General features: G+C 39.2%; 17 protein-coding genes, 1 long non-coding RNA gene, 1 other non-coding gene and 3 pseudogenes across 33 annotated transcripts in view; 9 read left to right on the forward strand and 13 right to left on the reverse strand.

Annotated features, from left to right (window-relative positions):
• The first annotated feature begins 6,163 nt into the window (after positions 1-6,163).
• On the forward strand, positions 6,164-8,614 carry LOC104736780 (uncharacterized). Its single transcript, XM_010456836.3, has one exon. It carries the CDS (start codon positions 6,449-6,451, stop codon positions 8,336-8,338), a length of 1,890 nt encoding a protein of 629 aa, XP_010455138.3. The 5' UTR covers positions 6,164-6,448; the 3' UTR covers positions 8,339-8,614.
• A 563-nt stretch (positions 8,615-9,177) lies between these two features.
• On the reverse strand, positions 9,178-12,390 carry LOC104736781 (gibberellin receptor GID1C). Its single transcript, XM_010456837.3, has 2 exons — positions 11,335-12,390; positions 9,178-10,680 (listed from the first exon to the last, which is right to left on the reverse strand). The coding sequence occupies exons 1-2, from the start codon at positions 11,371-11,373 to the stop codon at positions 9,682-9,684; spliced, it is 1,038 nt and encodes a 345-aa protein (XP_010455139.1). The 5' UTR covers positions 11,374-12,390; the 3' UTR covers positions 9,178-9,681.
• Positions 12,391-13,331: 941 nt separating this feature from the next.
• On the forward strand, positions 13,332-13,826 carry LOC147929518 (uncharacterized). The gene has a single exon (XM_087480642.1). It carries the CDS (start codon positions 13,332-13,334, stop codon positions 13,824-13,826), a length of 495 nt encoding a protein of 164 aa, XP_087336768.1.
• Positions 13,827-14,906: 1,080 nt separating this feature from the next.
• On the forward strand, positions 14,907-17,153 carry LOC104738246 (uncharacterized). Its single transcript, XM_010458450.2, has 3 exons — positions 14,907-15,158; positions 15,255-15,431; positions 15,870-17,153. The coding sequence occupies exons 1-3, from the start codon at positions 14,907-14,909 to the stop codon at positions 17,151-17,153; spliced, it is 1,713 nt and encodes a 570-aa protein (XP_010456752.2).
• Positions 17,154-19,911: 2,758 nt separating this feature from the next.
• Positions 19,912-22,237, forward strand: LOC104736782 (uncharacterized). Of its 10 annotated transcripts, none has more exons than XM_087480150.1 (7): positions 19,912-20,403; positions 20,832-21,050; positions 21,144-21,230; positions 21,368-21,514; positions 21,619-21,645; positions 21,737-21,832; positions 21,943-22,237. In XM_087480150.1, exons 1-7 carry the CDS (start codon positions 20,152-20,154, stop codon positions 22,141-22,143), a joined length of 1,029 nt encoding a protein of 342 aa, XP_087336276.1. In that variant the 5' UTR covers positions 19,912-20,151; the 3' UTR covers positions 22,144-22,237. The 10 variants fall into 10 exon arrangements, with proteins under 10 accessions (XP_087336276.1, XP_087336282.1, XP_087336277.1 ...); XM_087480156.1 differs by having other exon boundaries at positions 19,912-20,399; positions 21,619-21,677; positions 21,777-21,832; XM_087480151.1 differs by having other exon boundaries at positions 19,912-20,399.
• A 769-nt stretch (positions 22,238-23,006) lies between these two features.
• Positions 23,007-24,192, reverse strand: LOC104736783 (uncharacterized). Of its 2 annotated transcripts, none has more exons than XM_010456840.3 (3): positions 23,897-24,192; positions 23,691-23,782; positions 23,007-23,590 (listed from the first exon to the last, which is right to left on the reverse strand). In XM_010456840.3, exons 1-3 carry the CDS (start codon positions 24,021-24,023, stop codon positions 23,153-23,155), a joined length of 657 nt encoding a protein of 218 aa, XP_010455142.1. In that variant the 5' UTR covers positions 24,024-24,192; the 3' UTR covers positions 23,007-23,152. The 2 variants fall into 2 exon arrangements, with proteins under 2 accessions (XP_010455142.1, XP_010455141.1); XM_010456839.3 differs by having other exon boundaries at positions 23,864-24,120.
• Positions 24,186-28,350, reverse strand: LOC104736785 (pentatricopeptide repeat-containing protein At5g27270). Of its 2 annotated transcripts, none has more exons than XM_010456841.3 (8): positions 27,677-28,350; positions 26,172-27,582; positions 25,766-26,077; positions 25,410-25,514; positions 25,241-25,328; positions 25,035-25,156; positions 24,826-24,890; positions 24,186-24,731 (listed from the first exon to the last, which is right to left on the reverse strand). In XM_010456841.3, exons 1-8 carry the CDS (start codon positions 28,217-28,219, stop codon positions 24,249-24,251), a joined length of 3,129 nt encoding a protein of 1,042 aa, XP_010455143.1. In that variant the 5' UTR covers positions 28,220-28,350; the 3' UTR covers positions 24,186-24,248. The 2 variants fall into 2 exon arrangements, with proteins under 2 accessions (XP_010455143.1, XP_010455144.1); XM_010456842.3 differs by having other exon boundaries at positions 26,172-27,599; positions 27,677-28,348.
• A 170-nt stretch (positions 28,351-28,520) lies between these two features.
• Positions 28,521-32,619, reverse strand: LOC104736786 (uncharacterized). 2 transcript variants are annotated; one of them, XM_087480147.1, is made up of 2 exons: positions 32,172-32,619; positions 28,521-32,017 (listed from the first exon to the last, which is right to left on the reverse strand). In XM_087480147.1, exon 2 carries the CDS (start codon positions 31,925-31,927, stop codon positions 28,667-28,669), a length of 3,261 nt encoding a protein of 1,086 aa, XP_087336273.1. In that variant the 5' UTR covers positions 31,928-32,017; positions 32,172-32,619; the 3' UTR covers positions 28,521-28,666. The 2 variants fall into 2 exon arrangements, with proteins under 2 accessions (XP_087336273.1, XP_087336274.1); XM_087480148.1 differs by having other exon boundaries at positions 32,169-32,510.
• Positions 32,620-35,757: 3,138 nt separating this feature from the next.
• Positions 35,758-36,751, reverse strand: LOC104738247 (uncharacterized; annotated as a pseudogene).
• Positions 36,752-39,803: 3,052 nt separating this feature from the next.
• On the reverse strand, positions 39,804-41,099 carry LOC104736787 (uncharacterized). The gene is made up of 3 exons (XR_015577355.1): positions 40,879-41,099; positions 40,341-40,389; positions 39,804-40,136 (listed from the first exon to the last, which is right to left on the reverse strand). It is a non-coding gene; the product is annotated as an uncharacterized LOC104736787 (long non-coding RNA).
• A 15,022-nt stretch (positions 41,100-56,121) lies between these two features.
• LOC104738249 (tRNA nucleotidyltransferase cca2-like) lies at positions 56,122-57,663 on the reverse strand (annotated as a pseudogene).
• Positions 57,664-58,130: 467 nt separating this feature from the next.
• Positions 58,131-60,809, forward strand: LOC147929519 (uncharacterized; annotated as a pseudogene).
• LOC104738250 (frataxin, mitochondrial-like) lies at positions 58,996-59,676 on the forward strand. The gene is made up of 4 exons (XM_010458453.2): positions 58,996-59,217; positions 59,297-59,369; positions 59,478-59,525; positions 59,623-59,676. The coding sequence occupies exons 1-4, from the start codon at positions 59,000-59,002 to the stop codon at positions 59,674-59,676; spliced, it is 393 nt and encodes a 130-aa protein (XP_010456755.1). The 5' UTR covers positions 58,996-58,999.
• A 1,275-nt stretch (positions 60,810-62,084) lies between the features above and the next one.
• Positions 62,085-64,569, forward strand: LOC104736789 (protein CANDIDATE G PROTEIN-COUPLED RECEPTOR 8). Its single transcript, XM_019234482.2, has 6 exons — positions 62,085-62,466; positions 63,300-63,491; positions 63,657-63,819; positions 63,927-64,029; positions 64,113-64,194; positions 64,277-64,569. Exons 1-6 carry the CDS (start codon positions 62,191-62,193, stop codon positions 64,352-64,354), a joined length of 894 nt encoding a protein of 297 aa, XP_019090027.1. The 5' UTR covers positions 62,085-62,190; the 3' UTR covers positions 64,355-64,569.
• On the reverse strand, positions 64,506-65,624 carry LOC104736788 (acyl carrier protein 5, chloroplastic-like). Its single transcript, XM_087482413.1, has 4 exons — positions 65,480-65,624; positions 65,090-65,285; positions 64,882-65,004; positions 64,506-64,801 (listed from the first exon to the last, which is right to left on the reverse strand). The coding sequence occupies exons 2-4, from the start codon at positions 65,234-65,236 to the stop codon at positions 64,673-64,675; spliced, it is 399 nt and encodes a 132-aa protein (XP_087338539.1). The 5' UTR covers positions 65,237-65,285; positions 65,480-65,624; the 3' UTR covers positions 64,506-64,672.
• A 941-nt stretch (positions 65,625-66,565) lies between these two features.
• LOC104736790 (sodium/hydrogen exchanger 1) lies at positions 66,566-70,897 on the reverse strand. 2 transcript variants are annotated; one of them, XM_010456851.3, is made up of 14 exons: positions 70,415-70,897; positions 69,683-69,967; positions 69,483-69,601; positions 69,003-69,100; positions 68,828-68,887; positions 68,695-68,741; positions 68,405-68,599; positions 68,269-68,315; positions 68,112-68,178; positions 67,907-68,007; positions 67,562-67,802; positions 67,404-67,466; positions 67,235-67,318; positions 66,566-67,144 (listed from the first exon to the last, which is right to left on the reverse strand). In XM_010456851.3, the coding sequence occupies exons 2-14, from the start codon at positions 69,848-69,850 to the stop codon at positions 66,815-66,817; spliced, it is 1,620 nt and encodes a 539-aa protein (XP_010455153.1). In that variant the 5' UTR covers positions 69,851-69,967; positions 70,415-70,897; the 3' UTR covers positions 66,566-66,814. The 2 variants fall into 2 exon arrangements, with proteins under 2 accessions (XP_010455153.1, XP_010455152.1); XM_010456850.3 differs by having other exon boundaries at positions 69,683-69,972.
• LOC147929520 (uncharacterized) lies at positions 69,905-72,177 on the reverse strand. The gene is made up of 3 exons (XM_087480644.1): positions 71,420-72,177; positions 70,415-70,473; positions 69,905-69,972 (listed from the first exon to the last, which is right to left on the reverse strand). The coding sequence occupies exons 1-3, from the start codon at positions 72,175-72,177 to the stop codon at positions 69,905-69,907; spliced, it is 885 nt and encodes a 294-aa protein (XP_087336770.1).
• A 14,170-nt stretch (positions 72,178-86,347) lies between these two features.
• LOC104738251 (protein HASTY 1) lies at positions 86,348-94,370 on the reverse strand. Of its 2 annotated transcripts, none has more exons than XM_087482050.1 (22): positions 94,019-94,370; positions 93,293-93,394; positions 92,665-92,808; positions 92,460-92,540; positions 92,303-92,372; positions 91,953-92,023; positions 91,719-91,882; positions 91,563-91,634; positions 91,242-91,479; positions 90,825-90,887; positions 90,430-90,708; positions 90,239-90,352; positions 89,999-90,125; positions 89,735-89,904; positions 89,505-89,606; positions 88,901-89,004; positions 88,529-88,814; positions 88,160-88,401; positions 87,546-88,049; positions 87,164-87,458; positions 86,887-87,070; positions 86,348-86,794 (listed from the first exon to the last, which is right to left on the reverse strand). In XM_087482050.1, exons 1-22 carry the CDS (start codon positions 94,130-94,132, stop codon positions 86,715-86,717), a joined length of 3,606 nt encoding a protein of 1,201 aa, XP_087338176.1. In that variant the 5' UTR covers positions 94,133-94,370; the 3' UTR covers positions 86,348-86,714. The 2 variants fall into 2 exon arrangements, with proteins under 2 accessions (XP_087338176.1, XP_087338177.1); XM_087482051.1 differs by having other exon boundaries at positions 93,293-93,345; positions 94,019-94,327.
• A 2,712-nt stretch (positions 94,371-97,082) lies between these two features.
• LOC104736791 (putative nucleolar protein 5-2) lies at positions 97,083-98,727 on the reverse strand. The gene is made up of 3 exons (XM_087480311.1): positions 98,568-98,727; positions 97,478-97,963; positions 97,083-97,407 (listed from the first exon to the last, which is right to left on the reverse strand). The coding sequence occupies exons 1-3, from the start codon at positions 98,628-98,630 to the stop codon at positions 97,186-97,188; spliced, it is 771 nt and encodes a 256-aa protein (XP_087336437.1). The 5' UTR covers positions 98,631-98,727; the 3' UTR covers positions 97,083-97,185.
• Positions 98,728-104,616: 5,889 nt separating this feature from the next.
• LOC147929521 (uncharacterized) lies at positions 104,617-107,421 on the forward strand. The gene is made up of 4 exons (XM_087480645.1): positions 104,617-105,125; positions 105,448-106,443; positions 106,803-106,907; positions 107,067-107,421. The coding sequence occupies exons 1-4, from the start codon at positions 104,617-104,619 to the stop codon at positions 107,419-107,421; spliced, it is 1,965 nt and encodes a 654-aa protein (XP_087336771.1).
• Positions 107,422-121,611: 14,190 nt separating this feature from the next.
• On the forward strand, positions 121,612-121,718 carry LOC147929522 (small nucleolar RNA R71). Its single transcript, XR_015579022.1, has one exon. It is a non-coding gene; the product is annotated as a small nucleolar RNA R71 (small nucleolar RNA).
• Positions 121,719-132,810: 11,092 nt separating this feature from the next.
• LOC104736793 (agamous-like MADS-box protein AGL97) overlaps positions 132,811-137,620 on the reverse strand; it is a 7,167-nt gene continuing 2,357 nt past the window's right edge. Inside the window, exon 2 of the mRNA XM_019234485.2 lies at positions 132,811-133,080. Within this exon, the coding sequence (XP_019090030.2) occupies positions 133,049-133,080 (32 nt within the window). The 3' untranslated portion in view covers positions 132,811-133,048. The remainder of the gene's footprint in view (positions 133,081-137,620) is intronic.

Here is a 137,620-nt window from a genome sequence, read left to right on the forward strand (position 1 = left end):
CAATTTGAATGTCTTACTTAGTTTACATTCTATCTACTCATACAAACATGATATTTACTGCAGCTTGGGAAGGGCCAATGATTCTAAAATTTTGTGGGAGACCACTGAAACAGGCATAAAGAACCTTAACACGAAGTATCAACAAGAACTTAATGTCACAATGGAGTAAGTTTTTTCGTGTGGTATCCATCCTTCTCTCTATTTCCACATCATTACACTGAATAAAATCTCTATGTATAGGGACATGGCAAAAGAAAGTGAGAGGGGGCTCGATGATTTAGCATCCACATTTTCCTTAATGGATGCTTACTTTGTTACTAGGACTAATGAACTTAACGCAGTTGTTTCTGGAAGAAAACTTTCTAATCCTTGGTTTTTACATACTTATTGATGCAAGACCGTGAAAACAAAGAAACAACGGATGCCATAGTTCAGACTTGCATGAACAAGGTCACATTGTGATCAAACATCAGAAACAAAGCATAACAGTCCCTCATAAAAGACTATCAGGTACTAAAGCAGCCATAACAACATAAACTTTGAAAACAGTAAAAAACTCTATATTGTGATCTATATGTGTATATATTTAACAACAAAGCTTTTGATTTTCCTCTTTCTCTATCTCAGATTACTGGCAGCTCCAACTCGATTTCTAAATCATCCTCCACGACCTCACAGGCTTGTGTACTTCAGCTCAAAGGTATACACAAAACCACACAAATCTTTAACAAATCTGTTTGGTGTTGTTCTTTGTTATTGAATTCGATTTATTTTTGGATTTGTTCAGATCTTAGCTAGCATCATGTAGATCATGATTAGATTCTCCGACAAAATTTATATATATTTTCGAAAGTTTCTCTCAATCTGTCTAAGTAGTAGTTTTGATGATGTATAAGGATTTACTTCATGTGTGTCATTTATCCTCTGTAACTATTCTTGTGAATACGGTTATTGTCTTATGTTCTAACGCTGGTACTTTTGGTCATTTTTCTTTTGTGCGGTTTAGGTCTCGAGATAAGCAGATGAAAGATGCGTTGAAAATTTGGTTAGTGAATATCTTCCTTTACTTTACCACAAAATAAACTTAATATTGTATTAATGAGTTGAAAGTATTGTATTAATTTTGATCAACTTCACATTCTTGTGGATTTTCTCAGTTTGTCAATTGGAATCCAAGAAGATAACAACATACAAAGATGTAAAACTCTCTTCTCCATTGAGATAAACAATGCTTAACCTTGAAGGAGCTTCTTCAATGAAGGTTTATCACAGTGCATGTTGGGGTTATTCTTGTATAATCTAAAACCTTATAAGGTTATGAAGATTAGATATTTAATTAAATGTAATATATGTTATGTATGTTTTGTGTAATGGATATTTTGATGATTTATGCAATAAAAAAAGTTATATATAAATTCATTTAAATAAATTTTGCAAAACAGGATTTTAATATGCAAATTATATACAAATTCAATTTAATCCATACAGCAAAAAAAAGTTATGAAGATTTTTGTGACATTTTATAACTACAAGTTACTGATATCTTTGATGCAATTTGTAACTGATAGTTACAGCGAAATATAACAATTAGTAGCAAATAACAATAAATTAATTTGTATTTAATTTGTGGCAATTTGCGATAATTTGTTATAAAGGGTTATTTTACGATGACAAAATAGTTACTAATTTTTTTGGTCTCAAATCTGTAACAAATATTTTTTAGTTATGCAAATCTAGTTATACCTACACATTTTTTAGTAACTATACAAATCTTTTTTACTAGTGATAGACTGGTTTTAGTGAAACTTATGTCATCCCAAGATTCTTGTAAGGGCTAGTTTAGGTTTGATAAAAGAATCCTCCACAATGAAGAAGTGAAAGAGGCTATTGTGCGGGCTTGGGAACCCAAATTAGATAGTATTAGCTTGTCTGTAGCAGGTCAGCTCAGAGCTTGCAGGAAATCTCTAAGTGGTTGGAAAAAAGAAATACGATCAACTCACATGAAAAGAGTTAGCTCCTTGAAATGGCTTTAGAGAAAGAACAATCTGCAGTTTGGCCAGTCCAACATAAAGTCTTCATTTATAAAAGGAAGTTAGCCAAAGCCTACAAAAAGGAGAAGGCATAATGGAGAAAAAAGAGCAGACATTAATGGCTAAGGAGTGGAAACCGTAATTCAAAGTTTTTTCACACTTTAGTTAAGGAGAATCGTTAGAGGAAAATGATTGAAAAGTTCAAAGATATAAATGGGAATTTGCAAGTATTTGAAGCTGCAAAAGGAGAAGTTGTTGTTGCCTATTTCTAGAATCTAAACCTCTTCAAATTCGACTAGCTTCTTTGTTTGATTTGATGGTCTTATCCCTAGAGTTACAGATCAGATGAATGAAAGCTTATTAGAGAAAATAAGAAATGAAGAAGTAAAAGAAGCAATGTTCTTAATCAATTCAGCTAAAGCACCGGGTCCAGACGGCATGTCAGATTGTCAGCCTTATTCTTTCAGCAGTACTGGTCTATAGTGGGAGAACATGTTACTTATGAAGTGAAAATTTTCTTTAAGGATGGAGTGCTTCCGGATGAGTGGAATTATATGCATCTCTGTCATATTCCAAAGACACATCATCCATCTGAAATGGCCAATCTAAGACTGATCAGTCTTTTTTCGGTGTTTTACAAAGTCATAGCCAAAATTTTGGTTAAAAGAATCCAGCCTTTTTAAACCTCTTAATTAGTATCTGATACTCATTCTACGTTCATACCAGAAAGACTTATTACTGAAAACATCCTAGTGGCTCATGAACTTGTTCATAGCTTAAGGTGCATCCTCAAATCTCCTCTGAATTTATGTCAAAAGCGTATTATAGAGTCGAATGGCGTTACGTCAGATCACTACTAATCGCCTTGGGCTTTCATCAGAAATTGGTGTCGTCAATTATGGTATGTGTTACTTATGTTACATATTCAGTTCTTATCAATGATAATCATTTTGGCATGATTATCTAGAGAGAGGATTGAGACAAGGCGATCCATTATCTCCCTTCCTTTTTGTCCTCTTTACTGAAGGTCTTACTCACCTTTTGAATAAAGCTCAAAAGAAAAAAAAAAAACTTGATGGCATTCAGTTTTATCAGGAGGGGCCGAGTGTTCATCACCTACTGTTTGAGGATGAATCACCACTATTCCTATGTAAGGCTACAAAGGATCATAAGCAGGTTTTGCAGAATTTTCTGAGAATATACGGTGAAGCTACAAGTCAACCTATCAATCCAGGTAAGTTTTCTATAACTTTTGGAGCAAAGGTGGATGACAATCTGAAAGGAAGCATTCAATACATCTTGGGAATTCAGTCTTAAGGTGGAGCTTGTACTTATCTTGGGCTACCAGAATGTTTTAGTTGTTCAAAGGTTGAAATGCCTCAGCTATCTGAAAGATATACTAAAAGGGAAACTTTTAGGGTGGTTCACAAGATGTTTTTCTCAAGGAAGAAAGGAATTGTTGTTGAAATCAGTAGCCTTGGAAATACCTGTTTTTGCGATGTATTGCTTCAAGCTACCAATTAAGACTTATGATAATTTGCAGAGCGCCATGGCCTCTTTTTGGTGGAGTTCAGAGGAACATTCACAAAAATCCATTGGCTAAACTAGGAAAGGTTATGCTTATCAAAAGACCTTGGAGGTATGGAGTTTAGAGATATCCAATCTTTCAACCAAGCCATTCTAGCAAAGCACGCATGGAGATTGCTCCAAAACCCCAATTGTCTCCTTTCCAGACTTCCTTGATGCTACAATGAGTAGAAGACCATCTTTTGATTGGACAAGCATCCTCTTTAGACTTGAACTACTGTACAAAGGTTTAGTGAAAAAGTTGGAAATGGGGAGACTCTGAATGTTTGGTTTGGCAAGTGGATTATGATGATGGGTACATATCCCCTGGAGAAGGAACCAAATTTTTGAAGTTGGTCTAAAGGTCAATGAACTTATTGATGAAAATAAATGTTTTTGGGATCAAGAAAAGCTTGACGATCTTTTCCTGCCTTAGGATATCACAAGAATTAAATCTATAAAGCCTCTACTAGCGCATGAAGATTTCTATGCTTGGCAATTCAATAATAGCGGGGAGTTCTCGGTTAAATCAGGTTATTGGCTTGCAAACAGAGAAAAGAATGCTTAACTTATCAGAAGCCTCTATTAGCCCCACGACACTCAAATTGAAAAAAACAGATTTGGAGTTTGCAGACATCTCCAAAATTAAAAAATTTCTTTTGGAAACTGCTATCTGGAACCCTTCCCATCGCTGAATCCCTCAATGGTTGAGGCATGAGTATTGACTCGATATGCCAAATCTGTGGAGAAGAAGGTGAGTCTATCAGCCATTCACTTTTTACTTGCTCTGCTGCTAGACAGATTTGGGCGCTGTCAGATTATCCATTTCCAGTTGATGGTTTTCATATTGGCTCAGTGTTTTCAAACATGTTTCATTTACTGTCGGAATAATAAAGAGTGGCCTATTGAGTTGAGGAAAAGCTTCCCATGGATAGTTTGGAGGATTTGGAAAAACAGAAACTCTTCAATTTTTGAAGGAGTAAACTTCTCCGCAAAAGAATCAGTGGACAAGATCAGAAAGGAGGTAGCAAAGTGGTTTGAAGCTCAGTGCCAAGAAGGGAAAGGTATATTCCTACTGAACCAATCAAACAACCTCAAGGAGAGAGAAGGATGTAACCGTTAGCGAAGGGATGGGAAAACCTTTACTGATATGGGTCAAGTGTAATGTGGGCTCATCATGGTCAAAAAGAAATTAGCTAGCAGGTGGAGCATGGATTCTAAGAGATGTGCAAGGAGAAGTTTTGCTTCATAGCCGCAAAGCTTTTGGAGGTATTTTTAGTCTGGATGATGCAAAGCTCAGAGTAGTGTTATGGACAATAGAAAGCATGAATAGCCACAAAGTCAAGCGAGTTATTTTGGTGTGCAGGAAAAAGATTTGGTCGGAGCCGTGGAGAGACCAAATGTGTGGCCATCCTATAAAGCTCAATCAATAGCTTTAAAGAGTTTTTTGAGTCCTATTTCGGAGTGGAGACTAGTAAATGAAAATGAGGCAACAAACAGAAATGCAAACATGATATCTCAAAGTGTGACAGGGGACTTGTGTTTTCAATCATATGTGGAAAGGGGTTACCCAACTTAGATGAAGATTGTCTTCGAGGAAGAAAATGTTTGCAGTAATATTTGCTAAAACTGGTTTTCAACAGGTCTGGTTTTTTATGGTTGTAAACTAGTTTTTTGTATAGCTACTTTAGTTATATTGGAGAGGGTTAGAGTAGGCTAACAAATCGTGGGAAAGCGATTTTTTGTGCTTTTGGTATAACAAATAAAAGATGTAATCACTTAGGCCATCCTAATGGTCAAATTTCAATATAATCTTTCAAATAACAAAAAAAGAAAAAGTAAAAGAACTCTCTTTTTTTCAGCATCCCGATTCTTGTGGAGATATAATTTTTTTTTGCTTTTATTTATATTTATATACAACATAAAATTAAACACTTCTAATTATCACTTATTTACTAGTTCAAACTTTTTTTTTTCTTTCTTGACTTTGCTTTTGATGTTTTCGTTTCGAATAAAGGCCTAATGGGTCTAAACTTTTATTTTGGGCTTCTTCGCCCAAAGAATTGAACATTACTAAGAAATGAAACTGCACTTTAACAAAAACAAACACAAACACATGTCAACTTTTTTCTTAGAGAAATCTATTTTTAGTCATTTTTTTAATTAAATTTAATTTATAAAAATATCTTTTTATATAGTAGAATATTGACACGTATCAAAAATGAGTTTGTTATCTATATATGCCAATATTTAATCAATTATTGATATGTTTCCAAATTTGATGATTTGTAAGTATATCATATGTTGGAATTTCCCTTGATATATATCTACTTTTAGTGTTTTTCTTTTGATAATAATAACTAATTATGTGGTTCCCTGGATAGATATGATTTATAGTTAAAACATCTCTAATTTTAGTGTTTTTCTTTGATAATAATAACTAATTTTAGTTTAAAATAATGATTTTTGTTTCTTAACATCTGCCAAATATTAGCTAATTTTTGATACATGTCAAAATTTGAGTAATTGTAATTATGTGATGTTATTAAAAATGAAACGTATCAGATTTTTTAGTCTATTGCATTTAATAAGAAGAAATAAGGATACTGTGGTCTGCAACTGTTATATAAGAGAGTGTAAAATCTAACCAGACCTTCACAAAATCAAAAACTTCAAAAGAAAAATACAAAATTGGTCCCCAAAATTTGAAATTATCAAAGTTACCCCCAAACTTGGTCTCTTAGTCTTCTTCTCTCTCTCGCTTAGCCGTTTAAAGCAAAACCCTGAGTGAGACCCCCCCCCCCCCCCCCCCCCCCCCAAACCTAAAAATCCCAGCCGCCACTTTTGTTCTAATGGCGAAGAAGAAAGTGTCTCGTAACACCAATGGAGCATCCGTTGAGCAACAACAAATGCAGAGCCAGAAAGCTCCGGTCACTTACAAGAAACCGGCGGCGGAGCTGAGTCGTGAGTCTTCAATGGAGGACCATGACTCGTCGGAGGAAAAGTTTCAGAATTTGAAGTCACTCAATGGGATTCTTCTCCAGCAAACCATGGAGAAGAGGCAGCAGATTGAATCTCTCTTCCAGGCGAAAGATGCGTTGGAGGCTGAGCTGACCCGTTCCGGAAAGGAGAAGACTTTGCTGAAGGAGGAGTTGTGTGGTTCAAGCGATGAGAAGTTCATGTTGAAGATTGAGTTGGATCTGTTTATGGGTTTTGTTGAGAGTCGTGTTAAGGAAATGGGTGTTGAGGTAGATGTGTTGGTTAAGGAGAAGAGTGATAGGGACTGTGAGATTAGGGATTTGAAAAGAGAAGCTAGTGTTTTGATGGGGAAGTTAGAGAGTGAGAGGGATGAGTTTAGTAGGGTTTGTGATGAGAGGGATTTGATTAAGAGTGGGTTTGAATCGCAGAGTGAGGAGATGAATCGGTTGAAGGAGAGTGTGGTTAGGTTGGAGATGAGAGAAGTGAGTTTGGGAGAAGAAGTTGGGAGATTGAAATCTGAGAATGGTAGATTGGTGAAGGAGAGGAAGAAGAGAGATGAGTTGATTGAGAGGGTTAGTAAGGAGAGGAGTGAAATGGAGAAGAACCTTGAGGATAAGATTAGGGAGATTGATGGTTTGAAGAGTGAGATCAAAGGGGTTATTAGAGAAAAGATGGAGATAGAGATGGTTAAACGTGATCAAAAGGAGACGATCGTTGAGTTGGAGAAAAAGTTGGGAAATTTGAATGAGACTGTGAAGAGCTTGACAAAGGAAGAGGTGGGGTTACGTGATCAGGTTATTAGGTTAGAGAGGAATCTTGATGAGGTTATGGAGGAAGCGAAAGCGAGGGCGGAGCAGATCAATGCATTGGTGAAAGAGAAGTCTATTACGGAATCTGAGCTTGAGTGTGTGTGGATGGAGAACATGTCAGTTAAGAAGCAGATGGAAATGGCTCTCGTGCAATCCTCTGATAAGGGGAAACTGGTTGACCAGTTGTTGCGCGAGAAGAATGAGCTTGTTAAGCGTGTTGTTAACCAGGAGGCTGAGTTTGTTGAGCTGAGTAAACTGGCGGATGAGCAAAAGCATGCCGTAGTTCAGCTGCAAAAGGATTATAATGATTTAACCAAGACTACTGAGAATCTTAGCTGCAATGTTAGCCAGCTTAAGGAGTCTCTGGCGATGGTTGAGGTTGAGAGAGACAATGCTGGGAAGGCTCTTGCTGAGGAGAAGAGAAATCGGTTGGCTCTTAAGGATAAAGTTGCAGAATTGGAGAAAATGATTGAGTCTACTGGTAAAGAGCTTGAGAAGACTAAGGCTGAGCGAGCGAGATTGGTCAAAGAGAAGAAGGAAGTGGAGAATCGATCTGAGTCATTGAGAAACGAGAAGGGTATCCTTCAGAAGGATATTGCAGAAAACAAAAAAGCTATTGGTGTTCTGAAAACAGAACTAGAGTCTGCTAGAACCAATGCAAAAAACAGTCTAACAATGCTGAAGAGTGTGGCAACAATAGTGTGTGGTTTAGAAAACAATAAAGGCGAGAAGAAGCGTGAGAAAGGACTGGATTCTTACACTGTGGAGCTAGAAGCGATCAAGAAGTCGTTCAAAAACAAAGAAAGCATGGTTGAGGAAATGAAGAAGGAAGTAGAGAAAATGAAGCATTCAGTTGAAGATGCACACAAGAAGAAGAGCTTTTGGACCCTTGTGTCATCTGTTACTTCTCTCCTTATGGCTGCATCTGTTGCGTATGCTGCTTCGATCAAGTGAACACCTGAAGATGGTACTACCCCTATAACTTTCAGACAACATTACCGCAATCCAGTTCTCAATTTTTGCTGTTTAACTTCTAAACCATTTTGATCATCGTATGAGCTTTCTACTCATAACTCCTCTATGATGTTTAGTTGGTTCATGAATAACCAATGATGTAATCCTTTTCCTTTTCATGTCTAGCTCTATCTATGTCTGTGATTCTGCTACTTTTCTCCCAGAACATGTAGTTGATTCTCAGAAACTCTAATAAACATCTTCGTTTCATATTCATATATTAATTTATATATATTATTGGTCAAGTTTGTCTCTCTACCATAATACGTAGTTCCATTGATAATATGTGGATACGATAAATTTTGGAGTAAGCATATAAATTATAAATTATAAGTAGGTGAACACATGTTTATCTATCATAGCTAACTCTAACTACATTTCTCATAACGTTTTGTTATTATATAAGGAAGATTGAAGCCTCTTACCAAACCAACTTGTCTTTTCATTCATTTGGTTACAATTCCATATCTACGTCTTACTTCAAGTGGACTCCATAAATTTATAAAACTAGCTTATTTGCATCCTTTGCTCTCTTTCTATTGTTTGGGATCCACATGCTTATCAACTATATTCTCATCATTTGTGCAAAGATACATCTCATATAAAAACAAAACCCTTTCAAGCCTGTTTACATGAGAAGAGAAAATAACATAATTGCATATTCTTCGAAGAGTCAATTTTTTCTTTTTGCTTTCCTTGCTGTGTGGTCCAGATGCAATGCACCTTCCTCCATGAGACATTTTGGTTTTTACATTTAAAGTAGAGATTACAAAGACTTATACATCAAATCTTTTGCCAATGATTACATTGCAATAAAGCCCTATCAGTGAGTGAATATGAGAGACATTAGTTTTACATTGCAATAACTTAATAATTATACTAAAACCAAAAACAAAAAGAAAAAAAAACTTATAATTAAACATATTGTTGATGTATGTATATATACTATATAGATATTTACGGAAAATATCGTAATAGCAACATAGCCCAAAGTTACTATTCAAACAAGCTGATAAAAACTCAGCTCTGTAGTTAAAAAGTCAAAACACTAACACTAAAAAGCCAAACATTACCGGCTTCACTGTTCTTCTTCCTGCTTTGCTTTCAGAATCCAGCTTCACACGGTTGACAAACGCAGACGCAGCCACTTCCACCGTGGTAAGTAGTTAAACGCCATTCTTTTGACTCACTACAAAGAGCAACTAAAACGAGAATCTCGGGCATACACACACCTTCCGCGGTGGATTTCACCCCGTTTGTTAGTGAGAGATGAAAGAGATATTTCATTGGCATTCTGCGTTTACAAACGCAGCTATCTCGTCCATAACGGTATGGAAGTGATTGTTGTTAGGCAATAAGTAGAAGCCGATAGTGGCTTGCTCCAAGTAAAGAAGCTTCACCTCTTGACCCGCTTTCTTGAGCCCTTCCGCGTACTTCAACTGCCAATCTTGAATCAAATCTAAACCCGCTACAACGACCAGACTCTTGGGGAAACTCAACCCTTCTAGACTCTTGCTTCTCGGTCCAAACGGGCTACACGCTGGATGCTCTCTGTCTTCACCCTCGGGAAGAAACGCTCTCCAATACCAATCTCTGTCTCTGACCGTCACAAAGTATTTCCCATCCAAACGTGTCTCAGACTCCGTCCTTTCAGTCCCTCCAAACATAGGGTTAAGCAAAATGTTCCCCAAAACATCGATCCCTGACTCCACCGCTCTTAGTGCGACATTATGCACGATGTTACCCCCAGAGCTATCACCGGCCAAGAAAATATGAACCTTTGAGTCTTTCTTGCTTTTAAGCCAAGAACTGGAGTTGACCCAATTCAAAACAGCCCAGCCATCATCATAAGCACAAGGGTAACGATTCTCTGGTGCACGGCGATAGTTCACAGAGACAACAATAGCACCGCACAAACCAACAAGCCTACGGCAGAGAGTATCATAAATAGCACTGTTTGCAGAAGAATGCGCAAAGCTCCCACCATGGAAGAAGACAATAACAGGCACTATCTCACCATCAACTGGATACTGAAGATCAGTAATACTTGGTGGGCCAGCAGCAGCATCAGCCGGTCTGTATACTCGGCTAAGGAGATTGGTTTGGCGATCGATGATAACATCGAAGGAGAAGACCCCATTAACAGGATTGGCGTTTGCAGGGACTTTCCTGTCTAGAAACTCTGCTAGGTGACGGTTAAAGGTTCCATCAGGGCGGCGCAGGAGATTGTAGGCTAGCTTAAAGTTGGATATCAGAACCCATGTATTGAGAGGAACCACTGTCTGCAGCAACAACACAATACAGACCAAGTATAATCAGAGAAGTTTTCAATCAAAGAAGGGACTATGAGAGATATCACAAACCACTAAAGCAGTAACAATATGCAAACACAACAAAAACCTTATAAGAGAGCTTCTTTCAAGTTCGATTAAAAGGTCCGTAAGAGAGCTTATTAACCCTTTTGCCAACTAATAAGGAAATTGATCAGATATGATTTCAACCAAAATCAGAAAAACAGTCAAGAAATGGAAGTACCAAAATCAAAAATTGGGAATCAGTCAGTTGATTGCATCTAAACAACAACTACAAAAAAAAACAAAATCAGATTTAAACCAGAATCAAAAATGAGTCACAAAGGGTCAGAGAAAGCCACAAATAAAGCCAAGAAAAGCTCCTAATTTAGGAAAGACGCATCACGGAACCGACACGTTTCATCACCCTAAACGATAAAGAAAGCCCTAACCTTTGATTAAAAAAAATAATAATAAAACAGAAACACAAACACAGAGAGACATGAATCCTAATCCAACCAAACACCACAAAGAAACTAAAGAACAATCAACAATTTATGAACACAGACAGTTAAATACCCAAAGACCCATCAAACAATTTCAATCAAGAATTCATAAAAAAAAAAAAAAAAAAAAAAGTCTCACCTTGCTCTCAATAAGATTAACTTCTTCACTCCCAGCCATTGAAACCAAAACAAAAACACTAAAAAATCCTCTTTTTTAATAAACCAATCAAACAGAACAAAAGAGACACGATCCCACCCAGATCGAAGATTTTTTTCGATTAATGAAAAAGATTTGAGCCGAGTTGGGAAATATTTTGGTAAAATGACTAAACGGAGAGTGGATGAGTAAAGTTTTATATCTGGAAATAGAAAAAAAAAAACCTGCTTTTTAATTATGGAAGGAGCGTATTAAAAAAAAAAAAAACTAAAAATAAGGAAGGGGTTAAGTGAAAAAATATATTCTAAGCGGTGTAGTGTGATGGATAAGAATATCTGCGTAGTTTAGCATGAGTCTAACTATGGAGTATAAACTGCGCATTCGAGTCCAACGCGTCCGGGAAAGGAGCAGAGAGTGTGACGACTGTTGGGGTCATTGGTGGTGGGTGGACCTCAAAGAAATGTTTTTTTTTTTTTTTTTTTTTTTTTTTTTTTTTTTTTTTTTTTTTTAAATTTAAATAGTTATTTTACCTGTAATAAATAAACAGAAAAACCTCTCTTTCACGATGGTGTTGGGTTTCGTAGGTTTCTGATCGGGTTATGTTCTTTGGTTTATGGCGGTGGATCTCGACTCGAGATTCTCCTTTGTATGTTCTGATTTTAAGTGTCGGTTTGTTTTGGATTTGAGATAGATTCCTTTGGATTTCGGATTTCTTTTTTTGGAGAATCGGTCTTTTTCACTGGATCTTTCTCTTGATTTGCGGTTGGGTGTAATGGGGGAACGTCTTGATCTGAAGGTTCAATCGGATCCGGGTGCTTTCGTTTTTGATTATGGTCGGGATTAATTTGGATTAATTGGTGTAGATTGGATTTGATTACGGGAATTCTGATTTTGGGTAATGGGGATCTACAGGTTCACATAGTTTCATTCTTTGGATTGCTACGCGACTTAAGTTGGGATTGCAGATTGGGTTTTTCTGCTTGGTGTGATCGTTTGGTAAGGATTCGGGATCCGTATGTGATTGTGGAGTTAAGGGCCGATTTGTTCCTGTCTCACGGGGTTGTGTATAAATTCATTCACCCGACCATTATCAAGGTCACGAGATTTGTTCCGTTTGGTTCTCATATCCGTTTGTTGTTGTTTCTTTCTGTTGGATGTATTTGTGGTTGTATTACCTCAGACTTAACAAAACCTTGCTTGCTCTTTTTTTGGCTCGGGGGATTTTTTTCTCCTTTGTTCCCACTTGTTTTGCGTTTCGGCTTTTATGTTGTTGTTAGTTTTCTCCCGTGTTTGGCTTATATTGGTTGGAAGTATGACTTTCTCAATAGTCTTAGGTTGAAAATTATTTTATTATTTAATCAGGGTGCTGTAATAGGTTGTTCCACTCCTATTTCTAATTTAAGAATGGTTTATCGGTTGCATATTTGCAAATCGGATAAGTTATGGGAATGTATCAAGGAAAGATTTGGGATTTTGCCTCTTTTTGAGAAAGACAACTTTTGGTTCTCTAGTGGCGATGGCGATGGTAAAGGCCTTTCTAGGGTTTTGACCCCGACAATGAAATGATTTGTCTTTGTGGTGGTTTACTGGTTAATCATTGGTCGGAGTGTCTTATTTTTGGGGTTGTGCATCAGATTATTGAAACTGTTGGGAGCTAACGTTAACTCGTCGATTCATGGAGTGGAGAAGGCGAGATTTAGTGGCGAGCAACCACTACAATCGAGAGTTTATAAATGAATAGCTTGAGTTGGAATTGTCAAGGGCTTGGTAATAAGGCCTCTATAGGGAATCTTACGGATCTTTGGAATAAACATAGGCCAGATTTTTTATTTCTTATGGAAACCAAACAGTCTTTTTATTTTTTGGAAAAAATTGTAGGCCATTTTGGCTATAATAATTTGACAACAGTGGAACCTGTTGGTTGTAGTGGTGGTTTGACTTTATTTTATAATAAAGATGTTTTTAATGTTTCAATTCTAATGGGGACAAATAGATTAATTGATGTTGAAGCACGTTTTAAGGGGCGTGTTATTCATTTGACTTTTGTCTATGGTGATCCTGTTCCCAAGAACCGAGCCTTGGTTTGGGAACGGTTGACAAGGATAAGTACTATTCGGTCTACACCTTGGTTTATAATTGGGGATTTTAATGAATTAACTGGTAATCATGAAAAACGTGGAGGGAGGTTACGCCCCGCTTCTTCCTTTCTCGATTATAACAGCATGATTCGGGATTGTGGTTTTCTGGAATTCCCATATCTGGGTGATTGTCTCTCCTGGAGGGGTTGGCGAGGTAAGAAGCCTATCCGGTGTCGATTGGATAGGGCTTTAGGTAATGAGGATTGGCATGATTTATTCCCGGACACGGTGACTGAATATTTGTCGATGATCGCATCTGATCATATGCCTCTCGTGACTAGTGTAGGAGCGAAGAGGCCGCGGGGAAGGCGGAGTTTTATGTTTGATCGTCCTTAGATTGGTAAGACGGGTTTAATGGAGGCGATCTTGTCTGGTTGGGCTGCTGACCGGGATCACGGATCACCAAGGTTCACGGACAAAATCGTGAATTGTAGGCGGGCAATCTCTCGTTGGCGTAAAACGCAGGCCCCATATGGTAGGGTTTTGATTGAGGATCTAAAACGGCAGTTGGAGGTGGCTCATGCTGACGATACGTCTGCTCTGGAGTTAATTTCGGACTTACATTCCCAGTTGCGCGAGGCATACCGGGATGAGAAAATTCATTGGTATCAAAAGAGTAGGAATTGTTGGATGCGGGTGGGGGATAAAAATACAAAGTATTTTCAGGCACAAACTAGGCAGCGCCAGGCTCGTAATTGGATTGTTGGGCTTTATAATAAGCATGAGGTTTGGTCTACGGATGATGCGGATATTTATGATACGGCTGTCTCGTATTTTGAGGAACTGTTCACTACAACTAATCCTGATAATTTTGAGGAAGTATTACGTGAGATCAACACGGTAATTTTAGAAGCGGATAATGAACAGTTAATAGTCCCGGCTACAGAAGCAGAGGTGAGACGGGCTTTATTTATGATGCACCCGGATAAAGCTCCAGGGCCGGATGGGATGACCGCTTTGTTCTTTCAGAAGGCATGGACGGTTGTTAAAGCGGACCTTGTTTCTATGGTCAATCAGTTTCTTGATGAGGGTGTTTTTGATAAGAGTTTAAATCGAACGCACCTCTGTCTTATCCCTAAGGTGGCTAAACCGACACGGATGATAGAGTTGCGTCCTATTAGCTTGTGTAATGTGGGGTACAAGATACTCTCAAAATTCTTGTGTCAACGCCTTAAGGTGCTTTTACCTGGTCTAATTTCGGAGACACAATCGGCCTTTGTTCCGAGTCGTTTGATCTCGGACAATATATTGATTGCTCAGGAGATGTTTCACGGGTTGCGGACGAATAAGTCTTGTAGAGGAAAGTTTATGGCAATTAAGACAAATATGAGTAAGGCGTATGATAGAGTTGAGTGGGATTTTTTAGAGGCTTTACTACGAAAAATGGGTTTTGCAGAATGATGGATTTCCTAGCTTATGTTTTGTGTCTCTTCGGTGGAGGATAGGGTTCTTCTCAATGGTCAACCAAATGGTTTGATAGTTCCGGAAAGGGGATTGAGACAGGGCGATCCGCTGTCACCATACTTATTTATTTTATGTACGGAGGTCCTTATTGCAAATATTCGGAAGGCGGAGGCCGATAAGCGGATTACGGGTATTACGGTGGCAAACAAGTGCCCGCCAATCACCCACTTGTTATTTGCGGATGAAAGTCTGTTTTTCTGTAAGGTTGATAAGGAACAATGTTGGGTGGTTTTGGATATTCTAAAACAGTATGAGGCGGTCTCGGGGTAGCAAATTAATTTTGCAAAATTTTTGGTTCAGTTTGGTCACACGGTAGATGATATGGCAAAGACGGAAATTCAAGGGGTCCTAGGAATAACTAATCAGGGCGGTATAGGTTCTTATTTGGGAATCCCTGAGAGTTTGGGGGTCCAAAACGAAGGTTTTTTCCTTTGTCCGGGATCGTCTGCAGAGTCGGACGATCGGCTGGTCAGCGAGGTTACTCTCAAAAGGGGGGAAAGATGTGATGATTAAGTCTGTCGCGACGGCTGTCCCGACTTTTGTGATGTCTTGTTATCGTCTTCCCAAGACTATCACATCTAAACTGCTAGTGCAGTGGCAAACTTCTCGTGGAGTACGAATGGTCAAGCAGGGGGTATGCATTGGATCGCTTGGGAGAGGCTTTGTTGTAGCAAGCAGTTGGGTGGATTGGGTTTCAAGAGTGTTGATGATTTTAACACGGCTTTGCTGGCTAAGCAGTTATGGCGATTGATAGATTGTCGAGACTCACTGTTTGCAAGGGTTTTTAAAAGTAGGTATTATCGGAATTCTGATCCTATTGATCCAATACGGTCTTATTCACCCTAGTATGGGTGGAGGAGTATCTTATCTGCTCGCTCTCTGGTGAAAAAGGGCTAATTATACGGGTTGGCTCAGGGACCTCGATTTCGATATGGTCTGATCCCTGGGTTCCAACCGAGACCAGCCTTAAGTAACGGTCCTTTTAAGGACCCAAATCTCCGGTTACCTGATTTGATTGATCGACGAACGAATTCTTGGCGAAAGGATCTGCTTACTCAGCATTTTGATCATGTGGATGTCGCTCTGATAGAGGCAATTCCTCTAAGCAGCTGTTCCAAGGCAGATTATTTAGGATGGCACTTTACTAAAACTGGGAAATATACGGTAAAATTTGGGTATGAGACGGAACGTTTGGATGTCCAAGGTCCTTTTCAGGCATTCGGATCTGGTCCATCAATCACTCCCCTTCTTGCTAGGGTTTGGCAAGTAAAATGTCCACCAAAACTACAACATTTTATGTGGCAAGTTTTATTGGGGTTTATTTCGGTATCGACTAATTTGCGTCGTCGGGGATTGAGCTGTGATGTTGTTTGTACACGGTGCGGGATGGAGGAGGAGGATATAAATCATGCCATCTTTCTATGCCCGCCGGCCCGACAAGCCTGGGCTTTAGCTCATGTACCAGTGAGGCCGCAACTCTTTCCGACGAGCTCTGTATATGCTAATGTTGATCATTTTCTAGATCCCATAAGTCCGGGTTCACAGGTTCAGGTTTTTCCTTGGATGATGTGGTATATTTGGAAAACTCGAAACACCCGTGTTTTTGAAAACCAGGCTGAACGTCCTGATGAGGTTGCCCGGGTGGCGGAGGGTGAGGCTTTGTCCTGGCAGGAGGCTCAGGTAGATGTCGAGGGGGAGGAGTTTCCCTCCACTACTACGGGTCTAACACCTGGGTATAGAAGGGGTTTATCTCTTCCTACGATTTTTATGGGACAGAGATGTTATGTTGACGGCTCTTGGAAAGCGACAGATGTTTTTGCCGGTGCAGGATGGTGTTGTATTTCATCAGAAGGATCGCCCCCAATGCTTGGAGCGACAAATTTCCGGCGAAGTTTATCCCCGTTACATGCAGAAGTTAAAGCCTTCATCTGGGCGATGCGATGTATGATTGGACATGACTTCCGGGATGTGGCTTTTCTTACCGACTGCTCCGACTTGGTGAAGATGGTGTCTTCCCCAACTGATTGGCCAGCTTTTGCAACATATTTAGACGACATTCGGATCGACAGGGAGGAGTTTTCTTCTTTCTCTTTGATTTATGTTTCTCGTAATGCTAATGTACGAGCAGATTCTTTAGCACGTCAAGCGCGTGTGTCTCTGCATCATGTTTTGTTTGTATACAATTTTCCTCCTAATTGACTCGTCTGAATTAATTCTTTTGTTAAAAAAAAAAAAGTTAATAATGTTGGAACCGTGAAATTCTATTAATTTATAGAGATTTAAAAAAAAAATAATAATAAATGAACTTAGGAGAGTTTACTAATTAGTAATTAAACATATTCTGGTGATACTTACTTTGTTGTAATCTTTGAAGAAACTACAAAATCTTGAAACTTACCATGAAGATGAAACGTTCCAAAAATTAAAAGTTGTGGTAATTGTGAAGCTTAATTACGTGAAATTTTCTCAAAATGATTTTTTTTTTATTAAAGATAAAAAGTCGTTAAAGGAGGTAACTATTATGAGATATAAATAGAAATTTTCTATAATTTATTGATATTGTGATGAATCTATAAAAAAAAATGATACATGGTAACATTGTTGGCAGATAATTGTAAATTTTTCTTCTTGAGAGATATTTTAAGTTCACCAAATAATAATTTAGATATGTGACTATATGTGGTCGAAGATGAAAGATAATAATTCTCTAAATTGATTTTACTTCTTTATTCATATAAAACAAAGAAAAAAGATGGTTACCTACACGAAGTATTGATGAATACATGGTCACACATGCGAAATATATTATTGTATACTCAACTATACGAAGTATATATATTACTTGATCACATGCATAAATTATATGATGTTATGCGGTCAACATCATAGACATATATGTCAGTACACCAGTCAACTGACTCCGGCGAAGATCGACGTTGACTCCAGCATTGACCAACACTAAAAAAATATATTCTAAATTAAAAAAAAAATATAAATAAATTATTATACTAAATTATTTATGGGTTTTCATGATTAAAAGAAATATTCTATTCAATATCGAAATATTTTTTATATATCTCTAATATATTCATTCTTATAATAGTTACTTTTTATTTTTCAAGCTAAAGTAAATAGTTTAATAAAAATCATTTATAATTATTTTCAAGATATAAAAATTCATTTATAATTATCTTCAAGATATAAAATCATTTATAATTATTTTCAATATATAAAAATCATTTATAATTATTTTCAAGATATATATATATATATATATATATCATAATCAGATTATTTAAAAACTACAAAATCAATAAAATCAATTCAACTACTTTCATTAGAAAATCATATGCAAAATATTGAGTATATGACTCTTTACTCTAAATTTTGCATGGTAAATGTTATACAAAATTTTACACTCTTTACTTTAAAATTTACACACTCAAAATAACATATAAACAACAACAAAAAAATTCACAATATTTACTTTTAACATATGAACATTTTCATTTTTACCCTCTTTTACACAATTACAATATGTTAAATTAATTTTTAGAAATTTTTTTTAAGGTTTGGGTTCTCTATTTTACATTTAGGATATATTTAGGAAATAAATAAAAAATATTTAGATATTGAATTAAATTTGTTTTTCATATCTAATATCTATTCAGTATTGTAATATCTAATATCTTTTAACTATTCAATATCTAAATGATTTTATATCTTAAAGATAATTATAAATGAATTTTTATATCTTGAAAATAATTATAAATGATTTTTATTAAACTATTTACTTTATCTTGAAAATAAAAAGTAAATAATTATAAGAATGAATATATTAGAGATATATAAAAAATATTTCGATATTGAATAGAATATTTCTTTTAATCATAAAAACCCATAAATGATTTAGTATAATAATTTATTATTTTTTATTTTAATTTAGAATTTTTTGTTGTTGTTAGTGTTGGTCAACGCCGGAGTCAAGGTCGGTCTTCGCCGGAGTCAAGGTTCGGTATTTGCCGGAGTCAGTTGACCGGTATACTGGCATATATGTCTATGATGTTGACCGCATAACATCATATAGTTTATGCATGTGGTCATGTAATACATATACTTCGTGTAATTAAATATACAATAGTATACTTGGCTTGTGTGACCATGTATTCTTCAATACTTCGTGTAGGTAGCCATCTTTTAGTAGGTTTTAAAAAAAAAAAGTATTAACTTCGTTTTAAAATTTAGCTAGTGAAGAAATAGTAGATCTAAATTATAATAGTATTGCAACATCGACAAATACTTGAAAGATAATGTGCTTTATTTTTCAAATGTTTTTAACAGTGGTATATGGAATGTCTAACACAAGTTAGTACTGAATATTAGTTTTTTTTTTCACCGTGATTCTTGAAAAAATTGACCATAAAAGTGGTTTGGAATTACATGAGGTTATAAATTGCTCAATTGGTAAATCATGTGACAGAGGCTCGAGAACTATAAATAGATTAAGAAGATTGGAGTTTGATCTCTAAAATGTCTGTAACTCCATTCAAAATTAAGTTTTATATATGCAACGTTTAAAATTAATAATAAAATTGTTAATATTAATTAAGGGGTAAATATATCATATCAAATGTATAATGTATGATATATTTTTTGGTAATAAATTAATTATTATTTTTGTTTATTTGATTCATTATTTAAAACTCATTTCTATAATTTTATCTTTAGTCGGAGTATAGAATATTTTTGACTCATACAGTATTTATTATGATTAAGGCATACAGTATTTATACATGTAGCCCTTCCTACTGGGCTTCTATATTCATTATGGCCCAAATAAATTGAAATATATTCATACGACGTCCAACTAAATTATATGAACATCTTCATAGCTTTGGGTTTTTAAAAGAATGGTTACGTTTAATCTTTCTAAAGGAATGGTTACGTTTAATTAAATGAGGTAAACTTACTCTGAATTTTCATTTTCTTTTGCTTGTTGGGTTATGTAATTTCCCCTTCTTAATAATTTTTCTATAACCAAAATTGCTTATCCAGAACAAGTGGTTGATAAAACTCCACTGCAAAAATCTCCAATTTTTGTTCTCATTTGATGAACCTCTTCATCTAACTCAGTATCGATGTTGCAAATCCTTTACTGGGTCAGATTTAGTTTCACAAAAAAAATCGTTATTGCTGAATGGTTATGTTGTTACATAGTAGTGTGAGACTATCTCCATGTTCAAACCCACAAAAGTCTTTTGTCTTCCATAGTTATTACAGTTACAGATGCATAGTTTGTTCATCTGAAACAGGGCTGTCCACAAGAAGACAAGCCTTGGAGCTACTTGATTCTAAGTTGTCTAGTGGAGACGAAAGAGCTGCACTTTCCCTTGTCAAAGATCTCCAAGGCAAACCTGATGGGCTTCGATGTTTTGGTGCTGCCAGGCAGGTAACATGTTTTGTGTTTGTTCATATCCTTGTTTTCAAGTATGTAATCTTCATAATTTAATTGTGAATCGAATCTCCTTCCCTGCATTTTGATGGAACTGATTAATCTATGTATAAGCTTGTGTTGTGTGACATAATCATCAAAGTTTGATGCTTTGATAAGTTTTAGTTTAAAGTTTGGTCCATTGGAATGTATCATAATATCAATGTGAATCTCTTTCTCTGGATCTTTGATGGGATTGATTGGTCTATGTTTTAGCTTTTGTGTCGTAATCATCAAGATTTGATGCTTTGATAGGTTTAGCTTAGATCTTGGTGTCCTTGAAATGTATCATATAAATTCCTGAAGCTTCTTTTTAAAACTGTAATCCTTGTGATCAGTGATCTCATTTCTTGTCTTTGTCCTTCTTTTTCTGTGTGTTTATCTAGGTGCCTCAGAGACTCTACACGTTGGAAGAACTGAAACTGAATGGTATTAACGCAGCTTCACTTCTCTCGCCAACAGATACAACGCTTGGCTCCATCGAAAGAAACCTTCAGATCGCTGGTGTCTCCGGCGGAATAGTTGCTTGGAAAGCATTTGACTTGAGTTCTCAACAGCTCTTTTACCTTTCTCTTGGGTTTATGTTCTTGTGGACTTTGGACTTGGTAACTCAAAGATGACTTCAGATAAAAAAACACACACACATATAGAGTCTCTTCAATCATTATGTCCTTAATGATACAATTCTCTTGTTATAGGTCTCATTTAATGGCGGAATTGGGAGTTTGGTTCTTGATACAGTCGGTCATACATTCAGCCAACGATACCACAATAGAGTTGTTCAGGTAATAAGACCTTCCTCGCACTCACTCTGATATGATTCTTCTTCAATATAAAGCTCTAGAATGTGTATATTTCAGAACTAAATGTGAACATTTTAAACTTATCATCTTCATTGAACTGAGATCCTCTATAAATGCAGCACGAAGCAGGTCATTTCTTGGTGGCCTACTTGATTGGGATTCTACCACGGGGATACACGCTCTCAAGCCTTGAAGCTTTACAAAAAGAAGGATCTCTCAACGTTCAAGCTGGCTCAGCCTTTGTGGACTATGAATTTCTTGAAGAAGTATATATAACCTCTCTTCTTTTTTTTTCACATCCCCTAAAGAAGCACAAACTCATTCAAATCCAGTCTTTTAATACTTTTTGCCAACATGACTGAAAACGCAGGTTAATTCTGGAAAAGTCTCCGCTACCGTATGTTTTCTTTTGCTTCTCATAGAAAAGTTGTACGCAGTTTCAATCTCCTTAACCTAACCGAAAAAAGTGTTTGCTATTCCAAAACTAGATGCTGAACAGATTCTCATGCATTGCTCTTGCTGGTGTAGCAACAGAATATCTCCTGTATGGTTATGCTGAAGGTGGCCTTGATGATATCAGCAAGGTCCCATTATCTTTGCCCCTAAAAACCTCTTATAGTTCTGTATCTAAATAAACTCAGTACTGCACAGCCAATGAAGCATTTAAATATGCTTGATGGTTTTGGTGGAACAGTTAGATGGTTTGGTGAAGAGTTTGGGGTTCACACAGAAGAAAGCGGATTCGCAGGTGAGGTGGTCAGTCCTCAATACCATCCTGCTTCTACGTCGCCATGAGATAGCTCGATCCAAGCTCGCTCAGGCTATGTCCAAGGGAGAATCTGTTGGATCTTGTATCCAAATCATAGAAGATTCCATTGATCCTTCTGATATATAGAAATCCAATGTCTTCTCTTCTATTTCGGATAGATTCATCATGTAAAGAAGCATTTTTAATACATTATTAATAGAGGGCAACATCTTTTAACAAACACTATGTGTTTTATTTTCATTTCACATTTAAATGAGTTGGACTTGAGATTTGGATGCTTAATTAAAATTCATATTCTGACTTCTGAGGAACTATGGACACAAGTCATCGTTCCTTTTGTCTTGAGTTTGAATGGGTTTCTAGTGTTTTGTAGTCATTTCCGTCTTTGTTTGCACGAAACCATGACCACTGGGTTTAATTGTGCTAGGCGAGTAAGAAAAAACTTTGCATTATACACGATTTAACCCCTAAGTAAGTATCATAGCATGCCCTTGTCCCCTAATGGTATCTTGCGGTATGCGGAACATGAACCTAATGACGCTTGGGTTGTAACTTGTACCAATATCTATCCACCCACTATTCTCGTAGAAGTGGACAGAGATTTCAGCTACATGAACAAATCTCCAACCTAAACTCCAGAAAGAGGCCACAAAACAATAAACTTAAACCCTCGTTGCACGAAAACTTTTGGTCACCAATTTCCAAGAGCCGTCATCCTAAACCCAAGATACAGATGTCTTGTCTACACCACACTGTAAAACATCAACTCATTCTGAAATAGATTTACACATTCCATTTGGCATACCGTCAAAATGCAAAATCAAACTCTCTCTAAGCCTGAGAACAAAAAGCCACGATAATTTCAATCACTTCAATACAGTGTTTGGCACTTAACATTAAAGAGGTAGGTTTCAAATCCAAAATAACAAGGAAGAAGCAGTCTCAGATCCATATCTACCCTCCCCGAGAAATTCAGAACATGAGCTATATACATGAGCAATTTTTATTATTTCCAAATGTTATTGATGCTAAGAAGGTACCGAGAAAGTAGCTATATACAGATATATAAACACCAGATAATCACATGATTGTACAGAGGGTTATTATTAAATCATAACTTAGTCCCCTAACCTCTTTACAGAGGGAAGTGGTCTTTGCCATCACCATCATCATTACTATCATTACCATCATCACCGAAAAGATTCAACCCGGTAACATCCCAGTTAGCATCTCTATAGTTGAAGCTGGAGCTGCTAACATTATACTTAACCTCATGAAACAAGTTGAGATTATCCACAAGCTTATGGAACACATTGCAACCACAGCACTGCACGAAGACAGTGCCGTCAGTGTAAGCATGTGGATTAATAGCTCTTGTAGTTCTCTGACCACAGACGTTGCAAGTGAAGGCAACACGCATTCGCCTACGAGGCGATTTCGTGAACAGTGACCATGGAAACGTCGAAACCGTCTCTGTATCGGGTTTAGCCGGTAGAGACGGTCCTTCCATACCTGAACCGGTTGTCCAGCCTTTAACCGAGGCTGCACTCAACACCAATCCCATTGCTTCATCCTATATATACAAATCAAAATCACGAATCAAACAAAAAAAAAAAAAAAAAAACCTAATCAATTTCGAATTCCACAAGAGAGATCGAGGTTTTTTTTTTTACATTCGAGAGTGTTCGATTTTGGAAAAGAGGAACGAGGCTTGATGAGTTCGATTCGGATTGTTGCGGAGGATCATAATCTTTGTCTTCTTTCTCTGAGAATTCAAAACAATAATAAGATTAAGAGAACGATTCGAAAAAAAAAAAAAAAAATCACGATCTCGAGAGAGATTGACCGGAAGAAGAAATGGAGATTAAGTTTTGTATACTCTTGGAGAGACGGACGATTCTGGGAGAAGATGATGAGTCTGTTCTCTTCTTTGGAGAGAAGATTGAGATTGGTGAAGATGAGGACGAGATGATTGTTGCTGCAGAGCTTAAAGCTGAAGCTTCCATGGTTCGATCGATCTAGAAGAAGAAGCTTACACAGAAATGAAACTTTTGTTTCTTTCCCCTTTTGGTTTTGAGTTTATCTTTGGTTTGTTCTCTGAGAGATATTTTTTTGTATATTTTATAAAAATAAATAATAAATAAATAAAAACCCAAAAAAAGACTTACTTTAAATTAAAACTAAAATATTATTTATTAAATCTACATAAAAATTTGTTTAAATTGTTTCTTTTATACATCTTGTTCTTTACCAACAGCTTTATACAGATCTTGGACTACACTGCTAACAAATTTGTCATCTTCTACAGAGCTACTTATCATTTTCTCATAGAACAAGATCCCTTTCTCCGCCTTACCACAGCTCATGTATCCCTTTAGGATCGTGCGCTTGCAAGCATTGTCTGGAGTTATACCGGCTTCAGACATCTTGGAGTATATTCTTTCGGCATCATCCATCATCCCAGCTTTGACAAAAGCAGAGAGCAATGAACTGAAATGGCTGTGAGATAGTGGGATGCCTTTCTCTTCCATGAAAGTTATGGTCTTCTCCGCTTCTGCGTACTGTGAACTCTCGGCATAGGCTTGAACTAAAGAGAGATATGTGGATGATGAGTCGGTACAGCGACCACTTCTTTCCATTGCTTGCAGAAGTTCATCGACCTCGCTATGGAGTCTACTGCTTGCACATATCTTGACCATCATGTTGTAGCTAGGCTGCAATTATTCTCCCCAGCATTAACAATTATCATAATGTTAAGCCCACTAAATAGACCTTGAGAACATTTTGGCTTGAAAATGTAAAACATACCGTTCCAGGTTTAATCCCTTTCTTCTGCATTTCAGTAAACAATGCCAATGCTTCACGCATTTTTCCTGGAAAGAGCAAGATTCATTTGTTAATGTAAGAACCAGAATCAAGACCGGTCAATGTTACACAAAGGTTTCACGTCTGCGAGAAACTGTGATCTATATATCATACACGACACATAAATAAAAATTTCTCGATTAAATGCATACCAGCCTTTCCATAATGCATGATCATATTTGTGTATATTTTCTCGTCCAGATATAATCCCGATCTACGAGCGCTACTAAAAATCTCAATTGCTTTGTCCAGCTGCAGACCCCGCCCGTACACGCTGTATCACCGACCAAGATGGTTGGAATATTAGATATTGACCAACTTCAGTCTTAACATAAGGAACCAGATCTAATGCAGTTACCTGATCATTGTGTTATAGGTCTGAATCGAACAAGGAACACCTGAGTTATGCATCCGCTCATAAATTTCGGATGCATATTGTAGTTTACCTGTGACAACAGAGGTTTGAGTGTTGGTTCAATACACCATAAAATTAAGCTGCAATTGATAAACGATTTATTCTCTTCTACCTGCTTCTAGCATTGCCTTGATAAGAGTATTATACCCCACGGTGTCAAGCTCCATACCGTTTTCAAGGCAGGTCTGTGATATATGTTCTGCTTCCCGGTGTTTCCCTGTAATTAGGATAATACAATTTTCTTACATAACATCTCAAAACTGCAACTAACATGAATATAGAACATGTATTATAACTAAAGTCTGCAAGTAGTTGATTGAAATGTAACAGTCATATATCAATTCATAATTTCCAATGCCATTCTAAAACCTTCAGCTCAAAATTTCCAATCATCATTTGCTACAATAAAGATTATTTGGGGATCTGATTTTCTTTGAAGTTTTTTTGGGAACTTTCCATTTGACATACCTCGATTTGTTAGAGCATTAACAAGTATGCTGACGGTAACAGCTCCTGGGTCAATGCCCTTTTTTGCTGATTCCATGAAGAGTCCATATGCATCTTCAAGCCAGCCACATCTCACGTAAGCATCAATCATTGAGCTGATAACAGATTTTCCCAGATTTTTAGATTCTTCTGCTGTACGGTAAAGCCGTTTCGCCTCTTTAAGCTTATGTAGCCTCCCATAAACAGCAATCAAAGTCGCGACTGTTTCTTCCTCTATCGTGAGTCCTAGTTCAATAATCAAATCGGCAAGAATCTCTGCTTTAGATACATCACCTGCATAAAAAAGAACTTAATCTTAAACAGCATATCCAGAGCTTGTTAACAAGCATCCAGAACGAACAACAAAGAACCAGATTGAACTTTCTACCTTCTCTCACAAAGCTAATTATGACTCGATTTACTGCCAATGAACCATGATCAGTCGTGAACATTAATTTCAGTATTGCTTCAGTCTCATTCAAATTTCCCTCTTTTAGTCGCAAATTGAGCAGCAATCCTAGAGCTGTGAGATCAAGTCGACTCACGTTTATAACTGCTTCGTGTTTAACTTGCTTGTTTCTTTCGATATGCATTGCCTCTACAAGTGTTTGTACAAATCTGTTATCCTTAACCCCGGCTTCTCTACTCATTTTCTCTACCAGATATCTAGCTTCTGCTACCATTCCCTCCTTGCAATATACTCTCATAGCCGTCTTGTAAAGCTCTATATCAAAGTCCACTTGATCAGCCATTATCTGCTTGATAAAAACCTTAGCTTTCTCTCCTAAATTGAGTCTGGTATACAAATTGAGCATGTCGTTACAAGAACTAGCATCAGGAAGTCCAGTCTTTGATAAAGCTCGAAATGCTTCCTCAGCACAGTCAACATTCTGTATCTTAGCATAACACTGTAACATCAAAATAAAGGCAAATCTGGAAAAAGGAACCTCTCTGGTCTTCATCATTTCAATTACATCTAATGCCTTGACAACATTTCCCGAGTTCAAATGAACTTGAGACATTGCCAAATACGTTTTCTCATCAGCCAGTAGATTCAAACGTTCAGTCTCCTCAAACATACTTTGCGCATCATGGAAAAGTCCAAGCTTCCCATATATTCTGATGATCAACCCACGAATGACCTCATCAGCTGGAATTTTATTTCTTTCCATGTCTGCAAAGAGAGAAAGCGCTTTCGGGTAATTCTCAGTTTTGTAATATAAACTCAACATAGAAGCACAAGTATAGTTGCTCGGAACGATTCCTTGAGATCTCATATCCTCATACAACCTAACAGCCTGATCCCAATCACCAGCCTTCACACTAAAACCAATAACCGAGCTGTAAGTTACTTCCTCTGGGACAAACCCCAAGCTTTTCATCTCACCAAAAGTTTCCAACGCATCCTCGTTAAAACCCTGTTTAGCATATGAGCTCACAACTAACGTATACGTGAATTCAGTCGGTGGCACACCTTCCTCGACCATTTCTAACCAGAAATCAATCACTTTCTCATGAAGTGAAAGTGATTTCTTCTGAAGAGACGACATCATGAAATTATACACGGAAGAAGCTAAAATGATCCGCCTTTCTTGAACAGCTTTGTAAAACGTCAACATAGCGTTGTGACGTCCCCATCTAGCGTATGTACACAACATTGTACCACAAGCTACTGCATCTGGTTCACATCCCACTTCAAGCATTTCCAAAAAAGTTTCCTCAGCCATCTTAATCTTCCCGACTTGTCCATACAACCGAAGAACAATCGTATAGACAACTACATTCGGACGGTAAGTTAACTGTTTAACACAAAAATCTATCACCAAAACTTTCATTAAACCAAAAATCTACAGAATCCTCAAAGATAAAAAAGGTGGAAGAACAGAATCGAACCTGCAGTTTCATCCAAGAGAAGAAATCTCGAACTTGTCTCCAACCTCTTTGTTCTTTTAAAACGACACACATATCTCTAAAGCTCAGCTTCGTCACAAAGCTACTCATCACGAATCTCATATCATCACCACTACCTTGTCTCCTCTGTGACAAGCCTCTCACGGTTTTAATCGCAGCCACCACATGTTTCCCGTACATCTGACCATTCCGATCATCTTCCAAATACTGAACCATTTGCTCAGGAGTTCGCTTAATCCATTTGGGAGTCATAGCGTGTGAGCCTTGGTTCCTTCTTAACGTGCTTAGATACTGTGCTTTCTTCTTTATGATTCGTCGAGCGTCGTCGTCTGATAACGGATGTTTCGGCCTCTCGTATCTCGGTTTCGGTTTTTCTGGGTTACCGTCGCTGAGTGACCACGGGTCGGGTCGTACTCCGGGGGAAGAAGATGACGTTACTGATATTTTTGACTTTCTTGAGGGTACTTTGGGAAGAAAAATTGAAGGATTGAAGTGCGTTGTGGAAGTGAGGAAGTCACTCCTCATTGCTTCTTCTTAAATTTCTCCGGCCACAACCTCGCCGTCGCCGTATCCACTACAACTCAAAGACAGTCTCATAATTTAGACCTGTGATTATCCGGTTTTATTCGGTTGAATCTGTTTTGGTTTGTCTCCAATCAAAATCAACTTAATTTCCGGTTTATATCGTTTGATTATTTAATTTAATCTTCATTCTTTTTTAATCTTTGCGGTTTGATTACTTAATTTGATTTTAGTTTAATCTTTATTTTTCTCTTGATTTTCTATTTTTAATTTTTTGGCCTATTTTCTTACCGCAATATTATTATTACCCAACATGTTAAAATTTACTAAGCTTCGGAATAGTCTGATTATCCTATATACACTAAGTTAAATTCCAACTTAGTGACACCTACACATTCTCCAAATTATGTCGCAAAAGATATGTGCGATTTTGACAAAAGGAAGAGAGAACTATGTGTTCTTTGAGTTGAGACCCCAAACTGCTTTCAGGTCAAGCTCCCAGTATTCACCATCACCACACGGTGTCACGCTTCTCTCGTGTCTGAACGCAGGAATCTGATGCCAGAACCGATACGCTTCAGTCTTTGGAATGTCTACTACACAACCAGCATTTGACTGTTGACTCCTTTCGTAGAAAGGCTTGTTATTGAACTCTTTCGCAATCAAAGACACCACTTGTATCCTCTGCTTGTCGGTTTCCACTACTTCTACAATCTCAAGTTCTTCAGCCTCAGCAAAGTTTGTGGTATTCCAGTTCTTGTACAGAGCCCAGATCTCACCCTTCCCTGGGTATACTTCGAATCTGTTCTTTTTACTCTTCACGGCTTTAACCTGATGTGAGAAGCTGCTAGGTGAAAGGACTTCTGCTTTACCGGTTTTCAATTTGAAGCGGCCACAGCACACGGGTCGTGCCATGTGTACTGGAAGGCGATACAGCTCTAGAGGTGCTACATGTAACTTGAATTCAGGGATAGTGTCGATTACCTTGATCTGAACGTACTTTCTGGGAATCTCTCTGTCATTGCTATAAATGGCCCATATTTGATCAATCTGAAATTTGTCCCAAGATCTCTGGTTCTCAAAGTTGAAACTGTTTTCTTTCTCGGTTTGGCAATTGGATGGCACAAGAGTCTCTGGTTCTGGGCTTTTCTTCGCAGCACTACCATTTAACCGAGTCAGTAAACTGTTACCGCTGGACTGAGACAATGATTCATCATTTCTCCCATGTTTCTTTAGGATACCTGTCAGTTTGTAAAACCCACCTGGTTGTGCACAGTATTCGCCATTTTTAGCACTCTTCTTCTCAGCTATTTCTCCGCCTGACCGTGAAGTTACTTGACTGTTTGTTTGACTCAACAGACGAGGAGATTTTCGCAGTTTCAAGTCATCTACTGCTTTCACACTCTTTCTTGACTTCTTCACTGAGCTCATGTCATGATTAGTGCGTCTACCATCAGATTCACTGGAGAATGAACCATGATTGTCATTGAATTTTGGACGTTTCTTTTCAAATGGACTGCTCTTATCTACCTGCATGTCAACCTTGGAAGCTTCAGGAAAAGGACCAATAGTTTTACCATCCGGCCTTTCTCTATCCAACCCAACATCAGCCTTAGAATTATCAACCTCGAACAATTCTTCTGGTAAAGCAGCAGTGTCTAATTCAAAGCACCCAGGAGGAACACCTTCTCTCTCCTTTCCAGTCATTTTGAATGACGGGACTTTATGCGAAAACCTCAGCATCTCGCTTGGTAGAATTTGAAGTTGGAGAACTCCATACTGTGCCTCTTGGCGAAAGAGGGAGACAAACCGTTCCACTTTTCCCAGATAGGCCACTCCAACGCCAACGTCATCTTTAAAATTAGACAAAACTTCAACAAAGTCATATTCATAAGGCTGTTTATGATTTTTTGAGTTAGCACTCCAACTGATATCCCAGCCTCTGAAAACTGCCCAAACTTCTCCCTTTCTTGGATATATGGCGATGCTATTGTTGCCAGTTAAGTGAAACATCTGACAAGAAAATTTTAAGTGGTCGTTTTCTTCTTCTGAATCACCATCCCGAAAAGTCCCACAAGCAATGGGAATTGAGTTATCTTTATCCTCATGCAGTGGGTCAATCCACGTAATCCACATCTTGAACTCAGAATCCAACACTTTCTTTATCCGAGCATACAGCCGAGGCATACTGTCAGTCGGATCATACATAGACCACACCTGGTTGACAGCAAAACAGTTTGTTGTCAGTTCAAAATTATTGAACTCTGGATCAGGCAAAATCTTTGCATTAACGTTGTGGTTACTGTCCATCGTTCTTGCCATAACCACTCCTTCCCCATTTGCTTCACATTTGTCACCATCCTTGTCTTTGGTTGATGAGATTTCTTGATATCCAGAATCCAAATTTTTCTTAGCTTTTCCTTTAGACACACATGAAGGGGCAAATGAACCACCAGAATCAAGACGTTTAGATGATCCAACACCTCCGAATCCGTTTTTTGTAGTTTGCTCAGATTTTAATCCAATGTTTGACCTTGACCTCTTTTTTGGAGGGCTTAGGAAATCATCACTGCCTACCTCCTCCGCGTAAGAACTCTGTTGGCTTCTACTTGGAGATTTCCTCTTATTATTATATTTTGAATCCGCTTTATCCCTGATAATATCAGAGGCATCAACATTATTCCTCTCCATGGGATCCTCAACACATTTTTGTCTCTTGTTCTTGTCCTCTCTCACAGAAGGTGCTTTATCACTCCTTGAAACTGACTCATCAGGTACAGAATTCGATGCACCCCTTTGAGGTTCTGTAACCTCAGGTTGTTGCTTGTGTAGTTTAGCTGCACTCTTCCTCTTTTCCTCATTACGTGATCCAGCATAATTCTTCATGGATTCAGCCTCTACTTTGGACTTTTTCGCTTCAGTTTTTCTGCTCTCGCCTCCTCCATTCTTGTTGTTGAATTTCTCGCTGAAAGTTTCTTTCTTATCGACATCAGCTGCAACAGTTCGTGGTTGAGCAGCAGTAGACTCCACATTTGTATTCACAGATGTGTTACCCGGCCCCTGATTTCGAACTTCTTTTTGACCAGTGCTTGATTTAGGTGGTGCTCTGTTAAATCCAGTGTCGTAGGCCATGTAGGATTTTTGACAAGTGGTACAGCGCATAAGAGTATTCACATATTTTCTCAAGTACTTATACCTATAGCCACAGTGCGCACAACATGTCCAAAATGTAACATTGTCGATAACACTAACACTGGCATTGTTTGAAGGTACACCAGAGTTTGCAGTCGACTGGATACTAGCAAACCGTAAATAGATCCTGCGCCTGATATCATACTGAGAGCGTTTATCCTTGTCAGCGAGAAATCCGTTAGCATCCCAAACCAACTTGAAAGCAGCCTCTGCACCGGGAAAATGGTTCTTGTCAGGATGGAGAAGCAAGGAGAGCTTCCTGACCTGCTTCTTGATTGTAGCATTGTCAGCAAAATGCATAACCTGAAGAATACCGTACCAGTTCTCAAGACCTTTAATTTTCTTCTCGGCAGAACAATGGACCTCACATACAGCTAGCATTTGCTGTAAACTCTCGAGACCTGAGAAGAGACCCTGAGCCTTCAACAAAAGCTTCTGAGCCCCAACAAAATCAGCATTCTTCATCTTATCCTCAGCTAATGCTTTTGCCCTAAAGGCCTCTTCCTTAGTGCAGTCCATTTTCAAACCAAGAAACCTTTTCCCTGAATCAGCTAAATTCTCAGAGATCAGAACAACAACAAAGGCATCAAATGAACCAATATCTAATTCCTGAAACAAAAAAAGTAGCCATATTTGTCATTAGCAAAATAGTCATCATACTCCAAATTACACATTTAGGAAACTAAACTAAAACCCTGGAATTAAAGTGAGGCTAGAGAGACAAAAACAGTAAATTCGAAATTGGAAGTTTGAGAAAAACGACCTCGATAAATCTTCTTCAACCAGGACGAAAAATATCGGATTACAACAATGTTCTTTGGGATTGGGTAAGACCCAATCGAAACGCTACTCGGATTGCTCTCGTTTCAGGGTGTGGGAATTAGGGTTCATCAGCTCAGTGCAGTGTTTCAAATCTTATGGGTGGAAAACGATTGAAGAAAGCAAAAAAAAAAGGATTTTGAGTGAAGACTAAATTTGGGAATCGATTTTTATTTTTATTTTAATAATAAAATGTAAAACGCATTTTGGGTATTTTTTTTTTTTTTTTTTTTATCGCAAGGGTTTTGTCGAGGATATAAAGCCAAGTAAACATGCCAACACTACAAACTAAGTACAAGTACAACAGGCCAACATTAAAACCAAAATAAACTAGCCTAAAAAACAAGTCAAATAAAACAAAAGCCCATAGGCCCAAAGATTGAAGAGTAATCATTAAGCATTGAAACACAGTTTACGTGGCAAGAGAGAAACATGATGACTGACACGTGGGAAGTCGAAGGGTTGGAGTCTCCGATCACCGACAGAGGGAACTGTCGCCGGAAAACTTCAAATCCGGCCGAAATCGTTGGAAAATCACAAAGAAATCTCGATCTACGCCCAAAGAACAAGGCGAATTCCAATTTGCTGAGAATATGACTCCATCTAAAGCCAAACTTCTTAATCTTCGTCTTCAATCTATAACTTTTCAATCTTCAAGAAATTAGATCTACACCATAAACCTAGAAGCCCAAGGATCTGCAACTTAAACGAGAAGAAAGCTATCGAAGTCAATAACAACAACTCATGAATCGCAGAGACTATTCAAACACAAACAAAAAAGATAGAAAAAAAAAACTAAAGCTAAGCCAGCCACCATCGCTGAAAGAGCCAACCGTGATGGAACTGAGCCAACCAACGGTGTGAACGAGACCACCGTTGTCGGAAGGAATGCCAGCCACCGTTGCTTAAAGAGCCAACAAGTGCCAGAAGCAAGCCGACCAACGGTGTGAACTTCACCATCGATGTCAGAAAGGAAGCCAGCCACACGCCACCGTGAAAACGAAAACGGTGCTGGACAATCGGAAAATTTTATGCATCGCTTTCTCTCTCTCAAAAATTGAGAGAGGGAAGAGAGAAAGCTCAATAGCCAAATTTCTCTTTGGCTTTTTCAACTCATTTTGGGTATCTACTGGGCCTTTTATCCATCAGTAGTATATCTTTTATTGGTCTATAGGCATCAACATAAAATTTTAGAATTTTTTTTCACGTATTACAAACAGTAGCACAATAGATATATTTTGAAAAAAATAATAACAAAAGAAAAAGAAAAAACTCTATAGAAAGTTAGAAACACATAAAATAATTAGAAAAATTATTGTATGTGTACACTTTCGTTTTGGCTTTTCAGTTGGTACCATGATTTCTCCACAGAATTTTGTTTTTGCTTCTATATCAGATTTACAACTGTTTTTACTTTGATTTCTTAAGCTGAAGATATCTGCTTTCCACATTTTGCGCTGTACATATATTATTGTCACATAAAAGATAGTCCTTGTGTATGTCCTAGCTTAATTAAATAATTCAACACGCAAAAGATATTTCCTAGCTTAATTATTTGAACAAAAGTAAATAATTCCTCTAGCTTAATTCAATAAGGTTTACTTAATAACAAAAGTAATCTGTTCAATGAGTCTTCACTCTCCACATAAAGAACAAATTTCATTGTGACCTAATAGGACATACACAACATGCCAAAAACACACATTTAAGAAGCCTAAACAAAATGATCATAGCATAGCATAGTGTAAGGTTTTGTTTACTTTTTATTCAAATTAAACAAAACAAAGAAGACAACCCAAACAATAAAAAAAAAGAGACAAAATGGAACGTTTCAAATTTATATATACAATTACGTGACACACTTAAATCCTCCAGCAACTTAAAGCAAACAGTAGCAAGAAGTTCCTGTAGAAAGGATTGAAAGGTTGATAACCTTGGTAAACAGGGGGTTTCTCTAGATGTCTTGTAACGCCCGAACACCGCCTCTTAGTGGATCTTATGTCCAATCCTAGTTTATGGGTTCACCTTACTTAATGGACCTCACGTATTTTCACTAGGCTTGTGAGCCCATCAATATCCGACAGCTAGTTTGCTACGTCCGAGAGGTTTTAAAGACTTGTTATCGTCCCTACAAATCACCACATGATCTTACACACACATGAACTTCATCCATGGCTCTAACAAATCCACTAAAATATGGCCAATGTCTTTGATCCATTTGTAGTCGTTTAGGAATTCGACGTAGTTCTTGTCTCGTTGGAGTCTTGATATAATCACAAGTAAGTAACTCAGTTGCTCTAAGGACTTCAAAAAAGATTTCTTTGCACTGTCTCTTGCGTTCGTCCAAATCGCAATCCAACATCTCTTTGAACTTCATTGTGGACACATATTCGTAAAAATATGGCCACTCCCTCTTCGATGTAACCCATAACTCATTTGTAACTTGTCACACAATTAATTCTCTAAAACCATCAAGTGACATTCTTAGTAACTGAAGACATACAACATTATCTTCTTAGAATCAACGCCATATATTTCTCCATCCTAAATCGTTAGCTGTTTGCATTGGACCTCTTTCAAAATATCGATTATAGTATCTCAATGACGGCTGAATTATTAACTCTTCAAATTGCTCATTTTCCAGATTCCACAACTCAACTCTCTCATCGTAGTTTAGATTGTGGGCACCTTGTGATCGCAACTGACATAAATGAAATGCCTGAAATTTTATAAAGACAACATAAAACTAAATTAAATTGATGAAAATTACATTATTCAATAATAATAATAACATAACATAACTTTTAACAAAAAAGTACAAATGTTATAACTAATCATCAGATCCTGAATCACTTTGCTGATTTTCATTTAAATTTGGTGCTTCTTTATTTCCCCAAATGCTGAATAATCCTCCTCGTCTACGTGATCGTGATGTTTGCCCTCCCGATGCATAATTCGTGAAACCGACTTCTGGTGAAACTCCTCTAAAACCGTTTTTGAAAGATGGTACTTCTATTTCATGTGAAACTCCTTGTTAAGAATTTGTGGTAGTCCCTACTTCTGTTCCTAGTGAAAATCCATACTGCACATTTGTTGGAGGAATACATTGTGGAGCATTTTGTGATGAACCCCATTGTTGAGTACTTGGTAGTGAAGTCCATTGAGGCGCATTTTGTTCTATTCTCCATTGCAGACCAATTGAAGGTGTACCACACTGCAGACCAGTTGAAGGTGTACCCTACTGTGGAGCATTTGGAGGTGTACCCTACTGCGGAGCATTTGGAGGTGTACTCCATAGTTTCAAATTAGAAACCCATTGTGGTGCATTTTGAGGTGTGCCCCATTGTTGAAAACTCTGACCCCATTGTGGTCCATTAGGAGGTGTACCCCAATGTTGAAAACTCGGACCTCACTGGCCACCCGAATTTTGACCCCATGAATTATTACTACCATATGGACTACCGAAAGTAAAGTTGCGTGGATTAGGACTTCCACCATTTTGACTGGAGATTAACCGCTTTCTCACAAATTCACTTGTCCTGTGTATATCCAATTAAAGCTTGTAAAAAACGCAACTTATCTTCCGTGGTTCTTTCAGCTCGATCAATAAAGTACTTACGCCAAAATTCTTCTTTAATTTTATGAATGCAAGCCCAATAAAAATATGTGTCACTCAGAAGCTCCAACGATTCAAAGATCTTCGTAATCATCTTGGTCGAACAAATTTGGACAAAATTGTTGTAAACGTTGGCGCTGAAACTCTCTGAAATCATTCATTGTATCTGTTAATGTTGCCTCAAAAGATTGTTTTCTACGACTTCCTCGTGAACCACTTCAAGTAGAGATTCGTGAGCTTCCTACCCCTCTTTGTGAACTACTTCCACGTCTTAGTCCACCTTATTGTTGAACTCTTGAAGCAAGAGTATGAATTGGAGGAGCATGTGGAGAATTATGTTGTAAATGATCATGGGTGAACTCATTTGAGGGACGTGTTTCTTCGTTGATATTAACACGATACACGTCTTCATTTACTTGTGTCTCAAAAACTTGACTTTCATCATTATATATATCCTCATTCATTAACTCCCCTCTTCTTTGGTGCACAGAGTATTGAGACTGTGATTGTACATCATGTAAAATGAAACAACGTTGCATCACATCCCAAATGTCAGGCAGCTTTCATTTAAATGATTTTATAATCTTACATACATGTTAATAAGATTCTAACATTTTAGTATACAATTTTAATGTATACTAAAGTTACTAAATATGTTTTGGTTGTGAAAGATATTTTAAATACTTACTTCACGATATTTCCACCATGAATCAGATGCAGATATAACGGATGCATGTAACATGATCAACTGTAATTCCCATAGTATTTTGCAGAAGTTGCTTGTACTTCTTGTATTTTCTTTTTAGTTGATCGTTTTTCTTTGAAAAACTGATAGTTTATATTTAGATTGAACTCCTTGTTGAATTTTCAACCAAAAACTCTCTTCCAAGGGGTGTAGGATCATTGAAGAGTTAACGATTCATGGTAATTGTTTGATCGTACAAATCAATAAATATTCTTTCTCGACTATAAGTCCATTTAAAAGTTTCTTAGATCTACAATTTTTTAAAAAATTATTGTACTTAATTTTTAGGGATTTACTCATATGTCATACATTTTAGGTAATATTACCAGAACCATACAAAACTTTGTTTTAGTACTGTCATATTCTGGGTATTTTTTCTATACTTATCTTGTCCTTGTTTTATGTTACAGGAAAAATGTAATTACAAAGAATGTCATTGCCACGTCAGATGCCACGTCAAAAATCGCTGACGTGTATTAAATAAATCAGTCGTAGAGTGTTACAGCGGTAATGACAGCTGAGTTACAGTATGTTGCGGAAGATTTATGGAAAATGACTTAGTTATGAGAAAACGGCTGACTTACGAGCATAACTCAGCCTGTAGTAACTGCTGACTTAATAAAATATAGCTGAGTTATGAGAAAATGGCTGAGTTAAGCCAAACTTAGCCATAATTACTACTGAGTTTTTACCCGATGGTTGAGTTGTCAAAAAGTTTGTTGAGTTAATACTTCGACACAGCTGAATTAACTTTTTCTGGCTTGCTGAGTTATGAAACAATGGCTGACTTATGAGATGTCATTAACTATAACTCACCCGTCACAAGCTCCCTTATCGGAAAACTCGGCCATTTTACGGCTGACTTAGTAGCAAAAGATTAATTGCTAGAATATCAATTAGTTACAGTCGACTTATTAAACGATATGACTGAGTTACAAATTTTCAGTTGAGTTATGACATTAAGCAGCTGAGTTTGACAGCCGTTTTCTAGTTTTTAATTACTGTAATAGTATTCATGTTGCGCCTGACTTATAATTTTTGTTTGATGGCTGATTTAATTAGGCTGATTTACATGTTTGTTTGGTGGCTGACTTGCCACTTCGGACATATCATCCATGTAATCATTCCATGCCATCATTCCATGTCATCGTCTTCTAAGGAAATACGAAACATTTTTTTTTTTACTCTTGTTCTTCCCCTGGTTCAAAAGTGAGGGATTTACATGTTTTTACATTGTTCTTCACCTTATTAATTTTTCTCATTCTTCTTCATTTTCTTTCATGGATCCAGTTCCGGTAATTGTTGTTTCCGGTAAATGGGTAAATAAACACAAATATGTATTAAAACACCGACGATAGAGGGTGTAGAGTGTGCAGATAGATGCGAAAACAATGCACAACAAGCTTTTGAAGCTTGTTCTCGATGACTACGGATATAACGCGTGAAGCCATCAGCTAAAGTTGATCTACATGTTCTCGAACAAGGCACTGAAACATATGTCGCATGGTAAATCAATTTATGTCTCCAATGATCAAGAGTTGCAATGCTTTTTTGGGAATATGGAAAATCGATCAGCTACGTCTCTTTGTGTAGTGTTCGGAAAAAAGTCTACCGAAATTAGTGGTAAGGACGGATCGAGAGGAAGGATGAAATGGCTATTAAGTCAGCCACAAAGCATTATAACTCAGCTGTCATATAAATCTACGAGACCTTTCATTTTCTCTTAAATATTATAACTCAGCCGTGAAGTAATATAAATAAACCGTTAAATAATATAAATCAGCCGTTTACTTCAACTTTATTTCTTGTTATAAGTCAACCACCAAGTATTATAACTCAACCGTCATATGAATCTAAGAGACCTTTCGTTTTTCCTTAAGTATTATAACTCAGCCGTCAAGTAATAAAATTCAGCTGTTTACTTTTATTTCTTGTTATAAGTTAGCCACCAAGCATTATAACTCAGCCATCATATGAATCTACGAGACCTTTCGTTTTCCCTTAAGTATTATAACTCAGCCGTGAAGTAATATAAATGAAATGTTCACTGTCAATAATGACGTGGAATCATTTGATATTATATATATTTTTAAATATTTTCGGAATTAAAAATAAAAAATTAAGACAGGGTGTTAATTGTAATTACACCCAAAACACTAAATATAGTAATTTTTAGAAAATGTATAATATACCAGCAGTATTCCTACTTTTCTATAACATCTGAGTAATTTGTTCTAAATTCTAACTAAAAATTAGACAAATGTGTAACTTTATATGTGCCGATGTTTTCTGTATAAAAATTTGTATCTTTTTGCACGGACAAATTTGTGGTTTTTCGGTGGTTAGCCATACCTACAAATACAGTTTTAAATTGATTTTTAGTTATTATATATAAGAGAAAATTTAGAATGTACTATTTTGAAGACTTTCAACAACTAATATATTCTCACCAAAAAGTTGATAATAACTTATTTATCTTAACTTAGATACACTATCATATCTAACAATAAATTTTATACTATATTTTACTTATGATTGAAATAAATGATTCCAAAAAATTTATTGGAACAATATTTTCATCGTCATTCTCCTTTTTACAGAAGTAGGTCAGCTAAATAAAGGTAAAATATTCAACACATATTTTAATAATGACTCTATGCTAAATGTATTATATATTTTCAATTGTTAAAAATTTTCATAAATGATTTAATGTATGTATACCTATAACTAATAATTTATGATTACATTTTGTAGAATTTCAACCCATCTATTACAAACATGTTTACTATATTTGGAATTGTTTATTAATTAATACAAAGTGGTAATGTGGTTCAATGTTTATTAATCTATATTTTTAAAATTCAAAAACTTATTACAAGAAAAAGTTATTTATTAATCTATATTTTTAAAATTCAAAAACTTATTACAAGAAAAAGTTATGTATTTTATTTATAAATAAATAAATATTTTTCTTAGTACATGGAGTATATTATGTATTTTAATTTTTTTTTAATTTAATAACATTTACAAAACATTTACTAATTTATTCATACAAATAGTATTATAGTAGACAAAATATACAAATCCAAGTAAGATATAATCCAAACAGTAATTTAAATAATCTATAAGAATTTTTATTAGAGTTAAATATATTTATTTATGTTATGTTTTATACAATTATGTTCACTTATGTTAAATATATTTTGTACAAAATCTATGATACAATTATACTTTATATTAAACAAATACAAAAATAAAATATTTTTTTATTAATACAAAACAAATTAAAATATATAATTATACTTGTTATTAATAAAAAAATATGATATCCGCACTGCAAATAGTTTTTCACCAATCAAGCATTATTTTATACTGCTTATTTTGCATTAACCGCACTTGTTTGCAAATACATTTGTCCCGCCCGTACCACATTTCAATCGTACCGCACTATCAAATCCGTTGTTACCATTCGGATTAATTAAATTCAGCTGGAACTCTTCAATGAATTCAATTATCTCTCTCAGTTTTGCACCATCTCGATCTTCAGCCTAGAATCCAACATAGAATACAAAATATAAACCATCAATGACAATAGAATATATAGTTTGGAAAGATATATAAATCAGAAGCAAGCTTTAACATGTGAATCAAATCATCTCTTATCCTTGGGAGAGCATCTAAGATTGATGATCTCTTCTTTCAAGAACACTATGGGAGAAAAGCTGCACTTCAGGTTGAAATAAAATACATACCGGGTTGCCAGAAAATATTGGCGTTCGTCGAGGAGTTGTCTGACCAAATCTGCAACAATAAAAAAATATAGTCAAACATACTTCATCAATCTTTTTGAGTATCACCAAGTTCACTAAAGTCACAAGCTTTATGGTTCTTAAGGTTTTAAGAAGTTCAAATCCGCACAAATAAGTTAGCTACCACTAAGAACAGAGAGAGCTACAAAGATATTGCTGACTGTTCATGCGATCAGCTTATGTGAACAATGATTGCTATGACCAGGATTTCTGAAGCAAAATGTCAAAAGTCAGTTTTTTTGAACTAAAGACAAAAAATTTGGAAAAGATATTTGTGATGGGTTCTAAGATCTCTAATAGACAAATTTAGATGAGAAAAAATGCCAACACTTCCCTTTTTACTTCACCTCAAGATCTCAAACAATAACAGAATTACAACAGATATCAAAATTTCTAATCTATAAAATAAAAACAAATTAATTCACCTCAAGATATTAATTTTCCAAGCGCCAAACAAATTAATTAGAAATAAGAAGAAAACCTGGAAAAGAGGAAGAAACCGACGACGGTGTTAGAGTTGTCGTGATGGGTTCTAATAATGTTCACAAGAAACAAAGTTCCTGAGATCCCGCTTTGCATTAAAGTTTCGAGTCTCTATTCTCTAAGTTTGAATAATAAGTTCGTTTGGTCTCGTCGACGTCAATTCTTTCGTTTGGTCTCGTCGACGTCAAATCTTCCTTCCAACTCTACTTTTGATGCAATAAAAAATGGAAAAATGACGATGTATTAAAAAGGTTAAAACATGAAACTAATTTTGGTTTACTAAAAACCCGTCAATATATAATTAGAAATTTATTAAACACAAATCAAAATCTGATCTATTTACTTGACACGTGTCGTGACCAGGTGAGTTAGTTACTTTATAAATTTTCTATTTTTCCTTTTCATTTAATAAATTTCTTTTTAATATTATGAGTGGGTCATAAATTTCAATTACTTCTTTTTAGGTTCTTTTACAAAAGTAAGATTGGACTCTCTCAAATGTCAGCTCAGAATGTCAAACTCAGTATCAAAAGTAATATTTGGGAGTATCTTATGACATAATAGCCTTTTTCAAAGCCACCCTATAACATGATTAATTTAATTTAGGTGGACTGTGGACCGTCGATTATCGACGAGAAACAGAGCTTTTGCACTTCTCTACACTTGCTACTTGATAATTTTCTTCAATGGATATGATACTTGCTATTCTCGCATTCTTGTTTGCGTGTGCTTTCCTCGCTGGTGTGTTTCTCCTCCATCAATTTTTCAAACCAGTGACCACGCAAGCTACCGATGTGGATTTAAAGATGTCTCCGGAAACAACGACCTTCTCCTCTGGGAAGCAACAACCTTCTCATCTGGGGAAGGAACGACCTTCTCCTCTCCGGAAGCAACGCCGTGGCATGAGCATGTTGTGGTATCACCGAAGACCTTTCATTACATGTTGTTAGATTTTACAAATTTAGTGTTTCATTTAAGTCTATCTAATACAAGAGTTGTAATTAGGTATTGTTCTAACACAAGCGTTAAAATTGAGTGTATCTAATCACATAATTCTCATTGTATTTCATCTGTTTCAAGACTCTTGCTTTGCCTGGAAATCAATATTTAGTTGTCCGTAGGTTTCCAACATCGTGCATGTAATTGGTGGCCTAAACATCTGTATCTCGTTGTTACTTTTGATTGCCTTTGTGTGAGAGCTAGTTAGTATACTAAGCATATCTAAAACTAGTTTGGGGGTCAAATTCTGAATGTTGGAAATTCTGAATGTTGCAGTTGCATTGTTTACACTTGATCCTTTCAATACATCGGAAAATTTTAATCTGTTATTCATTTACCTTAGTGCACAGGGTTGTGCTCTGTCTCGTACTCAGGAAGACGATGTGATCATTCACCTTAGTGCGCGGGGTCGTGCTCTGTCTCGTACTCGGGAAGAGGATGTGGTTCAGGCTTGTGACTTGTGCTTTGTCTTGTACTCGGGAAGAGGATGTGTTTCAGGATGTGGCTCCTGCTCAGCCTGTGACTTGTGCTCTGTCTCATACTGGGGAAGAGGATGTGGTTCAGGCTGTGACTCGTGCTCTGTCTCGTACTCGGGAAGAGGATGTTGTTCAGGCTGTGGCTCCTGCTTAGCCTCAGGCTCAGGATGAGGATGAGGCTCCTCCAATGTTGCTTTTAATCCCTAAGATGATTAAAAGCTCAAGTTCCAAGATGAACCATGAAGATAGTGATACCTTACTCGCACGCTATTGTCTAACATCTCAATGTATTTAATAGGTTCGTTTAATGTTTCTGCATGTGTTTTGCCTGGCCAATACATATCTTGAATAGGTTTTGGCTCGGAAGAAACTGTTAAAAAAAAAAGACATAGAAAACAATGTGTTACAACAGTAAAACTTACAGGAGATGGCATAACGAAGACCAAGAGATTGAAAGAGTTTTGGAGCTTGTTTGAAATGAGCAACATACATGGCGAATCGTAACATACTATCTCGATATGTTCTATGCACTTAGTTATATGCCACAATGAGTTGCAGAAAACCCCAAGCTTCAAGCGTTGACATCTGAGCACTATTTCCCATCATCCTGCTTCAACGATTTGCCACTTGTAATACACCTGACAGTAGATGTTTGCTAGATCTTACAACACGTGGCAGCTCATCCAAAAGGGAAACCAAATGCTTAACTATAAGCTCTTTTAAACACAACTCCCCTCTCTGTTGAGCACCCATGAGTTCATCGTTCACCACATTTAGAACATACCCAGCCGGATCTGTCATAACTTGAAGTTCAGTAAATACCTCATTTGGCGAAAAAGAAGCTGAGACTTCAGGGTCCAAAAGAGCATCTTCATTACCCAAATCAGATGATGCTATGTTTTCTTGGACATCCGGGTGGGGAGAATCACTATTATTTTGGACTGGTGCTTCAGGGTGCTGTTCAGGCTTATCATTCAATGAAGATAGTAGAGTTTTGACTGCGCAAAAAAAAAGAAGCACTACAAAAAAAAGAAGCGTTATGACAAACGCTATGTCTGCACCCGTTATAATAGATGTGACACTTTACATAGCGGTTTTACCGCATGCTATATTTGTTTTCTTTTAGATTGCGTTTTCTTTATTGCAATTTTATACTTTATAATAGCAATTAATCTTCGTTATTATTTATTGTTTCATAACATTGGTTTTGTATTATTATTTTTATTGTACCCCAGATTTTGTTTTTCTTATATTAATTAGCTCTGTTATATTTTGCTTATTAGATAAACATCATGTCATTTGTCAAACCAACAATATCTAAAGAAAAAAGTTTATATAGCCACAATCGTGAAATACAAGAGAAAGGTTCCACAAGTACAAATACAAAAAGTTCTACTAGCCAAACAAGTTCCACTACCCAACACAATTAATCCACCATTAGAGAAAGGTTCACATATAAAAAATGTTGTCATTAGGCCAAGCAAGATTAGTACCTAATGCATTTGCAACAATCTCAAATTCAGAAGTTCTTCTCCATACTCGTGCATCCCCAATCTTACAGACGTCAAACCAAACTTTGCTGGCATTTGGACCCAATGGAATGCAGTGGAGAGTGTCGTTTGGACTGGTTGAACAAACTCGGCCTTCTGCAACTGTTTTTCCCGAACCAAAGCAATCTATGAGGAAGCATTTCTTCTTATCTAAGTTGCTATTGTTGGAGCTGTTACTTGCACTCTACAAATTAAATTGTATAAAGTACTTAATCACAATCACACAACTATGCAACACATCATGTAAAAGATAGATGTATTGAGTTTTACCTTAGGTGATGATTCTTTAGCTGGTTCTACTCCTTTAGAACCTGATGTTCTTGCTCCATTAGAACTTGTTGTTCCTGCTCCTTTATAAACTGATGATCCTGCTCCATTGGAATTTGATGCTCATGTTCTGTTAGGAATTGATTCTTCTTTATTAACATCTGATTCACTATCAGATTTTGCATCCTCCATTCCATATTTCTTATTCTTAAACAGCTTAGTAAGCGGTCATGCTATGTTCTCAAACAGTGCATCACCCATGACAGAAATGTCTTCACTTGGTGGTCTCCATAGGAAAGCATCTTTGTTAATCAATATTCACCATTGCATCATTCGGACCCAAAAGAATTTTATTCACCAACTGTTTAGGGTCAGTTGAATTCATATGTGCCTCAGCAACTACCTCACTACCCAAATTCCAATCAACAAGCTGTAATCTATTTTCCATTATGGTTGTGGCCTAAAAAATTCATGCAAAAAACAAATAAGCATTCGTCACATAACCAATAAGCATTTATATATTACCATAAACATGCAAACTATAACATAAGAACTTTACAGATGCACCAACACCCTTGTTTCCAGTTGAGGAGTCCATAGTGTCCACAATTATCTTATCAAATGGCCATGATATTTTGGTTCCCAGAGCCTGGCCAATCGAGTTGACAATTTGTGTAGGCCTCCATAGAGATGCATTTTTATCTGATACAAAGATGACAAGTATAGCTGTCGCATCAGGACCAATAGGCATACAACCAATCTTGTAACTTGGTTGAAGAGAGCATAGTTCTCCCTCAGCAACAACAAAATCTTCATCTAAATACAAATCAAGTATCTGACACCTTAGTCATTCTTTGCTCTTATCAGTGGTGTTCGAATATGCACCATCATCCTGTAGACCAATTAGTCTGTGCAATGTCTTATTCAAGACGATCATGAAGACTATGGTTATGCGGCTCCAAGTTGTAATGCCTATGTTGATAGGATCTGCCCAATCTAGTTTCATTCCAGGTTGACTAAGTACTGATAATATTGTGATAGTACAGGAAGCGGTACACTCTATGACGAGAAAGAAGGGTACTAAAGGTTGGATGTTACTCAAGCTGGATCTTGAAAATGCATATGATAGGGTCAAATGGGATTTCCTTGAGGACACACTACGGGCAGCACAGTTACCGGATGCGTGGGTGGGGTGGATTATGAAGTGTGTGACAGGCCCCTCAATGAGTGTGTTGTTGAATGGGGAAAGGACAGAGGAATTCCAACCTTCTTGCGGTCTTCGTCAGGGAGACCCTCTCTCCCCGTACCTGTTTGTGCTTTGTCTAGAGAGACTTTGTCATCATATAGATCGGTCTTTTGGTTTGAAGGAGTGGAAACCAATTATCCTATCAAGAGGGGGTCCTAAAATTTCTCATTTGTGCTTTGCAGATGACTTAATTTTATTTGCTGAAGCCTCCATAGCACAAATACGAGTCAATAGAAGGGTGTTGGAGACCTTTTTTGTGGCGTCGGGACAGAAGGAAAGCTTGGAGAAATCTAAAATCTATTTCTCGGCAAATGTTAGTCGTGAACTAGGAGCTCAGATAAGTGCAGAAAGTGGTATCCAGCGCACCACTGATCTTGGAAAGTACTTAGGCATGCATGTACTTCATAAAAGGATAAACAAGAACACTTATGGGAGTGTTGTGGAGCGGGTGTTGACAAAACTATCCGGGTGGAAAGGCAAAGTTTTAAGCTTAGCAGGTCGCATAACGCTGACTAAGTCTGTTCTTAATTCGATTCTTGTTCACTCGATGAGTACCATTCTATTGTCAAAGTCCACTCTGAAACTGTTGGATAAACATTCGAGAGGTTTTCTTTGGGGTAGCACTGTGGAGAAAAAGAGACAACATCTTGTGTCCTGGAAAAAATTCTGTTTACCAAAGATGGTTGGCGGGTTGGGAATAAAATCACCAGTTATGATGAATAAGGCTTTGATTGCAAAAGTCGGGTGGAGGGTAATCCATGATAGAACAAGTCTATGGGCCCGAGTACTGAGGAGTAAGTACAAAATTGGAGAGATTAATGATACTTCTTGGACTCGAGTGAAAGGAACATGGTCCTCTACTTGGCGGAGTGTGGGGACGGGACTGAGGGATGTTATTTTACCCGAGTTACGTTGGGTAGTTGGAGATGGGAGTTCTGTGAAGTTTTGGCAGGATTGGTAGATGGATGTGGGACCTTTGTGTAAGGTGGTATTACGAGACATACCAGCAGAGTTAGTGAACCTACGAGGGAAGGATCTCTATATTGAAGGGTACGAATGGGACTTGGGGCGTATTGAGCAGTTTGTTCAACCCTTGGATCGGCTCCACCTTGCTGCTGGTAGTTGACTCGATGACTGGAGCAAGGGATCATATTGCATGGGGTACCAGTCATGATGGGAGATTCATAGTTAAGTCTACTTACTCCTTTTTAAATCGAATGCAGGATCCTACTTTGAATATGAAATGCTTCTATGGGAGGTTATGGAAGGCGGTGATCCCAGAGAGAGTTAGAGTGTTCTTATGGTTGACTTGTAATCAGGTAGTTTTGACCAATGCTGAAAGATTCAGACGCCATTTGAGTGACTCTGGACTATGTCAAGTGTGCAAGAGTGGGGAGGAAACAATTCTCCATGTCTTGAGGGACTGTCCTACGATGTCGGATTTATGGAATAGGATTGTGGCACATGAGAAACTTGATCTGTTTTTTCGTCAAACGCTGTTGGAGTGGATTTACACAAACTTGGGGATCACAGAACTGCGGCTTGATGTATCTTGGGCTATTCTCTTTGGGATGGCAGTGTGGTGGGGTTGGAAATGGAGATGTGGAAATGTCTTTGTAACGAACCGGAAGTGTAGGGATATAGTACAGTTTGTCAAAGATATTGCTAATGAGGTGTCTCGAGCTCACGTCTTGGCGGATACGAAGAGTGGAGATGGTGAAAGGGTGGTGAGACAGATTGCATGGTCTCTGCCTCCGGAGAACTGTGTGAAACTGAACACTGATGGTGCTTCTCGGGGAAATCCTGGGTTGGCTACAGCGGTAGGTGTATTACGGGACAAGGAGGGGACCTGGATTTACGGTTTCGTGTTGAATATAGGAGTTTGTTCTGCTCTTATGGCGGAATTATGGGGTATTTACTATGGCCTGGTTATCGCTTGGGAGAGAAGGATAACTCACTTGGAGGTAGAGGTTGATTCTGGGATGGTGGTTGGTTTTCTTAAGAAATGGATTCCTGATACTCATCCCTTGTCGTTCCTAGCACGGTTATGCTATGGCTTACTTTCAAAGGACTAGACAGTCCAACTTTCACAGGTGTATCAAGAAGCAAATCGTCTTGCAGACGGCTTGGCTACTTATGCATAGTCTCAACCGTTAGGTTTGCAGTTGTTAGAGGTGTGTCCCTCTTGTGTTATTTCCTTCTTTACTGAGGATGCTAATGGGGTTTCATTCCCGCGTAGGATTCGTGTGTAATTTGTTTCTTTTACTTTCAATAAAATAAGGAGGCTTGCTTCCTGTTTCACACCAAAAAAAAAGTAAAAGAACTCGATAATATATAAAAGCTAAAACAGTTTTCAGTTTCACAACCATTTTGTTGCAGAGTTGAGAGTACTCCTCAGTGCCTTGTTTGCTCTAAAAATTTGCCTCCTCAGTCCTGACGTCATCTGATATCTCTTCTTCTTGATAATTTATTGTGTTACTTCAGGCTTTCTTTGATGGGATTTTGGCGAGAAATGCCATAAAACTCAAAAAACTCTTCAAAAATGCCACTTTTGGTTTTTTCTTCTGGAAAATGCCAGTTTGGCAATTGTTGGTAGGTGCGATTTGACGAAATTGTCCGTCGTTTATTTTGTGACGATCGTCGTCTTGCACGCGAGAGAATTTATAGGAGAAATGAAATTTAATGGGTTAGAGGCATTAATGCCGATGGGACAGCCCTTAATGGCAGCGGCGGTAGGTCCTTTAGTTTTTTATGGGGCTAAAAAAAGAGATAGTTGTAGTTAATGAAGTATAATGGATCTCTAAAAATAAAGAGATCTGGTAAAAGACATTGACGAAGAGAAGGAGGAGTAGGTGGTGGTCGGAGAAGCTGAGGTATGTCTTCAAATTTAATATGGTTTCATAAAATGAAACATGTATATTCATATTGCATTTATTTGGGTCTGCGGTGAAGGAATGTGTTAGGTGGGAGAACAATGTTGTTATGAGTCTTAAATGTGTTAAATGTTGATGCAGATGGCCGGGAGAGTGTGTCTGCTTGTTGGGGAGTGGACATGTACTGATATGGGGATCTGGAAGTTTGTTGTCCGTCAGGGTCAAATGGCAAGATTTTTGTCTACCGAAAGAGAGACAACATTTGCAACAGTGAAGGGTCAGATAGTAGAGCTGTTGGGGGTCAATCTAGAGGAAAGCAATGTATACTGAAGCTTCTGGCACCCAGGAGAAACAGTTGCCTTCACACAAGGTAAAATGCCCCCAGTTTCAGTAGGAAGTGAAGTTGAGTTTGAGCAGTTTAAAGCGAAGAATGCAGAGGGTGGGGGCCTGTATTTGTACGATCAACAAAAGGGAGTTCATTGCAGATGCAGAAGGACATATGAAGTTGTCTATCAAGGAAGAGAACAATGTGGACATTGTTACTGATGATGTAGATGGCACAATGTCGATTATGTGTGGACAAAGGTCAAGAGGGAATATGGTGTCTACAGGGAGTGATGATGTTTTCTCTATCGATTGTAGACATAATGGTGAGCTGAAATGGTCTATCGCCAACTGAAATGGGAAACCCGTCTGGAGAAGCAAACCATAGAGAAGAGGGGGAGGTTGGATCTGATGGGGAAGATATTGATGATGAGAAAGATATTGATTGGATTCAATTGTAGCTAATTTAAAGGGACTAGCAGGTTAGGCGTGTTTAAGTTCTGTAGCCTTTTAAAGCACTTGTTTAGATAAAGCAAGGACATTAAATTGTTATAATGAGGTAAAGTCAGTCCACTCTTCTAACCTTTGTTTAAAAGATAAAATATAATAGCGAACAAAAGACAAAGTACATAACTGTAACAAAAGGACCGAAAGAAAAAAAAGAAGAGGGCCAACATAAGGTAGACATAATAAGTTCAATTCTTTAGCGAGACAACAAACTCTTGGTAGACATCAACAACGTAGGACATACGTAGTTGGTCCACCATTTCTTGTGTTAGTCCTTATGGCGTGATTTTTTGCAAATGGAGCTCGATATACTTTACGCCCAGTGGACCACAATCGCCGGTCCTGTCATTCTGGTAAACATTCTCCAGTCTTTCATAGCTTAACACGTTTGATAGACAAAGATGGGGTGGACATGTACCTTAAATACAAACTGTTGTCCACTAAGGGATCTCAGATAAGAGAAGGGACTGTTTCGTTGGGAGACTTGCAATACGAAGATGGCTGGACATTAGCAGTCTCTGAGACATCGGCCGACCTGCAATGGGGAGAACATAAATACTGTTTAATTCACAAACATGTTCGGGTAGACAAAGATTGGTTGGACATGTACCTTGAATTCGGACTGTTGTCTATTAAGATTGGGTGGACATGTACCTTGAACAGAAATACTGTTTAATTCACAAACATGTTCGGGTAGACAAAGATTGGATGGACATGTACCTTGAATTCGGACTGTTGTATATTAATAGTTCCCTTACGTTTGCAGCTGCCTCTAAGACCTCCGCCGACCTGCAATGGGGAGAAGGTTTTCTGGTCTTAGGACAGAACATAAATACAGTGTAATGGACAAAAAGTTTGGGTAGACATATACATTGTATAGGGATTATGGTCTATCAATGGATCAACACAGCCAGCAGGGTCTGGATAGTAGACTAATTTGATGGACATAAAATACATTTCAAAATATAGTCTACCTAAAAGATACCAAGCAAAACCAGTATAGATGGACATCAAAGAAATTCATGTCTTTCAGAACGGTTTTCAACGTAACGAACACCAAAAACCAGGAAAAGCATAAGAAAAGGAAGAGTGGTTGGACAACAGAGTTACCTGCGTCCGGCGGCGGTGGACATCGCTCCCTTACTAAGATCGACATCTGGTAAGTCAGTGTCACCTCTGAAAAGAAAGAAACGAATGGTAAACACAACAGAACCACAAAATAAAAAGATGTAGGGCAATTTGAGACGATTTCATACCTAGCCTCGGGGTTCTCAACATCGGAACGAGTCTCCGAGGCTTCCCCTGTGGCGGTCGCAAGAGGCAGAGGGGGAGGATTAGCCCATAAAAGGGTCTGGAAGATGAAATTCATGAGTTTGATGTTGTGAAATTAACGGTTTCCGATGAAGGAGCTCTCGGCAGATTCCAATCGGACGGCGGCTCCTGAAATAGGAACGAAGGTGAAAAGTCGGAACAGTCATGAACTAGATGGGAAGAGAAATGAAATTTTTGAGAAAGAGAAATTGAACTAGATGGTTCAATGAATCGCCGGAAATAGTTCAATAAATCACCAGAAAGACGTGTTCCCTGATGCTCTTAATTAACTCGTTCTACTCACTTTATGTCATTTCATCACAATTTTGTTTTTTTAAAAAAAAACCCCAAATGCTTCCATTTTTGAGCGAGTGTAAATCAAGGGTAAAAATGTTTTTTAGCAAACACATTGTGGCATGCGAAAAAACAATCTGTGTAAAATGGCATAGGAGAGAAAGTTGTGTACTGTTTATGGCACAATGGACACATTTCTCTTCTTTGATTCACTTTTATATATTAAAAATATCATTTTGTCTACTAATTCTTGTGTGGTATGTATGAACAAAATTTTACTTTTTGGACAAAGTTAATTGGAGTTTTGGTAAATATAGTTTCTAGTATAAAATTCGGTGAGTCTGAGTTTTGGTAATAATTTTTTTGTAGCTACGTCAAGTTATATTTTAGTTCACAAGTTTAAGCTTTGTGTGTGGTATTATATGATTTATTTTTAAAAATACCAAATTTTGAGAAATTCTCAGTTTTAAGTAACCTCATAGATTTAAAGATTACAAAACAGGGCGAGCTACACTACAAGAAAACCTGCATTTTGGGACTACAGTTTGTGACTACTTATTCAGTCGCAAAATATAGCGACGTTTTTGAGACTTATTTGCGACGACTAAGCGACTATAAAAAAATTGGAGGGTAAAACGTCGCTTATTAACGACGGAACATAAACGTCATAAAAGGGTCTCAAATAAGCGACTACATTAGGACTATTTTGCGTCGAAAACAAATTCGTCTCATAATGGTCACAATTTTGCGACTACTCTGTGACCAACTCTATGGTCGGTAAGGATGGTCGCAAAAACGTCGCATATTGAGGACTTATTTGCATCCACATTTTTTACCCCTAACAAGTAACAAAGTAGTCACAAATTGTGACTATATTGTGACATATATCTGAAGACTTTGCAACTAACACCTGATTTAGCTACTCTTTTAAGACAGTTTAGCCATTCTCTCTATTTTTTATTTTGAAATTTCACATTTGAGATTCATCTACGTGTTTAGGTTGAAGTTTATGCTTTGTTTTGATCACCTTATCAATAATAACTTTCTCAAAGTATTAAATTTTAATGACTATAAACTAAGCATCCATAAGTTCAAAATTTATCCTAAGTGTTACATGTTCTTTTATAAGAATGTGTTCCAATGAAGAAAAATCACAAACTAAGTAATGTAAACATTGTTTAACTAAATTTTACTATTACAAATATTTCATACTACTACTATGAGTTCTCCTTAGTGTTTTATATTGTTCATAATGTGTAGAATTCAAGATTTTTAGTTTGTGACTTTAATAAGGTAGTCTTAAAATAGTCACATATTGCGACTATTTTGCCACGATGTTACGACTGAAGACATTTGTCACTCGTTTGCTACTACTTTGAGACTTCTTTTGCGACTATATTGTGACGAATATCTGAAGACTTTGCGACTAACACCTGATTTAGCTACTCTTTTAAGACAGTTTAGCCACTCTCTCTATTTTTTATTTTGAAATTTCACATTTGAGATTCATCTACATGTTTAGGTTGAAGTTTATGCTTTGTTTTGATCACCTTATCAATAATAACTTTCTCAAAGTATTAAATTTCAATGACTATAAACTAAGCATCCATAAGTTCAAAATTTATCCTAAGTGTTACATGTTCTTTTATAAGAATGTGTTCCAATGAAGAAAAATCACAAACTAAGTAATGTAAACATTGTTTAACTAAATTTTACTATTACAAATACTTCATACTACTACTATGAGTTCTCCTTAGTGTTTTATATTGTTCATAATGTGTAGAATTCAAGATTTTTAGTTTGTGACTTTAATAAGGTAGTCTTAAAATAGTCACATATTGCGACTATTTTGCAACGATGTTACGACTGAAGACTTTCGTCACTTGTTTGCTACTATTTTGAGACTTCTTTTGCGACTATATTGTGACGAATATCTGAAGACTTTGACACAAAAGAGTAACAATTTGAGACAACTTTGCACCTAGTTTCTTACGGTATTTTGGCGGTTTATGTTCCCACCACAAATTTACTGAAATTTGAGAACCAGTTGGTTTCGCTTTTTTTTTCCCCAAAGTCAATTAATCTGCGATTCATTTGCGACTACTTAGCGACTCAATTTCGTTAATAACTAAGCAAACACTTAAACGATATTTCTTTTCTTCACTCTCACAAACACTTAACATCGATATTTCTTTTTCTTCGTCTTCCCTCTAGGGTTTACTCTCACAAACATCTATCAGTTCTCTCTCAAACAAATCGGAGAAATCTATCATCTTTCTCGATCTAATGCCTCCTAAGGGTAAGATTTCTTCCAGAGGTCGCGGTGCCAGAACAGCCACCGGTGTCTGAATCTTCACTGCTAACCCTAGATCCTCTTCTCATTCGTCGAACCCTTCTGAACCGACACACTCTGCGACTCAGTCTGGAAGCCATTCACATCAGAGCCGTCCTTCACAATTTCTGCCGACTACAAATCCAACGCCGATAAGGAGTCCATCGCCGACTACAGATCCACCGTCGAGAAGAATTCCACCGTCGAGGACAAATCCAGAGTCGAGTACACCTCCACCTCCACCGCGGAGGGTACTTACCCTGCCTCGGATTCCTCAACAAGTGCCTCTACCTGTTCCTCATCCTCAACCTCAACCGGAGCATGTTCCGGAGGAAGCTAATGGCGAAGAAGAAGAAAATAAAGAGCATGAAAACCCTAATCCAAATGTCGATTACTACCAACAACTGTTGGATGGTTTGCTAGCTCTTCCAGGCCGAGAACATCTACCACTCCTGTCTTAGCATCCTATCCCTGGAGTCGAAACGTTATGGTATAAACACTCTCTCCTTTTGTAAGTTTAGTTTAAATTGTCTTTGCTTTAAGTCTAAACCGCTTTAAGTGTCTATAAGTGTATGTCAAATATCAAACTCGGTTTTGCAAAAAATAGAAACTGAAACCATGAATGTGTTCACTAGTTTGCAGTAATAGTTTGCGGTTCACTAATTGGTTGTTATTTGATATTCAACAATAGTTTCAATAGGTTATTGGTTCATATTTTCAAGTAGACTTACTCAGTTAATGTAACAGGTTTAACCGGCACAAAGGAAAGCTTTCTCGAGTCATTGCTGGAATCTTAAGGAGAAAGTTTGATGGGCCTTACTACAGTTGGAAGGTTACTCCACAACGCATTCAAGAGCGATACTTCAGGACATTTGCGGTAAGTCAAATTATATTTTTGACAATGCTTTAAACACTTAACTATATATATATATATATGAATTGGTCAATTTGCTAACTAAACTGTTTTGTGTTATTGTAGCGGAAGTATAATTGGGATATCGGGATTACTGAGCTCGTTAAAGAAGGTTTCTTGAAGATAGCAAAGAACATGATGAAAGGCATTTTCAGTCAAGTTAGGAGGAGTGGTGTACAACCACCATGGATTGGTGATAAATTATGGCCTATCATGTGTGAATATTGGAACACCCTGATGTCATTGAGAGGAGTGAGAATGCTTCACATTGCAAAACTCGGACCGTGGAGGCCTTGGAGTGCACAAACACTTAGCTGGTCAGAAATCATATGTACAAATTCATCAAGAAATGGTAACACTACTCTTTCCATCCACTTCACCTCAAAGTGTTTCTAAAATTTTCATCATTTAATGTGTTTCACTATCATTGTAGGAGGAAGAGCTGGGGCGTCCTGTATCACTGGTCGAAGTGTTTCTTAAAACACACACTCGGCCCGATGGATCATTTGTGGATCAAAAAGCCAAACAAGTTGCTGAGACCTATGAGAAGACCATAGAAGAGAGACAAACTGAAACGGACGATGATGGTCCAGATGGTTCAGAGAGTTCAACACATCGAACTCTTTCCTTGAAGAAAGAAATGAAATCTTCCTTCAGGTAATTCGTTTATGTCTTTTGTGTGTGATTTTTCTTTGTTAATTTTGGTTTCTTAATGTGAATGATGATTGATGTTGATTCTTAGATTAACAGTATCCTGGTTTTCTTAAAATTGTTTAACTCACTATGCTTAGGAACCTAGAATATTTGATGTTGATTCTGCATTTGGTTTTCTGGTTTGTGCTGATTACCGAATGTTTATCTTTTGGTTTAGAGTACTCAAACAGATACCAAAGGTAACCCATTTGGCCTTGGATCACTTGCTGAGACACTAAGGAAAGGAAAAAGGAAAGAGAGTTATGCGAGCTCTTCTGCAGCAACTCTTGCGGAGCTTCAAGATCAACTTCGGCGCAAGATATCTGAACATGAGTCTGAGAATGCACGACGTGATCAGGAACACCGAGAGTCTCAAGCTGTGATCAACAAGCTTGTCCTCTTCATCTCTGAAAAAATTCCTGAATACTCAGAATTTACGGTTTCTACTCCTGCAGCCTTCCAACCAGCTACGGCGCTTACAACCACTGCACAACCCATCGATGGAGGCACCACACCAGCCTCCAGTCCAGCTGCACAACCCACCGATGGAAGCACAACACCAGATGCCAATTCCCCTACCTCTAATACTTCTTCCAACTAAACTTCTAATTCCCCTTTTCTCTATGTATGAACTTGCTTTTGAATACTGTTTCTTGGATGTTTAGGATTATCTTTTTGTTTAGGATGATAAGTTTGCTTGTGTGGTACTTTAAATCATCATTCCTTTTGATTATTAGCATTTGAAATTCCGAAATTAATCAGATTTAGGATTGCTAAAACGTATTTGTGACTAAACCAATTAAAAAAATGTGATTATTTAGTGACTAAACCAATTCAAATAATGTGACTATTTAGTGACTAAACCAATTCAAATAATGTTACTATTTTGTGACTAAACCAATTCAAATAATGTGACTATTTTGTGACTTAACCAATTCACAAAGTAGTGGCACAATAGTTACTAAACACGAACTCCTTAGCGACTACAAAAACAGAGTCTTAACATAGTCGCAAATAATAAACGACTAATTTGCGACTCAACTGCTACTAAACTAAAAACAGACTTTGCAACCTTTTGGGACTAATAGGTCGTCCTTAATCAGTCGCTAAACCCAGACTCTACCGTTAATCCCAAAACGGTCGTAAACATAGGACTGTTATATATAGTCACAAAATTGTCCCTAAGTAGACTTCGTTGCGGTTTAGTCGGAAATGTACAACTACCAACTCTAGTCACAGTTTTGTCGCAAATATACGACTATATAAAAGAGTCTGTAATCAGTTGCAAATAAGCGACCATGTTGCGACCAACATATTTTGCGACCGTTTTTTTTGCAACCATCAGGAAGAGTCGCGAAGGAGTCGCAAAACCCTTATTTACGACTAAAAAGCGACTATAGTAGGAGTGGCAAATGACATGTTTTCTTGTAGTGCTACCAGATTCTACATTCTAAATTCACTGTGTTCTTTGTTTTTTTCCTTTGGTTTCTCTCATCCAATCTTTGCATTCATCTGCTGAGCCACTAGGATAAGCTAGTTGCCATGTAAGCACATTCTGTTGCCATTTACGGATGATGGATCCTCCCGTAAGATTTGCGAATTGCATGATCTCTCTGCCATTCACCAGTGGCTTTACGTCCCAAATTTTATCAAGACCCATTTCACAAATGGTTTCCTCAACTGTTAGATAAAGTTGATGCGTCTTGTCAAGTTTGAAGTCCACTTGCCCGATTTCTTGATCTTCATTCATACCATCAATCGTACACAACAACAAAGACGTTAAGAGTGCAACACGCCACAGGTCTTTGATTTCTCTAAGAATAAAACCTGTGAGTACTCTTAGTCTTGAAGCTACTGGGACCTCTGGATCAAGAACATCAGTATCTGAATCAAGTTGTATAACATCATTCTTCGACTGAAGGGGACGAATCAACGGTATCAATCTCTCTGCGTTTCAGTGTATATTCAGAACTTTCTCAGCGTCAATGGTCTTCCGCTTCATGGAGAGTTTGAAGATTTGGTTAACAACAGGAATGAGCTTCCCCTTCTCGTCTTTGTAATCTGTTTTCCTAAAAGGTAGAAATAAAGCAGCATATAGAGCAAGTCTTCTTTTTTCACCGCTGAACTTACTTATCCCAAGTGTTTGGATGAGACACCACATAGCCTCCAAGTAGGCTTTACACAGTCGTCCCTCTGATGGTGTAGGCTCCAAGGAAAAGACAACACTAAAAAGTTTCAAATCACAAAGACAAGTAACCGCTGAAACTGGTCCGTTCCCGGATATCATCGCATCAATTTCAGTCCCTATCCGCTCCCTGCTTATCTTTCCTCCAAGAGCTAGCTTTACTTCCTCACTTGAAGCAGCTTCTTTAAGTTCTTCATCTAGCGTAAAACCAAACCTAGCACTAAACCGAATTCCTCTAAGAACTCGCGAAGGATCATCAAGAAACGTAACTTTGGCAGACAAAGGTGTAACAATTTTCCCGAATTTAAGATCCTCGATGCCTCTTTTTGTAAGATCTTCAACCAAACCAGTATTGATGTTATAGAACAAACTATTTATGGTTAGGTCTCTCCTATAAGCATCTTCTTCAGCGGTGCCAAACTTCATCACCGTAGGAATACGACTAGTTTCTGTATAGTCTTCACTTCTCAAATTAACAAAATCAATCCATTGGTCATAAAGCCGCATCCTTGCTGTTTCCAAGTGTTTGGATTGGTCAGGCTTCTTTTCAATAATAATAACTCCTTGTACTTGTTCTTCTATAGAAGATAGATACTCCTTGACCTTGTCAAGAAACGCACTTCCCAACATATTATCAATAGCTATGTCAATATCATTACTCTCTTTCCCTAGAAGCTTATCCCGCACCCAACCACCGGCGACACGAAGCCGTGTGTTGAGGTTGCAATAGCTAAGAGTACCGAGAAGCCGGTCGAATATTTTCCTCTCTATCTCAGTCAGATCAATCTTCTCCTTCACTTGGACGGTCGTCATCATCGAGAATTAGTAATTAACAAACACAAGCTTTTAAATTCTCCAAGATATTTCTTTTATAGAGAATCAGAGATGCAAGCTTTCATGTACACAAACCTATATTTTATGCGCATCTTAAACAAGTCACAACTATAGATATTTCATATTTCCTTTATTTTGTATTTGTAATTTTAATAGGAAATTATAATAAAAATAGAAAACTATAACATCAACAAAAAAATTATAGAAACAATAATAATTACCCCTAGAAAATATGTAAAGCGCTTAACTAGAAAATCCCACAAATTACAGGATATCGCATTTGAGTTAAAGTCGTTACGGCTAGCTAGGAATTACCTTGTTAATCGTTAATTAACCCTAGTTTCATTACTTTGTGTCTTAGTCGTAGATAATTTTGTTAGGAAAGATTATAACAAACAAGAAGTTCCCTTGAGTCGGAGTCTAATTAGTATTACTGTATTAGAGATATGACATCTCGTCTCGGCAATCTCCGGCTTTACAAGTTTGATGTGCCTTCTATACTTTGACGTCGGAGTTATATTAGTAAGTCGAGATGGACAATGGGGTTGTCGATTTCGATTGACGCGATATATCGGACAAAGAGAAGAGATTCAAAGGCTCGCTTGTCTCATTCATTTGTAGACTTACTTGGTCGTTTATTCTTCAGGGAAGAGAAAGATTCTAATATAACTAATCAGATCTTCACTTACTTAGTCTCCAATTTCTCTTTCGAGGATATTGATTTCGTACCTCCCGCGTGTCCCGTCCTTGTGTTCCACTTCCATATCAGAGAATTGCATCAGAAAGATCCTGCTCCTAAGATTGATATCATGGAAGCTGCTATGAATGTGTTAAGACTCGCAGCAGACACTACGTTGTTGATGTCTACTTAAAAAGCAGTCGTTAAATTTAGCGACTGCATTGCGATTGTTTTGTTACTGAATGACCACTAAAATAAAACAGTCGTCTAGTAGACGCTAATTCGAGACTGATGCATAATGATGCAGTTTAGTCGCCAATTTGCGACTAATTTTGAGACCAATTTGACAGTCGCCAAACATTGCGACTAAGCAGCTACTCATTACCGACTAATATATTTAATTTGGGCCTTAAACCAAATTTGGGCCGTAACAAAACGGCGAAAACCCAAATCGATCTCATCCTCATCCCCGAGATACCATAATCCCTCATTTCTCTTCATCCGCCGAGAAAACCCTAGATCTCAATTGCTCTCAATCGAGAAAACCCTAAATCTTCATCTCCGTCCTTGTATCAATCGAATAAACCCTAAACCCATTATTAGGCCCAAATCGACAGAATTTAGACAGAAGCAGCCATGGCTACAACTTCAAGGTTTCTACGGAAATTGCCGAGGTTTCTCAAGCTTTCTCCAACCCTTCTCCGTAGCAATGGCGTAAGGTATTCAAGCAATTTGGTTCAGGATTCCTTAGAACCGTTGGAATCCTTCTGGCGAATAGGATCTCGAATCCGCAATGATTCTTTAACTAGAAGAAGTTTCTCCTCTTCTCAAGGTCCTACTTCTGTCGATTACAAGTACTTTAATCCTCATTTGTTGTTATCTGATTTCATTAATTTCATGAAAATTTTGAAACAAACGAGAAGAAGAAAACAGTTCGGTTTTGCAGGAGGATGAGTTTCACAAATTAGCCAACTTCACTATAAATGACCTTCTTGCGAAAATTGAGGTATTTAAATAAAGCTGGAGCCTTTTTTTAATTATCTCTTGGGTTCCTTGTGTTACTTAAGATTGCACTAGCTTATACTATGTTGATACTTACATGATTCATGTTCAGGATTATGGTGATGATGTTCAGATTGATGGTTTCGACATTGACTATGGGGTAAAAGATAAACTCTTTTTAAGTCTTTAAGATCTGGTTCCTAGTTTTGATATCCATTTGTGCTTATTAAGTTAGTTCTTTTGATGTTTCCCAACAGAACGAAGTTCTCACCCTTAAGCTTGGATTGTTAGGCACATATGTGGAATTTTGATGTCTGCTTGTTGCCTGCTTGTTGCTAACTTTAGATGTCTAAATGGAATTTCGCTGCTGATGTTCAAAGTTAGGTTCCTTCACTATCCCTCCTTCCCTCATGTTTATGAAAACTTTTGTAATATTTGTGACTTGTACTCTTGGATGTTTTTTGGAACTTATGTTGGATGTAAAATTAAACTCATGTCTTTGTTTGATTTCATGTTTGTTATGTTTTAGTTATAGTTTTCATAATCAGTTTTGGTATTACAAAATCAAATAATTCATTTTTACCAGAATTTTTTTAAAAACGTGATAATTAAACAGTCACCGAAACGTACACAAAACAGTAACCAAAACAGTCGCAAATGAGTAACCAGATCGATCGCTAAAGCGTTGCAATTCAGTCGCTAAATTTAGCGACTATTTGGCGATGGAAGAACGACCACAATTTTCAGTCGTCAATTAGTAGCTCCGTGTCGACTGTTTAGCGACTGATTATTTTAGCGACGCACTATTTACCGACTACGTATGTCAGTCGCCAATCAGTCGTTACTAAGTAGTTTGCGACTGTATAGTGATTGTTTTTGTTGTTGGCGATTCCATGTTTTCTTGTAGTGAGACACTATGTTGGATGTAGAGGAAGATGTCATTTGAGATACATTTGTGCGGTCGATAGCTCCAATCGTAGATTGTTACTGAGTTAAAGAATTGTGCTTTCTTTGTGATAAAAGGGTATCTTAGAGAAAAGAGATTGTTTTTACAAAACAGTGTGCAATCACATATTCCATGCTACTTGCATGTCAAGTCACTTGTTGCATACTCCTCAGTGTCCTGCCTTGTTTGCTCCGCGAACTTGCTACCAATCGACATTGGATCAAGATTCAAGACTTAATTTTACTATGTTAAGTGTTGACTGAAGTTTTATAAGGTCAAGAATATGTCATGAAACTCTACTAAGACAATAAGTGATGGTAATAAATGAGACATAGATACAGAGATGGAATTGTCATAGATGGTGTGACAGGTCATACAAGGATATTAGACAAAACTTATACAGAGGCTGATACGTTACATGTTACAGATGTTGGTGGAGCTGACACAAAGGAGGAAGTATTAGTTGATACAAGTGTTGGTACATCAGACCTTAAGTAGCACTTGGTGGTCGTTCTGACACAATGATTGATACAAAGCAGAGAAGAATAGAAGGTGTTGAATCAAGAACTCTGTAGTTAGATATATCATAAGATGTATCAAACGTCTGAAGCAGTTCTTGTACTAGTTTCGACGTTAATACAGGAAATAGTACAAGAAGCTGAATTAAAAAGTTTGAGTACATAAGCTTAAGACCGACTTGGACAATCCAAGTGGCGGCTGCTGAACTGGATGAACATCTTGAATGGAAGATTCATGATGGGATCATGGGGAGAAACTTTCCTATTTGTTGTATAATAGGAAAATTACCAACCCTAGGGGTTGTACAATTGCTAATCTTCCAATTCATATTTGTTGTATAATAGGAAAGTTGACAATCCTAGGGGTTGTGCAATTGATATAAATACCAAGTGGGCGCTTCATGAAGACTTGCATGTTTTAAGGTAGTTTCGAGAAATGCACACAAGATGTGTGGTGTCGCCTCATCAATAGGATATAGAGATCTTTTGATGGTTTATTCATTTAGACAAGAATGATAAGCATAGTAGTGCTTGTATCATATGCAGTTGTAATTGCTTTCTTGTTCTAGTGGATTTGTTCTGGACTAGGTCCTAGAGATGTAGGAAAAACCGAACCCGTTAACAAAGTTCTTTTGCTATTTACTTTATACTCATACAAAGTCGAAATCAATCATACACGTACTTAAACATATAGACTTAGCCACAAATATGCGTTTTCAATATTAATTCACTTTTGTATATCCAAGTTTTGGTTTTATTGGTTCTTTGTTTTATTTCTCTAATCAAAAGACCTTTTAGAAATGTACGCTTGTTATATATATACTTAAAACATGTTTTGTGGACTAGTCATTGTGTGGTTAGAGCATATTCTTATGCTGTGTTCTTTTGCTGTTCTATATTGCGATGTTGTCACAAGTAGAGGTCACGGTTTTTCGATCTTGGTTCGAAGCATTCATTGATAAGTTAGTAAACCCATCTACGGTAGCTACCTTGTATAAATTGGCTACTTAACTCAGTAACACTGTGACTATAGACTATAGTTATAAGTTCAGATTTAATTCTGAGATTTCTAATAACTTCAATTTGCGGGAGTGAACTGTGGAGGGTCTATTTGATCAAATTATTTAGTTAGTGGCTTCTTCAAGATGTTCTTAAAAGAATTTCGTATTATATTTCCCTCCCTAGTACATTACTTTAATTACACTAAGACTCAATAACTATCTTATATTTACTAATTTCAACCTCAATGTTTGGTTTTGGTCAGAAATCATTTATTAGGTACCCAAATTTCCAAATCCAGTTTCGCTCTCTCTCTCTCTCTCTCTCTCTCTCTCTCTCTCTGTTCTCTAACCATTGATGAAATGAGAGTTCTTGAGGAAATTGCAGAGTCACCATTTCTGATTTCAAGGCTAAACCTTAATTCGACGGCCAGTGGATATGGATGGGTCGATAAGTGCCATGGTTTCCTACATAACACGGTTCTCGTTGCGGCTTCTCTCTTCTTTGTCGCTTACTTAGCTTACGAGGCGAAGAAGAGCCTGTCTAAGCTTTCGAATCGGAGATCTTATATCATGATCGCTTATTATGGGTGTCTTTGGCTTGTTACCTTGCTCAATCTTGTTTGGTGCTGTCTCCAGGTTTGTTTGATTTTATAAAGATCGCTACTTTGATTGCATGAGTGAGATTATTATGACTATTTTAGGCTCTGGGAAACTCAAAACTGAAGAATCTGTTAGAAAGATTAGAACTTTTGATTGAATCATGAGTATATTTAAGACTATTTCTTCTCTCTGAATCTCAAATTAGAAACTTTAAGACTAGTAATTTGGGAGGGATACATGTGTTTGGATCCAAGTAAGATGTGTTTTATTAGGAAGATCATAACTGTAACCCCTGCTGTGTATGGAAATGGGTAAATGTTCCTTGTCTCCATTTAGTTTCTTGATTTCGATTCAGTTATCCGAGTAATGAAAGAATCTTTCAGAAAGATCAGAACTTTGATTTAGGCACATGGAAACTCAGATTCCGAATAATCTTTTAGAAATATCAAAACTTTGATTGAATAATGAGTATATGAAGATTATTTTAGGTTCTGTGAAACTTACATTACTAAGATTTTTTTCAGAAATATCAGAGCTTAGTATGTAGTCATTAGATTGCTTTTCGAGGGTTTCTTGATAGGTTATTGCCTAATGAAAGAATCTTTCACAAAAATTACAACTTTGATGGAATGAATGAGGATATTAAGACTAATCTAGGCTCTGTGAAACTCAAATTAGAAATCTTTTGGTCATAAGTTAAGAATGAAATCATAATGGTATGTAGTGTTTCTGGATTGGTATGAGATGTGTTTTGTTAAGAAGATCCTAACTGCAATATGCTGTTCATGAAAATAAGCTAATGATCCTTGTATCCGTTAACTATTCCAGGTTTAGCTTATCATGTTTCATGTAATTTTTGTGTGCTACAGGGTTGGGAATGTACTCCTGGGAAAGAAGTTGTTTGGAATCTGTTAACTTTGGTCACAACATCTGGAATGTTGTTTCTGGAAGTAAGCCTAGTGGCTTTTCTCTTCCAAGGAAACTATGCGAGTGGTTCAGAAGCATTGACGAGAACTTTCCTTATCTCGGGGTTTGTTATTGCTCTTGATTTGCTTTTCAAGGTATCAATCTTCTTCGTAACTACTACACATCTCAATTTTGTCTACTCTACCCTCTGAACAAATCTTAGATATGGTTAAATGACAAGTTTAGGATCTTTCAATTGGTTTTGCCAAACTTTCTGATATAAGTTTAGGCCTTACCATTACTTTTCGCCTTATATTCAGGCAATTTTCCTCTTTGGATTTGGTGTGCCATTGTTCATTGACAACAATGAAAATGGAAATACGTTCAAATGGGGATTATGGATCATTCATAAGCTTCTACTCACTGGCGTTTATGGGATGATCTTCTTGATGTACAACTCTAGGTGGAGAGAAAAATTGCCCGGTAAGTTGATCAGAAGCTTCTATATTCCTTATAGTCGCACTAGCCCATTATATTGTTCACTGGTTTCCTTCTATTTCTTATCATTCATATCTTAATGTTTTTAACAGCAAGGCCTGCATTTTTCAAGTACATAGCCATCATGTTTGCCTTATACGGACTTTACCTAGTTGCATCTGTGTTTACTGCAAACGGCCCACATTTTGGATTCTGGTAACTCTATCTGAAACCATCCCAACAGAGAATATTGTCATATATTTATCTTTTATCTGCCTTTTAACTCGAAATCCTTACAGGTTGTATGGGATCATGAGTGTTTCCTACCACGCTTTATACCTTCCTCTTCTTTACTTTACTTTTCTCGCAGACTTTTTCCAGGTAAAAGTCCTCATCATTCATCTTCTCTCGCTCAGTCGCTTTCCATTTCTTTTCCCTCTAAGATGCAATTGGCTCTGTGCAGGAAGAAGATCTGAACTTGGAGAATGTATACTACTCAGAGATGAAGGACGCTGGATTCTTCGATTCTGATTGGGAATAGAACATCTTCTGAATCTGTATATACACGTTGGGTAGGATCTCATAGGAGTCATGGCCGCTTGTTCGGGCTTTGGGTTACATTTTAGGGTTTAGTCTTGTGTGTGTCTGTCTGTACTTGTCCCTCATGTTTCCTACTCTTTTATAAATCTAAGTTTCTTGTGAACCTCTCTGTTCCTTCAACTGATAATCTAAAAGAAAGTATTGTAGTAGTCAAAAGATTGACACAACTAACCACTAGGGCAGAGACATACAACAAAGCATTGACACAATTGAGGAAAAGACTAAAAACAAAAGACAAAGCCGTTGGTTGTTTCCTTAATTAAGCGGTCTTCTTTTGGACGAGTTCTTCAATGAGTTCAGCAGCCTGTTGGACTGTTGCAATCTCCTTTGCTCTTTCTTCCGCCATTGTTATCCCAAACTCTTCCTCCAAACCCATCACTATCTCAACCTGCAAACAGATCACAGTTTGTTTGATGGATGGCCATTAATGAGTTTTTGAGACCAAAGAAACAATTGGTGGATACATACTGTGTCGAGAGAATCAGCTCCGAGTTCGGTAAATTTGGTTCCTGCAGTGACTTTTTGATCATCGGTGAGCGACAATTGCTTCTTCACAATCTCAGACACTTTCTCCACTGTCTCTTGCTTGGCCTTGAAGTACATAGAAACCCCTTTTAGTCTTTGGAACGCAAACATCAAAGAAGCTCAATGAAAAGTGAAATTTAAATCAACGTACTGCACAAGATACTTGGAGGCGAGCAGGCAGCGAACGTCTTCGTAGGCTAAAGGAGAGATTATTATTTTTTTTTTTTTTTTTTTTTTTTTTTTTTTTTTTTTTTTTTTTTTTTTTTTTTTTTTTTTTTTTTTTTATTAGTCTTTCCATTGTTGAAAATCGAAACCTGTTTCTGAAGACTGAACCTTGTTCTTGTAGCCTGTTTTTCACCATGCATATCAACAAACGACAAAGATTTCGATGAGAAGAGCTCTCTACAACCATAGTTACGGACTTTTTTGCATTACAAATGGTCAAATGCCAAAGAATAAAGTTTCTTTAAAAATGTTTATGATCGATAGTAACGAGGAAACTATTGTATCGTTAGCACAAAGAAGAAGAGGAACTATGTACCGGGACACGAGCTTGCATGGAGATTGAGGAACAGAGAGTTGTCGCCATTATCGATCTGATGGAGAAAGATGGCGGATTGTTCAAGGAGCGTGACTTACGATTTGTAGTTGATATGGCAAAATGTGACTTGTTCTGTATTTATAGCATAAGGTGGTCCGGCTTAAACGATTCAATGACTGGGGACAACATATTTGGGTTATTGTAGGGCTCATTCGTAGATTACATGAAAGCCCAACTAAAATATTCTCAGCGTTTTGTTCCGTAGTTGGACTTGGAGTTATATTATTTGCAACCGGTGTTTTTTCTGTTATTATTATTTTTTTTTTGGGAATTTTCTAAGCAAAATAATTACTTTATTTTACAAGTTTATTATCTATATACAAAATAAATATATTCTATATGTCATTAGCGCGACTGAGATCAAATATATCATTCCACAGAAGGGTTCAAAGTTATAATTTGAGAAGCGCAAATCAAAAAATTAATGTCAATGGAGCATTTTACAATGTCATATTTTGCAATTGTTAGTAGAGATTTCATCTCATAGTAACATGTTTCTTATTGCTTACGTTCTTTGTCAATATTAGACTTAGACTAGGGATGCTTTTGTTTTTTATGTTTTCCAAACATTCATGTAGGGCACTATTGATAGTTTCAACTTGTTTAGAATGTGTCTAGTAGGGATTACGACACTTTATGCATTTCAGGAACATTACAGTCAGTATTTCAGCAATAAATATTATGGTCTTGTAAATAATCAACTGTGTTGCGAGAGTTTAAGAAAGTAATATTGAAATCGTTCGAACGATGATCTTTGCAACGAAAAACAAAATTGTAATCGCTGATCAGTATGAGTATGAAGAAAACAAAAGTGAGTTTAGAACGTTTACACAAACTTACTGAAACAAAGAGTGAGTTTGCCGGGGGAAAATCAAAGTTAGCTTTTCTTGTTTACATTTTTCTTTGATAAATTTTTAAACAAATTGTGGAATATGTTTAAGATTGTGACGAGTAAAACAACAATACAGAAAGCATTTTGTTTATTCTTCCTGTTCAACCCGGCAGTACGAATCAGATCCGGTCAAGTTCGAAGCAATAACCAAAATCAAAACATAAAGAAATGTATAGTTTTGTTACAACAAAACAAATATATGAATATACATACATCACTCAGACCTTCCCAAAGTTTTTTGCTTTTTGCTTTCAAAACGTAGGACAAATTTCTGTCCTCACAAACAATATTACAAATGGATAATTACACAAAAGCATAATTTTAATCACCCTTTTCTACCAAAAAAAAAATAATAATAAAGCTTTTTCTTCCACATTTTTTCCTCATGCCTTGCTGAGCTCAGGACGGTCTCTCTCAGTTGGAGAACCAGGGACGAAAGGGACAAAGCCACGACCTCCAAAGACGGGTCGCATGAAGGAGTCATCAAACTGTCTCCAGTAGTAATGCACGGTTCGAGTGGGCCGTGTCAAGAAACCACGTATACTGTCAGGCCGAGGCACATTGTGGTTCCCTGAAGGCTCAATGAACGAGTCTTGGTCCAGCAAAGGGATATGGATGGATTTTGGGGTGTTTTCATCAGATAACATGCTCGTTGTGGCGCTCTGGTGCGGCAATAGGTAGCTTATGAGCGGTTTCGTCAGCATACCAAACACCTGAAAAAAACAGGTTGAAAAGAATCTCGTAACCAAATATCCAAATCTAACTTGTTATGTAACCAATTTGAATATCCGGAGATTTCTTACCACTGTGCTAAAAAGACAGACAGTTATAGTACTGGTGATCATGATTGCATTTCCTCGTACCTCTGTGTGTCCAGCCCTTGTAAACTGCAACCGTTACAAGTGTTAAATAATGATTCGTGTTATTCAAAGCTTCATATAGAGTAAATAAAAGATTTTCTTCTGATGATACCTTATTGTAAGCAAGAGCCATTGATACAGCACCTCTCATGAGACCAGACCACCAAATCACAATCTGGATGATGGTTGGAAAAAGACAAATATAACAGGTTTTAGATATCCGGAAGAGCTATTGAATCTATTATTAGTACCAAGTGGAGTGATACATACCTGCATGTTAAAGTTGATTTTCTCGTTTTGGTTCTTCTTGGCTAGGTTAGATAGAAACGATAACGGAAAGATAAATGCTGCTCTTCCAACCATGATAAGGCCCATTAGAATTGAGCTCACTGCGATTGATGTTCCCGGGGTGTCACTCACGGATCTCCACTTGTCAATGTCCAAGGCATCCATTCCAACATACAAGAAAATAAATGTCTCCGCAAGAAAAGACAAAGTTGCAAAGGTATGCCTGTGTCATCGGAAAAAATCATATGATAAGCATTGGGGAGGTACAAAGTGTTTTTGAACTAAGTTAATCTCAGTAAAAAGGTGGAGAAACTGGATTTTGCATACTTGGTTGTGATTCTAGAGCTCTCGGTTACGTTGTGCCATGTGTAATGGGACATCACAATACCACAGAAAAACACAGTGAGGATACCGCTCAACTCAAAAAGCTGCAAGCCAAATAATATAACATCAATATATTTTGTGTGTGAATGCAATTGAATGTATTCGTGTTAAACCTCAAGTGGGTAGGTATAAGACTGTAAAGACTAACCTCAGCAAGCATATAAGAAAGATACGCCATAAGCATCATGAGGGCAACCTCTCGGTCAGTTGAGTGCCTAAGACAAGAAATGTGGGGAGATATACATTAAACCAAACACGAAAAAAACTTGCAGAAAGCAGTCACATATATGACGCAAAATATGTACCTTCCAAAATAAAGCTTTTTAATGACATACGCACTTATCAGACCGGTCTGCAAGATAATGAAAAATATTTTAGATGGTGGTGAACACAAGTGCAAGGTACGAAAAATAGAGGCAGAGAAGAAAACAATGGACTTACTGCAGCACCAAGCAAGGTACTGAGGAGAAACAAATACAAGAAGTTTCCAAAAAGATGAAAAGCAGCTTCATGGTTAAGATGGGTGAGGTCAAAGCTCTGAATTGCGTTGAAGACCACAACTGATGTGGCATCATTCACAACACCCTCTCCGAATACAAGACTGTAAAGCAGAGGTGTCTCATCTTGATTCAGAACCTATATCACAACACCAGAAAAACAAAAAAAACTTTTGGTTCACTATGTTTCTGAGTTTGTAAACACTCTCAATAAATTTGGAGAAATCACATTACCTGCAGCGTACACACAGAATCTGTCGCGGCAAATATGGCACCAATAGCTGAGAATCAAACACCAAACAAAAAAATCAAGTCTCCCTGGAAAGAAAGAAAGCCAATAAAGCAAAGCTCTTAGTTCAGGCATTACCAAGAATATCACCCAAGTCAAAGGTTCCAATGTCCAACTTCTTAAAGAACTGCGTTACACCTGTGTTTCAAGCATCACCACCAGATAATCAGTAAGATATACAAAACTATCTGAACCAAATCCAAAAGCAGCCTTCAGCGGTGTTTCAGCTAACATGAATGGTAAGTAAGGTTACCTAGAGATATGATCGTACAAGAAATAATAGTCCCAACAGCACCGAAAAGCATAATAGTCACGAAATTGCGAAAAAACTGCTTCTTTTTTACTTGAAACCTGAAAAGTAGACAAAAAGAACATACAAAATTATCAATCTGAGAAAGCATGAAGATGAACAGAGTAAATCCATGACTAAGACAAAGCCAGGACCACTTTTAGTTGCACGTGGATAAATCTAACTACTACAAAGAGGAAAAAAAAGACATCATGCCCTCCTTACTTATTACAATCACAAGTACTAGAAAAAGGTTGATGTATGACAGTTATATTTATAGAAGCAGAGAAATAAACACATCTGTAAAGCTTTCTCCTAACTTTGTCATCTAGAAATCACATAATACATGTTTTGGGTAACTAACTTTGGTAGGTAAAACCCGTGGTACTAAAACGTATCAGAACGTCCTGTACAAAAAGATTTATGTAAGAAATGATGACTGACCCTGCATTGAATATAATGGGTGGCAAAAGATATATGAAGAAGAGATCTTCACTGAAGACGAGCAGATGTGAGCTTTTTCCTTTACTAATCAACAAAATGGAAACACCAGTGCCAAGTCCCTGGAAACCACATTTTCTCAAAATGAAGATGATTGATTCCGTAGTCTATTCTACTGGAGATAATTCAAAGTGGAAACTTACAATCAATAAGGCGGTGATGGATTCGTTCATCCATCGGTTCTCTTCTAAAAGATGACCAAGAACAATACAAGCACAAAGAAGTGCAACAAAGAGATTCAACGCAACCACAGAGGCGTGATCAGATGTAGTCAATTTAGACGCTAGTGAATCGAGATGTGATGCCAACATTGTTTATCTTCTAGATCCACCCAGATTCGATCAAGTACAAAAACTAGTCAGATTTTATGGATCAGCAAAATCGGAAAATCTCTTTTTATCTTTCCGTGCTGTCCATTCAAACCAATCCTGTACTAACATCACCAAAACAAAAATCTTAATAAATCTCTACATGAAAAAGTTGCAGTAACAAAAGATATAAAACAGAGCTGAGACTAAACAGTGAAGCTGTGTATGACTTAGCCATAACATAAAAACATTATTAAAACACACACAAAGGGTTTTAAAAAGTGAATCCAAATCTGAGACTTTTGAGACACACACACACACACAAAAAAAAAAAAATAGAAAAAGCACAAATCCCAAAAGGCTAAATATTAGTAGTATAAACGAGAGAACAACATAAACCAAATTGTCAAAATTTCCCATTTTTGGTAATACCCAAATCTTATAAGCACAACGGGACATGAATTAGGTCGAACTTTAAAAAAACCCAGATTTTAAAATTTCCCAACAACAACCAAAAAAAAAAAAAAAACAGCTTTAACAAAAACGATAGATCTGAATTTGCTTTACCTTGAACAACAGCTTCTTCTTCTTCTTCTTCTTCTTCTTCTTCTGGGTAATCTAAGTATCTTCCAGGAAGATATAATTCTGATTTCAAAGAGATCAAAAATCGAAATTTCGAAGCTTCGAAAGCTAAAAACCTGAGAGAATCTTCTTCTTTTTTCTACGACGAAGACGAACGAAACAGAGACGAAAGAGAGAGAGAGAAAAAAAAAAAAAAAAAAAAGGGAGGAAGTCGAGAAAATTACGGGACTGAGAAAATTTAAACGAATTCGAATTTTGCTGGAAATAGAGAGAGACGTGTACGGTCCCCTCTTTTTTTTAATAAAGAGAGACGAACGAACAAAGAAGAAGAAGAAGAAGAAGAAGATTTCAATTTCTAAGTAGAGAGAGAGAGACAAGATATTATTCTCTCTGTTTCTGTAATGAAAGTACAAATGGCTAATTTTACAGCCGTTAATTTACATTTACGATCTTCAATCTGAACAGTGTAATGTCTGAGGGGCTTTAACGTGGACTTTATCGCAGATGATTATAACCCTGACTGTAATTTTCGGCTGTTTATTTTTTATTTTACTTTTCAATTAGATCAATGATGTTGTTTTTCTGTTTTGTTTTTTATATTTCTAATTTTTTTTTTTTTTTGGTTTTTTTGGAAGATTAACAACTTTTTTTCGGATTATTTTTTTGGTCAACTGGAATTAATTATATTTCATATGGAAAAGTTACAAGAGTTACACACCCCATTGGAGAACTTAGCTGTTTTTGAAGACTAAACATACTTACGGCTACTCCTAAACTTCCAGTAAAGGTAGGCCTATACAAAAAAAAAAGTTTACCAAAAAAGTCAAAGTCCACTTGATGAAGCCATGCAAGATGATTTGAGGCTACATAAGATTGCAACCTACAGTCATTTGTAACGCTCTGTGCTATTAGAAGAGCTCTTCCCCTGTTTGAGGTTGAATTTTCCAAAATAATTCTCCAAGACTTGATCGATTGCAAAGAAAAAAGGACCTCCATCCCTTGATATCTAAAAGATGGCCACGCTTTAGGTCTAGTAATGACATCAACGAGGAACTTTTCCTGTAGAGCAAAGACACTTTATTAACTTTGTAACTTCTCATGCTCTCTATAGCCCAGATGAGAGACACGAACTTAGCTTCTTTTTGGTCAGCTACTTTTGTGAAGCCCCTTATACTATGAAGTAGAACAACACCCTCATGATCTTTCAAGACCCAAGCAGCACTAGCCAGTTCATTTCTTTTGGAACACGAAGTTCCTATGTTACACTTTAACCAATCCTTAGGTGGGTGCAGCCACAACTTTTCTGCTTGACTGACCTCACCCCTGCAATTGTCTCCTCCAGTCACTTGCCTGTTGACTTTCGGCGTACTGGTATCTTCTTCGACTCTTTGAGCTTCTACCCACTCAAACCAATCATCTTTTGCTTTTCTTGCCGACTCAATAACAGAGAAACTTTCCCCTTCAAAAGCCACCTGATTCTTGTTCTTCCATAATCTCCACAAGACCCAAGGAAAGATTTTTCTTACCTCCTCATGCCAAGATTTGTTTTCCTGATTTGTAAGAAGGTAATGGAAGTTGGAGAAAATCGACCCATTATGGAACCCAAATTCCGGCGAAGGCACTCCTGCAACAGCCCAGGTTTGTCTCGCCATGGGACATATGAATAATATGTGGTTTATAGATTCACCTTCCCACCCACATATCTGACATTTTTCATTGATATGTAATCCCCGAGCATTTAGAGCCATTGCCACAGGAAGAGCTCCAGAAAAAATCTTCCATAGGAAAACATGACGTTTAGGATCAGTTTGTACCTTCCAGACTTGTGATTTCAGAGCATTTATGGATTGAAGTTGAAGTTGATTAGCTTGGATTCTGATGATAAAATTTTATTTATTTATATTTATTTATTTAGTAGTAATAAAAAAAAGACAAATAATTTTTTTTACAGTAACATAGTAATATTTGATTGGGAAGCTAACCAATAAGCAGATTTGACTGTAAATTCCCCACTCTTATTGAAACGCCAAGAGAAAAAAATCCTCCTGATCAAGGACCGGTTTGATTTTGATGATTCTCTGAATGTCAGCCGGTAGAAAGAGATCATTGAGTTTTTGGGGATCCCAAGTTCGTCTTCTTTTATCAATCAGAACATACACTCTGAGATTGGGGTTGAAAAAGTTATTCTTTCTCCAAGGCGGTCTCAACTCTCCATCCTCAATCCAATTATCCATCCACAACCTAATGGTTTTTCTATTACCTATGTTTTTTGCTAAACCTTTGATTAGAAGATCCCTTCCATGTAAAATACTTATCCAAACAAAGGAAGGCCTTCTCCCCAGTTTAGCTTGTAGGAAGTCAGAGGTTGGGAAATATATACTCTTCATCACCTGGGCAAAAAGGCAATCAGGGTTTTGGAGGATCCTCCAGGCTTGTTTAGAGAGCAAAGCTTGACTGAAAGTTTCGATGTCTCTAAAGCCCATTCCTCCTTGGTCTTTTGGTAAACACAGTCTCTCCTAACTTTGCCAGTGAATTTTATTTGCATGTTCCACATTGTTCCATCAGAAATCTGCCATCACACTCGCAAGGTTTGCCCATGTAGTTTTAGGTAATCTGAAGCAAGTCATGACAATTTTTTTTGGGTTATTTATTTTTTTTTTAAATTTAATGTTAAATTATATTAAAAAAAATATATGTTTTTATAACTTGTGCAGCAATACTTTTAGAATGCAAATAGCTGAAAAAAAAATTAAATCACATCCTAATAACGAACATGAAACCACATCTGAAAAGTTTCATCATATCGCCTTAAAGCTGATCTCTTACTTGCCAGTCGATCCATTCAACAATATTTGTTGCAGTCTTCAGTGTCTCACCATGTTGTTGGATATTTCTTTCCCGTCAAATCGTATAAATAACCGCTTGAAAGACATATCGGATAAATAATCCCTCTACCAGTGGAAGATGTAGATTTGATAGATAAGCAAGAAGAAAAGACTAATCAGTTGTATACCGTGTTATTAGCAGCCCTGAGCAAGAGCCGACCACACTGATGAGACAAAATGACAAGAGAAGAAAAGATGATCTCGAGTTTCCATGATGAGTTGACATAGCACACTAATGCCCGCAGACCCCCCGGTTCCACGCAACCATACGAGCACCCTTCTAGAGGCCATCAAGAGCCGCCAACCACACACAGAAAGCAAACTTTGGGGTAGCATGACCAAACCAAACTCCCTTGTGCCATGCCACCGTACTATACATTGTGCGAATGTGATTCTAAGTATCTCGAGTTGAAAACTTAGGGCGGAAAACATCATTCTTACCTCTCCAGAGCACTTTATCACTCGTTGTTGGCGCTGTTGCAAGTGAAAATGCAATGCATCCTCTATCACATTAAGATTATCTGCACGGTGCCTTCAACGTTGACGGTGAGCCCAGCCTTCGCCACAGAACTCTGCCAAGCTATCCCCAAATCAAGAACACTGCTACCACCAACCATATGAAACCAGAAAAATGCTTGCTCCCCATTTCCCATTTCCCTCTTACAAAACGTTTTAGCTAAATCTTGATACTTAAGAAGTTTAATTCAAATCCAAGAACTCCGAGTAGTGGAGCTCTTCACCGATTAGAATGAAACTTGTTTCAACAAATTCGTGTGAACTCTTTTCACCCATAAAGAGTCACCATGAGAAACCAACCACCAGATCAATTTCAAACAACAAACTATGTTCGCCTCCTGAAGTGACCGCAACCCAAGCCCTCCCTCTGTTTTTTGTTTACAAACAGCCTCCCAAGCAACCTTGTTTTTCCAAGTGTTCATCTCTTTCCTCAACCAGAGAAAAGGAGAACACATAGAGTTAATCCCATCAAGACATTCTGTAGGCAAACGATAAGCAGCCATCCAAAAGTTACAAATACTCCAAAGTACAGAAGAGATCAAATTAAAACGACCGGCAAACGAGAGATAGCGAGCCGTCCATGACCTAATCATCTTCTGAATCTGCTCCAATAACGATGAACAGTCTGCATTTGTTAGACATTTAGTGACTAACGGGAGCTCCAAATAGCGAATTGGCAAAGAACCAACCTCAAAAGGGAAATTAGCAGAGTCCAAGCGTTGAGCAACACCCCCCCCCCCCCCCCCCCCGACAAATAAAGTGTAGATTCTCCATACTAATCGTTAGACCAGAAATCGTTCGAACTGCTTAAGTACCGCTATGATCCCCTCAATTGACTATAGTTTCCCATTAGAGAGAATCACTAAATCATCCTCAACAGCCTCAACAGCACCAAAACTATGTCCCCAAACAACAGCAACAGGTGTTCCAGCCCCAGTTGTGTCCCCCACCAGGGTTTCAGACTAACCAAGGCCAGGAACAAGACCTTAGAGCCATGGTACAACAGCTGTTGATTGGTCAAACACAAGGGAAGATAGAGGAAGCCAAACAGTTTGCTGAGCTACACCAAAGGCTCACATCTCAATACAATGATCTGAATATGAAGTTTGAGGGTCTGAATTCCAGAGTTAAGTACATGGAGAGTAACATAGCCTCTTCTTCAGCTCCAAAACCCAACCAACTCCCTGGAAAAGCTGTCCAAAATCCAAGGGAGTTCACAGCCAAAGCCATTCAAGTTCATGAGGAAGAAGCCACTGAGGACAGTGCAGTTCAAGTTTGGGGGAATTCATTAGTTACTGAAGCCCCAAGTGATGTTTGTAACAAGCAATTGGAGCTCACACCTGAGCTCGACCATGGACTCAAGCAGCCACTCGATCGAGTGCGTGCTCTAGTGGTCGATCGAGCTGGACAGTCCGAGGCTGACAAACCTGCCAAGTACATTCCTCCTGCCTACAAGCCTCCTCTTCCATTCCCAGGACGTTTCAAAGCACAAAAGATTAAGGAGCTTAGGGAAATCATTGAGAGAAAGGAGATGATGGCTAAGCAACAAGAGGAAGAGAAGGCTTTGAAGGAAGTGGTTGTGATTGAAGAAGCTGTGGTTGAGGAAGTGTTGGCCATACAAGAGATCACCATTGCTTACCAAGAAGAAGAGAGAGGACCTGCCTTGGAACAGTATGATCCATATCCTCTCTACAAAGACTTTTTGCTTGATTTGTCAAAGAAGAAGGCTGAAGCTCAAGATGAGAAGGATCTTGAGAACCTTGGAGGAGTGATCATTCCAATAAAGCTTAAGGATCCAGGACCATTCTACTTGCCTTGCACAATCAGTTACCTCCACTACAATCAATGCCTTTGTGATTTGGGAGCTTCAACAAGTGTCATGCCATATTCCATAGCTCAAAAGCTTGGGAGAACTGACTTCAAATCTACTAAACTCCATGTGTGCCTAGCTGATGGGACAAATAGAGAGGTAGTTGGGAGGTTAGAGAATGTCCCAATCAAGATAGGAAGAGCAAGGATCCACACTGACTTTGTGGTGATAGAGATGGACAAGGAGCCTGAAGATCCAATCTTACTAGGGAGGCCATTCTTAGCTACTGTTGGAGCAGTTATTGATGTCAAGGAAGGTCTTGTGACCTTGAACATTGCTGAAGATGTAGTTATGAAGTTCAATATCTACAATCCAACCAACCTTCCCACCATTGATGACCAGCCTTTTACTATCAAGGACAAAGGTGGTCAAGAAGGGTTAAGTGATAAGGCAACTCCAAAAGCTGAGCTCCCACTTCAAGAGGATTCTGTGGAAAAGCTTAAGAGGTCAGTTCAAGAGTTGACTAGTATGGTTGAGGATCTTCAAGTAAAGCTGAACAAGAGGTCTTTGAGGAAAGCAAGACCAAGGCTCAAAATCAAGAAGAAATATGGTTTGTGTGCTAAGGGTGAGGTGATCAAGGATCAACTTCACAGTGACCAAGAGGTTCCAGGGAGGATTTCATCACCTCCTTGGTATCTAGATCAAGTCTAAGAAGGAAATCAAAGTCAAGCTTAGTGACTTTAAACAAGCTCACTATGGAGGAAGTCCCTAAGGTATCCTTTGTAAATATGGTTTAATTTGTTAGTAGTTTTGATGTGTTTTCTTTTATGTTTTTGTTGGACAGGTTTTTTATTAAGAATGTAGTTGGGTAAGAAGAGATTTGGACTTGGGCAAGGAGGTTCGCAAGCCCACTCAACCAGGCCACGAGAGGTACTCGATCGAGCTGGGTAAGGATTAAGGCCCATTTGGTTTCCAAAGCTTCTAGAACAATCGAGTGGAGGGAGAAAAGGAAGAAAAATTTTGAAATTTCAAATTGGTCAAGGAGCTCGGCCACGTGCTGGTCGAGTGTGGGGTCGAGTGGTAGCCAAAAAAGCAGGTCAAAGATTCCCATTTCAAATTTGAATGGTATGGACGCTCCACCCTTGTCTCCTTGTCCCCTTAGCTTCTTTATATACTCCTAGCACGAGATCATACCTCTCACACTCTCTCATTTGCTCAAAATATCTAATTTCAAGCTTTAAAGTCTCTCTCAAGTTCATCTTTTGCTCAAAGCTTAGTTCTTTCTAGTTTTTGGGTCACTAACCTATTAACTTTAAGCTTTGAGTTTATTCCTCTCAGTTTTTGTTCAAAAATGTCTTCCAAGATCACTAAGAAGTCCAAGCAAGCAGCTGCAATCTCTAAGGGTCGTCATGATGTTGATTTAGAATCAAGAGAGGATGCTGGAAGGTCCACTCGACGTCCCACTCGAGCATGCACACGACCGAGTGGCCGTCCGAGTGACCGACCGAGCCAGCGTGCGAGTTCCAGAAACCCAGCTGTTGAGGAAGATCCTGAGAGAACTGAATCAGAGGAGGAAAGGGAGCCAACACTCAGTGAGTTTATGAGGAGAGCAAGGGCCAAAGGAAAGAGGCCAGCTGTTGAGGTTGAACAAGAGGGGAGTGAAAGTGAGAGTGAGGAAGAAGAAAGTGAGGAAGAAGAACTAATGGATGATGGAGAAGCTGAGTCTTGTGGATTGTCAAAGAAGCAGCTTTATGATGCTTTCATGAGGATGGAGTTCTTGGGAACCAGATATCCACATAAGGAGACCATGGAGAAGCTTGCCATTGATGAAGATGTGGAGTGTCTCTTTGAGAAGAGCAGTCTTACCAAGTTCATGGGGCTTTGTATGGAGGGGTATAGAGAGGAAAGTTGTGAGTTCCTAGCCACTGTCAAGCTGCACACATATGTGAGGAAGGATGCTGTAGTAGGAGCTGGTCACATTTCTTTCACAATCAAAGGGAAGAAGCATGAGCTCTCAATGAAGAAGCTGGCTGATGTGTTTGGTTTTGAGGTTGGGAGCAATAGGAGCTTGATGGTTCCAAGAGAAGAACTGTATGCTGTGTGGGAAACCATTGGGGATAACAAGCTCTACTCATCCTCCAACTCCAAGAGCTCAAGGATTAGGAGCCCAGTCTTGAGGTACTACCACAAAGCTCTTGCCAACACCTTCTTTGCTAGGAAGGAAACTGGAAACATCAATGAGGGAGAGCTAAAGATGATTGACTTGGCTCTCAATGGAGTTCTTCTTCAAGCAAGGAATGGAACCATCATCCTTGGTAGCACTGTGGAGACTGATCTTGCAATGGTGCTGATAGACCATATGATATATTTGAGAAGTTGGGTAGGCAAGCTTGAGAACAAGGGTTCAAGAGGAGCACTTACCATTGGAGGCATCATTACTCCAATTCTTCAAGCTGCTAACATTCCACTTAGAGGAGAAGGGGTCTCACCAAGATGGATTGATTCCAGCTACCTAACCTCTACACTCATCCTAGCCAAGGAGATGCATCAAGGAAACCATATCTTTAACTTTGAGCTGCCAACAGTTGGGAAGAAACAAGTGATCCTACCAAACAAAGAGCTCACTACCATTCAAGAAGGAGCCAACATTGATTTTTGGCCAGCTGATGAGTACTTATTTGATGGAGTAGTACAGCCTAGAGTTGATTCAGTTGGAGATGTAGAGATGGGTGATGGAGAGGAGCAGTTCTACTTTGAGAACTATGAGCCCAATCCAAGGGATAGTAGAGGAGTGAGAGAGCATAACAAGAGGTTGACATTGCTGCAAAAGTGGAACAAATGGCATGGGAAGAGGTTTGACAAGCTCAAGAAGAAGGTGACCAACATGGCTAAGTCCATTAGAGGCCTGAAGAAGGAAGTTGCTGACTTGAAGAGTGGAAACTCTTCACCAACTCCATCAAGCCCTTTGAGGAGGAGTGGCTCAACTAGAGCACTTTCAAGAGTTGCAAACCCTGTGGAACCAGCTAGGGCTTCAATGTATGAGCCAAATCAGAGGAAGAGGAGCTCAAGTACCCGAGAACAACAGTTTTCGAGGCACTCGACCGGGTCACTCGAGCACCCACTCGACCGAGCACCTTGGAGCCACTCGACCGAGTTCCAGCCTAGACCACTATTTGGCTTCCCACCTCCAGCTGCTTATCCAGGCTATCCAGGTTACCCCCCCATACCACCCCAATACTTTATGGATCCACCACTATACCAACAGTACCAGACTCAAGATATGGAAACTCGAGGTCCAGCTCGACCCCCCCACTCGGACATGCACTCGACCGAGTCACGGTCGATTGGCATTGTCGAGCTGCCCCAATCACCTTCCTCCAGTCACCAGCAGGATCCCAGCTACACCTTTGATAGTATGCAGGAGGATGTGGACAGCTTCTTCTCCAATCCTTGAGGTAACATTATCACCTTACCATTGTATATACCATAGCATTTCATATGTTGTGTTTTGTTTTAAGTCTTGAATCCTCAAGCAAATTTCTTTCACACAAGGGACTGTGTGATTTAAGTTTGGGGGAGGGTTTGAGATAGCATTTGATGTTGTGTTTTGTTTTCTTATTTCAAATTTTTATCATCATCATGTTAGCATTCGCATAATCATCTAAGGCATAGGAAAACCATAAAAATTTGAAATTTTTTTGCAAAAATCTTTATAAAAAAAGAGTGTTCATGTAGTTTGCATTGCATATTTAAGTATTTTGTTTATCATATAGGACTGTTTGCATTAGGGATCTATGCTGATTTTTTCCTTGTTAGCTTGCTTAATTCACTAGACTAAGATCAATGTCCAAGTTAATAGTACTTTGATGCTAGTTGAGTGGTTAGAAGCATAAGATTGAACCAAGCCTTGAATTCCTGAATTGCATTTGGTCTAAATTGAAGCATGTTGTGATTTGATGCCATTTCCTATCTATAAGAACCTAATATTGACTGTTAATTATCAATGTATGCATTGCTTTAAACTCATGGATACCATATACTTATTTGGATCATCTTTCTCCTTTTGCCACTCTTGTTGATCCAAGTAGCTGATTTCACTTTTAAATCAGTTTCCCTACCCCTAACCAAACCTTCTTTCAAGCCATGTTTATTCTTGTGTGTGTGAGGCCTATTTTTGGGATTGAGCTTGGTAGAAAGTGTTAGGTTTGAACTGACAAGAGTAAAACCTTGTGTAGTTCTAGTTTGCATTTTTCAAACTAGATAGGACTAGGTGGTTCACTTGTTGGGTTTGGGACTTGGCTGTTTTGAAAAGAAAAGAAAGAAAAGAGAAAGAGAAAAAAAAAAAAAAAGGGGTAGAGTCTTTAGGAGGGGAATGAGTTTAAGCAAAAACTAAAGTCTAGTGAAAGGATGGGAAGTAAAAATTGTTATCTAAGATGGTTCTAGTTAAAGAAAAGAAAAGAAAGCAAAGTGAAGTTTAGCAAAAAGCTTATATGTCTTAAGAATTAGAAGAAAAGAGAACCATAGCAATAAGAAAAAAATTCCCATTCCACTAGAAAGATCAATTAAGAAACCTCTCCTAAGACTTGAAAACCAAAAGAGAAAAGGGTGAAAGAGAAAAGAAGAAGTTAAAGGGTAGCACTAGGATCATTTGGGTTTAGATTGATAGGATAAACACTTTGGGTACCTTTGGGTAGACAAGGCTTTATTCTTGTATGTGTCTAGGTGTTCTTACCTTTAGCATTCTTCTAAAGCTCAATCCATTTTTATGAGAGAACCTTGATATTGACAAGCCCCACTCTAAAAAAAAAAAAAGAGACCATCATTGTCTCAAAACCCTTTATTACCAAGCCAAATGAGTTTAAGCATTGCATAGAATTGATTCATGTTCTTGATTAATGAATGTTAAAGGAATTGGTTGATTTGAATGCATGTGGATATCTAAGGCTTAAATCAGTAAAGGTTGTGAAATGCTTGTCTAAAATTTTTAATTCCAGCTCATTCAACTTGCATCATAGTATTAGTAACTTGGACATTGATTCTAGATGGTCTATTTGCAAGCTTTAGGAGCTGAGATCCCACTTTCAAACCTCACCTACCTTCTTATGTCTTATTTATTTGCTTGAGGGCAAGCAAAGACTAAGTTTGGGGGTGTTGATGTTCATATATTTTACCATGTTTTCCCTTAGTTTATTCACATCTTTTGCATCTTTTGCTAGCCATTTTCATCATTATTGTGTAGCTTTAGGACTAATCATGCATTAGAGTTTAGTTGCATTGCATTTGCATCTTTTCATGCATGAACAGGTGATTTTGGAGCTTAAGGAGCATGGAAACAATCCTGAGGAGAAGTGAAGCAATCTTGAAGGGAAAGCAAAAGAGTTAAGGCTGAAGAACCAAGGTCCAGAGTCCAACTCGACCAAGCACTCGACCGAGTGGGTAGATGGACTCGACCGAGTGGAGTGTGCATGAGAGAAGCCAGCTCGACCATGGACTCGACCGAGCACTGGTCGAGTTGACCGAGCCGTTGACTACTTTGACTTTTTCTATTTTTAGGGCTTCCACCTCCTCACCTATATAAGGCCTTGTACCTGCAGCCACAAAAGGGTGCAACTTTTTAGATATTCCCTAAACCTAGTTTTTACCTTTTTTAGTTTTATTCCTTTTGCATTTTTATTTTTAAGATCTTGTACTTCCTTATGAAAGAAGACTAGATTCTTATATTTTGTTGGTTCTATAACTTTCAAGATATTGAGAATTTGAGTTTCATCCTTTCATCAATATTGAAGATCTTTGTTTAATCTTTCTAATAATGCAAGTTTCAATATTTTCTGGGTTTTTGACTTTGATCACCATGTATTGTTGTGAGTAGTTTCCTTAGGATCTTGAGGATGGGTTAGGATGGATTGATCTTGTGGTTTGTGTGACTTGGTCAAGCTTGATTGTTGTAGATCTCTTCTAGGGTAGATGATCTTAATGCTGATTCTATATCTGAGAGGGTAGAGTCTGATTTCAAGCTTCTTAGCATCACACCAATGTTTAGGAAGCATAGATAAGGCTAGATCTAGAGCTTACCATTAGGCTTGCTAAGAGATTAGAGGTCTTGTTTGGTTTGAGATGTATTGCTTAATGCCTGCTTGTGTAGATTCTTTACTGTGTGAGAACAAGTCTAGAATTGCATAGGTTTGATTGTTTCTTGACCATGAGAGTGGGAGAAACTTGTCTTAGATTAATATGTCTAGAGGTTAGCTCAAAGTTTGCTTGAGATTTGTTGACCAAGTTAGATAACCACAATAATTAGTTCATCCCATGAATCCATCCTCAGGACCTTCTTTGTTTATTGAAATCTTAGTCTTAATCTTGTTGCTTGCTTGTTGTTTGATTGGATTTAGCATTACTCTGTTTTTATTGCATTGCTCTGTTTCTGCGTCTAGTCTAGCTCGACCACCCACTCGACCTACACTCGGTCGAGTGCTGCTCGAGTTCATCCCCAAAACTCTGTGTCTATGATTTGTGTTTGTCTTGTTTCATTCCTGTTTCATTCCAGTTGCATACATTTAGTTTTCAGTTCATTAATTATCTTGCATTAGTTCATTAGTAGTAGTCTCTGTTTCTGTTCTTGCTTTATCACTGTTTCAATCATTCAGTTTCATTTGCATCTAGTTGTTAGTTCTTGTAGTTTATTTTCTGCATTTTACATTTTCTTCATAGGATTGTTAGTGACAAACAACCTTTACATTTGTCTTAACTTAGATTCATATGCATATCTTAATTGTTCACAAACACTCATTTAGGATTGATACCTCTTGTACTGCAATAGCATAAGGGGAATTGAAACACCCATCCATCATTCCATTCATATCTCACCATTGCATACATCATCATTCACACCACAAAAATAAACATGTTTCACCATTGCATATACTTTCTTGGGAATTAATGCCAGGATAGTAGAGTTGATACCTTTGGACAGAACACCTTTTGCAAAAAAAGATTGAACCGCTAAGACAAATTCTGCACCCAACAGCTCCGAAGTGGATTTATAAAACTCCAAAGTATAACCGTCCGGACCAGGTGACTTATCAATGGACATAGAAAATAGAACTTTCTTGATCTCCTCACATGACACTACTCGGGTTAATACTTGTTGATCAGCCACAGAACAATGAAATAACAAAAAGAGCTCAAACTCATCCACCGTGGAACCCTCAAAATCACTAGGAATAACCTACAGAAAATCTTTAACTTGTTGTTCAGCCTCTACTTTAATTTCATCCTCCTTCACAACCACTCTTCCGTCCTGGCATTATATCTCCTTAATAGAATTCATAGCTGTCCGCATTGTAGCGATCTATGGAAAGCTTTTTTATTCCTATCACCCACTTGCAACCAATGCAACTTCGACTTTTGCTTAAGATATTTCTCCTCCAGACAAGCTAAGAACTCCCATCGCTTAAGAGCATCATTCTCCACCTCCATTGCTTGTGGTGATTGATTAGCCAAGTTGTCATGTTGATTTTTGCACAACGAATCAAAAGCTTCCTTAGTCTTCCAAACTAGATTACCCAAATGACAATTTGCCAAAGACCGCATAGCTGGTTTTAAGCCTTTAAGCTTCTTAGAAAAGCAAAAAAGAGAGGAAGTTGAAAAAAACAGAGGTTGCGTGTCCTGCCAATAGGAACCAACTAGCGGTAGATACTCCTCCATTTTTGTCAACAGATTAACAAACTTAAACTGCGCTCCCTTCACCATGATCCGACAATTCAAATGATCTGAACAAGCCCAAACTAGCGGTAGATACCAATTACTTTTTCAACCATATGTCTATGACATTTTTGTTTTTGGAAGATAAGTTTTAAGTCACTTTAGTTATTGTAAAGTTATGCCTCTATATAAAAATGGATAAGTGTTTCTCTAAACAGACATGAAACCTACAAATAGCTGATGTGAATAGTAAACACTGAGTTACGTTATTCAATAAGACACGGTATGGTAGTATATACATGATATATTAATTATATAGACTAGTTTTCTGGCTATTTATTTTAGTTTATTAGATCAAATGAGTTTTCCATTTGTTTTTGTCTTTTACAGTACCTTGCTTTTGTTTTTGTAAGACAAACAAGTCTTTTTCTTTGTTTCCTCTTTTTTTGTTCGTCAGTTTGATAAAGTTTTTTTCGTCACATTTTTCGTGAAATTTTACCTACAAAATTTGAGTTTTATATGTATATATTTCAAAATAATTGATGAAGTAATCTAGTGAAGATAATATGTATAGATGCAATACTATGTATAAACTTTTGTTGGAGGATCACAAGAAAGATTAGTTTTTACTATTTTTTTGATGAGTTTATCTATAATTTATAATTTATCAATAGAACCTAAGTTTTTTTTAATTATTTTCAACAATTATCTTTAAGAAATTTCTTTTGATTGATTGATATTTTTTATAAATCTATATTCAAACATTTAATGGAACATAAAAGATGATAAGGATAATTTTTTGTGTAGAAGAAATATATGAGGAAAAGATCTCATTCATATTGAGGTAGTTTTAATGGCAAACTTGAGGAACCAAAGGAAAACTAGAGTCAAGAAGTTTATATATATATATATAAACTCTTTTCCAAACTTCTGAAATTGCATTTGTATAAAAAAAATTCTCTAAATTGAGCTATCAATAATGGTAAGATCTTTTTCAATTAATGTGTTGACAAAAAAAAAAACTTCTTAAGTTATTCATGATTAAGATTTTGTAACAATTGTAAGATGTGTACACATTAACTCATACAATATGTGTACACATTAAGTCATTAACAATATTGTATATCGGACGTTTCGGATTCATGCATTGCAATCCAATTTTCACCATATATGATGAGTGCTACGGCAAAAGATAAAATAAACTATAGGATCTGAAACTCCCTGCGAAAGTAATAATGATATAAAGAGATTACAAGTCATGTAATTGTTAATCAGTTTATAGATGTAACTCATAAAAAAATTAGATTAGTGAGAGTATATATGTCATAACCATAAAATCGACTAGTTATAATTATCGTGGTTCTATACCATTTCTCTTTTAACAATCATATGACATATATGTTCTGAATCAGAAACAACGCAACAATACATACACAATACACACACACACACATATATATATATATATAAATAGTTTGGTTTAAGAAAAAAGAACTTGTTTTGATATTCTTTTTTTTTGTTTTGAATATTCTTAAAAAACGTGTTCATTTTACTACCATATCTTCTAGCCATAATGCCATCAAAGAGGTTGATCTTCTAGTTCCCGTGTCTAATCACCTTTTTTGTCAACAACAAATAATTTATTTTTCAAGAACAAATATTATGTGAATTAAGTCTCCTTTTTTTTTGTAATGACATAATAACGAACGTAGCAGCACAAACTATTATACTACGTGTTCTGATATTTTGTAATATTTTTTTCTAATGTTGTGAGATCTCCAATTATTGAGTGTCAAAGGAATATAATATAATCAATTAAACCAAGATTCAATCTACGTGAGTCGTGACGATATGATAAAATTTTCTTAATCTAAATCATACAAACTTCAAAGTCTGTCCACGTCCTAGAAATTATTTTAAAAAAACACAGCCGATCGAAATCCTCATTAAAAAAACAAATATCTGAATCTCTTTGAAACTGGATTATAACCATACACAGTTGTCAGGTATTTAACGTGCAATTTAGTGCCAAGCAAGAAAGATATATTATTGACCAAGGAAAAAAAAGGATAATATTAACATTATTTACATAGACTTATTCACATTATTAACATTATAACTTATAGGTATATTGTACCTACGAACAAATTGTTTTTATTATCACGATTATATAATACATAAATTGGCCCATGGCTTTTCAAATATTTAAAAGGTCATGTCGAATAAAGTAGGGCCAAATTCATATAGCTATCCAGTTCTTTTGGAATTAAAGGTTATGTACAAATGTATCAGTCATCACCTACCTGATTCCCAAATTTAGCTATTTACAATAAGGTATCTGTCTTTTTTTTTTTTTTCTGCTAAACGAGTAAACATCATATAAATGAAAATAGTTTAGAACTTTGGATATTTGACTTAACTATGCTTACATTTGTAACTTGTAAGTAAAAAAGATACGAGTATTTCTCTATTTTTCGAGAAAAAACAAACAGCCCATTTTTTTTTTTTTTTGTGAAACAAACAAACAGCCCATAATATGTTGTCGAAATGACAAAAACAAATAAATAATATGTCCTCTATTTCAAAATATAAAATGTTAAAAACACATAATAAGAAATGTATACTTTTTTAAAGTTTAACCAATAATAAGCAAGACTTGTATAAAATAAATAATATGAAAATATGAAACTAATCTAAAAATTGTCTGCAAAGTTGAAAACATCTTATATACTACGAAATCATACAAAATCTGTTAAACATCCTATATTATGCAATAGAACGAGTACTTTTAACGTTTACAAATATCAATTCGGAAAGGAAACGATTGTTAATTGTTCTTCTCTTATATAGATTGTTTAGACCAACCCTCATTTCTTACAAATCTAATTTTTATTTGGTATTTGTTGGATTCTTAGTCATGCTAATGCAGAAGAGTGTTCGTATCTCGAAAGTGAAGATATCAGAGCTTTTGAGATAAAAAAAAAAAAACACACTAAGAAGCCGGAAGGTAAATAATACTCTTTTGAGATCAGAGCTTTCTCTACAATGTAGAGCCTACATCAATCATGAATGTGTCAAGGTTCGTGGATTCGTGTACAAAGATACAAATAGGGGCATTTTATAGAGGAGTAGCATCGCAATTTCGATAGGTTGGATATGCCAAACCTCGTTTATGCATCATAAGTTCAAGGAAACACTTGCTTCTCAATGTATCTGCTCATCCATCTGTGTGTGTCAAACAAACAAAAAGCCGCTTCTTTGCTACCTTCCGCAAAATCTTCTTTCCCCGACTAATTTACATATATCTGTACGGTCTCGTTGTAAGAATTCATCCTCTTGCCTCTTTTTAACTTCATATTATAATGGTTTCACCTCATAAAACACTAGCCAGCCCAATTGTTTCCCCTTCGTTTTCTTTAGCTTCTGAAGTGTTTGCTGGTCCACGTGACCTCACTGGATGAAGGAAAAGTAAAAATAGAAAATGTCAAGAGTTTGAGGCTTCTTCATATGAAACATGCGTAGTATAGAAGAGTAGGGATGCTTACAAGTGACATTGGTGATAACATTAACGGTTTTCTGAGCAGCAAGGGCTCTTAAATTATTCCCTGTACCTAACAGCAACAAGCTTTTCATGAGCTGCTTCTGCTCCTTGGGACTTGGAGTTTTCGCCACAGCTTCTTCAAAAGCACGCAAGTCATTGGGAGTGAGACAAGGGAGTGAAAGCAAAACCTGATACATTTAAGAAACATTTTCCACAAGTCAGATTTCACAATACAGCATGCAAAAGGACTCCAGAGTGGTTAATTCTGTAAGAATACTGACCTGACGGGGAGCTGCGTCTCTGTCAGCGAGATAAAAGAATATTTCACGGCATAGATAAACTAGATCAGCGCTGTTAACGGCATTTGACTCCATGGCTAAGCCTTTAATGACCGCATAAAACAAATCTTTTGACACAAATTCTCTGAGTTCCACGTTATTTGTTAGAATCGCTAGAAGGACAACAACACCACAAAAGCAACAGACTTTGGTGGTTGCTTCCCCATCTGTCCATGTAAATACTTCCAAACAGAGTTGCAGTGCTGGGAGAGCCATGTTTTTGTGATTTAGGAGGAAACTACATATATGATACACCGTTAACTCTATTCTCATCCAAAAAAGTTACCCAAGTAAAGAAGTTGAAAAGCAAGAACAGTATGCATACCCCACAATAGAGTTGGATCTGAAAGCAGACAGATCCTTGAGAGTAGACATATCCACACGGCCCACATGGCCTGGATGCTCCAAAATTGGAAGCCCAGGGTTTAAACCAGGAGAAGCTATCGTTGAAAGGAGGGTGGCAATCTCCCTAGTTAATTCCCTCAGAAGTTTTTCTTCCATTACTTCAAGTTTCATGTCAGGCCCATTTTGAACACCAAACGAATCTGGAACTTGTGCTCTGCCGTTACGCATAAGACTGGCCCAAGAGGAGCTAGTAGCTTGCTGACAATGAATAAACAACGGTTGCAGGAGCACTTCAAGCCATGACTCCCACATGTCAGCCGGACAAGATTTAACAACAGAAACTACAAAGGCGTGAATAAGCTGTCGTATGTGCCTGAACTCCATCGACTGTAGGTTCTCCATGAGTGCCACTGCGACATAGTTAGCATCTAGGCATTTGAAGAATGTATCTCCGATTGTTGTGGATAGACCCAACACATAGTATCTGCATTTATGGACAATATATATACCACACAAAATTGATATAGTTTAGGTTAACCAGGAGATATAGAAATGCTGTACGTAAGACCTAAAGGAGGTTACTAGATCCCTTACCCACTATCTCGGATACCTTTCAACCAATTTCGCACATTGGCTTCATTTGCCTCTGATTGTCCGTCTTTACCACCATCAAAAGATCCATCAGCATACACCGAAGAGACTTTTGACAATTTAGGATTTGCTTCCCCAAGGAGACTATATCGCTCAACATCAGGCATTGTCATTGCTGCCCTCATCTCTGGGGGTAGTGTTTGATATACTGAGGGAGACCAAAGGGAATGGATAACACGGAGAAGCTGAAGAAACAGGATAAATGAGTGTTAACGCGTTAATCTAAGGAAATCCTTACCAGGTTTTGGTAGCAACATAGTTTAGTTACGTGTTAACTAAGAATATTTAAGTTTTGAGAATATATACACATACTTTTAAGAGAGGTGGCAACATCCAAGATAGATGATGAGCCATAGGATGCAAATCTTGACTTTTTACTGAGGTTGTATTCAAGTTGCTTTTTCCATGTCCACTTCTCTTGAGAGCCTTCTCAAAGAATGTAACAGTGTGGAACAAAGACCACATGAAGGGCGTGTTGGAGCAAAGACGAACAAACCCCATAGGATCTGATAGATAATTATTCTGCCACTCTGCTGGGACCCACTGTTGGCTCAGTGGCTCCAGTAACCAAGCAAGAACTTCTTGCTCTTGTTGAGCTCTGCACCAAGATCAGACCTAACTTAAGAACATGATAAACCTAATGCTGGATAAATGCAACCAAAGAATAAAAGTAAATCATGTTACCCTGCTGCTGAAGCCATAACAAGAAATGCTTCACCCAAAATGTTATGCTCCCCCCGGAGCAAAGTTCCTTCTCTTTGCATATATGCCATTGTATCAGCAATAGTCTGTATCAAAGAAGGAATGAGGGTTAACATGAAAATCGTACCACATAAAAGGATAATTCCGAGAGGCAAATGTGAAACAACAAAAACGAAAAGTCGTACAGTAAAGAAAGGTGTTGCAATGGATAGTGGTCATATAAGTAATACTGTACATAATTGCGAATAGGCGACCTTCACAATATAAGTTCATCGGTTTAGCACATAACTGAAGTCATAGTCTAAAATAATCATGAATAGGTGAGCTTTACAGTATAAGATCAACAACCAACGTGAACAAGACGTATAAAGTAAACACCTCTGATTGAAATCCTGAAAACGAACAACCAGCTCAAAGATTTTCCTATGCGTGCAGTGTGGTCTCCAATATATATATATATATCAGAGCATATAAGGCAAGCTAATCAAAATCACAAGGGAACTTTCCAGCCATAAGATCTGAGTAAAAATAGGTCCTGGTTTTGTATCTGAGTCTCTAAATGGATGGAGTGGGAGATCAGATTTACCTTCATGTGAGGCAGAACACTTTTTTCAGCGGCTTTGGCTATTCGTATAAAAGACGTACAAATCTGTAATCTTGCAATTCTTGAAGTACTAGTTGCTGGATCCTGCCAAGGAAACATGCTATAAATTTACTCATTCACTTCTTGACTCTAGGCAATGCACATTGGATATTGTTTGTATATATATGCATGGATAAACTCAATCACTGAAAATATGTAATATAGTAGGAAACCTTGACAATGTGTGGAAGAGAGGTAAGAAGTTCAAATAATTTGTTGATAACACTCCCAACTGCATCTGGGAAATACTTGAGGAAGGGACCAACTGCATCCAGATAGTGTGCATGCATTTTTATAAGTTCCGGCTCAGTCCATTTCAAAGAGAGAAGCTGCTGAAGCAAGCCTGCTTATCAACAAGCCGAGAATGAATTAATGGGGTTTTGAAAATGTGAAAAATAAACAAAAGCTGGAAGAATATAAAATATGCTATCACATACCTTCAAATATTCCACGCAGTGAAAAATGAACTTCAGAACCACCACCAGCAAACTCATTTGACCCATCAAACACCGTTGCCACAATACAATCGAAAGCCAATTGCAGGCTGTCCATCACTGCTACATCCTGAAAGTGCACGTTTGTATCAAGATCACATATAAATACTGAATATCACAGTTATCAAAACTAGAAGATTGTGAATAAACTCAGCAGAGAAAAGTAAGACTTTGTGAAAAAACCTGAAGAGGCACTCGAGACGCCAATAGATCCTTAATAAGAGTGATAATCCTTTCGGCTATTTTAGTACTAGAAACAAGGGGCTTGTGAGAAGCAATAAACTTGATCAATTCTAACTGCACCAAATAAACAAGTTTCTGGTTAATGTGTTGTTTGCGAAGTACTATCTAATGCATTTGTCTCAAGAACTTACAAGCCTTGATCGGTATTGGCCAAAGTCTCCCTTTCCATCGAACTCATCACTCCACAGTTCCAGTGGCCCAAGAGAAAGAGCAATTCGTGGAGGGACTTTTTCTTTCTTGAGCATTCGCTGGAAAGACACATCCAAGATTGCGCAAGAGATATCATCATTAATAAGACTAAGAATCTTTTTCTTTTCGCTCTCAACATGGCTTGAACTACCAACTGCTGGTCCCTCTCCACTTAGATAAGCAGCAGCCTTCGGCTTTGAAAGTAAATCCCTCATTAATGCCTACAAGACAATGCAAAAGAGCACAAATGTCAGCCCGACAATCTTTATTATGTCTGTGGTTGATATTTTCCAGAGGATGGTAGGCGAGGAAGTCGTTATTATAAAATACAACATACCAGCCAGAAGTGCATTGCTTCAAAGTGAAGACCCAGCTTAAAGTGTTGAAAGAAACCAAGCATCTACGTTAAAAAATGAGAATAAAAACAGTCAAACAACCGTGTCCAAAGTAACAGATTAAAATAGTGTTAAATAAAACAAAATAGCCATAAACCACATCGTAACAGAACGTAAAATAAATAAAAAATTTCCAAAAAACCATCTAATTGAGGAACAAGATTAGGATAAGATAACAAAGCTTTTGAAAGGTCGGCTCATGATTAGAAAGTACCGATTTATGTTATATAAGAACTAGTCCATTATGAGATAAAGTGCAGCTACATCCTAGCTGATGATTTACTTCCCAGGTTTTCCATGAACATTATAGACAAATTCAACTTCATCATTTAAATTCAATTACATAACGATGTCAGTACCTGTTGAAGATATAAAGCCAGAACACCACCATCACTAGCAATACATTGCAAGTTTGTTGAGCCTAAAGAAACCAAACTTTCACATATGCACTCAGCAAACTCATAATCACTTTCATCTATAACCCCAGCATTTGAGGCTGATCTGTACAAGAATTCTCTGGAGACATTCATCAGAATCTGAAACAGACTGCTGATTGCAGAATCGAATTCAGAACCAGGAGCATCGCTGGGTCTTTTTCTGCAGACAAGGAAAGTTTTTTTTCTGTCACATGTCTACTAGAAATTATATAGATATATCAGGTCAACAGCCCAGTTGCATACCTTGAGCAGACAAGTTTGAAAAACTCACAAGCAAGAAGACGGAAGTCATGAGAAGAAAGTAAGACACCACACCTATTACAAATTTAGGGAGCACGTTTAGCAGGAAATATTAAATGCTGATGATCTGTATAATATTTTCTCCATGAGTAACCTTACCCATTAATAATTCCATATCTGGAAAGATCTAGAACAGGAGCCCATTCGGCATATGCATTGATGGCATTTAAACAAGCTATAACCACAGCTGCGTGCTGTTTTGCCAAGTCAACCTGTTGCCTACTGGCTTCACTCATCGCAGCTCCAAAGTGTCTCTCGAGAAGCTGGATTATGTAATGAATCAAATTACCGCTACAACAAACAACATAAATGAGTGAAAAAAATGTGGCATACATTATACAATAAAGGCAAAATCTCAGGCAGAGATTGAGTAAGTCCCCGCAACAATAACCGACGCCTGTCACCTGGAGAGAAAGTCCAACTAAAAATTAGAGAGGAAAACAGACAGTTTAGATGAAAATTTTAGACTCACAAGGTACATATATACTATCCAGATTAAGGTGCCATTTTTGTAAATATATCAGTCGACTAACGACCGAAAGCTTGCACTTACAATATAATTAAATTTCGAAGGTTAGCAAATACGTGTTTTTGTAACCTCACTATTATAGCATGGACAAAACTACAACGCTGAAAAGCGCAACACCACAGAGAAATGAGGAAAAAAAAACCCTCTCAGATACCTTCCAAGTCCTCATTGTGAACTGTTATATCTTCTGGGAGCCATCTTAACATCATTGAGACCACTTCAGCCTGGTATTTTGAGATTATTCAGAAACATTTTACATCTCCGCCTTATAAAAAAATTGAACAAATTAAAGAAATGAGAAAACATTATACTTGTAACGGGCCCTGTGCAGACAAGGAAGCAAGTGAAGGAAACAACTCCTGCCAAAGATCGGGGCCTTCTCTTCTAACTATCTGCAACAAGAAAACAATATTAATCCACGAGTTGGTTCACGCGCGCGCAAACGAGCACCAGCCGCAACAACAGGAAACTATGACCAATAGAGAATGAGTGCAAACACTAAGAAACTTGAATTACCTCAGCTACAAGGGCAGCTGACTGACTCTTAAGAGACCACTCCTCACACGGACTAGCAATCTCGGACATTAGTTCAACAGATAGCTTAGCAAAATCCCTGCGCTCTGAGGGGCTTAATTCCTCCCACCGTAGTCTAACCAAATGCTGCAAAAGATAGAAAGATAGCTCCAGATAACGTTGGTATGCTTTTCTTAATATAATGTTTGCAATTATCATGGATAGGTATAACACACATCACGATGCATTGAGAAATTGCGTAGGATTGAGATATATTCAAAACTCAAATACTGATAAGGTAATTTCATTACAGAACTGACATAAAGTCATTAAATTAATTAAAGTATCGAAGAAGTCCATCAACAATTGACTTGCTAGCAAATTAGTTTCCTAGAAGAGTCTCCGTAGTATCTCATTCTGTAAGATGATATTTTCAAACTAAACCTCCCAACTATATTTGGATTGCGAGTTTCGAACTCCAAAAAAAAAAAAGTAACCAAAGACCAAACCAATGTATTTTTATATCTATCCTTTCGCCCTAACATCTAAAACTCCCCAGTTTAACTCAAGAACAGCAGTTAGTGGAAAATTTAAATGATAGTCCAAAGTAGTACAGCTTTGCACAACAAACCTGTAGCATTTTGAAGGCATGCAGTCGAATTTCCGAAGAGCACTCCTTTTTCACTAGAAGTAAGGAAATATTTGCTAGAACCCTGATATCTCCAGATTTAATCTGCAGTTATTGTATCAAAACAGAAGGTGAACAGTTCAATAAAACGCAAAGAAGTTTATAAAACCCTCAGGTATTCAAGAAATAATCAAATAAATCGAACAAGATTTATGCTTGCCCAAAACAGTGATCGATATTTAAAAATTTGCCTAAATAGAGTTGAAGGAAACTTCCAAATGCCAAAACATCTCTGAAGATGATCCATAAGGCAAAACAAAGAGCTTGAACGAAATCGTAAACAAGGATCACCAGTAATCAAAACCTTTAAAACACGCCTCAAATAGCAGAAACCAGCAACCGAAAACACAAACCCTAAAACCAAAAGCTAGGCAAATCCTTAAATCGTAATTTTGCCAGAATAAACCCATAATCAGGATCGCTGAACCTTTAAGAAGCCTCCTCAGCATTCACATATATAAAACCTCAGAGAGAATCGCAAACACAAATACCTAAAAATAGTGAAAGCAATACAAAGCTACTTAAAACTTATACACCGGAAATTACAGCAGCACACTATTCTCCACATAGACGCAAACCGATCACAGAGAACAGATTGAGGAAAACTGAATTAAAAAAAAAAAAAAAAAAAAAAGAAGAAGAAGAAGAGAGTGTGAAGTTTAATCATACAGATTCGAGGAATGCAACGGCGGCTTTACGAGCATCGGGAGTAGAGTTATAATCGAGAACAGCGAGAATCGCCTGGGCGACATTACTGGCCGTGGAATTGGTGCTAACATCCATTGTTTCCCGGACGAACAAGAGCTTTCCCTTCCGTCGAACACGCAAAGAAGATTCCTATTTTAAATCCTAGTCGTCGTCTTTCAAAATCAACAGCGAGAGAGAGAGAGAGAGAGAGAGAATGTGGTTGCTCTCTGGTTTTTAAAGTAAATTAGAATTAAGGACAAGCCGACTTGCAGAGAACCTTTTTCGGGTTTTGGGGATTTCACAAATTATTTAGCGTATTAAATAAATACATTTCAAAATCATTTAGCTTTGCAAAGCTAATTTTATAATATTTCATTCTCTTAGTTAAAACACTATTGTTAATTTATTTAAGGGTTATTGGTTCTATGATTTAGTAGATTTGGAAATTTAAACAAAAATAATGTATTATTCAATCAATTGATTTTAAATTATGTGTTATTGGTTATATGATTTACAAATACACTTGTTAAAATCTCATGTTATTCATTTAATTATTTGTTTTTGGATTTCAAAATCCACATTGTGTTCTAAATGGATTTGAAGGTGTAAAATAGAAGAATTTAAATCCAAGGATAAAACATCTTATTTCAAAATTTATATGTTTTGATTTCCATTATTTACAATTCTATATGGATTCAGAAATCAAATCTCCGATAACAGCCTTGTAAAGTTCTATGGGGATGGTTGTGCACTAGAAGAAACTGATCAAATAGTTACAAAATTATATGTAGCTATAACGTTTATTCTGTAGCAAATAATATTTTGTTACAGATTTGTGACAAAAATATTTAGTAATTATTTGGTCGTAGCAAAATTATCCACCATAGCTAATTGTCGCAATTTGTTACAAATTTGTGACTACTGTAAAAGTAGCAAATCGCTACGTTTTGTGACATTTTTCTGTAGTTAATTGTTACAGAATGCGTCTAAAAATTCAGTAACAATTAGCTTAAGCAACAAAATTCAGTAACGGTATTTTGGTTTGATTGTTTGTTGTGCATGTTATTTGGATAAGTTATGGTTTGTTTTTTTAAGTTTTACAGTTTTACAGTTTTACTAGGATAAGTTATTTTTGGAAAAAACATTTTTAGTGGTATTTGAAGAATTTCTCTTTTTTTTTTCAATACCCTTTTGGAAAAATACTTTCTCTTATTGTCCATTTTTAATAATATATTCTTTCAATATACAAAATGACTAAATTATAAACTCTAGACTCCAAATATTAAATCATACTCCTTAAAACTATACCCTAAGGTAAAATAGAGAACCCAAACCTAAAAAAAATCTACAAATCAATTTACACATTGTAATTATGCAAAAGAGGACAAAAATGAAAATGACCAAAAAATGATATTTTTGAATAGCATAGCAATTAGGTTGAATAGCATAGCATGAAGGAGTATCTATAAAAGAGTATTACTAACATTTTCTCATATTATTATACTTATGTTGAATAGCATAGCAATTAGGTTGATTGTCAAAGTAATTTTTAAGTCACTGATCTTAAACTAAAATATAAAACCTTCAATTCTGGAACTTTAATATTGTTCAATTTATCATTAGTTGGTGTTCTTATATATAAAATCACTATCAACACTAATCTCAAACTTTATTTTATTTACTTGCTGTGGGAGATATATTAGTGTAGCTTGATTTTATGGTGTATTATTTTTGTATTTTATACAAATTTATTCACATAATTTTTATATAGTTTTTTTTGTTCTGAGAGAAGTTATTTTTTTTTTTTTTGTTTTTTTAAAAAAAAAATCTAATTGTTTTGTTTTGTTTGATAATAATTCCATGTAAGTCAATATACACATACATAGTTTTACTTTAGTTTGGTTTTGTGTGATTAGTGGTTAATCTTAATTTATATTCTATTTGTATTATATTATTATTTTATTTGTATTATATTTATATTTGACTAATATTATACTCCCTCTGTTTCAAAATATAAGATGTTTTAGAGAAGTTTTTTGTTTCATAATATAGGATGTTTTCAAGTTTCTATGCAACTTTTAGATTAGTTTAGTATTTTATATTATGCAGTATTGTTTATGATTGGTTGAACTTGTTAAAAGTAAAGATTTCTTAATCGCGTGCTTTAGTTAAAACATCCTATATTTTGAAACGGAGGGAGTAATTTACTAATATGATACTTATGCTGAATTGATTTTATTATTGTACTTGGTTAACATTAGTATATTTTTAAAAGTTATAAATGATTTATTAATTTATTTAAAATTTAAGCTATAATTTTAAACCTTTTTTTTTTGGAAAATATTGATACGACATACAATGATTAATATACTTAGTTGATATTATTATATGTTTGAAAAATATAAATGATTTATTAGTTTAGGTTAAAATTAAGCTATATATTTAAACATTTGTTTTCAAAAATTATTGATGATGTTTATTAATTCTTATAATTTAATTAGTTACACAATTTAAGATTTACTAATATAGTTTAAATTTAGGCTATAAATTTAAACATTTGTTTTCCAAAATTAGTGGTAATGTTTATTATTTCTTATAATTTAATTGGTTACACAATTTAATTGGTTCTTAAAAATCTAGAAATGCTATGTGGAATAAGAAATAATTATTATTAGCTGAGAGATATGAGCTGTATTAATAAAATGTTTTCATTGGTAAAAAAATAAGCTGATATGTCAGTTTTATATTTCACCAAAATGCTGATGTGTAAGCATTGGGGAGAAACATATTGTGTTTTTATTGTATTGATAAATAAAAACCATGTATCTCGGTTTGATTCTGGATTTCGAAGGTTATTCAGTGGTTTTACAAAAAAATAAATAAATTTTACTACATAAATAAAAAGAATCTAAAAAGAAACTAAACACATTATTCAGCACAATGTATATTTAAACTAAACACACTCCTACTAAAACAAAATATAAACTAAACACACTACAAATAAAAAAAAAACAATATAAACTAAAAAATATGATAATCTCAAATATTCATAAAAACCAAAAGAAACCTAAATAAATTGCCTTCATAAATATTCATAAATTGTGCTTTTGATTGGTTTCATCAAGATAGATAAGAGAAATTAAGAAAGTTTACATAAACCAAAAAACGAAAAAGAAAAGAGCAATTAAGAAAAGCAGGATTATTATCATCTTCTTTGTCTTCTTTGCCGGCTCTTGGGATTCTGCTTCTGTCTTCCCATTCTCCTTCGAAGGCTCCTCAGTTCTGGCTTCTTCCTCGATTTTGGAATCTTCCTCATCATCAGACACATGTCCTGAACCTCTTCTTTGGAGATCTCTCAACCGTTCTTCAAGCTGTCAAGAAAAATTAAATTAGACCAAAAGGAAGAAAATAGCTAGGATCGGGCCGGGAGAGGAAAAATACCTTTAAGAGGCTTTGCATTCCCATAGAGTTGCCTTGTCGGCCATCACCATGAACATCACAACGGATAGCAAGAGCAACTTTTGCAGCTAGTGACCGAGAGATTTTAGCCTTGTGCTCTGGTGCAGCTTGGGCAACCAGAGGTGCGTGGTAAATGAGACCATACTTTGGAGTGTTGTTTCCGTTCTTGAAGGCTCTTAATAGGGCCTTTTCAGATCCAAGAATCTGAATCTTGCACGAAGGTAGCTTTGAGAGGTTCAATAAACTACCACGATGAGAAATTAGGCGTGCACCAACCATCTCCCCGACAAGTGCAGTTAGGTTTGGTGCAATTGTGTTCATTCTGCTCTTCAAGATGCCATGAAGCTGAGCTCTGCACTCAGTAAGAGCAAGAATATGGTCACAAATTTCAAGGCTCGTTGTGTAAGTGTTAAGCTCTTTGTCAAGCTCATCAAGCTTTCCTATAGCTTTGATTATAATGGACTCCACCTAACAAAATAAAAGTATTGAGGAGATAAGTAACATAAGACGTAAAACAAACACAACACTTTATCATCAACAAACTCAAAACATCTCTCTTCTCTTCCCAAAACCTATAGATTATGATATAAATTAAATTAATGGTCTACATATCATCTACATATGATGAGTTCATCGACTTTTTCGATCGTCATAACTCATTAAGTTTACCGATCAATCATTAAGATAAACAATATATAACATTGTTTGATAACTTCCAAGCCAAAAAAAGTATGATACATTAATAATTGTAAGAACTATGACAAAAATATTTGCACACTTGTCAACATAGATCAATGTGGGTAGACAAACTCCAGTGCAATATCCAAGAAACAGAACCCACAAGGAAATTGCATGCCAGAAAAAAAAAAAAAAAACAGCATGACCACAGGACGTACATAAGTCGATAATTTATTTTGAAGGAGGTATCCATACATATGGACTTCTAATTAATGTATAAGTAACATGAGACGTAAAACACACACATCATAGGATATACAGAGGAACTTAGTAGCAATTTAGACCTAATTACATTGAGCTAATTAAATATAAGACAATATAAACAAACGACTACCTTTTCATCAGAGCTGAACTTTAGTTTGTATCCGGCAACGCTATGAGACAATCCCAGGCTCATTGTAGCTAAGCTAGATCGTGATCCTCCAATAGAGAGAGAGAGAGAGAGAGAGAGAGAGAGAGAGAGAGAGAGAGAGAGAGAGAGAGAGAGAGAGAGAGCCTTTAGAGGGTTTAACACAAAAGCTGAAGCGTTAGATATATAGGGAGAGAAGAAAAAAGGAGCGAATAATTTGCTAGGTTTTATATGGGTGTTGATGAGGTTCAGAGATTCTTAAATATTATGTCGTCAACTCTATAAATTTATCAAAAAAAACAAAATTGTTTATTCTCGACTAAACAGAAAAGGAAAAGGATTATTTTGACTATTTTGAACGATATATTCCTAATTTTCAAATATTGTGTCAACGCTATATTAATCCTAAACTAACAAATATGTGCATCGGTAGATTTGGCCTGATCATGTTAAAAAATATATATCAATATATATATATATATATATATTTTTGTGTAAAAGAAGAGAAATTGATGTTTCGACTTACAAAAACAGGAAAATTTTAAGTGAAACAAAAAAATATAATTACTATTTTCAGAAATAATATATTTCTATAACAAAATTATACATAAATTTTTAATTATAAGAAAACAACTGTATAATAAAATTTCACAAAATACCAGCCTTACTTCAAACAGAAAAACTTATCAAAAAAAAAGAAAAGATTATTACTCTACCAAACATAAAAGGAAAAGGATTATACTATTTTTAAAGGTATATTTCTATAAGAAAATCTTACAGTTAGTTACTAAATCTTTTTTATTTTATTTGGGCAAAAGTTAGTTACTAATTCTAAAACAATATTTTATTAAGGAAACATTAACTCCACTTTTTGTTATCAATATTATCCTAAAAAAGAGAGAGAAAAAAACATTTGCATCTGTAGATTAGGCCTCGTGTAAAATAAATTGAAAAAAATATATATACCTATTGTATAGGGAAATAAACAGATGGGTTTTCGATCAAAAATAAGGAACTATTTAGGAGTGACTAGGTCTGGATATAAAAACCGTATCCGAATACCCAATCTGGAATCCGACCCGAAAAACCGGGTTCGAGTTGGGACCGCGTTTGCCTATAAAATCTTATTGGGTTCTATTTTCTAATACCCGTGGGTTTGGGTTAGGATCGGATAATACCCGGTACCCGTTTGGGTACCCATTAAACCCGAACATATAAACATATTTATAACATTTATCATTAATATAATGCAATTACCCCAAAATTATGATTATAATTTTGAATATTTCATTTAGTTTTATACCTAAATATCAAAATAATCAAAATATCTAAAATATTTTGTTATGTATGTCAAAATTTAACTAAATTTATTTAAATTTAATTATATTTTTTCGGGTACCCCGTAGTTCGGGTACTAATCGGGTTCTAAAATTTGTAACCTAAACCGACCCGAACCCGATAGTACCCAAACCGAACCGAATCCATATATCTAAAAATACCCAATGAGTTCTATTTTTCTAAACCCGTTTACCCGAACCCGAATGGATAATATCCGAACCTGAACGAGTTACCCGAATGCCCAGCCCTAGGAGTGACAATTTTTTTTTTTTTGATTTATGTGTACTACTAAACCTTTTGGTGTAAATTTAAGAAAAAAATATTACTCCCTCTGTCTTTCATAAATTGATATTCTAGCATTTATTCTTATCTCTAAAAAATTGATGTTATAAATTAAAAAAAATTGAAATAATTTTTTTACTTAAGTTTTCTCCACATGGCATGCTATGATCTAAAGTCTAAATTTTCTCATTCTATCTACAAGTAATTATAAATTAATTTATATATAAAGTTTTAACTTTTTCTTAATATATGTGAAATTGAAAAAACATCAATCTATTAGAGATAAAGGTAAAACTATTTTTCAAAATGATATATTTCTATTAATAATATATAAATTTTTATTCTAAGAAAAAATAATATAATAAAGTTTCCACTACATCATCCTAATTTCAAACGTAGAAATTGATAAAACGAAAGGGATTATTTTGACTTTTTTTTAAAATGATACATTTCTGGTTGCGCTTCTCTCGCCACCACCAACAAGTAACAACCATAGATTTCTCTTCTCTTCTAATTCCTGGCATCAATGTTTTACTAAAAATATATGGAAGATGTAACAAATTTGATGGGGAGAAGAAATGAAAAGAAGACAAAGATCAAAATAATGTCAATCAATCCAATTTGCCGTGTTTCAGGGGAAAAATGAGTCCATGGCAGAAATTTTAGATAAGAGTCGGTGTTGGTGTTGGGTTTCAACGATCTCAAGGCCAACGGAAAAAGTCCAACATGGGCTGATTGTCTGCCGCGGAAGTGGGTTTGTCGCAAGCCCAAAAAGAGGATCCCGCAGGAGAAGGAATGTTGAGGTCAATCTCCGGAGGAAATGGTGGGATACGGGCCGAGATCGTCGAAGGAAATGGAGAAGACAGTTCGAAGGCTGGATTAGTTTATATATGGGAGGATAGAGATAGGAAAGAGATATGTGTAATCTTTAAGCTACGACCAACGAAAAAGTCTAATACAAAAGTCCAGTTCGTAATTCTTCTTAGTTCACTTCGATTTAAACCGAAAGCCCAGATTCTATCTCTCACTCGAATCAATTTATTTGTTGTTTCTCGTTTCAAAAATTTAGCACCATCTGTGGGGACTTAGGTCTCTACTATTCACAAAAGTCGATTACTTTGAAGAAATCATAGCGAAATGGATCCTTCAACAACCAACTCAATCACTCCCAAATCCAACCAAGAGCATACTAGCACCATCATGCCGTCAGCAGCTCTACAAGGACCTGGTTCTAATAACGCTACCGCTAGAGGTGAGCACATCCAGGCCCACTCTGATCAAGAGATCCAAAATTCGGCCAGACCTGGGACAGACCCGCTACCTAGCGACACCCACACACCAGATCAAGGTTCCTCGGGCCATTCGGACCTCACCCGCCAGAGACAAATTCCAGCTCAGGAACAAGGGATTCCCATCGATGTTACACCCACGATCCCACAATCCCGTCGGAGAGCAGAAACCAATCCCGGGTATGGATCCGCTCTGAGAGCAATATAGCGAGTCGACCCGGGCAACATCTAGCGCCCCTACCATCTTCAGGGATGCCCAGCGGGACCGATCTATCAGAAATACGAGGGATGCTCGCGATTTTGATCGATAAGACTCAAAATCAAGACGCAACGAATCGAGCCCTCATGAGCCGGATTGAGCGGCATGAACAAGAGCTCGCCCTTCACGGAAATCACGACCTCCGTCGAGAAACAGCGTACCCTTCGGAAACAATCTCAACTGAATCCGCAGAAAGAGCGCTGCCTCGAACCCGTCTCGATTTCAAAACCGTCCACGTCACCCCGCCCGGGCTCAGGACACTACCCGTGTTCGTGACCTCAGAGAATCCGCGAGCTCCGAGCTCCACGAATTTCAACGAACCAACGAGCTCACGACCTGCTGACCAGCCCTCGGTCGGGCATGTCGGCTCAATGGCACGCGGTGCCAGCAATTCAAACACCCCGACGAATCCTCTAGTAAGAGCAAACCTAGATTCAACCGAGGAGTTCGTGGGTGGAATGCCTCGTCATACGGTGGTTGACAGCTTTGGCCCTCCGGGCCCTCCAATGAACGATGCAGTCAGCGTCCAATTCCTCGCCGAATACATGAATAAGGCGAGTGCAAAGATGGCCCAAATCTTCTCAAAGGTCCACCTGGTCACGAGCGCTGTACCGGACATCGATCGCGTTATCGCAGAAACAAGGCGCACCCTATTTACCGATCGAATCGCGAAAGTTCGCCTTCGGGACGTGGGTAAGTTACGCCTGCCCGAGTATGCGGACATGTCAGACCCCGGGGCACATCTCCGAGCTTTCAGATTGGCGATAACCAAGGCTTACCTCACCGACGATGAATGTGAGTCTGGCTACTGTCGATATTTTGCCGAAAACTTAGTCGGACCAGCCCTGGAGTGGTTCGCGTCCTTGGCCTCGAACTCCATCGATTCCTTTGACCAACTCGCTGCCGTGTTTCTAAAGCAATACTCGATTTTCTTCCAAGCTAAGGTGACCGTATCCGACCTATGGCTCTTGGTTCAAGGAAAGGACGAATCACTTCGTGAATACGTATCTCGCTTCAAGGCAGTCAAAGCCAGAATATCAAATTTGAACGACGAGGTCGCCTTAGCGGCACTCCGATATGGCCTTTGGTATACATCAAAGTTCCGAGAGGAACTCACAGTACGGCAACCTCCCTCGCTCGATGACGCCCTCCATAGATCAATCAACTTCGCTAGGGCCAAGAAAGAGCGAGCTGCCATGGCCGAGCTTCATAAATTGGCCAAAGCACCTTTCAACCCCTCCAAAAAACCTTTTCGGAGGGATCCGCTAGAGCCCGGCCAACACGCCTTCGCGGTGGATTCCACATCCAGACCCAAAAACCCTAATTTCAACCTTGAAAAGTTCTGTATATACCACAAGATACGAGGTCACTCAACTGAGGAATGCAGCACCGTGGGTCGCCTGAGGCACGAGGCAGGAGAGCTCGGCGAAATCGACCTCGAAAAGGAGGGCGAGAAAGCCAGGGAAGAAAACGCAAATGCAAAGGATGTCGTTGCGAAACGAGAGAGAACTGATGAGGCCGAGGGGTCGTCACCCACTCCAGCCCCGAAGAAACGTATCGATCTCATCTTCAAAGATCTCGCCCTATGCCGCACGTCACCGAGGTCGGTGTATACGCCGCCTCTAGCTCCTCGAAAGCTTGCAAGCTGTCGACCTCGTATATCCCGATGTTTTGGCAATCCTGACCAGACCCACCAGGTTGACTATATCACCGGGGGATCCGCCCTGTGCCGTGACTCTGTTAATTCGATCAAAGCACCGGGAAAGAAAGCCACGTTCTATGCCCGACTACGAAATCACTTTCTGGGAGAGCGAAATCGCCGACTTGGACAAGCCCCATGACGACGCTTTGATCGTCAGGCTAGACGTTGGAGGATTCGAGCTGTCACGCATAATGATAGATACCGAGAGCTCAGTCGATCTCCTGTTCTACGACGCCTTCAAACGAATGGGCTATCCCGACTCCAAATTAAAGGGAGGCAAAACCCCACTCACAAGATTCGTCGGGGACACAACTCTGGCCAAAGGTACCGCCCAAAGGTAATCGTAGAGGCAAGGGGAGAACGCTGTTTGGTCGACTTCGTAGTCGTCAACCGCTCCGCTCCTTTCAATGTTATCCTCGATAGACCATGGCTCTATGGGATGAAGGCCATCCCATCCACTTACCATCAATGCGTGAAATTCCCAATCTAAAGCGGAATCGCAACCGTTTATGGAAGCCAACGCGCTTCCAGACAATGTTATAGAGGCAGATATGACTTAATCAAAAAACCCAATCAATAACAATTAATGATCAACAACGAGCTCGAGGGTCATCATCTCGCGGGGCAAAAGGACCCGGTCACCCGCAGTCCATCAATGATCAAGGTCGACCAAATCTCTATCATGGAAGGTCATCCCGACAGATGCGTCGGAATTGGAGCCGACCTGAACGCCTGCACAAGGGCCGAATTGATCCAGTTTTTGGGGCAAAATTGTGCGACCTTTGCCTGGTCCTCGTCAGACATGAAGGGAATTGACATAACCGTCACCTCGCACCAACTGAACGTCGACCCCACATACAAGCCGATAAAGGAAAAGCGTCGTAAGCTCGGCCCTGAAAGGGCTAAAGCAGTAAACGACGAAGTGGATCGACTGTGAAAATTGGTTCCATCCGCGAGGTCCAGTACTGCAAGTGGCTGGCCAACCCCGTCGTTGTCAAAAAGAAAAACGGGAAGTGGCGAATTTGCATCGACTTCAAGGATCTCAACAAGGCTTGCCCAAAGGACAATTACCCCCTCCCGCATATCGACCGGATGGTTGAAACAACCGCCGGTCACGAGACCTTATCCTTTATGGACGCGTTTTCAGGGTACAACTAGATCCTTATGGACCCTGCTGACCAGGAAAAAACCGCCTTCATAACCAATAATGGTACTTATTGCTATAAAGTGATGCCCTTCGAGCTCAAGAACGCCGGAGCTACGTACCAACGACTGGTTAACAAAATGTTCGCCCAACACCTCAGAAAAATTATGGAGGTTTACATCGACGACATGCTCGTCAAATCGACACACGAACAAGATCACGTTTCCCAACTCAAAGAGTGTTTTAAAATTTTAAACCAATACGGGAAGAAACTCAACCCGACCAAATGCACATTCGGCGTTGCGTCTGGTGAGTTCTTAGGATACCTGGTCACCGAGCGCGGGATCGTAGCGAATCCAAAGCAGATCACTACCTTCCTTGAAATGCCCTCCCCAAAAACTACCCGAGAGGTGCAAAGGCTTACAGGGCGGATCACACCCCTAAATCGCTTCATTGCACGGTCCACAAACCGTTGCCTCCCGTTTTACCAAATGCTAAAGGGCAACCGAAAGTTCGAGTGGGACGGCAAGTGCGAGGAAGCATTCCAAGAACTAAAAAAAATATCTTTCCGAGCCTCCTGTGCTCTCAAAGCCGGCGGATGGGGAGCACCTCTTCCTCTACATCGCCATCTCTGACTCCGCGGTGAGCGGAGTACTGGTGCGAGAACACGAAGGGGAGCAAAAACCCGTCTATTACGTCAGCAAAACTTTGGTTGACACCGAGACGCGATACCCCGCCATGGAAAAAGTAGCCTTGGCGGTCGTATTGTCCGCCCGCAAACTGCGACCTTACTTCCAATCGCATACAATCGTGGTAATGACGTCCCAACCCATATGATCCATCCTCCATAGTCCCAGCCAGTCCGGCAGGTTGGCCAAATGGGCAATAGAACTGAGCGAATACGACATCGAATACCGACCTAGAACCTGCGCTAAGGCACAGGTCCTCGCTGATTTTGTAATCGAGCTCGCTGTGAATAACGAGCACGAAGTGAATAACCCAATGAAATTGTCGCTATACGCGGACGGAGTGTCATCTAGACTAGGATGCGGGGTCAGAATTCAACTTATTTTCCCCACCAAAGAGGTTAAGGAGCAATCTTTTCGGCTCGGATTTGTGGCTTCAAATAACGAAGCCGAGTATGAACCCTTGATTGCTGGCCTCCAGCTCGCACTAGCCGTGGGAGTAAAAGAGCTCGCCGCGTTCAGCGACTCGCAGCTCGTCACCAGCCAATGTCATGGAAACTACGACACGAATAGCGAACGGATGGATGCGTATCTTCGGGACGTCCGATCTTTGGCAGAACAGTTCTCGTCATTCGAACTCACCAAAATTCTACGTGGAGAATACTCAGCGGCCGACGCCCTGACCGCACTCGCTTCCACCTCTGACCCTTTGGTCAAGCGGGTCATACCTGTGAAAGGGATAAACGAGCCCAGCATCCCCATTCCCGTCAAAGCTCAGAGCGTCTACCAGGTCCAGGGTGGCATTGGACCCGATGAGGGAAATCTCGAACAGACACCCGAGCAGGATGACGAGCTCTTAGATGAGCACATACCGGGAGATAAACATGATGCAGGACTGAAGACGGATTGGCGAGTCTCAATTCGCGAATACATTACGAATGGAACCGTTCCCGCAGATCGGTGGCAGGCACAAAAGCTCAAAGCGCAAAGTGCACGTTTCTGCCTCATCGGTGAAGACCTATACAAGCGGTGTATCTCCAGACCGTATCTCGGATGCGTTCACAGAAGCGAGACCGAAAACATCATGAAAGAGGCTCACGAGGGACCATGTGGAAATCACTCCGGAGGTCAATCATTAGCCCTCAGGATAAAACGGCAAGGGTATTTCTGGCCGACCATGCTCCCGGATTGCGACTCGCATGCCAAAAGCTGCGACAGATGTCAACGCCATGCACCCATGATCAATCAGCCCGCCGAGTTGATGAGCTCGGTTTCCGCCCCTTATCCCTTCATGCGATGGTTGATGGATTCCATCGGCCCCCTTGAGCAGTCGGGAAAACAACGCGTGAAACACTTACTGGTCGTAACTGATTAATTTACCAAGTGGATTGAGGCGGAATCCTATCACTCAATTACCGGGGATCACGTGAAATATTTCCTCTGGAAGAACGTGGTATGCCGTCATGGCATCCCTTACAAGATCGTAACAGATAACAGAACCAACTTGATGTCATCCATAGTGCAAAAGTTTTGCGACAACTGGGGCATCCGGCTTACCCTGTCCACGCCCCGATACCCTCAGGGGATTGGCTAGGCCGAGGCGGCCAACAAGCTGATCCTACACTGTCTTAAACGACGGTTAGGCGCAGCGAAGTCCGGCTGGGACGCCCAGCTTCCCGGAGTCTTGTGGGCCACTCGAACCACCCCGCGTGGGAGCACGGGTGAGACCGCCTTCTCCCTAGCTTACGGAATTAAAGCTGTTGTACCGGCAGAATTCTTTGTAGGCAGTATCCGCCGAGTTGTCTCCCCCGAAAACAAGGCTATAAACAACGAGGCACAATTATCGATGAAAAGAGAGAGCAAGCCCTGATGCGAGCTCAAAATTATCAGAACTCTATAGCCCGCTTCTATAACTGCAAAGTCCGACCCAGTAATTTCATTATCGGAGACCGCGTACTACGCAAAGTCTTCGATCACAAGAAAGAGAAGAACGCGGGAAAGATGGGAACGAAGTGGAAAGGTCCCTACAGGATCACTGAGATCGTTCACAACGGAGTGTATCGCCTTGTTGACAAAAGTGACGGAAAGGCCGAGCCCCGACCTTGGAACATCATGAATTTAAAAAAGTACTTCCAGTAGGTACTGATAATAATCGAACTACGATTGGCTTGATCCCCTTACGGGCTACGTAGGCAACTCGACTTCCTCAGTGCAGCCCCAATCATTTTACTATTCCCTTTTAAACAAGGGCATAAGTATAGCAAAAGAAACGGTAATAACAATAAGCAGCTACCCCCGATAGAGTTTAAACCCCTCATTACAACCTATACTCATCAATACCAGTTGCATTACTCAACTCCAAATGACCACCTCGATCGCATCAGATCGAGTAAAATAGCCTCCGGGCACTTCACGCAAATTTGAAGACGATCTCGCTACTTTAAAAACTTCTCACACATCGTCTTGCAAATCGAGAACCCAACCGCATTACGCTAAATATATATCATACCTTTGTTTCATAACTTTACGCGAACTTAGCATCATCTCGCAGCCCAATTTGATTCACTCTAGGTACCCCGAGCACTTCCGCGCTCAACGACTAATTCATTTTTAGTTCATCACATGCGCCGGTTAAATCCGTTTTTTGTGTTATCAATGTGTCTTGCGAACCGACATCAAAAACTATCGTTAATATACATAACGAAAGAAAGACTTACAAATATTTTTTCCAAAAAAGAACAAAGGTAAAAGGATTTAAAAGCCTTCCGAGGCCACTTAAGTCAAGTCTTGGATAAAAGCCCTCCCAGGCAAACCAATTCAAAAGCAAACCATAACAAAAAAGAGTGTAAACATACGAAGAAACACACTTCGATCAAGCATCCTCTTCCCCCGTGCCCGCCTCCAGATCAAGTGTACCCTTGGCATTGCTCCCGTGTTCGTCAAAACCGTGAGGAACCCCGATCCCCGCGTCAATCTCCATTGGGGCGATTGAATCCTCTGACACCTGTGGGAGGTCGAGTTTGCTCACGGAGAAGTCCGAAACTGCCAGAGAGTCAAACCGGATGGTAAGCGCCGCCTTCTGACTCTCCAGGGTCTTGACTTTATCTTCCACCGCGATCCTACCTTCACTGATCTGTTTGATCAGAAGCAGGTTGGACTCTATCTCCGCGAGATCTCTATCAACTTTGGATTTCTGCTTTTTCAGCTCCCAGTTGCTCTTCACGGAGTCTAGGACCGACCGGTAGTCTTGCGACATCCTCATATTTTCCTCGTAGACCGCCTTCCGGGTCGTCTCAGCATGCAACCGCCCCGCCTCCGCCGCTTTCTCCTTTAGCCACATGTTCTCCTTTAAGAGGAGGTCGCGATCTCCCGCGGCCTTCGTTTGAGAGACCTTAGCCGAAGTAAGCTCAGCCTCAACTTCCGCCAACTTCTCCTGAGAATCCCTTAGGGAGGCGATCTCGTGGTCGAGGGAATCAACCCTGCCAACGGCCTCCCTTTCCTGGGCAGCTTTCAGGGCAGTCGTTAGCTCGTGGATCACTCTTAATGTATTCTCGAGCTCGGCTGATTGGGGGATGTCCTTCAGCCTTCGCTCATAGAGGGCGACCAGCTTGTTAGTAGCGGCCACGGACTAAAAAAAAAAGGGGGGGAATATGGGTCAGAACATAATCTCCCCTAGAACATAATCTCCCCTAGCAAGAAATCTGGTGCATAAACCAATAGGTCGTTTAGCGGGTTTACCTGCGCCTGGGAGGCCATAGCGGCAATGTACGCCTCCCGCTCCGTGAGATCCTTCACCAAAGGAACCTGACATCGGGCAGTCTTAAGATGCCTGAACAAGGTGGCCATGCCTAGGTGGTCGTCCACTGCGGGAGTGGGCGAAATGCCAGTGGAAGGGACGGCTCGTCGATGATCCATTTCCAGACGCGGCTTGCTCTCCTCCCGGATGTTCGTTCCGGTCACCCACAAGGCGGTTTCCCCTGCTCTCGCGGTTTTGGTCCTCGCCAGTTTGCAGGCCCTCTGCGCGAGCTCTCTTCTGGGGAGGCGCCGGCTCGCTGTGAGTAGACCTCGAGCTGACTAGTATCACCTCCCGAAGTGGGACAGAAGGTCGAGGCGGGGTGCCCACAGCTTGGTTTAATTCTTCACTTCCCGTTTGTACGGGTTCAGGGCGAGCGGCTCGAAGAGCGGAAGCCAGAGCGGCGTCCACATCCCCCGTGCGAACTCGACGGGAGGGCTGGGCTTGCTCCCTCAATTCGTGGAGTGTTGGTTTCCTGGTCATAGCGAGTAGCGGGGTTGAGGAGGACGACGAGCTCGATATGCGAGGACGGGTTGGAGTACCTGCAAAGACTTGTGCATCGATTAAATTTCGAGACAGTACAAAATAGAAACAAAAGGAATAAATGTCGTTAACCCTAAAGTCAGCAAATATTTAATTGCATGCGAAGTCATCATACCTTGGCGAGCAGGGAGATGCTCGGATCTGTTACTTCTTGGACGATCGGCAGGAATTGGTTGGCTCGGGTTCCCCGAAGGAACGGGAGCTTGAATCACTGGGGCGTTGAGTGCTGTAATGATGCGGGCTCGTGAGAACGAACTCCACCGCACTTCGCCTCCTCGTAGTCTCTCAGTCAGTGCCTGGACCGCCTGAGTATTCGGGTGATCTCCGGAGTATGCGATATGAAACTTTTCAGAGTTAGTTGTCATTAGAAGGCATCATCGTTAAGACAATAAACACAGTTCAACAAAGCGGCCATGGGTCATTCTGACCGACGCAAACGGCCCATTGAGTAGGCAGGCGGGCGAAGTTGAAATTTCCCACCGACGCCGGAGAGACGCGGAAGTAGAAATACTTCTCTCTCCACCGGTCATCTTTGCCAGAGATCGCCTAGATGATTTCCCGGTCCTGGCGGCGGCATGTGTAGAACGTCACGGGAAAACCCAAGTTATGTTTGATCTGACACAACCGGAGGATATCGTCGACTCCAAGTTCGAGTCCAACTTCACGACCCCTTGTGTAGAGTCCGATCACGTGTCGAACGAAGTTCGGACACATCTGGGGGGAACGCTGAAACTAGTATCTTTCTTGTGTGTGTGTGAAATGGGATGTGAATGAATGATATGATGATGAACAATGGTGAAAGCAAGGTGTTTCAATTCCCCTTATGCAATTGTAGTATAAGAGGTATCAATCCTAAATGAGTGAATGCAAGCAATCAGGGTGTGCAATACTTGTCTAAGTTAAGCCAGTTATAGAGGGTATTTGTCACTAACAACCTATTGCAGAATGTAAAATGCATAATGTAATAGCTGAATGGACAAGATACTAAATGTAATGGAACAGAATGATTATGGCAGTAATGAAACTAGAACAGATATCAAACTATAGTAATGTAGGTAATGAACTAATGCAAGGAAAGTAATGAACAGGAAACTAAATGAATGCAACAGAAATGCAACTAGAATGAAATAAGAAACAAGACAGGACATACACAAATCATAAACAAAAGTTCTGGGAATGAACTCGAGCAAGCACTCGATCGAGTGTAGATCGAGTGCAGGGTCGAGCTGGACAAACAACGTAAAACAGAGCAATGCAGACAAAACAGAGCAAAACAAAAGTAAATCAAACAACGATCAAACAACAGGATTTAGACTAAGAAATCAATAGACAAGGAAAGTCTTAGGGATGGATTCATGAGCTGAACTTAGATTGTGGTTATCTAACTTGATCAACAAACCTCAATCAACATGAGCTAATCTCTAGACAATAATCTCTAAGAACATGTTAATCAACTCTCATGGCAAAAACAATCAAGCTAATATATTTCTAGACTTGTTCTCACAAAGTAAAGAATCTATACAAGCAAGCATTAAGCAATATGTCAAGAATCAAATAAGACTTCTAATCTCTTAGCAAGCCTAATGATAATCTCTAGATCTAGCCTTATCTATGCACCTTAGACATTGGTGTGATGCTAAGAAGCTTGAGATCAAACCCTACCCTCTCAGTTATAGGATCAACATTAAGAACATCTAGCCTAGAAGAGATCTACAACAATCAAGCTTGACCAGATCAAATAACCACAACATCCATCCAGCCTAAACCATCCCTTAAGAGCTAAGGAAACTACTCACAATCACACATGATGAATAGCAAAGTCATAAACCCAGAAAAACACGAAACTTGCATGATTAGAAAGATAAAACAGAGATCTACAATATTGGAGAAGGAATCAAACTCGAATTCTTGATACTTTGAAAGTTATGAAACAAACAAGTATGAAGAATCTTGTGTTTTCTCCTTCAAAAGAGGTACAAGATCTAAGAAAATAAAAGTGCAAAAAGCATAAATTCCCAAAAGGGTAAAATACTAGGTTTGAGAATATCTAAAAAATTGCCCCCTGGTGGCTGCAGGGTACAAGGTCCTCAAATAGGAAAAAGGAGGGGAAGCCCGAAAAATGCTAAAAGACAAAATAGCCAGGCGGCTCGGCCAACTCGACCCGGTGCTCGGTCGAGTGACCGGTCGAGTTGGGTTTTCTTGTGCTCCTTCCACTCGGTCGAGTCACTCTCAGCACACAGTCGAGTGTCTGGTCGAGTGGGCAGTCGAGTGGGACTCCGGACCTTGGTTCTCCAGCCTTAACTTCTTTGCTTTCTCCTCATGATTGCTTCACTTCTCCTCAGCATTGTTTCCATGCTCCTTAGGCTCCAAAATCACCTGTTTATGCAAGAAAATATGAAAATGCAATGCAACTACACTCTAATGCAAGACCAATCCTAAAACTATGCAATAATGGTCAAAAAGGATAGCAAAGGATGCAAAAGATGTGAATATATTAAGGGAAAACAGGTTAATATATGTGAACATCAACACCCCCAAACTTAGTCTTTGCTTGCCCTCAAGCAAATAAACAAGACATAAGAAGGTAGGTGAGGGTTGAAACTGGGATCTCAGCTCTTAAAGCTTGCAAATAAACCAGCTAGAATCAATGTCCAAGTTACTAGTACTATGATGCAAGTTGAATGAGCTGTACTTAAAGATTTTAGACAAACCTATCACAACCTTTACTGATTTGAGCCTTAGATGTCCACATGCATTCAAATCAACCATTTCCTTTAACATTCATTTAATCAAGAACCTGGATCAATCTTATGCAATGTTTTAAACTCATTTGGCTTGGAAATAAAGGTTTAGAGACAATGATGGTCTCTGTTTAGAGTGGGGCTTATCAATATCAAGGTTCTCTCATAAAAAAATGGATTGAGCTTTAGAAGAATGCTAAAGGTAAGAACACTTAGACACATACAAGAACAAAACCTTGTCTATCCAAAAGTAACCCAAGTGTTTGATCCTATCATTCTAAGCCCAAATGATCCTAGTTCTACCCTTTATCTTCTTCTCTTCTCAAATACCCTTTTCTCTTTTGTTTTCAAGCCTTAGGAGAGGTTTCTTATTTGATCTAACTAGTGGAATGGGAGATTCTTACTTATTTGCTATGGTTCTCTTTTCTTCTTATTCTTAAGACATAAAAGCATTTTGCTATACTCTTTTTTTTCTTTCTTTTTTTTCTTTGACTGAAACCATCTTTAAACAATATCTCATTCTTTCACTAGACTTTGATTTTACTTAAACACATTCCCCTCCTAAAGACTCTAACCTTTTCTTTCTCTTTTCCTCTTTTCTTTTCTTTCTTTTTCAAACAACCAAATCCCAAACCCAACAATGAAATCACCTATTCCTATCTAGTTTGGAAAATGCAAACTAGAACTACACAAGGCATTATTCTTGTCAGTTCAAACCTAACACTTTCTACCAAGGTCAATTCCAAAATAGGTCTTACACACTCAAGAATAAACATGGCTTGAAAGAAGGGTTTGTTAAGGGTACTGGAAACTGATTTTAATGATTCAATTAGCTACTTGGATCAACAAGAGTGGTAAAAAGGAGAAAGATGATCCAAATATGTATATGGTATCCATGAGTTTAAAGCAATGCACAAACTGATAATTACAAGTCAATATTAGGTTCATATAATAGGAAATGACATCAAATCACAACATGCTTCAATTTAAACCAAATGCAATGCAGGAATTCAAGGCTTGGTTCAATCTTATGCTTCTAACTACTCAACTAGCATCAAAGTACTATTAACTTGGGCATTGATCCTAGTTTAGTGAATTAAACAAGCTAACAAGGCAAAACTCATCATAGATCCCTAATGCAAATAATTAACAGTCCTACATGAAACATGCTAAACAAGATGCTATTATGCAATGCAAACTACATGAACACTCTTTTTATAAAGATTTTTGCAAAAAATTTCAAATTTTTAAGGGTTTGGGTTTTCTATGCCTTAGATGCTATGCAAATATTAACATGATGATGCTAAAAATTTGAAATAAGAAAACAAAACACAACATCAAATGCTATCTCAAACCCTCCCCCAAACTTAAATCCCACAGTCCTCTGTGTGAAAGAAATTTGTTAGAGGATTCAAGACTAAAAACAAAACACAACATTAAATGCAATAATATTTACAAGGAAGGTGATAGTGGTACCTCATGGATTCTGGAAGAAGCTGTCCCCATCCTCATTCATGCTCTCATAAGTGTAGTTGAGGTCTGGTTGGTGACTTTGAGGGGGAGATGGAGGCAACTCGACGAAGGGAATTGACTGGCACTCGGTCGAGTGCATGGTCGAGTGGGGGGGGGGGGGGGTCGAGTTGGACTGCGAATCTCCTTTTCTTCTTCTAATTAAACTCCCTTGCTTCCCTTAGGGACTTCCTCCCTAGTGAGCCTTTAAAGTCACTAAGCTTGACTTTTGATGCCTTTTCAGGCTTGAGGAGCATCCTGGAGAAGCATTGTGCACTTCTCAGGTGTTTCCTTTTCTCCCTCCACTCGATCATTAAAGAGAAATGGGAATCGAGTGGGCCTTGGTTGCTTGTCAGCTCGGTCGAGTACCTCTCGTGGGCTGGTCGAGTGGGCTTGCGAGCCTACTTCCCCAAGTCCAAATCTCTCCATACCCATCTACACTTTCTTTGAAAAGCCTGCCCAACACAAACATAAAAGAAAAAAAATCAAAATTACAAGGAAAATAAAGCATATGTCCAATGATACCTTAGGGACTTCCTCCCTAGTGAGCTTGTTTAGAGTCACTAAGCTTGACTTTTGATGCCTTTTCAGGCTTGATTTAGATACCAAGGAGGTGATGAAATCCTCCCTGGCACCTCTTGATCACTGAGAAGTTGATTCTTGATCACTTCACCCTTAACACACAAACCATATTTCTTCTTAATTTTGAGCCTTGGTCTTGCCTTCCTCAAAGACCTCTTGTTTAGCTTGACTTGGAGATCCTTCACCAATTCAGTCAGCTTTTGAACTGAACCCTTAGCTTTTCAATTGATTCCTCTTGTAAAGAGAGCTTAGCCCTTGGAGTTGCCACTTCACTTAAAACTTCATGACCTCCTTTGTCCTTGATAGTGAAAGGTTGATCATCAGTGGTGGGTAGGTTGGTTGGGTTATAGATGTTAAACTTCATGGTTATCCCCTCAGCAATGTTCAAGGTCACAAGACCTTCCTTAACATCTATAACAGCTCCAATAGTGGCTAAGAATGGCCTCCCTATAATGATAGGATCTTCAGGCTCCCTATCCATCTCTAGAACCACAAAATCTGTATGAATTCTTGCCTTTCCTATCTTGACTGGAATGTTTTCCAGCTTACCAACTACATCCTTGTTTGACCCATCAGCTAGGCATATGTGAAGGTTGGTGGACTTGAAGTCAGTGTGCCCAAGCTTTTGTGCTATAGAGTAGGGCATCACACTGATAGATGCTCCCAAGTCACATAAACACTGGTTGTAGTGAAGATAGCTAAGTGAGCAAGGCATATAGACATAGGTCACATAAACACTGGATCCTCAAGTTTAATTGGGATGATAACCCCTCCAAGGTCCTCAAGATCCTTCTCATCCTGAGCATGAGCCTTCTTCTTTGACAATTCAAGCAAAAAATCCTTATAGAGAGGATATGGATCATACTGTTCCAAGGCAGGTCCTCTCTCTTCTTCTTGGTAAGCAATGATAACCTCTTTTATAGCCATCACTTCCTTTTTCTCAATCACAACTTCTTCCTTCAAAGCTTTCACTTCCTCTTGTTTCAAAGCCATCATTTCTTTTTTCTCAATGATCTCCCTTAGTTCCTTAAGCTTATGTGCCTTGAAACGCCCTGGGAATGGTAGTGGAGGCTTGTAAGGAGGAGGAATGAACTTAATGGGCTTATCAGCTTCGGAGACTTCAGCTCGATCAGTCACTCGATCACCCACTCGATCGTGTGTGTGTTCGAGTGGTGGGTCGAGTTCACTGCCGGATTTAGTTTGCTTTGCAAATACTTCACTCTGGGCTTCAACAAATGATGAATCCTCCCCAGCTTGGACTTCACTGTCCTCAGTGACTTCTTCTTCGTAGACATGAATGGCTTTGGCTGTGAACTCCCTTGGATTTTGAACAGCTTTTCCAGGGAGTTGGGTGGGTTTTGGAGCTGAAGTAGATGCTATATTGCTCTCCATATACTTCACTCTTGAGTTCAGACCTTCAAACTTCATATTGAGATCATTATACTGTGATATTAACCTTTGATTCAACTCAGCAAATTGCTTAGCCTCCTCAACCTTTCCATTGGCTTGCCCAACCAACAATTTGTGCATCATAGCTCTTAAGTCTTGGTCCTGGCCTTGGTTAGTCTGAAACCCTGGTGGGGGACACAATTGGGACTGGAACACATGTTGTTGCTGCTTGGGTATATAGTTTTGTTGCTGTTGAGGTTGTTGAGGCTGTTGAGGGGGGTAGAATTGATCTTGTGGGTTAGCCACATTGTTACTTGACGTCCCAATGTCCGCGGTCACGGCTTCCATTCGGCCCCATTCCCGGCCGAATATCCTTTGATTCAGTCACTAAGCTTTGGCTCGTGGCCTTGCTTCGTAGACCCCTTTACGCAGCGGAATATAACTTTAACCTTAACCCATCCCTTTGTGCTTAGCCATACAACCAACCAACCCCACTGGCTTGCACATATTAGGGATGGGGACATATAGTCCCTTCGGTGCACGGTGAACGGTTGCTCTATCGGCTTCCCGAACCACTCGCGTACCCAAAGCTCGGTATCGGACGTACCGTTTAAATGACCCATCGGTCATACCATTAACACCCCGATCAACTCGTCGGTCTTGGTATCAGAGCCAGGTCCAATCAACGATCCGACCCCATAATCAAATCGCTGATCAACCACCTACCTGGACCGATACTTCCGACTGACTTGCCGACCACCCAACCACCCGACCGATCAATCCAACCTACGGCTCGTATGTCGATCTTATGATCGCCCGATCCGACTAGCGATTGAATCACCGGTCAACTCTCGATCGATCCGTCCATTAACGCGGATCGTCGATGACCTTTCGATCGATCCAATTCTATGATCGAACCGTCGATCATCCTGCGATCGGTTCGTCTCCACGGACGAACCACCGCTTATCCTACGATCGGATCGGCCCGCTTGCCAAACCGTCGCTCTTCTCATCGTACCTTTGATAGAGAGGTAGCATGCACATCAGTTCGGACGAGTAAACTCGCCGAGCCGCACCCCCTTTTCTACTTAGGCTTAGATGGACGATGGAAGGATGATGGTGTGTTAAAATGAAGGCCTTGCCCTGTCCTAGCCGAAGTCTAGGCCCCAAAAGACACCTGTCCCTAAAGGCCCTTCGGTCATGCACGTTCAGACATGCCTGTCCGTCCGTGCCTGTCCGGCCATGCCCGTTCGGTCATGCCTGTTCGGTCATGCCGTCCCATGACCGTCCACGAGCTCCCCAGCTGGCCCGGAGACTGTCCACCACCGTCCAGCTGGCCGAGCTTAGTCGAGCTGACGCTAGCTGGACGCTAGCTGGACGAGCTGATACTAGCTGGCCTAGCTGTCCGTAGCTGGTCCATAGCTGTCCGCAGCTGGCCTATAGCTGTCCATAGCTGGACGATAGCTGTCCGCAGCTGAACTACTTGTTCATCGAGCTTGTTCAGCTCATTCAGCTCGTATTCCAGCTATTTGAGCTAGTAGCTTAGCTACTTAAGCTCATATAGCTATCGATTTCCTTAAAACAAACTGCCCCCCTTTAGGATCGCGGGACGCGGACGTTACAAGTCTACCCCCCTTAAAATGAATTCGTCCTCGAATTCGGTGGGTGTAGATATTCTCGACCTTCGTCCACTTGAGACTTGATCTATTCTCGATCTTGCTCTTTTTAGGACTTGGTCATTTTCCTAGATCTATGTCTTCCCCGATGTGATCTATTTACCTTGATCTTGGTCACTCTCCGAATAGATCAAGTCTTTTCCCGTCCTAGTTCCATCCCGACTAGGACAGTTTCCCGACCGTGGTCCTTCTCGGACTCGGTCGCCATTATTGACCTTTGGTCGTATCTTTCCCGACCTTTTGGTAGATATATCCCGACCTTGGTCCTTCTCGGACGTGGTCATAATTCTCGACCATCTGGTCGATATGCTATGTGTTCGATATTTTGAAAAATCGCTCGATTCACGAGGACATCTTGGCGAACACATTCCCGTTCCCAAGCATGTTTTCGGTCTTATCAGAGATTTCCATTTCGTCCGAACACATAGCATAACTGCATACGTCCTCACAGGATCGCGCATGCTCTGATACCAACTTGAAAGACCCCGACCCGGATGTCCCAGTGTCCGCGGTTACGGCTTCCATTCGGCCCCATTCCCTGCCGAATATCCTTTGATTCGATCACTAAGCTTTGGCTCGTGGCCTTGCTTCGTAGACCCCTTTACGCAGCAGAATATAACTTTAACCTTGACCCATCCCTTTGTGCTTAGCCATACAACCAACCAACCCCACTGGCTTGCACATATTAGGGCTGGGGACATATAGTCCCTTCGGTGCACGGTGAACGGTTGCTCTATCGGCTTCCTGAACCACTCGCGTACCCAAAGCTCGGTATCGGACGTACCGTTTGAATGACCCATCGGTCATACCATTAATACCCCGATCAACTCGTCGGTCTTGGTATCAGAGCCAGGTCCGATCAACAATCTGACCCCATAATCGAATCGCTGATCAACCACAGACTTGGGCCGATACTTCCGACTGACTTGCCGACCACCCGACCACCCGACCGATCAATCTAACCTACAGCTCGTATCGTCGATCTTATGATCGCCCGATCCGAATAGCGATTGAATCACCGGTCAACTCTCGATCGATCCGTCCATTGACGCGGATCGTCGATGACCTTTCGATCGGTCCAATTATATGATCGAACCGTCGATCATCCTGCGATCAGTTCGTCTCCACAGACGAACCACCGCTTATCCTACGATCGGATCGGTCCGCTTGCTGAACCGTCGCTCGTCTCATCGTACCTTTGATAGAGAGGTAGCATGCGCATCAGTTCGGACGAGTAAACTCGCCGAGCCGCACCCCCTTTTCTACTTAGGCTTAGATTGACGATGGAAGGATGATGGTGTGTTAAAATGAAGGCCTTGCCCTCTATTTATAGTGTCCTGGCCGAAGTCTAGGCCCCAAAAGGCACCTGTCCCTCAAGGCCCTTCGGTCATTCACGTTCGGACATGCCTGTCCGTCCGTGCCTGTCCGGCCATGCCCGTTCGGTCATGCCTGTTCGGTCATGTCGTCCCATGACCGTCCACAAGCTCCCCAGCTGGCCCGGAGACTATCCACCACCGTCCAGCTGGCCGAGCTTAGTCGAGCTTAGTCGAGCTGACGCTAGCTGGACGAGCTGATACTAGCTGGCCTAGCTGTCCGCAGCTGGTCCATAGCTGTCCGCAGCTGGCCTATAGCTGTCCACAGCTGGCCGATAGCTGTCCGCAGCTGAACTACTTGTTCATAGAGCTTGTTCAGCTCATTCAGCTCGTATTCCAGCTATTTGAGCTAGTAGCTTAGCTACTTAAGCTCATATAACTATCAATTTCCGTAAAACAAACTGCCCCCCCTATAGGATCGCGGGACGCGGGCGTTATAAGTCTACCCCCCTTAAAATGAATTCGTCCTCGAATTCGGTGGGTGTAGAGATTCTCGACCTTCGTCCACTTGGGACTTGATCTATTCTCGATCATGCTCTTTTTAGGACTTGGTCATTTTTCTAGATCTACGTCTTCCCCGACGTGATCTATTTACCTTGATCTTGGTCACTCTCCAAATAGATCAAGTCTTTTCCCGTCCTAGTTCCATCCCGACTAGGACAGTTTCCCGACCGTGTTCCTTCTCGCACTCGGTCGCCATTATCGACCTTTGGTCGTATCTTCCCTGACCTTTTGGTCGATATATCCCGACCTTGGTCCTTCTCGGACGTGGTCGTAATTCCCGACCATCTGGTCGATATGCTATGTGTTCGATATTTTGAACAATCGCTCGATTCACGAGGACATCTTGGCGAACACATTACCGTTCCCAAGCATGTTTTCGGTCTTATCAGAGATTTCCATTTCGTCCGAACACATAGCATAACTGCATACGTCCTCACAGGATCGCGCATGCTCTGATACCAACTTGAAAGACCCCGACCCGGACGTCCCAGTGTCCGCGGTCACGGCTTCCATTCGGCCCCATTCCCGGCCGAATATCCTTTGATTCGGTCACTAAGCTTTGGCTTGTGGCCTTGCTTCGTAGACCCCTTTACGCAGCGGAATATAACTTTAACCTTGACCCATCCCTTTGTGCTTAGCCATACAACCAACCAACCCCACTGGCTTGCACATATTAGGGATGGGGACATATAGTCCCTTCGGTGCACGGTGAACGGTTGCTCTATCGGCTTCCCGAACCACTCGCGTACCCAAAGCTCGGTATCGGACGTACCGTTTAAATGACCCATCGGTCATACCATTAATACCCCGATCAACTCGTCGGTCTTGGTATCAGAGCCAGGTCCGATCAACGATTCGACCCCATAATCGAATCGCTAATCAACCACAGACCTGGGCCGATACTTCCAACTGACTTGCCGACCACCCGACCACCCGACCGATCAATCCAACCTACGGCTTGTATCGTCGATCCTATGATCGCCCGATCCGACTAGCGATTGAATCACCGGTCAACTCTCGATCGATCCGTCCATTAACGCGGATCGTCGATGACTTTTCGATCGGTCTAATTCTATGATCGAACCGTCGATCATCCTGCGATCGGTTCGTCTCCACAGACGAACCATCGCTTATCCTACAATCGGATCGGCCCGTTTGCCGAACCGTCGCTCGTCTCATCGTACCTTTGATAGAGAGGTAGCATGCGCATCAGTTCGGACGAGTAAACTCGCCGAGCCGCACCCCCTTTTCTACTTAGGCTTAGATGGACGATGGAAGGATGATGGTGTGTTAAAATGAAGGCCTTGCCCTCTATTTATAGTGTCCTAGCCGAAGTCTAGGCCCCAAAAGACACCTGTCCCTCAAGGCCCTTCGGTTATGCACGTTCAGACATGCCTGTTCATCCGTCCCTGTCCGGCCATGCCCGTTCGGTCATGCCTGTTCAGTCATGCCGTCCCATGACCGTCCACGAGCTCCCCAGCTGGCCCGGAGACTGTCCACCACCGTCCAGCTGGCCGAGCTTAGTCGAGCTGACGCTAGCTGGACGCTAGCTGGACGCTAGCTGGACGAGCTGATACTAGCTGCCTGCAGCTGGTCCATAGCTGTCCGCAGCTGGCCTATAGCTGTCCTTAGCTGGCCGATAGCTGTCCGCAGCTGAACTACTTGTTCATCGAGCTTGTTCAGCTCATTCAGCTCGTATTCCAGCTATTTAAGCTAGTAGCTTAGCTACTTAAGCTCATATAGCTATCGATTTCCTTAAAACAAACTGCCCCCCTTTAGGATCGCGGGACGCGGGCGTTACATTACTCCTATAAGAGAGATTGTTATTCTTGAATCCTCCTTGGTTGTAACTTTTGAATCCTCCCTGGTTTTGCATGTAGCACAACTCAGCAAACTCCCTATCTCCTTCTTGGACTGGAGCTTCTTCTTCACAAATGAAGTGAATGGTCTTTGATTGGCTTAGGAGAATCTTGTCAAGCTTCTCATTGACCATCTTTAAATCCTGCTTGTATTTGTCCTCTTGATCAGTGGAGGTGATTCTTATGGTTCTATCATAATCTTCATTATAATTACCATCTGATTGAGCAAGATTCTCTACCAACTCCCAGCCTTCTTCCACATTCTTGTTGAGAAAGTTTCCATTGGAGGCTGTATCAAGTAGTATTCTAATCTTGGGTAGAACTCCTCTGTACAAAGTGCTGAGCAAAGACTCATTGTTGAATCCATGGTGGGGACACTGAGTTTGGAATCCTTTAAATCTCTCCCATGCCTCACAAAAACTTTCATTATTTCTCTGTGCAAAACCTGAAATTTCATTCCTCAACCTAGCAGTCCTTGCATTGGAGAAGAACTTGACCAGAAAAGCTTTCTTGCATGCATCCCATGTGGTTATTGCTCCAGTAGGAAGAGTCTTCTCCCAGAGATGAGCTTTGTCTCCAAGGGAAAATGGGAATAGCCTTAACTTGAAGTCATTTTCACTCACTCCATTGATTTTTGTGAGTCCACATATCCTGTCAAACTCATAAAGGTGATCCAGAGGATCCTCCATTGGCAACCCATGAAATTTGTTGGCTTGTATCATGGAGATCAATCCACTCTTGATTTCATAATTATTATTGGCAACTGCAAGAGGCACAATACCAGCTCTTTGGTTGTGTGTGTTAGGTGCATCCCCAACACCAATGTTCCTTGCCCTTGGAGCTTGTTGATCTTGTTACTCCATTAGCACTTGTTGTTCTTGTTCCTGATTGATTCTTGTTCTCTGCTGTCTCAGGTCCCTTGGTGGTCGGTTGATATGATCAAGGAGTCTCTGAAGATTGTGATGACCCTTGGATCTTGTTTGCATCAACAGACGCGAGTACAGACTCGGACAGGCACTCGGTCGAGCGCAGGCTCGAGTGGATGGTCGAGTCGACTGGGAAGTGACGTCTATTTGTATCCGGCTTCTGACTCGAGCACTCACTCGGTCGAGTGGCGGTCGAGTTGAAGGTCGAGTTTGTACCTGAAACTCAATCACAAACAAGCAGTAGAAGAATCGAGATCAGTAGCGAACAAGGGGAAAAAGGAACTTAATCTTAGACTAATATAGACCCTAATTGTCACAAATAAACATTCAAATGGGCAACGACGCCAAATTGAAACTATTTTCTTTCTTGTGTGTGTGTGAAATGGAATGTGAAACCTTTCAGAGTTAGTTGTCATATGAAGGCATCATCGTTAAGACAATAAACACAGTTCAACAAAGCGGCCATGGGTCATTCTGACCGACGCAAACGGCCCATTGAGTAGGCAGGCGGGCGAAGTTGAAATTTCCCACCGACGCCGGAGAGACGCGGAAGTAGAAATACTTCTCTCTCCACCGGTCATCTTTGCCAGAGATCGCCTAGATGATTTCCTGGTCCTGGCGGTGGCATGTGTAGAACGTCACGGGAAAACCCAAGTTATGTTTGATCTGACACAACCGGAGGATATCGTCGACTCCAAGTTCGAGTCCAACTTCACGACCCCTTGTGTAGAGTCCGATCATGTGTTGAACGAAGTTCGGACACATCTGGGGGGAACGCTGAAACTAGTATCTTTCTTGTGTGTGTGTGAAATAGAATGTGAATGAATGATATGATGATGAACAATGGTGAAAGCAAGGTGTTTCAATTCCCCTTATGCAATTGTATTATAAGAGGTATCAATCCTAAATGAGTGAATGCAAGCAATCAGGGTGTGCAATACTTGTCTAAGTTAAGCCAGTTATAGAGGGTGTTTGTCACTAACAACCTATTGGAGAATGTAAAATGCAGAATGTAATAGCTGAATGGACAAGATACTAAATGTAATGGAACATAATGATTATGGCAGTAATGAAACTAGAACAGATATCAAACTATAGTAATGCAGGTAATGAACTAATGCAAGGAAAGTAATGAACAGGAAACTAAATGAATGCAACAGAAATGCAACTAGAATGAAATAAGAAACAAGACAGGACAGACACAAATCATAAACAAGAGTTCTGGAAATGAACTCGAGCAAGCACTCGATCGAGTGCAGGGTCGAGCTGGACAAAAACGTAAAACAGAGCAATGCAGACAAAACAGAGCAAGACAAAAGTAAATCAAACAACAATATTTAGACTAAGAAATCAATAGAAAAGGAAGGTCTTAGGGATGGATTCATGGGCTGAACTTAGATTGTGGTTATCTAACTTGATCAACAAACCTCAATCCACATGAGCTAATCTCTAGACAATAATCTCTAAGAACATGTTAATCCACTCTCATGGCAAAAACAATCAAGCTAATATATTTCTAGACTTGTTCTCACAAAGTAAAGAATCTATACAAGCAAGAATTAATCAATATGTCAAGAATAAAACAAGACTTCTAATCTCTTAGCAAGCCTAATGATAATCTCTAGATCTAGCTTTATCTATGCACCTTAGACATTGGTATGATGCTAAGAAGTTTGAGATCAAACCCTACCCTCTCAGTTATAGGATCAGCATTAAGAACATCTAGCCTAGAAGAGATCTACAACAATCAAGCTTGACCAGATCAAATAACCACAACATCCATCCAGCCTAAACCATCCCTAAGAGCTAAGGAAACTACTCACAATCACACATGATGAACAGCAAAGTCATAAACCCAGAAAAACACGAAACTTGCATGATTAGAAAGATAAAACAGAGATCTACAATATTGGAGAAGGAATCAAACTCGAATTCTTGATACTTTGAAAGTTATGAAACAAACAAGTATGAAGAATCTTGTGTTTTCTCCTTCAAAAGACGTACAAGATCTAAGAAAATAAAAGTGCAAAAAGCATAAATTCCCAAAAAGGTAAAATACTAGGTTTGACAATATCTAAAAAACTGCCCCATGGTGGCTGCAGGTTACAAAGTCCCTAAATAGGAAAAAGGAGGGGAAGCCCTAAAAATGCTAAAAGACAAAATAGTCAGGCGGTTCGGCCAACTCGATCCGGTGCTCGGTCGAGTGACCGGTCGAGTTGGGTTTTCTTGTGCTCCTTCAACTCGGTCGAGTCACTCTCAGCACACGGTCGAGTGTCTGGTCGAGTGGGCAGTCGAGTGGGACTCCGGACCTTGGTTCTCCAGCCTTAACTCCTTTGCTTTCTCCTCAGGACATGCTTCACTTCTCCTCAGCATTGCTTCCATGCTCCTTAGGCTCCAAAATCACCTCTTTATGCAAGAAAAGATGCAAATGCAATGCAACTACACTCTAATGCAAGAACAATCCTAAAACTATGCATTAATGGTCAAAAAGGATAGCAAAGGATGCAAAAGATGTGAATATATTAAGGGAAAACAGGGTAATATATGTGAACATCAAACGCCATTCGAAGACGTTGGAGAATCCGAAGGATGATCCCGGGAATGGGTAATACTAACCCGCACCGTTCGAAGTATGTTGTGTATGCACAACAGTTACTCGGGGGAACGGTCTCCGGGGTATAAGGGTCGTCGGGAGGAAGCATCATCTCGACGTTCGGAGGAACGCCATGTTTCTGGCGGAGATCCGCAAGGTGCTTGTCGGAAGTAATTGCGGGAAGATGGTTTCCCCAGAGTTTAAGAGGAGCCATGTTTTTAAAAAAAAAAAGCAAGAAAAGGAAGAACGACTATGGATTCGATTAGTTTTAGCTGTGCGGGCTAGAGCGATTCGGGAAACTTAAAGAGAGAAACCCTAAAAAAAAAATTCGAAACAATAAAGAGGGAGAGAAAATTACCTTGAAGTAGTGGATGAGTGCGCGGTTATGACGAGACGTGTGACTTATGACTTATAAGTCATAATTGTCTCGATGCTCGAAATCCCATGTATCTCTCTCTCTCTAATCTGAGCCGTCCAAACCTTTCGCCTCCACCGTTGGATCTAAGGAGAGAGAAGGTAATCATCACCAAAATCTCGGAAGCCAAGATCCAGCGCGTCTTCCCCGAGAAGGATCGTGAAACCGAAACGACGAAAGATTCTCTGAATATTCGCCTTTAACTCATCTTTGTTCGGAGTAAAAGGCTGGGGTCAATTGTTGGTGTTGGGTTTCAACGATCCCAAGGCCAACGGAAAAAGCCCAACATGGGCTGATTGTCTGCCGCGGAAGTGGGCCTGTCGCAAGCCCAGAAAGGGGATCCCGCAGGAGAAGGAACGTCGAGGTCAATCTCCGGAAGAAATCATGGGATACAGGCCGAGATCGTCGAAGGAAATGGAGAAAACAGTTCGAAGGCCGGATTAGTTTATATATGGGAGGATAGAGATAGGAAAGAGATATGTGTAATCTTTAAGCTACGACCAACAAAAAAGTCTAATACAAAAGTCCAGTTCGTAATTCTTCTTAGTTCACTTCGATTTAAACCGAAAGTCCGTCCAGATTCTATCTCTCACTCGAATCAATTTATTTGTTATTTCTCGTTTCAACAGTCGGGCAAAAGGTTTTTTTTTTCCAGCAAAACGGAACGGACACTGCATGTTAAATTTTCTGTTTTACCATTCTGAGTACAAGGGAATAATGCTATGGAAAAATATACGGGCATACAACTTGAAAGCGGGCTATTTTGAAAGCAAAGACACCATCTATATTTTAAAAGTTGATAGTGTTTAGGAATATTTTAAAAGAATACCTTAATATGTTAACACAATTAATATCTTTATAGAAATTGTTAAGCAGCAACCTATGTGTTGATGATTGGTATTTCTCTTTGTCTTCCTCTTTCTCTTCCTATTCCTTTTCCTATTCTTCTTCTTCAGCTAATCTGATCTACAAGAGAAGCAAATCTGACGGCTGCTGCTTACGGTGAGAGCTTTAGCCAAAGGACACGAAGTGGGTTTTGGTCTTTTCTTCATCTCTACTCTTCAAAACATCAGATCAGCAGCACCAACAAAAAAGTCGATAACTTTAGTGAGGGCATCTCCACTGGGGAGATTTAGGGAGGACTCTTTTGATAAATAAGATCTAAAATAAATCAAAATTGTGTAAAAAAATAAGAGGCAACTCGTATTTAGTACACTTAGACTATCATCATCCAAGCAACGTTTCTCATTTTTCAAAATAATATATTTTAATTATTTTATTTCAATATTATTATTTATTTAAATAATTAATTTGAAAAAAAATTAACCTATAAAAAACTGCCACATGTCATGGTTGTCCAGCCAATCGGTTCCTTCGATTCTGAATGAAGAAGCGTTTCTCACCCATTACCTTCCTTTATTATTACTTTTTGATTTCTAATTAAGAGTATTTGTAAGAGAAACTAGCAGTAATGATGCCCTTAAGAGGCAACTCTTATTCCTTACGTGTCACTATTTTGTTAGGTGTAGGTTTATATATAAAAAAATTCTTTCTTTCTCTTCCTCCTTAATTTCACTTAATTTATATCAATCGTTTGTTTTAACCTATCACTTGATATATAGCGTATATACCACTCTAAGGATCTCTGGTTATAGTTGCATTGATCTTGTTGTTGGCTACTGGTTATTGATTTTGCAACTATGTGTAATCTCCTTTTGAATTGTCATCGAATTTTTTTTTTTCGTTGATCGTATATCACAGTAGACATGGTAGCTTCTCATATGATCCGAGGATGAATAATGTGGTGGGACATCTTCTTCATTCCTCTATTCTTGTACCTTACCGTGGTCGGTGAGTTTAGCTTTCAATTCATTCTAATTCAATAAACTATTTGCAGAACCTCATACGAATTTGGTTGGTTCTGAAGGAGGATTAGCGACTTGTTCCTCCCTAAAGAGAAAACGGATGCCCTCACTTCTACAGCTCGTTGGACTGCAATGGCTGCTTTGCTTATCTGCCTCAACTTCGTTGTTGGTCCATTTGAAATGATCAAATGGTGGTGTTTTAAGTTGAGAATCCTCTTGAAATCTATTTGGTAATGTGGTGGAAATTATTCACTGGTGTTGGTGTTGGGTTTCGCCGATGTGCAGGCCCATGAAGAGCCCGTTAAGGAAACAAGATATGGACTTGGTAGTGGGCTTGGTGCGAGCCCAAGACGGGAATTCTGTTGCCGAGGTCGAATCAGTCGCGGGATAAGGTCAAGAGATCGAGGGCGAGAATCGAGGAGAGAGTGGAACGGTAAGTCGAGGATGTTGAGTTTAAATAGATAGAGTTTGTAAAGCAGAAGGATCATGTACTTTTAGGTTAAGAGCAACGCAAAATCTAATACCAAAATTCCAGTACGCAATTCTTCTTAGTTCATATCGATTTAGACCGAAAGTCCGCCCAGATCTTATTTCTTAATCAAATCAATTTATTTGTTGTTTCTCGTTTCAACAATTTGGCGCCGCCTGTGGGGACTTAGGTCTTTTCTATTCTCAAAAGTCGATCACTTTGAAGAAATCTAGGTGAAATGAATCCATCTACAACCAACGCAATCGCTTCTGAATCCAGCCGCGAACATACTAGCGCCATCACGTCGCAGCAGCTCTCCAAGGACCTGGTTCTAACAGCGCTCCCGCTCGAGGTGAGCACATCCACGCCCACTCTGATCGAGAGATCCAAAATTCGGCCAGATCTGGGATAGACCCGCTACCTAGCGACACCTAGACACTGGATCAAGATTCCTCGGGTCATTCGGATCTCACCCGCCAGAGACTCATTCTGGCCCAGGAACCTGGTATCCCGAACCAGGGGTTCCCCATCGGGGTTACACCTACGGTCCCCGTGATCCCGTCGGGAAGCAGAAACCAATCCCGGGTATGGCTTCACAAATCGACCCGGGCAACATCCGACGCCCCTACCATCCTCAGGGACTCCTAACGGAACCAATCTCTCAGAGATACGAGTTATGCTCGCCGTTTTGATCGATAAAACTCAAAATCAAGACGCAACAAATCGAGCTCTCATGAGCCGGATCGAGCGACATGAGCAAGAACTCGCTCTCCGCGAAAATCACGACTATCGTCGAGAAACCAATGGTACCGTCCAGTTAATCGTAGAAGCTAGAGGGGAACGGCGTTTGGTCAACTTCATGGTCTTCGACCGCCCCGCTCCTTTCAACGCCATCCTCGGCAGACCGTGGCTCTATGGGATGAAGGCCGTCCCAACCACTTACCATCAATGCGTGAAATTCCCAACCCGAAGCGGAATCGCAACCATTTATGGAAGCCAACGCGCCTCCAAACAGTGTTATAGAGGCGGATACGACTTAATCGAAAAGTCCAATCAATAGCAATTAATGATCAACGACGAGCTTAAAGCTCGTCAGCTTGCAGGTCGAAAGGACCCGGTCACCCGCAGTCCATCAATGAACAAGGTCAACCAAATCTCTATCATGGAAGGCCATCCCGACCGATGTGTCGGAATTGGAGCTGACCTAAACGTCAGCACAAGGGCCGAACTGATCCAACTTTTGGGACAAAACTGCGCAACCTTCGCCTGGTTTTCGTCTGACATGAAAGGTTTCGATATAAGCGTCACCTCGCATCAACTGAATGTCGACCCTACCTACAAACCGATAAAGCATAAACGTCGTAAGCTTGGCCCCAAAAGGGCCAAAGCGGTAAATGATGAGGTGGATCGACTGCTCAAGATTGGTTCCATTCGTGAGGTCCAATACGTCGAGTGGCTGGCCAACCCCGTACTGGTCAAAAAGAAAAATGGGAAGTGGCGAATCTGCATCGACTTCAAGGATCTTAACAAAGCTTGTCTGAAAGACAATTACCCCCTCCCGCATATCGACCAGCTGGTCGAAGCAACTGCTGGGCACAAGACCTTGTCCTTTATGGATGCCTTCTCGGGTTACAACCAGATCCTTATGGATCCTGCTGACCAGAAAAAAAACCGCCTTCATAACTGACTGAGGTACTTATTGATATAAAGTGATGCCCTTCGGACTCAAGAACGCCGGAGCAATGTACCAACGACTGGTCAACAAAATATTCGCCCAACACCTCGGGAAAACTATGGAAGTCTACATTGACGACATGCTTGTCAAGTCAACACGAGAACAAAATCATGTTTCCCAACTCAAAGAGTGTTTTAAAATCATGAACCAATACTGGATGAAGCTCAACCCGACCAAGTGTACATTCGGCATTGCGTACGGTGAATTCTTGGGATACCTGGTCACCGAGCACGAGATCAAAGCAAATCCCAAGCAGATCACAACCTTCCTCGAAATGCCCTCCCCAAAAACTACTCGGGAGGTGCAAAGGCTTACAGGACGGATCGCAGCCCTAACTCGCTTTATCGCACGATCCACAAACCGATGTCTCCTATTTTACCAAATGCTAAAGGGCAACTGGAAGTTCGAGTGGGACGACAATTGCGAGGAAGCATTCCAGGAACTAAAAAAATATCTTTCTAAGCCTCCTGTACTCTCAAAGCCAACAGACGGAGAACACCTCTTCCTCTACATTGTCGTCTCTGACTCCGCGGTAAGCGGAGTACTGGTGCGAGAACACGAAGGGGAGCAGAAACCCGCCTACTACGTCAGTAAAACTTTGGTCGACGCTGAAACACAATACCCTGCCATGGAAAAACTAGCCCTGGCGGTCGTGATGTCAGCTTGTAAATTACGACCTTATTTCCAATAGCACACAATCGTGGTAATGACGTCCCAACCCATACACTCTATCTTCCATAGCCCCAGCCAGTCTGGCAGATTGGCCAAGTGGGCAATAGAACTAAGCGAATACGACATCGAATACCGACCTCGAATCTGCGCTAAGGCACAGGTCCTTGCTGATTTTGTAATCAAGCTCGCCGCAAATAGTGACCACGAAGGTAATAATTCTATGAAATGGTCGTTGTACGCGGACGGAGCATCATCCAGGCTAGGATGCGAGATCGGGATCCAACTCATCTCCCCCACCAAAGAGGTCATGGAGCAATCTTTTCGGCTCGGATTTACGGCTTCAAATAATGAAGCCGAGTACGAAGCCCTGATAGCCGGCCTTCGGCTCGCGTTAGGCGTGAGAGTTAAAGAGCTTGCTGCGTTTAGCGACTCGCAGCTCGTCACCAGCCAGTTTCATGGAAACTACGATCCGAATAACGAACGGATGGAACTCGTATCTTCGGGTTGTTCGCTCTTTGACAGAACAGTTTTCATCGTTCGAACTTACCAAAATCCCACGAGGACAGAATTCAGCGGCCGACGCCTTGGCCGCACTCGCTTCCACCTCCAACCTTTTGGTCAAAGGGGTCATACCCATAGAAGGGATAAACGAGCCTAGCATCCCTATTCCCATCAAAGCCCAAAGCGTCCACCAGGTCGAGCACTGCATTGTACCCGACGAGGAAAATCTCGAGCAGGCGCCTGAGCAGGATGATGAGCTCCTAGACGAGCATATATCGGGAGATGAACACGACGCAGAACCAAAGACGGATTGGCGAATCCCAATACGCGAGTACATTTCGAATGGAACCGTACCCGCAGATCGGTGGCAAGCGCAAAAACTCAAAGCGCAAAGTGCACGGTTCTGTATCATCGATGAATAGGTATATAAGCGGTGCGTCTCCAGACCGTATCTCAGATGCGTAAACATGAAGCTCTTTTGTCTTCTAAATGCTTCTAGTATCTTCTAAGCCTCCGTGAAGCTTCCTGATTCTAGATCTTTCCTTGTTAAGAGCCGTCATGAATAACTTGATACTTTGTTCTTGTATAAGTGTTTTGTCCTGAAGTAGTTCATCCACTTGTTCAAATGATGCATCTTCAGACTTTTAGGCTTTTTAGCTAAGAGGTTTGTGATTTATCTGGTTCAATGTTATTTCTTTTTTGTTTTTGTTTTTGTTTTTATTTTTTTTGTATGAATGTTAAATTATATTCACCAAAAAAAGACTTTGGTCCAAAAAAGTTTACAACTTAGAAGAATTCTTTGAATATATAACTGAGACTAAAAAAATTAATTTGGATGTGTGTGAAACCAATACTGAAGACCACTCTCATATCCGGAGGTGGTTGTCAGTGTAAGCAGTCGATTATGGACATTCTTGGAGATGAAGCTTAGGAGATTAGATGTTGTAGTTAGAGCTTCTCCATGCCGTCGAGCGTTACATTCCCGCCAGAGGCTATGAATAGCAGTCTGAAAAGCATATCAAAGAACAAACAGGTGAAGTCGAGGTGTTGAAGAGTCCTGAAGCAGAGGGGCCAAAGTTGCCCAATTCTGTGTGAACCTGACACCTAATAGCCCTTGAGCCAGAGCAGACAATACAGTCGAGAAATAAGCGCAGGAGAAGAAGAGGTGGTCCCTTGTTTTCCCATGTCCCTGACAGAGGACACAAGCTCCATTTGCGGAAGCATTCCATTTAACTAGTTTGTCGCCAGTAGAGAGTCTATTGTGGAAAGCAAGCCAAGCAATGAAGGAGTACTTAGGCGTTGAGTAATGAAACCAAACTCCTGCAGACTAGTCACAGGCAGGGATTGGTTGTCGTGTCAAACACCAAGTATCATGCGACAGAAATTTACTCTTAAAAGAGCCATTTTTCTGCTTCCAGAGGGAGCGATCAGAACCTTGGTACTGCACTAAAGAACGACTAGAGTCAAGGGCATCTTGGATTTGGTTTCGTATGTCAACACGGTGCCGACGTCTCCAGTGTGTAAGAGCCTCTGCCACAGTACTCCGCTACGGGATCCCCATATCAATACTACCCCGGAACCCGAGATGTGCAAATAGCTGGCCAAGAGGGGTCCAAACATTGAACAAACACGATGTGTCATGCCTGTTATCACCTCTTTTTGATGTAAGCTGGCAGCAAGATCACGATATTTTAAAATCTTACGCCACATCCAAGAACCTCCAGCACTCTTCTCATTAACTGACCAGATCTTTGCCTTTTTCGAATTGAGGTCCGGACCTGACCACAAGAAAGCCGAGAAAAGGCTGTCTATCTCCTGAAGACACTTCTTTGGCAAGCAAAATGCAGAGAGCCAAAAGTTTGTTAGACTGGAAAGCACTGACTTGAGCAGCTGAAGCATGCCCGCAAAGGACAAGAAGCGACCCGTCCAAGAGGTGATACGTTGGCGAATAAGCTCAATGAGTGGAAAATAGTCAGCATGCATCATGGAACGAGTGAGCAATGTTATTTTATTATTTATATGATTGATTCTCAGATTATGCGTTCACTATAATTGAGAGTTCAAAGCCATAAGACATGGATGATGAAACCTATGTTCAAGAGAACAAAGGAACTCTGATAGGATAAAGCAATTTACCTAATTCGTATTGCTATGATTACAAGATGATGCAATATGACAATGCCTTGAGCTGCTACGAGAAGGCTGCACTTACAGGTATGCTGAAGCATATTGTAACATGGGTGTCATCTATAAGAACCGTGGTGACTTGGAGATGACAATCACTTGTTATGAGAGGGTAGCATATCTGTTATAAGTGTGACATTGATATAGTGATTTTTCTTACCTCAAGAAAAAGTTTCAGTTTTGCGTTCTTGCCTTTGCATTTTGTGTTGAATTTGTATATTTGCTGGTTTATTGCTCTTATGTGATTTGAATTTGTAGAAGAATATGTAAACTTTATATTAAGTTGTGGTATTTTTTTATATGATTACAGGTTTTGCAAACAAGAAGACGGTGACCATTTAGGCAGCTGAGAATCATCGTCTTGGCTGTCTCACTTTGAGTCTTTATCTCTCCATATGCAGCTTCCACAAGGGAATTTTTCCGCTCTGGTGTCGCAATCATCCATGTAATGTTACTGCTTCGCCAATGCCTGTTGTTATTAAATCAATTTGAACATCATCATCTCTCTCCATCATTTTGATCTTAATCTGTTAAGACTTCTCAAACCTTCAATTATATAATCAAATTGTTCAATTTTAGGCCTTAGCTTTGAGGATATGAAACAAATACTTGAGCTATATAGATGCACACTAGCCTTTTTGTAGCCTTGGTTGTGTTCTCTACTAAAACCATATCTTGTTGATTTTCATGTTTAGCAACTGTAATGGACCCTTTAAATTTTATTGTTTCTTAAGAAATTCTTTTTTTTTAACTATGATTTGATTATAACGAAAGAGAGATAGTTCAAGTACAAAAACATCAATGCCAACCATTAAGCAAAGTAGAAAACAGAGCAAAACAATAGTAGAAACTGTGCCTATACCTTACGTTCTTGATCTATCTGATTTTGTAGCCAAGCAGGTCCACCTAAGGCAAGGTAAGATTGAAGACGACCCTCTCGTGTGACACTAGATGCAATCGCCCTAGCCAAAGAATTGGCTTTCGGTGAAGAAAGCTTGATAGTAAACTCCCCTGTCACCCGTATTGCACTAATGATTTTGTCTAGCTCCGAACGATATTTTGGCCATTTATCCAGACATTCTAAGGCCATCACCACCGACTGACAGTCAGTCCAAACTTCACAAGACGTACAATGAAGTGTAATAAGGCTTTGTAGACACCACATAAGACAACTAATCTCAGCGGAAATCTTGTTACTTCGCGGCAGGAATGCATCCCTCGCATGATACAGAACCTCTCCAGTATGATCTCTGAGTATCCAAGCGCCACCACAATACAAAGATTCCTTGCCCCACGCTGCATGAATGTTGCATTTAAGTTTGCCAGAAGGGGGTCGGATCCAGCGGTGAACATGTTGTACATGTCGATTAGCGTCTCTATTGGTAGCCTGGGATATTAACGTATGTTGTTTCAACCACTCCTCCGCCTCCTCAATAGCCAAAGCCACAATGACATGAGAGTCTTGATCCCGTTGTGTAAAGACAATAGCATTACGAGCCTTCCAAATCCCCCATAAGATCCAAGGAATTGCTTGCCTAGTACCCTCAGTGATTTTTGCTTGTTTCATAAAGTCTAAGATCAGAGAAACATTGTCCACAACCGAGTTCGAGAAGCCTTGTGCCGGGGTGGGAAACTACCAGACTCCACGCGCCATAGGACAACTAAGTAACACATGAGTGATTGTCTCATCCTCAACGTGACATACCACACAGAGTGGGTTAACAGATAGTCCATGGTTGCGCATACACTCTGCAACCGCCAAAGCTTGTGACAAAGCTCTCAAAAGGAATAGCCGTATTTCAGGCTCAGTTACAGTCTCCCAAACCCGAAGTTTAACCTTGTTAATGCGAATCATATATGTAGATAAATGATTCAAAATGTCACTCTCCTGAGATAACAACCAGTTCCCACTTTTGACTGTATATTGGCCATTTTGAGTGAAAACCCAAACATATCGGTCATGTAGGTGTTGTGCTGGAGGAAAGGACCTAATCCTAGGTATCTCAGAAGGAGGGAACAGATCCTGGAGGGTTTGTGGGTTCCACCCCCCGTCGTCCTGAATGAGAGCCGATACATTGAGGTTTAAATCAATCGTTAGTTCCTTATTGAACGGTCTTCTCGGCCTATCGTCAAACACCCATTTGTCGAGCCACACCTTTTTCTAGTAACTCATGTCCAAACATTATACTCCGCCAAGCATACGATGGCCTGTACCTGATTCTAGCCTCAAAGAAAGGGACATTCTCAAAATATTTAGCCTTATAATTACGAGCCCCCAAAGAATTAGGAGAGTCTAGGAGTCTCCATCCTTGTTTGGCTAGCAAAGCCTGGTTAAAGCGAACAATGTCTCGAAAGCCTAAGCCTCCACGTTCCTTCGATTGAAAACTATATCCCAAGACACCCAGTGCATCTTATGTTTGTCTGCACTCGCATTCCACCAAAACTGACACATCGCACTTGTGAGCTGTCTACATTGGTGCTTCGTTAAATGAAAACATGACATAGCATAGACTGGAAGCGCCATAGCCACTGACTTAAGCAAAACCTCCTTACCTCCCAAGGAAAGCATTTTCTCATACCACCCACTAAGTCGAGACTTTAGACTATCACTTATAAACTGCAGAAGGTCTCGTTTTGAACCACTAAAACATTCTGGCAGGCCCAGATCTTGCCTGTCCCATCCTCCTGCTCAAAACCAGTGACCAGACTAAGCAAGTGACGCATATACGGATCCATCTTTTTTCCAAATGTAATTGCGGACTTCTGAAAGTTGATCACTTGCCTTGAAGCATCCCCATATAGTTTAAGGCATTTCAAGAATTCAGAGCATTCTCGAAGATTAGGTTGGCATAAAAACAAGCTATCATCAGCAAATAGGATATGTTGGATCGATGGACAAGAAGAGAATAGTTTAATTCATGTGACACGACCTTCCACCTATGCTCTGTTCATGATATGAACCAATGCCTCAGCACAGAGGATAAATAGAAATGGCGAGAGCGGATCCCCCTGTCGAATCCAATGCTCAGGTTTAATGTAGCCATATGATGCACCATTTAAAAGGACTGAGTAGGTAACCGAAGTTACACAACTCATTCATCGCACCCATTTCATATGAAATCCCAACCGGATCAGTAATTCTTCAAGAAACTTCCATTCCACATGATCATAAGCCTTGGACATATCAGTCTTAATCGCCATGAAGTCTTCATCACATTGTGGATTGGTTCGCAAGTCATGGATCATCTCATGGGCTATAAGAATATTATCTGAAATCAATCGTCCTGAGACAAATGCGCCTTGAGTATCCGAGACAATCGTGGGAAGAAAACGCTTGAGTCGATTACAAAGAACCTTGGAAACTATCTTGTATAACACCGAGCATAAACTAATTGGCCTCAAGTCAGTCATTTTCTCTGGAGCAGTATTTTTTGGGATTAGACAAATCTGTGTGTAGTTCCATTCCGACTGGAGGGAACCAGATTCAAAAAACTGTTCAACCTCCTCAATCACTTGAGAGCCAACAATATCCCAATATTCCTGATAAAAATGCCATGTCATGCCATCTGCACCTGGTGTCTTTTCTTCTTGAATGCTAAAGGCTGCAATCTTAACTTCCGCACTAGAAGGTGATTTAATCAGCTCATTGTTCATCTGCTCCGTAACTCTTGGAGTCATACCATCAAGGGCATCTGATATCGCCTCAGGATTTGAAGTGGAGAACATATTACGAAAATATGACACCGCTATCTCACCTTTAGACCCTTCTGTAAAATGCACCACACCATTCTGATCCCTAAGGGACAGGATTCAGTTTTGGACTCGACGTCGTTGTACGCTTCCATGGAAGAAGCGAGTGTTACGATCACCATCATGCATCCACCTCTCTCTACTTTGCTGTTTCCAGAACAGCTCCTCTGCTCTGTAAGCTTCTGCTAGTTCCCACCGTAGATTCTTCATAAGATGAAGATTCGGCTGTGACTTAGTGCTTTCTGCATCAATTTGCAGACGAAAGGAAGCAATGTTCTCTTTAGAATTTTGTTGAGTTGATTTCTTCCACGTCGAAATAGCTTTTCTGCAATCAGCAACTCGATTTAACACTGTTTGTGATCCTCGATCATCGCCCCTAGACCATCCGTCCTTCACTATCTGAGCAAATTCTGGTTTAGATGTCCATCTTCTTTGGAACATAAATCGGCCTTTATTCGTATCATTACCACCAACGAACCTCAACAAGAGAGGTCGATGATCAGAACCAATCCTCTCTAAGAACTCGGCTTGAACTCGCGGGAAAAGATGAAACCAAGCTGCATTTCCCAAAGCTCTATTTAGACAACACTGTATCCATATCTTATTGTGTTCCCCTGCCCACGAGAACTTGTTATCAATACTAGGGACCTCCCGTAGTCGGCAATCAGAGATCATATTCCTGAACGGATAAAATGACGATTCCGACCGTGCTGGTACCCCAAGCTTCTCAGTATTGTCAACCAATTCATTAAGATCCCCCAAAACCAACCAGGGATCATCTCTTGTTGTACCAAGGGAGATCAAATTATCCCAAACTATCTGCCTCTGCTGATAAACTGGATCCCCATAAACACAAGAAATGAAAAAATTGATTGCTCCTAACTTAACTTCCACATCAATTATCCTTGTATCCGAATTAAGAACTTGAACTACATAAGTCGATTTCAAAAACAGAGCCAGGCCTCCACTTAGGCCTACCGACTTCTGTAGATTCACCATGTACGAACTGGAGTTTTTTGTCTCCATGAGGAACAAAAAGTCCGGGAAATATGTACGCCTCATCTCCCGCAAAGTAAGAATTGTCAAGGTGCCCCCCAGTCCTTGACAATTCCAGCTCATAAAGCATATACTTGCACCGGCGGTTCCTCATAGGGAACCACCGTATCATCACCACGTTTGGCCAGTTTCGATGATATTAAAGCCTCATCTGTAGCTTTTCTTTTTGAAGAGAGTACCTCATCAGAATCCTCTGTTAGCAC

This window comes from Camelina sativa, chromosome 13 (assembly GCF_030686135.1).
Source record: "Camelina sativa cultivar CO46 ecotype springtype chromosome 13, ASM3068613v1".
NCBI classification, from domain to species: Eukaryota; Viridiplantae; Streptophyta; class Magnoliopsida; order Brassicales; family Brassicaceae; genus Camelina; species Camelina sativa.

Excerpts from the sequence above, each read along its gene's own strand:
- LOC104736785 (XM_010456841.3), bottom strand. The coding sequence starts at position 28,219 with ATGAGGAGTGACTTCCTCACTTCCACAACGCACTTCAATCCTTCAATT. Across the intron at positions 27,583-27,676 it reads TCTCTTGGATGAAACTGCAG|TTAACTTACCGTCCGAATGT; the intron begins GTTCGATTCTGT and ends TGTGTTAAACAG. Across the intron at positions 25,157-25,240 it reads ACCTATAACACAATGATCAG|CGTGTACGGGCGGGGTCTGC; the intron begins GTAACTGCATTA and ends TCGGTGATACAG.
- LOC104736786 (XM_087480147.1), bottom strand. The coding sequence starts at position 31,927 with ATGGACTGCACTAAGGAAGAGGCCTTTAGGGCAAAAGCATTAGCTGAG.
- LOC104738251 (XM_087482050.1), bottom strand. The coding sequence starts at position 94,132 with ATGGATGTTAGCACCAATTCCACGGCCAGTAATGTCGCCCAGGCGATT. Across the intron at positions 92,024-92,302 it reads TCACAATGAGGACTTGGAAG|GTGACAGGCGTCGGTTATTG; the intron begins GTATCTGAGAGG and ends CTTTCTCTCCAG. Across the intron at positions 90,888-91,241 it reads TGGCTTTATATCTTCAACAG|ATGCTTGGTTTCTTTCAACA; the intron begins GTACTGACATCG and ends TTTTTAACGTAG.
- LOC147929520 (XM_087480644.1), bottom strand. The coding sequence starts at position 72,177 with ATGGCTCTAAATGCTCGGGGATTACATATCAATGAAAAATGTCAGATA. Across the intron at positions 70,474-71,419 it reads TTAGATATCAAGGGATGGAG|ATACTTAGATTACCCAGAAG; the intron begins GTCCTTTTTTCT and ends TCTTCCTGGAAG. Across the intron at positions 69,973-70,414 it reads AGAAGAAGCTGTTGTTCAAG|TACAGGATTGGTTTGAATGG; the intron begins GTAAAGCAAATT and ends TGGTGATGTTAG.
- LOC147929521 (XM_087480645.1), top strand. The coding sequence starts at position 104,617 with ATGGACCCTGCTGACCAGGAAAAAACCGCCTTCATAACCAATAATGGT. Across the intron at positions 105,126-105,447 it reads AAGTTCGAGTGGGACGGCAA|TCCCAGCCAGTCCGGCAGGT; the intron begins GTGCGAGGAAGC and ends CATCCTCCATAG. Across the intron at positions 106,444-106,802 it reads CTCAGGATAAAACGGCAAGG|TGCAAAAGTTTTGCGACAAC; the intron begins GTATTTCTGGCC and ends TGTCATCCATAG.
- LOC104736781 (XM_010456837.3), bottom strand. The coding sequence starts at position 11,373 with ATGGCTGGGAGTGAAGAAGTTAATCTTATTGAGAGCAAG. Across the intron at positions 10,681-11,334 it reads TTAATCTTATTGAGAGCAAG|ACAGTGGTTCCTCTCAATAC; the intron begins GTGAGACTTTTT and ends TTGTTGCTGCAG.
- LOC104736790 (XM_010456851.3), bottom strand. The coding sequence starts at position 69,850 with ATGTTGGCATCACATCTCGATTCACTAGCGTCTAAATTGACTACATCT. Across the intron at positions 68,600-68,694 it reads ATTCTGTGTGTACGCTGCAG|GTTCTGAATCAAGATGAGAC; the intron begins GTAATGTGATTT and ends GTTGTGATATAG. Across the intron at positions 68,008-68,111 it reads TTTCTTATATGCTTGCTGAG|CTTTTTGAGTTGAGCGGTAT; the intron begins GTTAGTCTTTAC and ends TTTGGCTTGCAG.
- LOC104738246 (XM_010458450.2), top strand. The coding sequence starts at position 14,907 with ATGTTTTGTGTCTCTTCGGTGGAGGATAGGGTTCTTCTCAATGGTCAA. Across the intron at positions 15,159-15,254 it reads AAAGTCTGTTTTTCTGTAAG|TTTGGTCACACGGTAGATGA; the intron begins GTTGATAAGGAA and ends TTTTTGGTTCAG. Across the intron at positions 15,432-15,869 it reads ACGATCGGCTGGTCAGCGAG|GGACCTCGATTTCGATATGG; the intron begins GTTACTCTCAAA and ends GGGTTGGCTCAG.
- LOC104736789 (XM_019234482.2), top strand. The coding sequence starts at position 62,191 with ATGAGAGTTCTTGAGGAAATTGCAGAGTCACCATTTCTGATTTCAAGG. Across the intron at positions 62,467-63,299 it reads TTGTTTGGTGCTGTCTCCAG|GGTTGGGAATGTACTCCTGG; the intron begins GTTTGTTTGATT and ends TGTGTGCTACAG. Across the intron at positions 64,195-64,276 it reads TTCTCGCAGACTTTTTCCAG|GAAGAAGATCTGAACTTGGA; the intron begins GTAAAAGTCCTC and ends GGCTCTGTGCAG.
- LOC104736791 (XM_087480311.1), bottom strand. The coding sequence starts at position 98,630 with ATGAGCCTGGGATTGTCTCATAGCGTTGCCGGATACAAACTAAAGTTC. Across the intron at positions 97,964-98,567 it reads AGTTCAGCTCTGATGAAAAG|GTGGAGTCCATTATAATCAA; the intron begins GTAGTCGTTTGT and ends TTATTTTGTTAG. Across the intron at positions 97,408-97,477 it reads GAATGCAAAGCCTCTTAAAG|CTTGAAGAACGGTTGAGAGA; the intron begins GTATTTTTCCTC and ends TTTTCTTGACAG.
- LOC104736782 (XM_087480150.1), top strand. The coding sequence starts at position 20,152 with ATGGTTATGTTGTTACATAGTAGTGTGAGACTATCTCCATGTTCAAAC. Across the intron at positions 21,051-21,143 it reads TCTTGTGGACTTTGGACTTG|GTCTCATTTAATGGCGGAAT; the intron begins GTAACTCAAAGA and ends CTCTTGTTATAG. Across the intron at positions 21,515-21,618 it reads ACTATGAATTTCTTGAAGAA|GTTAATTCTGGAAAAGTCTC; the intron begins GTATATATAACC and ends CTGAAAACGCAG.
- LOC104738250 (XM_010458453.2), top strand. The coding sequence starts at position 59,000 with ATGGCTACAACTTCAAGGTTTCTACGGAAATTGCCGAGGTTTCTCAAG. Across the intron at positions 59,218-59,296 it reads CCTACTTCTGTCGATTACAA|TTCGGTTTTGCAGGAGGATG; the intron begins GTACTTTAATCC and ends AGAAGAAAACAG. Across the intron at positions 59,526-59,622 it reads GTTTCGACATTGACTATGGG|AACGAAGTTCTCACCCTTAA; the intron begins GTAAAAGATAAA and ends GTTTCCCAACAG.
- LOC104736780 (XM_010456836.3), top strand. The coding sequence starts at position 6,449 with ATGGCGAAGAAGAAAGTGTCTCGTAACACCAATGGAGCATCCGTTGAG.
- LOC104736788 (XM_087482413.1), bottom strand. The coding sequence starts at position 65,236 with ATGGAAAGACTAATAAAAAAAAAAAAAAAAAAAAAAAAAAAAAAAAAA. Across the intron at positions 65,005-65,089 it reads GCCTCCAAGTATCTTGTGCA|GCCAAGCAAGAGACAGTGGA; the intron begins GTACGTTGATTT and ends ATGTACTTCAAG. Across the intron at positions 64,802-64,881 it reads GAGCTGATTCTCTCGACACA|GTTGAGATAGTGATGGGTTT; the intron begins GTATGTATCCAC and ends ATCTGTTTGCAG.
- LOC147929518 (XM_087480642.1), top strand. The coding sequence starts at position 13,332 with ATGGGGACAAATAGATTAATTGATGTTGAAGCACGTTTTAAGGGGCGT.
- LOC104736783 (XM_010456839.3), bottom strand. The coding sequence starts at position 24,023 with ATGGAAGCTTCAGCTTTAAGCTCTGCAGCAACAATCATCTCGTCCTCA. Across the intron at positions 23,783-23,863 it reads AATCTCCATTTCTTCTTCCG|AGAAAGAAGACAAAGATTAT; the intron begins GTCAATCTCTCT and ends TTGAATTCTCAG. Across the intron at positions 23,591-23,690 it reads AAAATCGAACACTCTCGAAT|GATGAAGCAATGGGATTGGT; the intron begins GTAAAAAAAAAA and ends TTGTATATATAG.